Source organism: Micromys minutus (genome assembly GCF_963924665.1).
Source record: "Micromys minutus genome assembly, chromosome: 6".
Classification (NCBI taxonomy): domain Eukaryota; kingdom Metazoa; phylum Chordata; class Mammalia; order Rodentia; family Muridae; genus Micromys; species Micromys minutus.
Window position 1 is genome coordinate 24664177 of NC_137975.1, and position 144179 is coordinate 24808355.

At 48.3% G+C, this 144179-nt stretch overlaps 1 protein-coding gene across 1 annotated transcript; it reads left to right on the forward strand.

The window, feature by feature from the left end:
• Positions 1 to 46501: 46501 nt before the first annotated feature.
• Positions 46502 to 105325, forward strand: LRRN2 (leucine rich repeat neuronal 2). Its single transcript, XM_080918412.1, is given in 3 exon segments — positions 46502 to 46614; positions 102490 to 104780; positions 104783 to 105325. Coding segments are annotated over 2 exon segments (2136 nt in total). The 5' UTR covers positions 46502 to 46614; positions 102490 to 102691; the 3' UTR covers positions 104830 to 105325.
• Positions 105326 to 144179: the final 38854 nt, after the last annotated feature.

A 144179-nucleotide genomic window follows, 5' to 3' on the forward strand; every position in this document is an offset into this window, starting at 1 on the left:
TGTCCAGAGTGGGCTGGCACACGGGCACCCTGTCCTCTCCTGAAACCAGATGTGCATCTGCTAATGAAGTCACAACTCATGCAGGCTCAGCAGCCACCAAGTTGCTCCCTGCGCTCATTCTGCGTCTACAAAGTCACGGCTTGAACTCTGGTGCCAAATCTCCCCATGCCTGAACCCACGCATGGCGTTTGGCACAAAGGCAGCTTGTTGATGTCCATGTTTCATCTTCCTTTGGTTCTGAAATCATGTTTTAATTCAACCATGGACCAAAGCCAATACCGACAACACCCAGTAGAGACTTCAGGCAGATGTTCTCAGGCACATGATTGGCAGGGTGGGTGCCAGACTTCCTGTCGGCTGTCACCACACGGAGAGCTACAGTTGGCCTGACCATGGTGTGCAGCATCTAGCATGCACTTGAGTATCTACAGGAAGGATTCTGGTGCCTCATATTCTTGCACAGGGGTGAAAGGTGTGGGAAGGGACAGTCGTGAGTTGTTCGAGCTGATTATGGTCCCCAGAATGAGAAGTAGATGCCTTCTAATCAATTCTCCAGGGAGTTTGTGTATCAGCACTGGCCATGCCCCGTCCTTGAGACTCTCCTAGAAGAACCAGAAAGGGAGAGGTATTGGGGTCATCTAGCAGATAACCCACCTTGCCCCCTTATCTACTTGTTAGAGAGCTGACTTGCTTTTTGTTTTGATCTTTGTATTATCTTTTCTTCCAAGCGTTTCTTTCCTTGTCAAAGCCTTGGTGTCTCTCAATAGTTTAACCCTGAAGAAGTCCAGGCCAGTCACCTTCCTCTTGTATGTTGCTACCGACTTCTGCCTTCAGAGAAAACCCAGCAAGGTCTCTAACCAATACACTACCACCTGCTCTGTCCCTCCAAGATGGAAACAGAGGCAAGAGAAGCCGGAGAAAGCAAGGGAAGTTATGGAGACCTGGGAAGGGAGCACAGGGAGGCAGATAGGCCCTTCATCCAGGTTTGGTCCTGCCATGTCCACTTCAGGATGTGAGAATTCAGGTGCCACTAATAAAGCCAAAATTACTGCCGGCGCTCGAATGTTTCCCTAAGCACCTCTCAGTGATGGAAAAGATGGTAGATGTGCTGTGCTCAGCTGGAACTGAGATCAAGTATAAACCTGACTTCTTAGCTCTCCTTTTCCACACGGAAGTCTAAACAACATCCCCTAAACCCACTTTACAATTTTGTTTATAAAAATATTCCTTAAGTTTTATTTGGATTCTTATCTACCTTTAAAGAAGTAACTTGAGAGGCACTCCAACCCTCTCTCTGTGCTCCCACCTAAAGCTTCCTTTGCTTTATTCTTCCCTGGTGTGCCTCCCTTCCCATCTGTAATAAACATAACTCTGTTCCATGTTGGCTCACCTGGAGTTTGTTTTCGGCTTCAGAGTGTCAAAAGCAAGCTTTGCCTGAGTTCCTAGGGCTATTGCTGGTGACAACCGGTGTGACTCCCAGGGTGACAATAGATATGACAGCCTTTGAATAATATTGACAAACACAAAATGCCCCAGAACTGGAGAGATGCCTCAGGTTAAGAGCACTAATTGCTCTTCCAGAGAACCAGGGTTCGATTTCTAGTACTCACAGGGTGGTTTACAACCATGTATAGCTTCAGTAACTGGAGGCCCAACATCCTTTTCAGGCCCCACAAGTACTGTATGCATATGCACGCACATACCTGCACATAGAATACTCTTACACATATGATTTTTAAAGTGAAGGAATCCTCAGGTTGTTTTTATAAAATCAGGGACTGGCTAGGAGGTTCCAGGCCCAGAAGAGAAAGCATGGAATTCTGAAAACCACTTCATTTGTACAGAAATGGGCCTTAATTGCTCCATCTGATGGATCAGGAGGAGAGTCATTCAGCTGCCATGAGAGCTCAGTGTGTTTATTTATTAGCATCTTTATCAAATCTGTAGCTCTGGGCAGGATGGCACATACCTGTAATTTTGGCACTCAGGAGGTAGAGGCAGGAGGGCCAGGCCATGCTGAGCCGAATACCAAAGCAAACCCTTTCCCTTTGGGATTAGGGAACAAGATTGGCACCTAAAGAGAGTGGAGAAGGATGGAGAACTCGGAGCTAGGGTCCCTCGCTGTCTTCTGTTGCTTGGATAAAATACCCCAACAAAAACAGCTTTAGAAAGCTCACAGTTAAGGTACAATCAGTCCATCCATCCTGGTGGGGAAGTCAGGGCAGCGGGAACCTGAAGCAGCTGCCACAAGACATCCACGGGCAGGAAGCAGGGTGTGGGGATGCGCTGTTCCTCTGGTCCTTTTCTGATCCCAGCCAGGAAATGGTACGCACCTGCAGCGGTCCCAGCTTAACTAACACTATCAAGATGATCCTCCACAGCCATGCCCATGGGGTAAAGAGTAGTGGACAAATGGGCCACAAGCCTGCCTTCTGGAAACTTAAGTCCTATAGGAAGGTAGACTATAGGAGTCAGCGTAGAACAGGCAGGTGGAGGTAAGACTGGAAATGGGCAAAGAGCAATGAGTGGTGTGACACTCAGGATATGCGTCTGCTCCCCTCCTGCTTCCACTCAGCTGCCCTTGCCATTCTGCCTGTCACCCTGTCTCCAAAAGTTCCTCCCCCGTCTCAGCTTCACTTCTGTTGCCATGACAAAATAACTGAACAGAAAGCAATTTAACAGAACAAGTGTTTATTCCACAACTCCAAATTACACAACAGCTAATCACAAGGCATCCACAGTCAAGGGCAGAGGGAGAATGCATGCGTGCTTACTGCCCTGCTCACCTTCTCCATTCTCATACAAATGTAGGGAGTGGAACCACCCACAGTGGACTAGGAATCACCACAGCGATTACTGTGATACCCTCCCCAGATGTGCATGGCCAAGATGACCTTCATAATCCCTTGTTATGACTCTCTTCTCAGGAGATTCTACAGTGTGTCAAGTTGACAGTCCAATCTCCATACCTATTGTTTCTGCTGCCTACAATACCACCATTTTATCTCCTCAAGTGTCTCCTCCTCTACAAGTATTCTCTGACCACCATCTCTGAGATGCAACATCTTCTTGCTCAGCTCTGGTTGTTGTTTTGTTTTTTTTTGGTGGGGGTGGCAGGGATTTGGTTTGTTTTTTGGACTTTTTTCCCCACATAGAACCTAAAGTCCAACCCAGGTAGGGTGGCAGGGAAGAATGGGAGGAGGCCAGGAGCTTGGGGCTAGGCCAAAGGAGGATGGGTGAGGTAGACAGTCCCACATAAGCCAAGGGAAGGGAAATCCCTGTTCTATCCTCTCCTTGAGACTTTGCATTGTGCCTGGCAATGCCATCCTGTTGTCAACTCTACAAGGATCCTGGTGCCATTGGCACTGTATCTGAGATAATTGACTGACAGGTACCTAATGACAGACAGAGAACACAGGGCATGTGCTCGGGTGTGTTCCTGTGTGTCAGTCCTATTCCCATTCTCTGTGGGTGGTTATCTGCAACTCCACTGCAGATTTTCAGCCTCAGTCACCTCTGATGTTCCCGAGGCTAGCCAGAGGTCTAGCCTGTTATCCCAAGCACTGCTCTTCCAGTATCCTGTCCTGCAGTCTAACACCTGTCCTGCTGCACCCAGGGAACCTTCACTGTGATCTACTCCAGGTTAACAGGGCCTCTTTTCCAAACACCAAGTTACTCCACTGCTAACAAGTGTTTGATCCCTGGGGCCAAAGCAAAGCCCAGAGTTTTCTTGCTTCCCCTACTCCTGAGCACCGAAATTATCCATTGCACAAATCAATAATTCATTAGCCTATCCACAGTTAGTCTAAATTGCACCACATCACCGCAGGCTACACTTAGAAGTCCTGCCCTATCTGACCCCGTCATCTAGCTCTTTCCAATAGACATTCCCAAGATGCTCTTGGCCAGGACCTTTTTCCCTGCATGCCCCCCACCCCAGCTGCCCCCACTTCTCAAGTCGTAACCCTATCTGATTGTCATGTCCAGAGCCCGGCAGTCCATCTCTGTTGTAAATCAGTGTACTCTTCTAGGTCTTCTGTTCCCAGCCCAGTCAGCGCCATGAGCCCACTGGGCTCTCATGGCAGACAGTTCACAGTTAGCAGTACACAGTTTTACATTAAGTTGCACTCCATTTGCCTCATAGTGGTAATCTCTGTCTTCCTGCAGACACTAGCTCCCGGGACCCCCTCCCCATGCCAGACAGGATGCTCTCAGGAAAAGCTTCTTAAACCTGCATTCCAGGGTCCCCCCTTTTCCTTAATCCAAACCACCTCCCTCAGCCCTTGATCACTCTTTCCCACTGGCCCCTCAGAGTGTTAGATGTCCCAAGTAGTGTGATCATAAGACCACACCAGCCACAGGCCTATGAGGTATTCAAGTGAATTTGGCCAAGCTACTACAGCAAGCTGTGGGAATCGGCTCTGCCCCCCAGAACAGGTGACAGAGATATAAAGAAGTCAGGGTACTCAAGAGAGAAAGGCAGAAGACCCATCTGTCTAGGTTTCTATAGTTTTCAAGCACGTTCTTGTCATTAGCGCATTGACCTTCAACCATCCAGGAGATACAAGTAGACAAATGATTAGTGTGGTGTCCTAGGTGATGAACCGTTCTTGGGAGGGAGTGGACAGCTGAGCTCACACGGTGGATTATGACAGGCTTGGGACTCCCATTCAGATCCTTAGACACCACGGTCAGGGCTCTTCAGTTCCTGTCATGGGACTCCCGTGGCAGCTGCAGAGACGCCTGGGTGTTCAGCCTGACTCGGCTACCTGCCTCAAGCCATTTGCACAGTTTCAATTGATTTCTTGTAACCTGTAATTATTTTGCTGATTTTTTTTTTCATGCTCCATTTGTGTTTTCCTCTCCAGCAGTCAGCTACAGGAAAAAGCAGCTTGGGAGGGTAGTGGGAGCAGGAGAAGCTGTGTGTGGCTGCAGGGATGAGGGGAACCTCCAACAGGATTTCTTCCTTATCACCACTGCCCAGACAACTCTCCTCAGCTCTTCCTCTCCTCTCTCTCTGTGTGTGTGTGTGTGTCTGTGTCTGTGTGAGTATGTGTGTGCATGTGTGTGAATGTGTGGGCATGTGTGTGTATGTATGTGTGTGTGAATGTGTGAGTGCGTATGTGTATGAGTGTATATGTGTGTGTGAGTGTGTGTGTGTGCATGTGTGTGTATATGTGTGTGTGAATGTGTGAGTGTGTGTGTATGTGTGTGAGAAAGTATGTGCATGTGTGTGCATGTGTGTGTTGTGTGTGTGAATGTGTGACTGTGTGAGTGTGAGAGTGTGCGAATGTGTGTGTTGCATGTGTGTATGTGCATGTGTGTATGTGTGTGTGAATGTATAAGTGAGTATGTGTATGTGTGTGAATGTATAAGTTGTGTGTGTGTGTGTGTGTGTGTGTGTGTGTGTGTGTGTGTGTACTTGAGCTCAGGCTGCCTCTGCTACCCAACTGAAACCTGCCTGTAGGGTAGCATCTTTACCATCTTAACTCCCTTCTCTCTGGAACTGTTCTCACTGGCACATCTGCCAGGATGATGGCTTTTGGAAGGAAGGAATGAATCTGCAAGCAGGACTATTCATCTTCTATTCCCGCCTCCTCTCCCCACCCCCTCCAGCCATGATGTGGCCAGAACCTAGCTAGGCAAATGCTCTACTATGGTGCTATATCTGCAGCCTCTCAACTGTTAATTTTCTAAGTAAGGATGACTCAAACCCATCACTATGCCTAGCTGGTAAAACGCTCTGCTGTATTTCCTAAACTCTTTGGAGGCTTGGAATGACAGACTGTTTGGCCCTTGACCAAAACTACAGCCAAACTCCATTGCTTCAAAGGGCCAAGGTTCCCCTTCTCCCCTTACAGAAGCCCATTTATGCAAGTACTCTGCTCAGACACTTTGCTTTTTAAGTACCTCAGTGACAGCAGCTTGCAGTAACTGGCATCAGCAAATCAGTTTAGTCAAAACACGTTTGTTTTCCTTTGCATACACTGAACCCCCACCTTCCAAATCCTTCATTATCATTTCCCACTTACCCTTTTTGGGGACCTGGCTGAGCCCAGTCTCTCTCCCCTTGCAAAGTTCTATGACCATAGGCCCCTTGAATAAAACCTGCTTTGGCACCTGTAATGAGTGTTTGGCCTGGCTTCCCCCCACCCCTTTCTTTTTAACAAAGATAGCCAGCCACTCAATTCAGAAAGCTTGGGGAAAGACATTTGTAACTCAACTTTCCCTGTGGGCCATATTCTGCCTGGGGCTTATTCCCATCTGGCCTTTGAGTTAAGAATGGTCTCTATATTTTTATTTGTGTTTTCTGGCATGAGTAGTTGTTTATTTGCCATGTTATGAAAATAAAACATTTCTGAGCAACTAAAATAGTAAGTTCCAGAAACAGCTGGAATTCTAGTAATAGCTAAGTGCTATACAAATTCATGACTATTAAGAAGTCACGGGGAGGTGATGCCATTCTTGCTGGGGAGGTGACAAAAGGCACAGCTAACGTTTTTATAGTTACAATGTTACCATGGGAAGCCATTCCTCAACTCGCGGTGGGGTTATCTCCATAAACACAACACAAATTGAGGATGTCATAGAAAATACAAGAAAAACATCTACCCTAATAAAACCAACAGCTTAACAACATGATAGTTTTTATACTTCCAAGTGGTTGGGAAAAATCAGAGCATAATAACATTTTGTGACATGTGGAAATTCTATATAACTCAAATTTCATTGTCTATAAATAAAGCTTATTGGGACATAACAACACATGCTTGTTTTCACATTGCCCCAAGAGGCTTCTAGTCTACTATAACACAGCCATGCAATTGCAACAGATTGTATACGGCCTGCAGAATCCAAAGTAGTTGTTCTTCAGTCCTTTATAGAGAATGCTGGCTATGGCCTGGCATCGTGTTGAGCGCATCCAATCCCAGCACTTGGGAGGTTGAGGCAAGGGGGGGGGGCGTCTCAAATTTAAGGCCAGCCTGGATTATATAGTGAGATCCTTTCAAAGACAAAAGAGGGAAAGGAAGAGAAGGAGAGGAGGAGGGGGAGAAAGAGGAGTTGGGAGAAAAAAGAAAAGAAAAGTTTGAATCTGTTTGGAACAAGAGAAAGAAGGGGGGAGGGAACAAAAAAAAAAAAGAGAAAGAGTCGATGTTGTCATTTGAACATTTGTGCCCCAGCTGGTAGCTCTGTTCTGAGAGACTGAGGAAGCACTGGGAAGTGGGTCCTCACTGGTAGAAAGTCATAGGACCAGGCCTTTGGAGGTGATGTCTGGTCCCATGTTTTTATGCCTTCTCTATGTCTTGACTGCAGTGATGCTGGGAAGCTCCTCCACCCTCTCCTTCAGTCACAGTCTAAGCCACTTGACCATGCCTCCTGTCTCATGATGCACTGAGCCCTCTGAAGCCGTGAATTAAGATAAATTCTGAAGGAAGTGTTACTTCGTCGGCTGGTTATTTGGCTACAGCGAAGGCAAAACTAACACAATAGACTGACTGTCCATCACAACCCCACTGCCCCAACTACCTCACAGAATGGCTGTGAATCTAAGTTGGTCTTGAGTCTATTAAATCCAACCTGTCCTGACAACCCAGGTCCTAATTTTCTCAATACTGTTCCTACAGGGGAGGAAGAAGCTAGGAAGACAGTCTTATCTAAAAGACAGAAAAGCTGAAGTTAGCAAAGGGAGACACGCTGAACATCCAGAACCAAATGCCCCTATTTTACCTCCAAAGCTTATTCAAGCAAGTCCTTGTCTAGGCAAGACTCTAGAGCTACATATTCCTGCAAATCCTAATATTATTTTCAAGAATTTAATGAACAAGTTGTTAATCATATCATCAAAAAAAACTGACACAAAATTACAGTTCAATAGATTTTATTAAAAGCAAGGTAGTAGAGAAGTCCCATCACTTCCCAAATCTGGGCTACATTTTATTAGTGTCCATACTCTTGGGGCTGTTTAGATCCATGGTCTCTGGGTGATAGAAAACTCTATGGTACTCTGTTGCTGGCTCTTGTCCTGGTTCTGAATCAATGGTATCATGTTGGTACATTGGTCATAGTGAGAACATTTACACCTTGGCCTCCTATGGATGGAGATTTAAAGGGGAAGGAGACAGGACAAGTGGATGGAGATGACAGAGAGTCGTCGTGGGCATTGGACGAGGAGTGTCAGCACCACTTTTATCCTGGGAATACTGGCCCAGAGAAGGACGTTTGGGGGAAGAGTAATTCTCCCAGGGAACTCTAGAGCCTTGGTGCCTGCATCCATGACAGCGGTCCACGTCTTTGGCTATACTTGCAAAATGTTGAAATCCAAAAGAGCTGGCTGTGGAAAGATGGAACCACTGAGGCTCATGGAGATAAGTGAGTAGCCTGGAGCCAACCAGTAGCCATACATAGAACATTTTCCTTCTACCACAATGGAGACACTGTCTTCTCAAGTACCAGCTGCCGATGGGAACAGATGCACAGGCTAGGCCTGAATGGCTAGTGTCTTCCTGTCAGTGAGAGTCTATCTTGCTCCCATCAGTCAAAATGTTTATGAATCCAGGACAGCCTGAACACCCACACCCTCATATGCCCTCTTTCTCAGAGCCTCCCAGACACAGGGAGTGTCCAGCACATGACATGCTTGGCATACAGGTGGGGTGACTGGCCATGGCTTTGGGAGGAAGCACTGTGTGGCTATGCCAGAGAGGAGCTGATAAGGGACATCTTCATTCTTAGATGAGAGGCCTCTCCATCTTGACTTGGGCACTCCTGCAGGAAAAGCACAGGATGATGGGCTCGGGGGACCAGGAAATAGTGTTGTGGGAGTGATCCTGACAGTAAGCACACGGAATAATTGTACGTCGTCCCTTCCATTCAGCGCCACGCAAAAGAGTAGACATTTAAAAAACCATGCTTGGAAGAAACCCAAGAGCCTATCACATCCAGAACTTCGCTTTACAGATAAGAAAATTGAGGAGAGAGGAAATTGTCTGTGCAAAGTTAGGTTTGTGGATGAGAGCCAGCTGGGCACTGTGACTTCATGAGCAGTGTTTGTCTCTCCCTTCACGCATAACTCCTAATATGTTCACATCACCAGATGTACAATTGCTTCTATAGGCTAGTAAACTGACTAGCTTGGGGACCCTAGATGGCTTCAGGATGAAGGCTGCTGACCAGAATGACTGAGTCATGTCAAGATCAGCAGATTGAGGCAAGAAGTCATACCTCTCGCCTTTGGGAAGAAGTTGATCAGATGAACGGTTGGTTACCTACTGGTAGTGACATAATCAGCCATGTCTATGTAATGGTTCCTAGAAATCTCAAAAGGACAGAGTTCAAAGAAAACAGAGTTCAGAGAGCTTTTGAGGAGATGAACCCCTGGGGACTCCTGAAAGGCCACACACACACACACACACACACACACACACACACACACACACACACACGCATGCACACGCAAGAGGAAGCTCCACACCTGTTCTACACACCTTACTCCAGCATCTGCACCTAAACACCTGTAGCACCCAGTGTGATAAACTGCTAGCAGTAAGCAGGTTTTTTTTCTCTCTCAATTCTCTGAGCTGTCTTGGCAAATTAGAGCCAGGAGTGGAGCCCCAGCTTAATGTGTTGGGTCAGGGACACAGGCCACATCTGAAGCTTTGCGTGCCATAGGAAGACTGAGGAGCTTCTGTAAGGCCCAGTTCTCAACTTACAGGATATGGTGTTCTCTGCTAGAATAAGGTCAGCACTGAACTGAAGCACAGGACCTTTGCTATCTGCTAGATAAGTACTTGATAGGTGGGGGAAAAAAACTCTCTCTTCCAATCACCAGTGTGTAATGTGAGTGTGTGTGTGTGTGTGTGTGTGTGTGTGTGTGTGTGTGTGCGCGCGCACATGCTTGCCTATATGTGTGCATTTGGAAGTCAGAAGACAATGTTGAATGTTCTCTGTCTTTCTCTACCTTATATTTTGCTTCAGTCAGTGAACCAGGAGCTCACCAATATGACTAGACTATAGCTGCCCAGAAAACCCCCAGATCCCATTGCTGTCTCTCTGATAAGTGGTTTTTGATAGATGCTGTTACAGATGCTGGGCATCTGAACTCAAGTCCTCATGCTAAAACAGAAAGCACTTTACCCACTAAGCCAACTTCCTGGCCCTGAAAATGTTTTGATTATTCATTCATTCATTCATTCATTCATTCATTCACTCATTTACTATTCAGACCACCTACCTCTTCTTGAAGTTTCTTCTTTTTCTAAGAGCAGGGATAAAACTTTGTCTTTTCGCCCCAGATCCCATTTGAAATTTCTGAAGCAATTACTATTTTTAAAACACCATCTATCTATCCCTGGAAGTATGTTATGCACAGTAAAATGAGCCCAGTAAACACGGTTCTGTACAGTCTGGCAAGCAACTTCACACTGAGAAATGGACATAGAAAAGGAGTTTATTTAGGCTCAAACAACCAATAAATGTCTAGAATGGGTAGTCCCTGGCTGGCAATGGTGTGCAGACGTAAACTTGGTGTGCTGTAGAAAGTATGGGTGTGGGAAACAAAGGCCCACGATCAAATCCTGGCTCTGCTCTTTACAGCTGTATGACTTCAGGCCAGTTGCTCAGCCTCTCAGAACCTAGGGGTTCCTGGCTTCGGGCTGCAGATGCTCACTTCCTGGGCAGACTGATGAGAAGGCATCTGATGAGAACTGCACTCATTGTACAGTTGCACCAGCAGGGACCTGACGGCTGGAACCCTTTCAATAATGACAGACAGTACAAGGGGAGAGTCAGAAGCATGTGAACAGGAAGGGGACTTGCCCACCTACCTGCTTTGATCACAATAGCGGCAAAAATTCTTCATAGCTCCTTATAACTTATAGAAAGCCCCAGGAGACAAAGCACTGTCTGTCTTGTTTCACAGGCTAATGAGCATTCACATTTATTTATTCCAGTTAGGATTTTGGTTTTGGGGCATGTTCTGACTTATGAGAATGTAGTGATTATACTATTACGATGCTTTGCTTTAATATAATGAAATACTGGAGGCAAGGTAACTTAATAAAGAAAAGAGGTTTCCCGAGTTCATGGTTCTGGAGGTGGAAGGACATGGCACTGGCTTTGGCTCAGCTCTGATGGAAATGCTGTAGTAGACACCATGATGGTGGCAGCCCTGTGGGAAGAGGGGCTTACATCCTGAAGAAGGAAGCTGGAGGGCAAACAGATTACTTTTTATGAGAACTTATTCACGAGTTGAAGATGGTCCTACAACCGTTCATATTTTAATGTTAATTCTATTTCCCCGAGAAGTGCTGCCTAGTCACGTACTCAGGATCTCATAAAAACCTTCCCATTTTAATTAGTAAAATAAAGGCGAGAGCTGGTGATTGGGCAGAGTAAGAAAGGTAGAGAGAGAGGGTCAGAGGTCAGAGGTCAGAGGAGAGGAGAGGACCAAGAGAGAAGCTCCAAGATGGACCTCGGGAAGGATGAGCTGGATCCAGGTGGACTTAATTGGCGTTATGAACATTTTAGGGATTTTATAGGTCTTTTATTTCATATAGAAGGGCAGTTTGTATCTTTGTCCATTTGATGTAATCTTATTGTGTAGAGGGTTTGTGGATGGAGAGTTTGATATATAAACCTGTATGAAAAGCTATCAGACTTTAGAGTCAAGTTTGTGTTGGGCAGGGCGGTAATTTTACCTAGGTTAAAAAGAGTCATACAAGGGGAGTGAGATCAGGGGCGGCTTGGACCGAGCAACAGCTCCATACTAGAAACAGCGACCTCGGAGTAAGATGGGGGGAGGGTGATAAAGAGATAAGCCTTTCTATTTTTAGTATTTACTGCAACAAGGAGTCCTGCAAGAACTACCTCAATCTCTTCCAAGGACAGCGCATGCCCAGTGACCTAAGTTCTCTCAGTAGGTTCCATCTCTTAATGTTCCACCACCTCCCAGCAGCACTGCAGTAGGAGGAGAGAATCCAGTGTTTGAACCCTTGGAGACAAACTATTTCTAAAACATAGCCATGATACACAACCAACGGCTGGTGTGCCACAGTGTAGCCCAGACTCTGACTTCAGATTCTCTAAGCTGGCTTGTCATTCAGGTCTCACTGGCTCCTTTAGGTCACTAAAGGCCATGAATATTCAAAGTGTTCAAACATCAGAGGAGAATAAGGAAAGACTTGAAAGAAGCCACTACATACTCCCTCATCTCACGTCTGTTTAGAGCACTTGGGAGGAGGAGCCAGGTCACCTCCTGAGGCCTCTTTCCTTGATGGTTCTTCCTGACTTGGCAGGCACCTATTCTGGGCCTATGGAGGCTCATTCCCATTGGACAGTTGCTTCTGGACTGCTGCTCTGGGATCTGTGCCAGGCAGACTCTGGCTTTCACCCAGTGGAAGCCAGAGTGCAGTGAGCAAAAGACACGACAGGTGCTGCATGCCAATGGCATGTAGGAGGTGGGAGAGATTACTTGCTGTGTGGACATTGGCATAGCCAGGTAGGAGCCTGCTGGAGAGACCGTGTATAAAGGGAGAGCAGACCCATAGAGTAAGGGTGGGCATTCAAGTGACCACTTCCGGTCCGAAGACATTTCCCGCACTTGGAAGCTGGAAGAGGCACACGTTTGGGCAAACGTAGCTCGAAGTATGAATATGCGGATGTGTTTGTGGCATGGGTGTTTGAGTGAGTGCCGTGTGTTCTGAGAGTGGTGTGGGTGGGTGTGAATATGTCTGTGAGCTGTATACATCCAAGGTGTAAATAGAAAGCAAAGAGGCTGATTCCTTAATCCTAAGACAGAAACTTCACAGACAAACGCTGGTTTCCTGATTAAGCATGTGTGTATTAATGTGAGGTGTTGCTGTGGTCTGAATGTGCCCGCCCCATTCATAAATTCCCAAACATGACAGTCTCGAGAGAAAGAAGCCTTAAAAACAGGATTAGGATCCTGATGAAAGAGACTGGAGGGAGCTGCCTTGTCCCCTCTGATTTGTAAGGTGCAGCAATAGTTCCTGGCACCATCTTGCTTTTCTGGATGGTTTAAATCAAATAAGGCTCTGACCATGTATGTCTGAGTCTTGGCAAGTGCCCATTAGGAATACCCCAGGCTGCAGGCTGCATGCTTTATAAAGCAAAGAGATGTGTTCACAGTTTTAGAGAATGAAAGTCTGAGATCTTGCAGCCATATTCTGTGAGCCTGGTGATAACCTTCTGGCGGGCAATATGGCACAAGGGACAGCATCATATGACAGATCATGTGCAAGAGAGGTCACATGATGAGAGTGAAAACAGGTCATACTGACTCCTTTATGGAACCCACCTTCATGAGAACTAATCCATGCAAAGATTCAACCCAGTCAGTCATGAGACCAACATTCACAAAGGTGGACCTAACCCTGTTACTACTAAGCCCCACTCTCCGAACGCCAGCTTTCAACACATTACATTAGAAACCGATCTTCTAACACATAAACCTTTGGGAAGCAAACTGTATCATCCCACAGTGACCCCAACACTCACTGCTCCAGCCAAAATTGCCCAGAAACACTTTCTGTGTCACATGACCAGGAGGAGCCTGTGACCCAGGGGGTTGAGTTGTCCCAAAGACTGTCATAGCCATTCCTTGGCCTGTCACTCAAAGCAAAGGGCCTGCAGCCCAAACGGAACAGTTTATACCAGCATTCTCTCAGGGCTAGAGGGGCTGGTGGGATGACCAAGTGGGAGGACCAGGTAACTCCCCTATGGCCTTGCCATCTCCTGGAAGCTGGCTCTCACTTGCCCCGCTACAGGGCTGACAAGCCTTTGGTGCTCATCTCCCTCGGCTTTTGTCTAATGAGGTCCGGGAGGCTGTTGAGACTGACAGTGAATTACCTGGATGCTGGATCCTGCCAGTCTCCATCAGGAGCCCAGGAAGAGAAAGTCATAGCACCAGACGCCTTGGTGCTGTTATTGCAACTTGCTGCGAGAGCAAATAAAACAACCTTTCCCTCAGATGCTCACCCTGGGCCGATGAGTCAGCCTGGCTTCCAGCCCAAGCTGCAGCATCCACCTCCTCTCCAGAGTCTGAGGAGATAGAGCCCTGGGAGGGTGAGGGCCTCATGCAGAGTGTCACTGACCGTTGATGAGGCTCACCCTTCCCCAGGGGGAGCTGCGTGAGCCTGGCTGGAGAACCTGTTCTCTGACTTATGTACTCTTGACACTTTGATTTTGAGCTGCTGATGAATTGCTTCATAGGCAGGCCACGTCTCTGATCCCTTCCTCTCTGAAGGCTTTTCCCATTTGCACAATTTCAACCCATTGTGGAACTCCATCTTTTTCCTTAACGGTGTTTTTTTTAAAGAAGCAAAAAAAAAAAAAAAAAAAAAAAAAAAAAGCAAACAAGAAGAAACAATAGTCTGGAGCAACCAGACAAAAATATATTTATACACATATATACCTAAACTGCACAACTTATACAAAAATTAACCACAACTTAATTTGGAATAGGTCATGTAACATTTGAATCTTTCATGAAAAATAAAACTATACAATTTCTAGATAAAAGCATGGGAGAAAATCTTTGTCCTGATCAGGCAAAGAGCTACTACATGAAATTCCAAAAAAGTAGAACTCTGTTCTGCAAATGATTCTGGTAACAAAAGGAAAACACAAGCCATAAGCAGGGAACAAATTCTTGCAAGTCACACATTTGGCAAAGTGCTTAGAGCCAGAATCTATAATGACCTCTCAGAGCTCAACAGTTAGCTGGGCGGGGTGGCACACACCTGCAGTTTAGGTGGGCAGATCATGAATTTGAGAGCAGCCTGGCCTATACAGTGAGCTCAAAGCTATCTTGGACTACAGGGCGAGACCTTGTCTCAAAACCAAAATACAATGAAAACTCCAAACAAAACAAAAAACAACAGAATCTAACAGTAAGTACTTAAAGAGGGGAAAAAAAAAAACGATCAGAAAAGGCAGAGACAAGACACATCAATTACAGTGGCAAACAACTAAACATGAGGAACAGCACCAGTGCCGGGGAGGCCATGGAGCAGTTGCAGTTCAGGACATTGTGGCTGAAGGAGCAGATGTCTCAGCTGCTTGGACAACACTTGGGCCACTTTCTATGACCTCACAGATGCCATGACTAACTATATGATCTATAACTCTATTCTTTGCGAAACAACGGAAACTCATATTCATATAAAGACCCAAGAGTTGATATGCAGCTCTATTCACTTTCCCCAAGCTAGAAGAACCTAGATGCTCTTTAGCTAGCAAACACATACAGACTGCAGCACCTCTGTAGAATGGAGTACTACTCAGCAAGAAAAAAGAAGCACAATTTGAAACAACAGTATGGCTGTGGTGAACCCTAAATATGTTTCTTAACTGATATATACCAGATTCAAAATGTTAAATTTGAGTCTCTAAACATGACTTTCTAAAAGGCATAGCTATAGGGACAATAAAAATAGATGCATGGTTTCCAGGTTAGTGGTGAGGAAAGGGGCTGATATAAAATTGTCAGGACAAAGGAATTTCTGGCAGAAATTGTTCTATATGTCAAGTGTGGTGGCAGATTCAGGAACAGTTGCCTGAATATCACCAAAAGTGAAAAAAGTTATCAGAAAGTTCAAAGAATCTAAACTATAACAAAATTATATTTGCTGCAAATAAATTATATGGCCATATCAAAATAAGAGTAGAGATGAAAAAGAAAATACCTACCTTATACAGCAGAGGAATGGTTTCAAAGATGTGATGAAGCACCACACTGTGCTCAGGAAATGGTTCCAGTGGCTTTACAAGCTCAACTCCACTCCTGGGAGAGCATGTGAGGATAAAGAAGCAAGTGGGTTCTCACGGTCCTTCTGAGGTGCCTACAAACTCTGAATTAGCTAGCAGCCACTGTACATGCAGAAGTATTGCTCATAGAGGAAACATAGGCACAGGATTTGGCTCCTGGGAGCCTCTTTCAAGAACCATCAATACCTAAGCCTGTTTTTATATGTGTTCTGTTTTTAAAATACCTCACTTAACACACATTGTTGGTGCATTAACATCCAACTTATGGCCAACACCTAAAACCCACACCTACATGAAACTTGCCAGGCACACCACAGACTGCTCATACTTGTGAAGTTAAGACACACATTGGCACCATGCTCATAGACCTTCTAAAAAGCAAAAATCACCAACAAGAAGCATAAAGACATTGAAGACAGGCTGGGGGAATGAGATAACCACCCAGCCCTCCCTGTGACCTCAGTGACATTGGCTGAGTACTGGGCTTCCTAGATTCTATTCTCAGACAAGGAAAGAATGGATGCCTAGGCTGAAGGACATGCAAGTCACCTCCGCTCTGCCCTGTCTATTTCCTTTTAAGGTTTTACAAGGCAGCCTTAGTTTATCTCCCCCAAGATCTGAGAGTTTTATAGGTGGGGTAATCAGAATGTTTAAAATCCAGGCCTCAGTTTACCCTGATAGTTCATCCTTCCTTTCTACTGATCCGCTTGCAAGTGCCGAATGCTAATCCCGGCAGCGCCCACAGGGCAAGCGAGCTCATCCACCTTCACTATAGTAAAGTTCCATGTGTTGTGTGCAGCTGTGTGCAGCTGTATGCCAGATTCCTGAATTTCAGGTTCCAATTGCTGACCATCTTCTTCACTCATTATCTCAGGGCAGTCAAAAACCCAGCATCCCCAGATAGGCCTTTGACTCCCTCCCCTGGCCTCTCCTCCTACATTTCTTCCTACCTTAGTCAACAGGAGCTCTAGTTAGTCAGACAAGGCATTGCCCCTGAGTCCTTCCACCTCCATCCCACATACTCTGAAGGCATTTATCTTGGTTTCTGAGACTTCCTGACTTCACTATTCCCATCCAGGCCTTCTGCTCCCATCTGGACCCCCTGCTCCTTCCTTGAGCCCTATGTCCTCAAGCCTATTCATCCACAAACTCTCTCTCACACAGCTGGCCAAACAGGAGCTTAGCCCTTAGAAGATATGCCCACTTACTTCTTTGCTCAAAACTTCCCAGTGACCCCCCTGGCACTCAAAGATCCCTATATGACCTCCAAACCATCTGAGTGCTGACCTTCTCCCCCCCCCCCACCTGCTTTCCCTAGTTCCAGCCCCATGGCTGCCAACTGCCCTGAACACCCAGGCACACCCAAGCCATGCCTGTGTCTACCTGAGAGCCCTTTGTACAGAACAAGGCAGCCTTAAGCTTCTGGGCTCACGCTCTGCATCAGGTGTGCGTGTTCACCTTTATCAAAGTGCTACCCAAAAAAGAAAAATCACCTTTCCAAACTGCACCTTCAGGACATACTCTGGCCTTCCTTCTGGACTGCCCACTTACTGCTCCTTGCTACGAGCTACAACACATTCATTCATGTGTGAATGTCTCTTTCAGGGTGGAAGCTCACAGGCCAAGAATGCTACCTAGAATGTATTAGGCACTTGGGTTTTTTTAATTAATTTCTTTATTTTGAGAAAGAGTCTCACACAGCCCTGTCTCATCTTGAGTTTGCGCCATAGCCAAGGATAACCTTGAGCTCCTGATCCTAATGCCTTCATGTTCCAAGCGGTGGGATCATAGGCAAGCACCACCATGCTTGGTTGCACTGGGGGGAGCTGGGGGGAGGGGGGACAAGCCAGTTTCTCAATAGCCTCCATCCAGAGAAGCGAAGAAGCTTTTAGTGGTGCGAACCAAAAATTTCTTGACTTAGGACTAATAAACCAACCAAGTCTCTCCTGCCTTTCATGGGATCAGGGTGTCCCTCGGGCCTGCAAAGGGACATGTAGCTACAGCAACCATTCTCACAGCCAACCTTGTCCAGTCCTCCCAGCCGTCCCCAGAGCTTATCTGGAACCTTCTGATCTCGCCTCCAAAGAAATAAATAAATTCTCATTCCAGCTGTTTATTTTTCCTTCTGTTCATCCAAGACAGGCCTGCCCTGGCTCCTGGGATCCTTGGTGGGTAATCAGATGATTTCCTGATTAGAGGGGGAGGGGATGGCAGCATCTCTGGAACCTTCTGGGTGAAAAGCCGGCTGCAACTCTAGCTTGAAAGGAGGTGGGGAGTCTAGCCGAGGAAACCAAACACAACTAAACCTGCCCGATACAATCACAGCCATATTTGCATAACAGAAGCCGAGCGCTGCTTAGAAGGAGTGGTAATTAGATTCTCAGGTGAATAGGGACACTTTCAGAGATGGTGAAAACCCAACCTTGAAGAGGAAGAAGGATAGAGTCCCAGGATCCTCGAAGCGGTTGAGCAGGCAGGTGACATTGGGAGATCAGCCACCTGTGGCTGGAGTGTGTGGTGAAGGCCTAGCGTTAGTGACGTGGTCTTGGATCAATTTATTTTCTCTCTGAGCTCCAGACCTCAACTTCTCCCCTTAAAAAGACTGACTCTGAGTAAATGGCGACCTTTGTTATCAGCAGCAGATATTTTGTGCCGAATGAATCTTCCATTGCTTACGCTGAATGACGCTGCATGATATGGAGTGGGCTTTTCATTTCCCCGTGTCAATCCTGACACTACGTGCTTGTTTCTTGGGTGTTGTGGCCCTGGCCAATGTCAAAGCAAACATCCTTACCTCTGCTAGAGGCCATCATGACTCAGCCTTAGAGACTTTGAGGATGCAACACTCCCTTCAGACTTCCAAGTGATGGCTGGGCGTTGGGTTCAGTCTCTGGGTTTCCAGGATGAGTGGACAGTAAGGACTTTAAAGTGAACTGTTAGGGAAAGGAGGATAAAGAGAGGTGGTGGGGAGATATGGCCATGGAGGTGCGGCGAGGCCTAGGGGCAAGGGAGATGCCTCTGAGGAGCCCATGTTGGGAATCCCTTTCCCCTGAGGGACCAGCCACACAACGGTATAGTACAGAATAGAGTTTATTCAGGTCGTGGGAGGGTTAAGAGGGTGGTAGAGGCAGAGAGAAGGAGAGAGAGAGAGGAGTAGAGAAGTAGAGGCCGGCCATGAGCACGTGGAGGGAGAGGGGGGAAGGGAAGGGGAAGAGGAGGAGTAAAGGTGGAGAGCAAGGCTGCAAGAGGCCTAAAGAGGCAAGAGAGAGAGGAGGGGGCAAGCAGCCTCTTTTATAGTGTCAGGTCACTGGGCGGAGCATACCTGGCTACTGCCAGGTAATTGAGGGGTGGGGTTTACAGAATCCCAACAGAAACAGATTCAGTTCAGCCTCACCTTGAACCTGGATCTTAGACCTAATTGATGTGAAAAGCGAGCCAACATTTGTTCTTAAAAGTGTGTGTGTGTGTGTGTGTGTGTGTGTGTGTTCACTTAAGTTGTGGTTATGAATGTATTACTGCAAGTCAAGGATTAGAGAAAGCTGAGTTTGTGTTCCAGTGGTTTCCATGGTAACCAAAAAGCTCCTTTGCTTTCTTCTCTCCCTCCTCAGTGAGGGGAGACACTCCTCTCAACAGGAGGGCCAAGGTTGGTAAGAAAGAAAGGAAATCATGCATACCAGCCTCAGACACTGGCTAAGAGGCAGCTGTAAACCCAGCGAGTCTGCGCTGATGTGGTAGGCACAGAGCCATCCGGGGCCACCAGCTCCCCATTCCAAGGTCTTCTCAGAATCCACCCTGCCCTGACAGCACTCTGGTCTGTTCCCAGAGACACAGCTACACACTTTGGGTTTCACAGTCTCTGAGACCCAAGTTTAAACAGAACAGCACGGAGTTAAACAGGAGAAGAAGGGCTTGGAGAAAGAGCTACAGGGAAGACCGGAAATAGGACTGGGAAGAGAAACAACTATTTCTGACCCTCCACGAGCTTTAAAAATATATATATTTTTAAAGTTTTACTTATGTGTCGGTGCATAAGTGTGCATGAGTGTGCATGTGTGTGCACAGGTTCCAGAAGAGAACCTCGGATACCCCATGCCCGGAGCTACAGATGGGTTTGACAGGAGTGCCGGGCACTCAGCGCTGTCCTGTGGAAGAGCAGCAGGCATTATGCCATCTCTACACACCCCTTGGTAGTTTTCTGTGGTTTGTTTTGAGCAGTCTTACTGAGTAGCCCTCATTGGCCTGGTACTAACTATGTAGCCCAGGCTAACCCGACACTCCCACTAGTGCTCTTGCCTTCACCTGACAAGTGGGAATCCCAAGTGTGTGTTAACCCTGTGGTACTGAGTCAGCAAGAGCCTTGAAGAGACTGCAGGCAGGGCCTAAACAAATATAGCTTTACCCTGTACATTTCACGATCTACCAATCGCCTACCTGATGGCACATAAATGTGTACAAAACAAAAAAAAAAAAAAAAAAAAAACCTTCCTCCTGCAACATATATTAAAAGCTCCCCCACCTTCCTCTGTAGTATTTTCTGATACAATCGCTTACCTTCTTGGTAAAAAAAAACAACAAAAGGCATAGAGTCAAGGTTCTGTTGAACCTAGACAACTGTGTATGTTAAGCATGGCCCCTGTCCCATCATATGTACCCATTAATCCATTCAAGCCTACAAAGACCCTAGACCAGAGGTGTTATTGAGAACCACTACTTTATAGAGATGCAGTTGGCACCGAGAAGTTACATATGTTGCCCAAGGTCACTCAGCAAGCTAGTGGGAGAGCTGGCGACCTCTCCACTAACACAGGTAGGGGAGAATTTAGAGAACTGTCATCCCTCATCTAGCTTTACTGAGATTCATCCTCTATGACCTTTTTAAGGTCACACAGCCACGTGCCATGAGCAGCTGCTATGTGCAAGCATCCAGATAAGACTTGGCTTAGCACCCTGCCTCAGAAACAAGCTTCCTATTGCAACCGCAGCTGCCTCCGCATCTGGGGTTCAAGCCCTTGTTCCCTTTCCTTGCAGGGCCCCTAGCCAGATGCCCTGTCAGACGTCAGGCTCACCTTTCTGGTGAAAGTAGAAGAAACTGTGCCCAGTAGTCCCTGCTAAGAATGACAGCACCACCCACCACCCTGTCATCTCTGCCTAGCTCTGTCCCTGTCAGACGCCTCCCAGCTCACAGCTGTCTGTCAGCAGCTGCTCCAGGATATAAATAACCAGCAGTTGGCAGAGGCGCCCTGGGCTGGGTGGGAGGGGACAAGTCAGGAGGTAACAGATAGTAAAAAAGCAGGGTCCTCCAGTGGGCTCAGATACCACAGCCTGTCCCTCTGAGGGAGTTAGCTTGGAAGAGGGAAGGGGATTTGGGCTCAGAAAGAGGGAGTGCCTGGAGTCAACACTGTCACAGCAACCCTGTCACCCTGGCCTCAGGCTGTCCAGGGGCTGCAAAGTCTGGTGCTGACTGCACCAATCCAGCCCTTCAGTCCACACCTTGTTCTTGGGAAAGTATTTGGGAGACTCTCCCCTCTCCAGACTGTGGTTGTAAGGATGCCTGCTTGCTCTGCAGAGAGATGGAGGTTCCAGAGCCTGAGGCAAGCACAGCGTGGGGACAGGAAGGAGAGGTAAAGAAAAGTTTGAGCAGCAATGTTAAAGTCAACAAGCATTTATCAACCTCTACCAGATGTTGGGAACACACAAACACACACACACACACATACACACATACACCACCTTACTTCCTCAGAAACCTCTTTTCTACTAAGGACAAGGACACAAGAGTAATGAGGAAAATCAAGAAAAGGTGAGGTTTGAAGAAACCTGGGAGCTTACCAGTTCAGTCTTCAACCTCTGCTGGGGAAACAAAAAGAAGTCCGTGACATGTCTCCAGACCCAGCCAGGCAGTGGCAGGGCAGGCTGAAAAGGCAGCACAGCAGCTGGTAGCCACTGCATAACCTCTGGAGCCACCTGGCTATGATCAATACGGGTACCCTTAGGAAAGCTGTGTGAGTGTCCCTCTTGCTTAGGTAAAGTTAGTGAGGATCACAAGCATTCTTACACTGCCGCGTGCCTTGGGTTGGCCTAGAAAGCAGAGAGCTGACCCCCACCCACCCCAGGGCTACTGGGTCATCAGATATATTGTTTACATTGTCAATTTTAACATATCAATATGCTTTGCTGTTTAAATATCTGGAGTGAAGAGTCTTCTAGGGCAGACAGATTCTTGGAGAAAGCATTCTGATATGCGCCTTAGACTATCCAGAAAGAGCACACTCTACAGGACCTCAGGCCCAGGATTTAAGCAGATACATACCTGCCAGGTCAGAGCTTAAACCATTGCTTCACTCCACCCTGCCTCCCTTTCCCCTTGAAGTCCCCATGAAGGCACCTCCTGGGTTCTCCCTTCAGTCTTTCCTCTCTACCTCCTGCCCATACTGATGCTTAACCAAAAGGCCCTGCAAGGAAAATTATGCCTAAGTCCTCAAACCTATCATAACTCTGTTGCCTCTTCTATGGCCACCCCAAACTAACAGTCACATCAAAGACTGCAGATATCTGTGTCGGAGCCAGGAATGCCTTTCTACCATGCTCCCATAAGCTACTGATGCTGCTACCGCCTTCTGGGACCTCATTTGTGAACTCAGAGACAGCTGGCTAGAACAGTATATGAACTTTCATAGGATCAAGGAGTGGAAGGAAAAGTCTAAAGACACAACTCTCATTTTCTCTGCTTCAGTGACCTGGAAGCTGAGACTAGAAACTCAAATCTCACTGCTTAGCTAGAGTGTAAGTCACCTGCATCGGTAAGTCCAGATCCAGGGTGGGTGTCCTGGGGGCAGCGGGGAGGGGAAGAAGAAGGGGTGGGTCTGGGTTGTCATTTGATCAGCAAAGCTATCTGTGATAAAGCCCAGTGCAGAAACCATTACTGACGGCAGGGAGGGAGGGAGGCACAGGATACTCAGCACTCCAAGGATTTGCTCATCTGCTCCTTCAGTCACACACACACACACACACACACACGCACACGCACACGCACACATATGCACACATGCGTGTGCACACATGCACATCTTAACAACATGAGAAGAGAAGAAGACAGCACCAAGATGGAAATGCAGAACTTTCTCTTCAGGAGCCAAGTTAGAGGGTTCACGTACATATTAAAAGATCTGTCAGGGCTGGGTGGCTCAGCAGTTAAGAGCCCAGGCTTTGCTTCCAGAAGACCTGTGTTCCCAGCCACCAGACCGGTGTCTCACCATCTGTAACCTCAGTTCCAAGGCATCTGACGCCCTCTGCTTGGCTCTGTGGGTGCTGAATTCAGTGGCGCACAACAATCCACGCAAGTAAACATTCATACTCATGAAGTAAAACTAAGGAAAACAGTTACAAATAAAAGATCTGTGAAGACTATGCTGTCGGCTGATGAAGCGTGCCACACTAGCTTCCTATCTTTCACTCTGTTCTCTGTTTTTATCTATGCCTCTGACTGGATAAGTAGACTTGGCTATTGGCATAACTGTCCCTCCATATTCCTAGGCTCATTCAGGACTCAGCCAAAGGATACATATATGTATGTATGTGTTCACCGTAACAAAGAATTGAATCAACCTAGTTGTCCATCAACAGATGAATGGCTAATGAAAAGTGTGTGTGTGTGTGTGTGTGTGTGTGTGTGTGTGTGTGTGTGTGTGTGTAAAATGGAATACTACTTAGCTTTAAAAATGTTAACATTTTTAAAACTGATGGACTTGGAATGTGTCACAGGGAGCAGAGGAAGCCCTGAGTTGATGATGTCCCAGGTGGTTGTGTGGGATTAACATGGCTGTTCCCATGTCAAGGACCCTGGAACCTCAGATTCATGAGTGAATTGCAGAATCTTCCTGCCAGGATGAGGCTCAGAGGGAAATAACAAAGTCCTCCTTTTGGGGTGAGGGGGGAGCGGGGATTGTGAGTGTTGACAGCCTGTGCAGAAAATGGCCACCATCACTCTCCCGCCATGTTACTGAGGACTGCTCCCCTGCTGAGATTATTCCCACAGACAGCTAAACCTGTCTCCTGGATGCAGGTGTAAGCTGTATGCCATAAACCCTGCCTCCTTGTTTATGGGTAGGTAATACCCCGTCTCCTTGTTCAGCCGTGTGCCATGGTCCTGCCTCTCTGTCCAACTCTATGTAATAGCAGAGCTGAGCCTCCAGGGCATAGCAGTTTTCCAGCAGCGTCCACAGTCTGTATTTGCCTGTCTGTCTTTCCTTCATCCCCTTGCTGGCCAAGCCAGGTCTGAGTCATGGGAGTTGGGCAAGGACCCGGTGATGTATAATATTAAGTGAGGACACACAATCCCTGAAAGAAACAAACCACATCACATGTGGAATCTAGCCAGTAATACATATGCAAGCCAACGCTCGTGTGGGTAAACGTACCAAGAAGACGATAGAACAAGAAAGGCTAGGAACTCAACTCAGGTAGTGGCACGAGAAACGAAAGAGGAGAGAAAGCCAATTGTTTTTCTGGTTCTGATTCTGTCAGGAATTCTTGGGTTCCGTGGTAGATAAATACACAAAAACATACTCAATCCAGAAGGTGTAAAGTTTAATGCCTAGCTCCACAGCTTCTTTCCAAATGCCTTTTGTAAATGCATACAAGTTCCCTGAGCTGTACAAACTCGGAGTCTGGCTAATTTGGGTATGTGGTGCTTTTATTTATTTGCAAGTGTTTTTTTTAATAAGGATTATAAAAATGAGGTGAGAAGATGCACCTGTGCAGCACATGCAGCCGGCCTTATTGTTATTCCCTAAACAACACCGAGGAACAACTGTTTGCATAGCATCTGCCTCGTGCTAGATATTCTGAGCCATCGAGGGGTGATTTGAAGCGTTCTGGGGAGTGCATCGTTATATGCAAATTACTGTTTTCCATAAGGATATCCAACATCCTCTAATTATCATATCTGCGGGGGCCCCTGAACCCATCCCCCACCCCCTGTACACACGGAGGGACCACAGTGCTTACGATGTAGAATCAGACAAATGGTGAATAGAAGGTAGGACTAGCCCAGAGCACAGCCCAGTATCTGTCTTGCCTTGGAGGAAGGCAGCTGAGGCTAGCCCTATTGGAGGCGCCTGCCCAGGTGAGGGCAGGAGAGGGCTAAGATGGCTGAGGTGCCTGATCACTCAAGGGCACTCACCCTTGTTTCCAGCACTCCTTAGCCTGGAGTGCTAGTCCGTCCTGTCCCAGAGATGGGCTTTCTGCCTGTTTCCAGATTTGCCCGGATTCTTGTCTGAAGAGTTTCCAGGTCTGTCCTTAGGTCGTGTTGCCTTTCTCCTGCGCCGCCCTGTATTCTCTTCCCTCCCTCGTAGCACAGAGGTGTTCCTAATCTAAGTTTTCTAAGACCAAAGGCTGCCTTGGCTGTCCTTTTAGGCTCAGCGACACACACACTGGGCTGATACTGCCTAGTGACACTCAGAATCAGGTGACATTGTTATAAAGGGATCCAAATCAGGGCTGTCTCCGGGAAGCTATAAATGCCTCGGATTTTTACCACAGACACCACTGCGACCCACACTTACGACAGGCTTTGAGGTGGAAGGTGTTTTGTTCTGGTAGGGGCGACATGTCTCTCACCCCAAGAGAGTTCCTAGAACTCTGCGGACTTTTGTCTCTTCATAGTGATGAAATCCAAATGAAGACACCAGCCATTTCCCCAAGTCTTTTCCTGTGGTGAGAAATGTGGCCCCAGGAAACGTGCAGACCAAATCACCCTACGCAGAAGGAAAGCCCTGTACCTCAGAGCAGAGGCAGCACTGTTGGCACTGTCTGGTTAGGATGCCCATCCCTGGAGACAGGCTCAGCCATGAGACCAAGTCTGAAGTAGTGAGAAGGCAAGCTGAGCTGGACAGACAGACAAAACCACTGTGCCAGGCTGCTGAGGAGGTCAGGCACATAAGCCCAGCTGGGCACATAGACTGCAGGCGTGTGCACAGGGGCAAGGACAGACCAGCACCCCGGAGTGCATGTAAGTGCTGAGGAGAACCTTGGTGCGTGAGGTCACATGGAGTCAAATAGCTTATACTCGATAAATCTTGACCAGAAACCAGAAGAGAGCAAGCAAGAGGTGTTTGGGATACAGGAGCCTGAGGGAGTCCTCAGTGATGGCTGGGTGGGAGGGAATTGAGGGGATGGACTGAGAGGAGAGACAGAAATCCCCAGAGGCTGCTGCAGGCCTAGGGTCCTCCTGTCTCAACAAGCTTATCCAGGGGCCTCTGGAGGGACATAAGATGCTTCCTAGCCCTGGTGTGGGATACTTTCGGGAAACCTTGAATGGGAAAGATGCAGAAAGAGAGAAATGGATGGGGGAGGTAATTAGAAATAATGATGGTGGGGTGGGAGAGGGCTGGAGAGAGGGAGGGGGAGAGGGAGGGAGAGAGGAGAGAGAGGGCTCTGTAGCCTGTGAAAGGAGCAGAGGCTGAGAGAACAGGAGCAGCTCTCACAATTGTCATGGCAACGCAGACAAATCCAACGCTGCTGCAAACACCACTCTGTGTGAGTCCTTTTCTGAGACAGAACCCAAGAAAGGCAGAAACAGGGGCATGGAGCCCAGGGTGTGATGGAGCCCAGGGTGCAGGGATCACCTCAAGCAGCCTGTATCCTCCTGTGTGTAGCACTGGGGCCCAGGCAGAAAGGAGGTCCCACATGCCCAGTGCTACCCTCTATAGAAAGGGATGTGAAGGTACCCACGGTTTGTACATCCAGGTTGGCTGGGAGGTTCAGACAGTGGACACAGGTGTCTCTGTCCTGCTCAACATATATTGCATGGGACCCAGAGGTCTACCTTCAAACAGGTAGACTTAGTCTGCTCTCTCTGGACTAGATGGATGCCAAGAATCATTGCTTCCATTGGCTCCTAAGTACCAAGAAAGCCAAGTGCCACCTCATTCTGTCCACCTCCTCCCTCCCCCTGTGGCCTCATCACCACCCTTTTCTGCTCTCTTAGCTTTTCTTCCTTAATGGCCCCCTCCTCCCTGATCAGCCTTCTCACTATAGAAATCGATACGAAAGCCAGGAAGGTGGGTGGAAACCCGCTCCTGGTGACACTGTGAGACACTCAGCATCACGCCCTTTTCTCCTCTCAAGCTCCCAGCAGAAGACCCGAGAGAAATTCCGAACATCGAGCCCCACAGGGACCCTGGCTACTCTGACATTCAGAATGTAGCCAAATCCCAAATAGAACTACCCTCCAACTCTCAAGATGGAGACTGGGAAGGCAGGCTCTGTCCGAGTGGCTGGGATACCTTGTCACCGTATAGGGACCCATGCTGGCGGCTGCAAAGGAGGACTTGGGTCAGCCTGAAAATGTTACTGCACAAGCACCCAGAAAGTCAGTTTTTAAATCAAAGTTTGATTCTGAAGAATGGCTTCTGAATACCATTTTTCTAAACTAGGAATCAGTGAGGCCACCCAATAGGACAGGGCTGCTTTCAATGGCCTGGAAGCATCTTTCCTCAAGTTATGGGACCCTTATGTCCAAGCTACAGAACTCCAGGTAACCTCTGTACTAGGACAGTGATATTTCCCTCAGGCTGGGCAAGGATGTCTGAGGATGTCACCCTAGTGTCCCTTGGAGTACCTGTCATGTGATGAGGAAATCAGACCGTGAAAGGCAGTAGCCCCGTGGGTACAATGTGACTCTGAGGAGCACACCTGGGGTTTGACCTCTGTCCAGCCTTCTCCACACTCTATCCCTGCTCAGCCCACAGCTGTCTGTGGTCATCATACAGTCCTAAGCACCCAGAATCCTCTCACCTCTGACCCCGTTGGATGCTCATAATCAGTTCTTGAGGGGGGTCACTTCCTGAACCCAGAGATGCTGTGTTGTGTGACCTGTCCAAAAAAAAAGTCATATGCTCATTAGACTTAACAAAAAGTTAACAAAAGTTAAACTTTCTGGATTCTTCCAGTGATTAGAACAATCAAATTTGACACACACACTCACACTATACACACACACACACATACACACACACACACACACACAGCTTGGCACACTGCTTTGCAGCATGCTGGTCTAACATGCAAGAGACCTAACACCTGTGTAACCGGAGCTGTGCCCCTCTTAGGTCTTCTGAATGTGATATGTGGGCGGCTGTCACGCAGGAGGAAATATGAGTAAAAAGCTAAATACCTTTGAGCAACATGGATCCTGCCTGATGCATGCGGGTACAGGTGTGTGTGTGCGCGCACACACACACACACACACATGTAGGTAGGTGCACTCTCTCTGATGTCCTGAGAGTCCTTCCCAAATTCTTATCTTCAGGATGGCAGATCTAGCTGTCCCTGCTCTTTGGGCTGTCCCTGTGTGGGAAGGCTATGCACACACAATGACTTAACACAGTCAAAGAAAACATACAAACAAGTGTGGAATAACAACTCAGCTGTGGGAGTCTTGCACAGCAAACCAGGGGGGTGGATGCAATGAGCTGGAGAAGCAGAAGAAGGGGTGCTGATTCAAAGAAGCTGGGTTCTGTGCCCAGATGAACTCTAATGGTCAGCTCTAGCAGGCACCCATGCCCTCCACGTTCAGTCTGGCACTAGCATAGCTGAGTAGATGCCCTGGATCTAGGGACTGAGGCCTCTGAAGGGTCTGGAGAAGACATGAAAGAAACGGGAGACAAGAGTGTCCCTGCCGAGGGCTGTGTCAGGTGCTTCCATATAGACCTTGGGCCAGCTACCCACATGGTCAAAGATGTTTCTGACGTCTGTGAGAACACTAGGCCTGCTCTGGCCGTGCCTCGGAGCGCTGCCAGGACCACACCATTCATCTTGGATGGCTAGGTCTCCTTTAGGTGAATAGGCTTCCAAATAAAGGCTACAGTATGTCTGGGAACCGATCCCAGTGCATAAGGGAGCTGTGTATAGAGTACTTAGGCTCCTGAGAGTTGTGTCTGCCTGGTTTCTTGCAGGGATCCCTCCCAACTGGCCTCATTTAAGGTATTCTGGAAGTTGATTTAAATTAAGTTTGGGGAAAAAAATAAATAAATAAAACAGTCCCTACCTTGTATCCCCGGCTTTATTTTCCCTAGATGCCACTTCCTTGCTTGTATCTGAGCTACCCTGAGAAGACATAAACATGTCTATGTTTGAAGAGTCTCTGAGGAGACGCCTTAGCTCTGGTTTGTGGCTGATGTTGGTAGTTGTCATGCAGGGATGTGAGACTCCAGCCCTCCCTCCCACTGTCCTGCCTTGTGGACCCAGATCTGAACAAGCCTGTGCACTAAGGTCTGAGCTACTAGAGAGGGAGAAATGACCCGCCTTGGGAGCCCCTTTTCCCAGCATTGGTGATGTTTCCACTGTTTACAGCAGGCACCTCATTTATAAGCTGTTTTTACGGCCGTTGTCAGACAGCTACAAACCTGGGAAATAAAATAGGCAACAGAGCACTGTCTCGTCTACCTTGGCCCGCCCTGCCTGTCTGCTGCATCAGGACGACTATCTGTGAGGCTGGGGAATGAAGGTCCCTGGGGAGAACAGTACAAAGTGATTCCCATAGAGCTGGGTCTCTATTAGGTTAGTGGGCTTCTAACAAGATAAGGCGTGGTGAGCCAGGCCAGTAGGGAATAAGAGCTGCTCTGGCAAGAGATAGCTCTGGGGAAAACTCCCAGGCCTCCTGCAGAAAAAGGGCCCATTCCAGACCTCACTGCCCCAGGCCAAGATAGCCATTTCCTTAAGTGGGTCCCTCACTAGTTCCCCTCAGTTGTCAAGGGATGGGGCCAGGAGCATTCCTGCCTGAAGGAAGACAGAGGTGATGCTGTCGCCCTGGGGCTTCATTCTGTAAGCCAGATCAGCTTACTAGTGCTGTTTGCTGTGGGGTGACAGGTGGGGGTAACGCCTGGCCTCCCCAGTGAGATGCACATCCTTTCTAAGTCCTCTTGTCACTTGAGAACAGACCCATAATAGGCAAGTGACCAAACATTACAAGGGGGGATTGAACTGAAGGATTCCAGAAAGGAAATGGGTCTAGGTGAGCAGCAGACAGTAAAGAGGTGAGGAGTGTCAAACCAATCAGAAGGAGCTGGGACCGTCCCATACTCCTTCTGCCTGCAGGTCACAGCCGTGTCTGATAGATACTCTGTACTCCCCACCTCACCCATGGGATGGGACAACGTGAAATGTTTAACCCCTCCCCCAAGAGGGAACACAGAGGAGAGTCAGCCTCCCCAGGGAGTCAGAGTCACCTTTCTGGGCTGAGTATTAAAGACTAGGTTTCCTGCCTGGAGAGAAAACAGCTGTTTCTTTCTAAAAGAAGAGGGAACGTCATGATTACTGTTGCTGGATCTTGTCTGCAGGGGCTCAGCACAGAAAACCAGCTGCAGCCAGGACACTGGGGCAAAACCACCCTCTTTCCCCAGCATCCCAAACCACAGGTTCTTCGGGATCTGCTCATAGGTCTCTTTGCTCAGGTACAGCCATGCTAAGCAGTGCTCCCCCCACCAGTATTCTGCAACCTAGACACAGAGGGCCACAGACCCATTGCCACCATCTCCCTTCACTCTTGGCCAGGACCACACCCTCCTTGGTCACCCTCCCTAGCACCCTCAGTCAACCTCACACCACACAGCAGCCACATAGGGCCACTCTTGGTCAGGAGAGTGATGATGTTCACTCTGGTGCCCTCGAGGAGATGGAAGATGGGTGGATGATCACGGCCTGAGGTCTGGAGTGACTGCCTATCCAGATAGCCTCATTGTAAAGAAATCAGAGAGATTAAATGAGTTTCCATATCACAGAGCAATACGGCAAAGCAGAGGCTAGACCTGAAACATGTAGCCTTTCCTGCAGATCTGGTGACAGCCTGGGCTTGCCTCCTGGTTTTGCCATCTTCTAGCTGTGGTCCTTTGAAACAGCATCAACATGCCTAAGTCTTGGTTTCTTTGCATGTATGTCAAGCGGTGATGTTTGGGGGGGGGGTCATTGTGAGGGTCAGGCTAACATGGCTGACAGTCCAGCATGGTAGAACCAGTTCAATGATGGCATTATCAGGAGAAGAGGCAGGGGAAGAAGGAAAAACCATAGGAGCAGACACTGCTGCCTGTTAGTCACTCTGTGTGCCATTCCTCACATCCAGCCTCTGAGATAGGTTCCTCAGATAATAAGAGAAAGCAGTTCCCCATTCAAGAGGTGGAGACTGTACTCACTGTCCCCTGGCTCCTGCCCATGCCTGTCCTGGCCCGGTTGCCTCTTCTGACCCTTAGCCCATTAACATCTATCAAAGTTTACCAAGCACTCTAGAAACAGACCGGAGGAAGAGAATGCCCTTGTTGTCTAAGACCCGTAGCTGGGAGAAAGAACCCAATCAGCTAGTGCTCCAGGCCTGTGCCCAATAAGTTCAGACAAGTGGGACCCAAGGAGGGGTGTAACGATCAGAGAAAGTGTCACAAAGGATGCAGAGACTGGAGAGGAAGTGCTATAGACAATGATATAGATAAGCTGTATAGATTATCAATAAGCACACCTGAAACCCCAGCACTGGGGAGCCGGAAGATAAATAATACAAAGTTAGCCTCAGCTACATATAGAGCTAAAGGCCAGCCTGAGCTACTTTCAATCCTGTCTCCAAAATGTGTGTGTGTGTGTGTGTGTGTGTGTGTGTGTGTGTGTGTGAAGAGAGGGAGAGAAAGATGATATGGATATAGATAGATAGATAGATAGATAGATAGATAGATAGATAGATAGATAGATAGATAGAAAGAAAGAAAGTGGACTGTTGAGTCCTCAGATGGTTTTTTTTTTTTTGAAGATTTATTTATTTATCATATATAAGTTCACAGTAGCTGTCTTCAGACACACCAGAAGAGGGCATCAGATCTCATTACAGATGGTTGTGAGCCACCATGTGGTTGCTGGGATTTGAACTCGGGACCTCTGGAAAAGCAGTCAGTGCTCTTAACCACTGAGCCATCTCTCCAGCCCAGATGTCATTTTTTGAGTCATTCATTTTCCCTTCTTTTAGCTTCATCAGTACTGGGTGTGTATTAAGTATACATAGTCACGTTGATGGCATGTGTGTGGATCTCAGGGGACACTTTGTGGGGTTGATTCTGTTCCTCTGCCCTTCCCATGGTTTCTAGGGATTGAACACAAGCCATCAAACTTTCGAAGCAAGGGCTATTACCCACTGAATCACCTCACTGGCCCTTGCCCATTCATCTTCTTACCCATTCACTCACCCAATAAATGTTTCTGGAGCAGCAACTGCTTGTCAATCATTGTGCTGAGCCCTGGTGATGAGTGATGGGGACAAACCAGGTCGCAGCTCTCAGTTCAGGCTGCCAGCCAGATCACAGTATAAAAGGAGGCATGGAGGTAAGCAAGGACCACTGGTGGAAAGTATTTTTTAGAAGACCGTGTCTATATTGAATAAGTATACATTCTCCCTTGTCATCATTTCTAAACAATACCAAAAATAAATGTTTCCATAGCATTTATATTGTTCAAGGAATTGTATGTAATGGAGAAATGATTCCAAGTCTCAACAAGGGGGAGGAGAATAAGGAGAAGGAAAGGAAAGAGGAAGGAGAAGGGGAGGAAAAAGGGGAGGGGGAAGGAAAGGAAGGGGAAGAAGAGGAGGAAGAAGAGGAGCAAGGGGAGGAGGGAGAGGTTGAGGTAGAGAAGGACTTGTATAGATTCTAGGCAAAGGCTCTGCCATTTTGTATAAGGGGCTTAAATACCTGTGGAAGGAGTTGTGAGGAGGCCTGGCGTCAATCTCCCTCCGACACTGAAGAAAAAAATTCTATAGGTTCTGAAGGGACCAAAAGAAGAACCATTTTCTGTCCTCATGGCATCAGGCAAGGTTCCCTGGAGGAAGTGGTGTCTGAAGCAGGGCCACAGAATGACTCAGAAACACTCATAGTTACTCTCGCCGCCATCAGCGCTGTCAAAATAACTTAGGTTTGTTGAGGCCTTGGTAAATGCCCGGGACTAGGTTGGGTGCTTTACACACATCCTCTTCTAGCATGACAACTGTGTGTGACAGATGATTACCTTGTTTAGAGATGAAGGAATGGAAGCTGAGTTTGAGAGAGAGAGAAAGAGAGAGAGAGAGAGAGAGAGAGAGAGAGAGAGAGAGAGAGAGAGAGAGAGAGAGAGAGAGAGAGAAGGGGACCCGGTCCTGACACTCCAGAAAGCCTGTAAGTTCTTGCTGTAAGTATAAAAGAAGACAGGAGGGAGGAGTATGAGTGTGTGTTTATGTGTCTATCTGTCTACCTGCCTGAGAGCATGTGGTAGGGGGAGGGGTATAACACATTGGGAAGTTTTAGGCTCCTCACAGTACTGTCAAGGTCATACTAACTACCCACACCTTCAGGGGCTTGGCCACCCTACACTGGGAGAAGGATGATACTTCAGAGTTCTAAAATACCACAGCAGAGTCTAAGACATTTCCTTTTTCCTACCCAGCTTCCCCGGTTCCAGAAGACTCGGCCCCAAAGGGAGCAGAGAGACAGGTGCTCTTTAGCCTTCCCCACACATCTCAGGTGACTGATGTTCCACAACCTGCTGCTACTTTGCCAGACTCCCCCAAAGAACAAACCAGAACTGTGGACCACAAGCAGGTGTTCAGGAGTCAGCTGGCCTTCGAGGCCTTTATCCACTGAAGAGACTACGGGTCCCACCCACAACATGTGGGCTGTGTCCAGATGAGTCTTGTCTGTAAGGAGCCAGGAAGAAGGAGAGGACACCAGTGGTCTGATCGCCTACCTTCCTGAGAGCTGCAAGGTCAAGCTGCAAAAGACCTGTTCAATGGTAGTAAGGGTGGGAAAAGGCCCTCTCTCTTCCAGAGATCTGTGCAGGTAGAGTGGGCTAGGTTTCTTCTGAAGGGGAAAGGAGGGCCTGTTAGACCTAATCAAGACTTAGAATAGCCCATTCAGGCTCCAAGGTGGGGAAGAGCACCACATATTCCGTGCCCAGGTCAAGGTGGAGGCTGGGATAGTCAGAAGGGATGCAGCCTCAGTGAGAACAGACTTGGCTTTAAAATAAGGCATCTGGGTAAACGCTGTTCTACCATAATTGAATTCCAGGTCTTTCTCCAACTTGAAGGTGAAGCTGATTAGGCTTAGGATAAACAAAAACAAATCTAGCTTATCATCACAATTCGCAGGGAAGGTAATCCACTTAGAATACAATGTCCCAAGAGCAGGCACAGACTTGAGAATCTGGAGCTTCCAAACATGGTTATGATGAATTGACAAAATAGACTCACTGGAGGCAAAAAGAGAAAGAAAGTGTGTAACTGTGTTCCTAATGCTTGAAGCTGACAGGAGACTCCGCCTTTCCCAAGTCACCCGACACATGAGACATCAGGGCAGGTCTGGGTTCACAGACAATGATAAGGTGAAATGAAAGAAGGCCTTTTAAAAAGCAATAAATATTTTATTTTGAGGTGATCATATATTCACAGGAATTTGCAGAATAGTAGAGAAAGAGCCATATTCTTTCCCACGGCAAATGATACTGAGTGACCACAGCACAAGAAACATCAGACCAGGAAATGGATGTTGGACAATCTACAGACCTGTTTAACTCTCACTGGCTTTATGTGCTTTCATGTGTGTGTGCATGTGTGTGTATGTGTGTTTGTACACATGTATGGGGTGTGTGAGCATGAGTGTGTTTATGTGTATGCATGTGTGTGGTGTGTAAGCATGTGTGTGCATTGTGTGGTGTGTAAGCTTGTGCTTGTGTGTGGTGTATAAGCATGTGTTTGCATGTATGTGATCATGTATGTGTGAGGTTGTGGGTGTGTGCATGTGTGTGCATGAGTATGTGTGAGCATGTGGATGCACATGTGTGTATATGTGTGTAAGAATTGTTCCATTGACAGAAAAACCTCACACTGTCCCTTTGGGGTCATAGCAAGGTGCACTCTCCTCCCCAAGTCTTGATAAACATTCACCTGCTTTCCATTTATATAATTCAGCCATTTTGAGGATGTCTTGGGAACAGAATCGTACAGCACGTGACCTTTGAAATCCGTTATTTTGTTTTTTGTTTTTGTTTTTTCCCATTTGGCACTGTGCCACTGACACCCATCCAAGTTGCTACATGCTCTTGTTATTTTTGGGGGGTGGGAGGGGGGACGGCTTTGGGCAGTATTTTGTGACACTGTGGTACCACAGCTGGTCAAATTATTCCACCACTAAATGTCATTTATAGATTAAGCTGCTATAACTTGTACAGATTGTTGAATGGCCCATGTCCCACCACACTCTCAGGAAGGCGAGGGTAGTAGACACTTTTTCCTTCAACAAAAACCTGACAGAAGCAACATAAGAAAGGACGGGTTTGCTTGTCTTAGTATTCTAGGGGATCCGCCATTGTGGCAGGAACAGCATGGGAGCAGGACCCAGAGACCAGGGAATGCAGGGCTGAGCTCGCTCTCTCCCTCACAGCACTCAGATGACTGTAACGCCCATCGAGTTGGCAGTTGAGATTAACCATCATAGCGAGTATCTTTGCATTGAAAGGAGTTTCAGTTAGGGCTGAGTGAGCAGAGAGCACATCTGGGGACCACAAAGCTATCTATTATGCATTCAGAGTTGTCCACTGGGCTTGGGATGGGGCTCCACAGGGAAAGAAACAGGTACTTATTGCCCTTTAGAGGCTAAGAGCGTTGCTCTCTCCCACAGCCAGGAAATGAAATGCCTAACGGCAGGAAGAACTACCCACACTCCAGGGCTATTCAGAACAACCTGGGGAGAACTTAGGAATACATTTTAGGCGTTGGATTGATGTTGGCCTCCAATAAATGCTTAACCATGCTAGAAAGATGGGGTTCTCAGGATGATCTCCACGCCATAACCGTGTGCTGGTAAATCAGAGCCTGGTACACACGGTGCACAAAGAGGTTGAATTGTTCACTAGGAAGTTTCCTTGTCCAGCCTCAGCTTCTCTGAGGCTCACCTACCCAGAGGACTACTAAATAGAGTGCACCAAACCACTTCTCCTCCTGATGGACATCTGAGGAAGGCCTACTATACACCAGGCTTCTGGCCAACACCAAAGAAGGGGTACGTGAGCAGGTGGTCACATTTGCAGGTAAAGCAAGTTTGAGGACTGAGGTCTTGCTCAAGCTTAGGGCACCTGAAGAAAATTACCATCTGTCCAGTTACAGCCTCTTAATAGGAGGCAGACAGGAGAGCAGGAGGAAGCAATAGAGTATCAAGAGCCTAGTATCAAAGGCTAGCATTGCACTGTGAGGTGTAGTGCAGTGTCAAGCACTTTATAATTTAAAGATTCTGTTATGGATGTGTGTATATGAGTGTGTGTGTGTGTGTGTGTGTGAGAGAGAGAGAGAGAGAGAGACAGACAGACAGACAGACATGCAGGGTACCTGTGTCAGTCAGAAAGAGGCACTATATTCCTCCGAGCTGGAGTTATATATACAGTTTTGAGCCACCTAATGCGGGTGCCAGGAACTGACGAGCAGGATGCAGTCTTAACCACTGAGCCATCCCTCCAGTCCCAGGTTTTTACAGTTTACTGCCTTATGACTGGAGAAACATTTACTCAGTTTCCTAGTAGGTACCAGAATGATCAAAGATTTCACAGAATGACCACGAGACTTGGACAAGAGATAGAAAGACTGTTGATCAGTCAGTCAGTCCCCAGCAGGCACGGACAGGCCTTCTCTGATGTCCCGTTCTCCCGTTCGCCAAGGTAGGACTCAACTGAGCTAAAAAAAAAAAAAAAAAAAAAAACTCAAAGTGTACATTTGGAAAATAAAGTCATTTTATTTGTTTTCATCTGTCTAGTAAAAGCTGAAGTGAGTCAGGGTCAACATCATGACCATAGCTAGCCGAGACACATAAAACAATCAGTTTTGAACTCTCAATTAAGAACGAAACTCTGAAGCAATGTGGAGCAGAATCTCCACTTGTAGGTGTGGTGCTTTTCTGTTTGTATCGAGAAGAACAGGAATGAAAAGGCAAACAATCTGAAACACCGCCAGCCAGTGAGAAGGCAGCACTCTTGCCACCTCTTCTGTCAATCTCTCTGAGGCTGACACTGTCCCTTAGGGTTTTTGGAGGTTTCAGGCTGCTTCTTCCTTCAAAAGGCTGACAGAAGGTAGAACTGTCCTTTTGGAGACAGGAGTAGGCCTAGCCGCATGTCTCCTCACTTAGGAGCATGCCTGGCGTCCACCCCGGTGGTAAGGCCCAGAGCAGGAAGCCTTCTGCCGGGCAGGCATGGCATTAGGAGATCGGGTAGTGGGAGACCAGGTCCTCACAGCCATCTGCAGCCCCTAAAGTATTCCGAGCTTCAATCAGTGGGAAAGGAGACAGATCAGCATTTTTTCTCTTTGTCCCTAAGAGAGAAGCATTCCAGATAATTTCACCAGGATGGAAGAGAAGGAAGCGCTGAAGTGGCAAAGGAAATACATTAACGCCATCTCAGCTAAAATCACACACAATTAAAACCTGGATCTGAATATGCCTTCTCGTACAGAGAGCAGCCTGGAAGTGACGAACAGTAGTCACTCATTCACACACTCATTACATCGTGTTAGAGTGCCAGGGAAGGAGAGGCGCTCGATTCTGACTGGGGTCCGTGAGTTTCTGTTTCCCCCAGGTGTCTCAAATCCCACCATTCTGTGGCTTGGATGTCCAGGTGAGTCCCATGTGGGGAGGGGGGACACCTTCCCTTTGGAGTGAGACCTCCCTGAGAAGAGGCAGGGACCTGGGGTCTTTGCAGGCTCTGGCCTTTAAAGGGATGCAGAACCAAGCCACAGGGCTGAGGAGCACTGGACTCTGCCCAGTATTTCAGGGATGACCTCACGTCTCTGCCTTCAGTCTTCCTTACCCAGGGAGGTAAGAGGTTTTTTTCCCTCGTACTTTCTTCTAAATTTTCTTCACTAGGAGAGACAGAGACAGAGACAGAGAGATAGAGGCAAAGGACACAGATAGAGAAAAATCTCCAGTGAGGAAACAGGTTGTTTGACGTACTGCAGACATAATTTTTTTTTTGCAACCTACTTTTAATAAAGGTTCAACCTCTCCTCTAGCCCACCACCCAGCAGAGGTAGTGGAAGAGAAAAGTTATTAGGATGTGGGGGACCTGTTCAGCAATAGTTCTTTGGGGGTGAGCTTGGTCTTCAATAGCAGTTCAGTCCTGTAGCAAACACCAAATATAACGTAGCAGCTGCAGACCAGCCCTCTAGGCAGGCAGACACCAGGCCCGAACCAGCAGCTACAGGACAGTCCTCTCAGCAAGCAGACACCAGGCAGCTGTAGTTCAATCCTGAAGACACCACCATGCTTGCCAACTGGCCTAGGCAAAGACTCAGAGGCAGTGAGCTGCTGCAGGAACCGCACGAGCAGTTCTTGGGTGAGTTTTTCTTCACGGAAGTGTTGCCACAAGTTGAGCTGGACAAGGCTATGCCATGTGTGTCTTTAGTAAAGAACAGCAAGATGAAGCAAACCAAAGCTCAGTGCTCGTCTCCCACTGTCTGTGGGGTCACATCTATACTTCATCGAGTGTCCTTTCACGTGTTCATCATATCCAAACATGCTTTCACCTGTGTCTGTTTCAGGAAACCATCATTTGACATAAGTAACTTTCCAAAGAACTAAAAGCTTCCACTTCAATGTGCCTGAAGGAAAAGAAGCAGAAGCCATTTCAGGAAAGGTCCCCAGGTGCCCACCAGTGACAGCTGTGGCTAGTGGCTGGCTGTCCGAATCTCCCCTGCCTCCTCCCTGCCTGGAGGATGGGAGGGGATGAACTGAGAAGAAAGGAACAATTCAGATCTGAGAGAAGGATGAGCTTTGACTCACCGCTTTAATCCCTTTGAGACAGCTCTGGGAATTGTGGGATCCCTGTCATGAGAGACAGGAGCATTTTCAAGGGAAAATAAGAAAAAACAGAACAAGCCCAAAGGTCTTGGGGTCAGGAGCTAGGACCCAGCCATGCACCTCGGCTGCCCCTGAGGTGTCTGGGACTGAAGTGAGGCTAGGTAGACACAGGGCCAGCTCAGCAGGGGCTTCTGGGCTCTCGCAAGTGTAGAATGGCTCCCCAAGGCACCCCTTCCCTGTATACTTAGCTACTTGGCTAATCGGAGGAAACTCCCTATCACTTGCTCAAACCTTGCCTGGGCTGTGGGATGGGTTACTGAAACAGGAGGGCTGTAGCATCACCATCCCGGGGGACACCTGGACCCAGTGGCTTTTCCCCATTCACTTTCCCCTAAGTCTCTAAGGATGGGACTTTAGGCAGAGCCAGTTCACTGATCAGCAGCATCGTTAGATCTAGGGAAACACTCAGTCCCTTTAGACCCTGACCTGCACACTCTGGCATATGTACATTTGTAACATTGGGATAACATAAGACTAAAGACCAAAAATAGCCCCAGTGGCTGAAGGGACAGACTGTACATGTGATCTTTGGAAAGCCCTAAGACGGATGTTCGAATTCATTCAAATATTAAAGGCGAGACCATAATAATCCTTTGCTTGGGTTTTGTTTTTGTTTTGTTTTATTTTTTGAGATAATAAAATAAGAAGGAGTATATAACGGTCAGAGATAGTGAAAAGTTTGTGTTTGTTTGTTTGTTCTTAAAGAACAAGATCAGGAAACTTGGAGTACCAGGGCCTTTAACCTGTAAACAATTTTAGAAATGGCATGTTCGGAAATGAACAACATCTGACTGGAAAAGAAGACAGTTGCCTTCGTGAGGGGTTCCATTGTTGTGAGGAGACACCATTTAATTGGGGCTGCCTGACAGTTTTAGAGGTTAAATCCATTATCACCATGGTGGGAATCACGGCTGCATCCAGGCCGACTTGGGTCTGAAGACCAACAGAAGAAAACCGGCCAAGTCCACTCCCACAGTGACACGCTTCTTCCAACAAGGACACTCCTAATAGTGCCACTCCCTGTGAGCCAAGCATTCAAACACTGAGTCCATGGGGACCAAACCTGTTCAAACCATCACAACAGTTTTCAAAGTAATAATGCCCGTCACAGAGGCACATATTTACACATTTCCTTCCGAACACGTGAAATACCCGACTTGTAACTTTTTTTTTACAGGCTTTGAGATTAAATAACCAAAGTTCAACAGTGACTACTACGAAGAATCCATGAGACTCTCTGTATCCACAAAATGTTTATGTGAGCCTGGTACACGGGCATCACTGAACTAAGTCCCTCTTCTATTTCACCTGCTTTTAAAGTGCTCACTGAAAACCACCGGTGGGTCTCCACCTGTAGTTTCAACACCACCAAGGAGAGATGGGTGACAAGCCCTCGAGGGTGGCCTTCCTGATGCCTGTAGGCTATGGTGATGTGGCCAGTAGTCATGGCCCTGAGCTCTTGATAAGCCTCACTATTCCTGCTGCCTGGAGCATCTACAAAGTTCACACCTCCAGAAAACACTTCTAGAGCAGGACTCCAAGGTCCAGGGTCACTCTGGCTCTGGCATTCCAGGTTCCCTACTGATGTCCCAGTTCCTGGTTTATGCATTGATGGAGTGTGTCAGCACCACCACCACTGAAGCTGCCTGGCCAGTCTGTTTCCTGATGTGCTGTGTGGCATAGAGCCGCACCTTCATTCAGCTTCAGACTTCTGAGAGCCACCCTCAGCCTATGGAGGCCTTTGTGGAGGAAGAGCAGTCTCTCATTTGCTACTTGTTCCTTCTCCCCAAAATAGCATCCCCCCTCAGCAATGGCTTTTTCCTTTCTTTCTTTTTTTCTTTTCTAAAGATAGGATCTCACCATGTACCCTTGAACTCACTATGTAAATCAGGCTGGCCCCAAACTCAGAGTTCTGCCTGCCTCTGCCTGCGGGGTGCCACCATCAAAGGTGTGGACTCTTTTTTACTGAATACATTCAATAAAACAGAATGAGATTTGATTACCATATTGCCCAGTCTAACTGTTTTAGAAACTTGGGTTTTATTTCAGAAACACAAAGTACAGGTGTATCACTTACGGGCGACTAAATATGGTGTTTATGTTCACGCCTACAAACAACTGGGCACCAGGATCTCAGTGAGGAATATGATTTCTGTAATCGAATTGCGAATGGGTAAAAACAAATTCATCCTGCACCACTTTTACTAGCATCTCCATTTCCAGGACTAGAACCCAGGTATAACCCAGGCTAAACTCGAGAGCTGTGTTCAGTTCCGCAGACTTTGCTATCTGCAGTGCGTGGTTGATGCCTTTCTGGTTCACTGAGTTCCCAGGGCATCTGTGGACCCTGGCAGCTTCCTGAGGACAGGTGACCAGAGAAGATCTTGGCTTCATGGAGTCCTCTTAAGAGACAGAGGACAGAATTTCAGTTGGTTCTGAGACCGGGGATGTGATGTAGTTAATATTGTGCTTACACAGCATGCATTAGGTCCTGGTGTCATAGAAAACAAACAAACAAACAACAATAGTCCCCAAAGAAACGAGCAAAACACCACAAAATCAGCTCCAATGGTAATTTTTAAGGATGCATTCATTATTTTGATGTGTATGGGTGCTTTGCCTGCTTGTGTAGCTGTGTGCCACTTGTGAGTCTAGAGAAGGCTGGAAGAGTACATCGGTTCCTCTGGAACTGGATTTAGAGCTGTTTGGGAGCTGCCATGTAGATGCTGGAGTCAAACCTGGATCCTCTGGAAGAGCAGCCAGTGCTCTTAACTGTGGAGCCGTCTCTCCAATACCTACTGCCCCTGATTCCCAGTGGTCATTTTGATTTAGGATTAGATAGAAGGTCATAGCAAAACACATGAGCCTTAGAAATGCAGGCCTTTCTTTTGATAACCCTTCATTCCGTTTATCAGAGATGCCTACATAAAAACATTTCCTGTTTGTAAGTTGGCTTTCTTCTCCTATCAAGACTACTCTACAGCGCCCATCTCATAAGCTGATGCTCCTGGTTCTCCACAGATGAGAAACCCCAAGCTTTAAACTGCGTTTAGCTTCACTATGTATTTGTCTAGGGCTGTTCCTGTTTCTAGCTAGTCTCCAATAGCCCAGAGGAAAAGATTCTGCACTTGTGTGGTGATTTGAATACGAATGGCCCTCATAGGCTCATATATTTGAGTGCTTAATTACCAGGGAACTCTTCAAAAGGATTGGAAGGATTAGGAGGTACAGCCTTGTTGGAGGAAGTATGTCACTGGGGGTAGACTTTGAGGTTTCAAAAACCCATGCCAAGCCCAGTCCCCTCCACCACCACCCCCACCTCTCTGCTTGCAGATAAGAATATAGTAGTTTTCCAGCTCCACACTTGCCTGGACCGTGCTTTCTGCTGTGATGATAATGGACTAAGCCTTACTCTGAAACTGTAGGCAAGCTCTTAATTAAATGCTTTCTTTTACAGGAGTTGCCTAGGTTGTAGTGTCTCTTCACAGCGATAGAACAGTGACTAAGACACTGGGGAGCCTGGGTAAGGGAACAGAGAGCAGGGGACACTCCAGCCAGCACTTTTAAAGCAAGGCCTGTCCAATCATTCTGCATGACTTCCACATTGATGCCAACCACTCTATGGTCACACTCCCCATCATTGAGTCACTGGTAGAACAAAAGTCCTCACTGACCCTTGGGGCTCCATCCTCCATCTCCTGGGATGGGGTCTGAGCAAAGGAGACAGGCAGCAGTAGAGGGGCCTTGAAAAGAAAGAATATGATACCACATCCCAGCACCTCTCCTCTGTCCCACCATCTGCCAGGCACACTCCTTGTATGTTGTATGTTCAGGCTCCTTAGAGCCTCCAAATATACAACCAGCACACCCACCAGTTCAGGATCCTGATTCTTCCACTAAATAGCTAAATGAAGTTGAACCAAGGATTATTTTTCCCTAGGGGTACATAATCCCAACATCCCTCTGTTGAGACATTCTGATGTTCTAGAGTCCAGGCTTCCTGGCAGGACATTGTGCTTACTAAGCCCAGCGATTAAACTTGGAGGGCAAAAGGTCAATAACAGAGCCATTAAATCATCTGAGTAATTACCTGCATGCTTCCAAAGGACATTGAGTCCCCATCTATTCCCAAGGAAGCCTCTGCCTGTGAATGGCAGTACCATCAGAGATAGGCGGACCTCTGTAAGTTCAAGGCAAGCCTGGTCTACACGGTGCGTTCCAGACTACTCCTGTCTGACGTCAGTCTGCATACGTTGGTGTTGGTGATCCACTAGTGTCCATAAGATTAGACTATAAAGCTTGGGGCCAAATATGAACCCTCTACTCACTTAGGCTGCCAGTTCTCCCTTATAAAACCTTTGAACAAGACCCTGTCTCAAAAAAAAAAAAAAGTTTATTTAGGTCTGGAGAGATGGCTCAGAGGTTAAGAGTACTGACTGCTCTCCCAGAGGACCTTCATTCAATTTCAGGCACCCATATTCACAACCATCTATAGCTCTAGTACAGGGAATCCAGTGTCCTCTTGTCACCCCTATGGGCACTGTATACATGTGGCATACCACCATACATGTAGACAAAACACCCATGCACACAAAATAAAAATAAAGGGAAAGATGATAGAGTGGCGCTGTTAGAGAAAGATGCTGTGACCAGACACCATGCCCATCCCAGATGTGCAGAGCCCCTGGTCCATCTCAGATGGGTCTTGAATACACACTTGTGCCTGGATTGCTACCTTCCTTCTAAAAGAAGTGCAGCAGGCACTTCTGCATACTTGAACTCTGTTTGCAATGGCCTTGAGTTCTGCTTTACCGTGTTCTAATTACAAGGATGCTCTTCTATTTCCAGAGTCCTGGGTTGTAGTGGTAGTTTTATTTTTCTTCTTTTGTTACTGTATTTGTTTTCTTTTTTGAAGTGTTGAGGATTGAGCCCAAGGCCTTATACACACCATGCAAGAGGTGAACCTCTGAGCCACACACACCCCTTTTTTTACTTTTGTTTTGAAGCAAGGTCTTGATAAGTTGCCCAGGTGTATAATCTTTCTGCCTCTGCCTCTAACACAGCTGGCATTACAGCATCTCTATGCCTGTTGGGACTTTTCAGTTAGATGATACACAAATGAGATCATTGCCCTTGCCTATGGTACACAAGCAGCCAATGCCCATTGCTACTCTTGACTACGAGGTCTCTATGAATTAATTTAAACATTAATATTTTTACACCAGAATAACTTTCCCAGAGCCACATGGAGTGTGGTCCAGCAAATTTCAGGCCCAGATCTTCCTGATTCTAAAGTCTTTCCTGCTGGGTTATTTATAGAAACTTTGTCCTGAGAACTCACGTAGTTTTCCCGTGTTTACCTAGTGTGTAACAGGGTCCGCCACTCCAGAATCAGCCAGTGGCTAACATTATTTATTTACTAGTTAGTTATTACCAGGCGCGGTGGCACATGCCAGTGATCCCAGCACTGAGAAGGCTGAGGCAGGAGGATCACGCTGAAGAGAGCCTGAGCTACAGAGAGACCCTGTCTCAAAAACTGCAACAGTGACCGAGCAACCAGCTGTTGGACACCCACTGTGACACCTGGGCTTCATCTCAGTGCCATCCGGGCCAGGCACAGCCTTCCAGAGTTTGTGCTCCAGACGGGCTAAGACACACTTAGTGCTGTGGGTAATGGGAGGCAGGGACTTGTGAGTAGCAGCTCAGACCTGGAACTGGGAAAAGAGTTGGTAAAACCTCTCTTTTGGACATCCATCTGCATACTTTGATGGCCTTTAGGCTGCAAACACAGCCCCACTGACTTGACAAGTGTCAAGATCAGACTCACAAGCTTGGTGCCCCGGAGCGGAAGCCTTCTACTACCTTAGGCTCTGCGCAGTCTCCCTTACAAAGACTCTCCTTTCTGGGTGCTTCTTCAGTTCCTGTCTCTACAGCAGCCACCTTCCCAGCCCCTGGCCTCTCTTCATCCTAAGTCACTGTGTACTGGGCCACAGATGAGTCTAGAGATCTTGGTCGAAGATCCCACTCTGCATAACTGAGGTCATGCTCCTTGTGCAAGAGGACTGCCAGGATGGGGACTCCACCTGTCCCAGCCTCCATTTGCTGGGCTGTTAAATGGGGACATGAGTTAGCTTGAGACAGGAGCTGTGGGAAAAGGCTTAGTGCCTCTTAGTTCAGCGGTAGCTTTCCTCGGCTGCCTGCCTCTCCCTCCCACCCACTTCCAGACAGCCTATTCTATTTTGCTTGCCTCGACTTTCCTGCCTTGCTGGTCCCCATTTTCTCTGCCAGTTTAAATCCTATCGGTCCAGCTGGGCTCAGCTGGAAGCTCAGCTCCTCTATAAAACCTCCCATGAATAACCAGAGCCCAGAACGGGCATTTCATTCCCCGTTTCTATGGCACCTTCCGTTGCCTTGAAATGTTAAAATTTGTTTCAAGTTCTTCCTACCAGTCCCTCTCAGCTCCCCGCAGGCCATTATACCCCACAGCAGGGGTGGCGGGTGGAGGCCTGGGAGTAGTTCAGCGGGAATTTATTATGTGCTTACTGGAAGGATTAAGGGGCCAACTTCTCGGTCTATACAGAACGCTCAGAACTTCACGTCCACTCGACAGGCACGTAGCCATGGTTGTCACTGCTAGTTGTAATCTTAGAGAAGACAGGACCCAGAAGCCCTGCGTCTGGCCACTGAGCTGAAGCCAGCCCCCTAAGGAAGCCCTGACTTGCAGAAGTCTCCAGGTCTTGGACCCCATCTTCCCTCACATCGACTTTCTAGGATCCCCTTGGGCGTGGCTTGCTGAGCTCCGGTGTCCATTCTGAGTGGGCCACACTGAAGACCTCTCAAGGACTTAGGCCTGGAGCCTTCACTGCAGCAGGAGGCCTACTCTTCTGAGCCCCAATGTGTGCCGGTGACCCAAATTTTCTAAGCCACCAGGCAGTAGCCCAGCGCCCATTTTCTGCATGCACGGAGTCCTGCTTTACCTCCTAGTTTCATGGCTTCACGATGATCAGCCTACAGATGGAGAACCCTGCAGCCAAGTCCCTGTGTGGACCTGTCAGCTTCTCCCTTAATCCCACTGAGCCTAACCCCGTGCCAGGAGACCAGAGCTGCCTATTCTGGAAGCAGTACTGGAAAAGCTACTCCTCCTGTTAACGGAAGAGCCGCCAGTGCCCATGGACAAACTCACCCACCGCTGCATCCTACCCACGGTTAACTTGGGGAGGGTAGTACAGTGCAAAAATGTGGTCACAGCCACAAGCGGTGCCTATGAGCCACACCTGTCCTACAAGCTGAATTTCCCATCTGTTCTCTTGGCTTTGCAAGAGGGTCGGGGGGAGCATCAACAATGCCATTTATTTCTCCCCTGGCCCCCAAGCACTGTGCCCTTCTCCCCCTCTCCCGTAAGCCTTGGGTCTTGATGCAGAAGAACCGCTCAAACTACAGCATCGGACCCCACCCAACTCCTTCCTCTGGGGTGTGTGCAAAGTGAGGCAGAAGGGGCTTCTGGCCACTCAGGAGTTAAAATGGCAGCGGGACTGGAGGGGGTTGGCGTGGCAAGCAGACAGGGAGGAGGCGACCGGAGTGGGCTAGGGAGGTTGGGAGCGCGGCAGAGCAGCTAGTGAGGAGGACGAGCGCGAGCAGCCAGGAGGGAGGAGGCGCGGCGGGGGCGCCGGGCGCCGCGGGCCTGCTCGGTGCTCCGCAGACGCGCGGCGCTCCGGGAGCGCCGGCCCTGGCAGCCAGCCTCCGGCCGCGGCGCGCAGGATTGGGGACACTGTCATTCTGCCGACGCCCTCGCAGGCTCGGCATTGCGACCACTCCCAGGACAAGTGCAGGTTGGGGAAGGTGCCCTGCGAGCCTCCCGGGCCTGGGTGGCAGCGCGCTGTGGAGCAGCGATCTCAGCCGGGCGGCGAGTGACACATAGGACAGCGCCAGCGCGGTGAGTGCGAGGCTCCCCCGGCGGTCCGGATCATGGACTCCGAGGACGCTGGCGTGGCCTCAAGGGTCGCCGCGATCCTGTCCCCGGGGCCCCGGCTTTGATGACCGGGTGGGGGAGGGGAGCGCGGCCGCGACCGCGGCGGTCGCCGAGATGCCTGCAGGAGAGCTGGTGGTTTGGGAGAAGGCCGGGAGGGGCGAAGAAAGGAGAGCTGGAGAATGCAAAGGAGGTGGCCGCTGCGCGGCTGGACTCGAGCGGCGGGGGAGGGGGTCGGGGCCTGAACCAACTGGGAGAGGCCCCAACCCCTCAAACTGTTGCTGGGTAGCGGGGAGCCCTGGAGATGTGGAGGAGCCAAAGAGGTGGCCCCGGGATTAGAGAGGGCGTGACAGAGGCGGACTCACAGGATGGAAGCGCACCAGAGCCTAGGGGACTTTCCCTTCCTGGCAGCTCCGGTGGTGGTCGTGCAGAAAAGACAGGTTAGCCTTGGTTGGGTCGGTACAAAGTATCTGGCACCGAGATCCAAGCTCCTCCCGGGCGGTAGACTGGGGTCTGACTGCAGTCTAGGATGGGACTTTTGGGTGGGGGAGGGGCCGGCCAGCTTAGCCTGGGCGCTGTGCGGTTTAAAGCAGCTCTGAGGCCACCGCATCACGCCAGGGACAGGCTGGGCTGGCCAGCCACAGGTGGGCCGTCTGTCCTGCTGGCATGACAGGGTTGTGCGGGCTCAGACTGCCCAGCCAGGCAAGATCCGCGAGCGGCGGGGTCAGGCAGCTGAACTGAGATGCTGGAGGAGAGAACTGGACCCCGGGGGTGGGCCCTGGAGGGGTGTTGCAGTGCTCCCGGCTGCCCCTGCCCTTCCTCCCCCACCAAATGAACAGGAAGGAAAAATGTCAGCTGGGCTTTGTGCTCTGTTCCTCAGGCTGCCGCAGCTCCCATCTGTTGAAGCCAACGCAGCTTCTAATTGGGCGACTGGCAGGGCTTGGAGGGGGTGGGCTGGGCACAGCGCTGGTTGCTGCTGGTTGCCAGAGATGGACTGGCTGCCCTCTGCTTGAAGACCCCAGGAAGCAAGAGGGCACTGGAGAGAGCAGTCAGGTCAGGACAACAGGAATGGCCTTTTGCCAGCTTCTTCGCCATTGTCGAGGGGACCAGGAGCAAAGATCTAGGCATCTTTATTTATCCAGAGTGATGAGAGGCAAGGGGCCTCTCATCACTCTGGGCAGTGTTCTCTTTCTGAGGGAGAAGCCAGCAACCTCCTGTCAGTGGCCGCTGGGCTCCTTGAACAGTCCTCCAAAAAAGCAGGGAGAAGCAAGGCTATATGCAGGCCACGAACGCTCCCTGGCCAGTGGGTCTTCTACCTACCTTGGGGTGGCTTGACCCACTTTCCTGGTTAGGAGACATTGTGAAGACATGAAGAAAGGAGCACAGCTAGGGTCTTGCCTCTCTGGTCTTCCTTCCCTGCACTGCTTCAAATGTTGCCTGATGCCTGTTTGGGGGGTGGGGAGGGCTGGAGCCTAGGGCAGGATGTTATTTGGAAAGGGTGGAGTGGAAAACTCTCTGGTACCTCGGGGATTTTGACACTTCCCAGGGTGTCACCTAGAAGCACCCCCCAAACCAGATCTCCTGCCAGAGTTTACCCTGAGGAAGACAGGGAATGGCAATCAGAACTCAGAGATCTGGGCCCCATTGCTACCAAGCTAGGCCAGCAGAATACATCTTAACTGCCCACCTCCCCACCCCTTTCCCCTGCCCCCCCTTTACTCTTCCCTCCTCCTGAAGCACCTCTTCATCTCCTTTTGCTCTCACACTGCTCATTCCCCCCTCACCCCTCCAAGTTTACTCCTCCCCTTTCCTTCCAGGTCTCTGCCTCCACCTTTGCCTTTCTGTAAAATGCAGCTTAAACCACAAGCTGGGCCCATGATGGGTTCCTCGCTTTTTGACAGTGGGTGCACATGTACCGTTGTCCCTGGCACATCCCCTTTGCAGGGAGGACCAGGCTGGCAAGTCTGGCACCTGAATTTCCTTGTTCCCAGTATCCCCATTGCCCTACCATTCACTGGCTTGCCCCCTCCCCCTTGTTTCTTTTATTTGAAGGGAAGGTGGAAACACTTTGCTTTTTTTAAAACCTGATTTTTTCCGACAACTAGGTATTAAACATCTACTATGTGCCTCTTTGAAGCGTGGAGGATACAAGCAATAGAAAAACCACCCCACTGCAGGCAGAACTGAACTTGTATTTGAACTTGATAGTTAATTAGTTCCATGCCCACCAGGATCTTTCAAGGGTTTGGTGGAGGGAGACGAGGAGTATTAATAACCCCAGCAAATTAGCAGCATAATCACAGAACGAACCTTAACATTCATCTCCGTTGCTTCCCATATACGATGTATCACTTAAGTCGTTTCTAACCTAAAAGGATGAGGTGGTTTGTGTATCATAATCTATCTTGGAGGCCAGGACTGTATAGAAATCAGTGGTACATACAAGAAAGGCATTAAAGACAGCTTCCGGCTCTGCACCAGGCTATGTGAAGAGCTTTACAGAAACCATTGTTTTCAGTTCTCCTAAAGGGCTGCACCCCAGTCTCTGCTATCTAGCTGGGGAGTCTGGGGCCTCGAGAGAATGGACCGCTTGCCCTCCGTGGTTTTGGAAACACCCCCACAGTTCAGTTGCCGCTTATGAGACTTATGACATCTGCTAAATCCTACAGTTGCAACAAAGCCCACATTTGCTCTAGCTTTTCAGGAGTGTGTCTTGTTGCTCTACTTAGAATACAGACTATATTTACTGAATGGTTGCATGAATAAACCTCACGTGATCTGGGAAGGCTTCCTACAGGAGGGAGGGCATTGCAGAGGACATGGGGAGGGCAGAGAATCCTTCTGACCTACAAAAGTAGGTAGCAGCCACTTTCCCTCGGTCTCCACATTCATGGGTTGAAGAGTGAAAAGGACATGCTGCTATCTGAGTCCAGTGTTGGAGCTTCATCAGTTGGCCCGCCTAATGAGTCCGTACTGTTCCTGTTCTCGATTTCCTCAGCTAAGCCTTCACTGTTGCAAAAGCCCAGAGACAGAGAATGGGGGTGGGTAGCTTACATACCTGCAAGGACTGCGGGCCAGGACAAGGTCGATGGCCAAAAGTGGAAGGGGGACAGGCTATGGGGACATAAACAGGAAGAAGACAGTGATAGAGGATGACTTCAAAACCAACACAGGGGCGCGGAAAAAATAGCCACAGCAAGACAGTCCTGCTACAGAAGTGTGTGACTGGCCTCTAAGAGAGGCCAGACCAGAAAGATGACTTTGTCTTAGACTTCCTGAATGGTGTAGCCATTCTAGGCTATGGACAGGCATGGAGTTTGTTTCATTTGGGCTTTACTTGCTCAGTCAACTCTCCTTCTCTAAAGCACCTACTCTGTGCAGAAACAGATGAATGAGCTATTGTCTCTGCCCTCCAGGAGCTCACAGTAAGGTTATAGATTCTGGAGCCACCCACCCAAGTTCTGTACCACTTGTTGCTGGGAGACTCTGGAAAACTCATCTACCCTCTCTGAGCCTCAGTTTCTCTATCTATAACTAGTATGATAATAGCACTTACTTCATAAGAGAAGGGAACACAGGCCAAAGAGCCCAAAATAGTGGATGAAATACTGTAAATGCTATATAAGTTGTTATTATTAGCAAGGAATCAGTGCTATGTAGTCTAGGGCCGAATAGAGGAAACTACTCATGACTTAAGACAAGAAAAGACTTGCTGAAGCACTTGATATTTGCGGCAAGGCCTAAAAGGGGGGGGGGGGAGCTAGGAGAAGTGGGGAGCCTCGGGACAGTGGTGCTGAGAGTATCTGGGGCACAGGAGTTGTATATAAAAAGGCACCATGGAGTGTGTGTGTTGTCTTTTGTGGACATCACTAACACCACTTAGTGGCCCTCTTCAACCCTTTTGTTTCTGATAGTAGGAACTGAGCTTCTAGTGGGGCTGGCTAGCTGCCCAGATCAGCCCCACACCCCTTGGTCTAAAAGAGTGAGCTTCGAAGCAGGGGGCCTGGTACAGCCCTGCTGGGTTTGGTTGTGTGCTCCTGACTCCCCATACATGTCTAAGCCTAAAACCATCAGTGTCCAGATTGGGCTATACCCAAGGCCTTGTACTATGGCTTCTGGTACTTTCTAAGGAGAGATGCTTTGGCCTTAGAGAGCTGCCTTGTAGGAGGTGAGTTTAACCAGGTCTGCTTTAGAATTCAGTTTGTCTCTGTGTGTTTCTTCCACCCACACCTTCCCTGCTGTTCAGCGTTTGATGGACTTGAAGCAAGTTCCAGCATGAAGAGCATACAGAGAGTTCCTGGGGCAAAAAAAAAAAAAAAAAAAAAAAAAAAAGAAGAAGAAGGCTTCTCAGCTTCCACCACTCAACTTGTAATGTCACACAGTAGAGCACATTTGTGGCAGTCACTGTGCAAGGGGCTTGCCCACTAGATGCCAGATATCTCTATCAGCTGAGTGGCTGTCCTGTCCCTAACTGAAACACAGAACAACTGAGGCTCAGACTTGCTAAAGTAGACATGAAAAGAAGGAGGGATTTAACCCTTCTCTGACTTCAGGACTCCAGCCCCTTCACCATTCCCAGGATTTAGCCATTACTGGCCTAGAGGTACCCTGAGTCATGTAGCCTACTCTTTTAGCTAGCTTCTTCTTACAGGAATGAGTTCCCCATACCTGCACTGTCCAAGCCAGTGGTTACCTTTCCCCTCTTTAGGGAACTTCAAAGTCTCCCCAACCCCTTCTTCCTGTTCCCACCAGTTGTGATCTTCAATACTATTGACCTGTTTTTGTTGTTGTTTGTTGTTTGACCTGTTTTCGGTGCTAGGGATTCGAACCTTGGGTCTTTCACATGCTAAGCAAGCACTCTGACCATGAGGCTACATCTGCAACCCCCAGGACCTGATAGTTCCAGGAGGCAGTGGTGGCATACACCTTTCATGACAGCACTCAGGAGGCAGAGGGACACAGACCTCTGAGTTTGAGGCCAGCCTGGTCTACAAAGAGTTCCAGGACAACCAGAGCTATGCAGTGAGACTCTGTCTCAAAACAAAACAAAACACAAGATCTAACACTGCTTCTTTCTGTCTCAATCAGAGCCTCCAGGGCCTCCAAGAAGCTGACCCTGAATCAGTGCCCATGGACACAGGAGAGGGCCCAACCAAACATGGCTCCCTGGAGGAGGGGAGACCTGAACACACCCAGCAAAGGTGAAGAAAGACAGGCAGGCTATGTAGGGGCCATCAGTGTGGGCCGCTGCTAACATGGCAGGCTCAGTGCTAGGAAGAGACATTGCAGCAGGTTGGTTCTGTTTACAAGCATCTCTTGAGGCAGCTCCTTCAGAGAAAACACGAAGTAGGAGGGGGTGATGGTTGTGAAGCAGCCAGCTTGGGTCCCCCAGGAAAAGTGGGTCTGTCTTATCTGATCCTTCCCAGAAGCAGAGAGAGTAACAGCAAGGAAGGTTTATGTCTGCAAAGCATGCAGAGGAGGGACAAAAAGGGCTAGCTTGGGAAGGCAAAAAAAAAAGTCTCGATGTCCTGAAGGTGGAGCAGCTGTAAAAACAGAGCCAGAGGAAGGGGAAAGGTGAGAGGCCCACATACGACCTGATACTCAGGATGGCCCAGGCAAGGAGAGTCATAGACTCCCACAACCCAGGGGATCTGTGGAATGGCTCCACCCACAGCCCATGTCTGCACTGCCATGCCTCTGGCTTCATAAACAGGGTGGGTAGTGTGCCTCTTCATTAGCCAGTGTTTATCAGGCCTCCGTGCCTGCCCCAGGATACAGGCAACTGCAGTGAATAATGAAGAGCCCTGCCCTTAAGGAGCTTTTGTTTTGCCTTCTGGGGATACACCAAAGTAAACTTAGAAAGCAACCGGCATATTAGAGAGTTTAAAGTGTTCCAGAGAAAAATATAGCAAGAGAAATAGACATATAATGAGAGGCCTGGGATGGAGGGGGAGGGAGGGGGAGGGGAGGGGGTTCCGGGTAGCCACAGGAGGCTAGACAATGAGTGCTGAGCAGAAGGAATGGCTGCTGTGACACTGAGAGGCACGATGGGGCCTGGCATGCTGGAGAGGGGCAAAGGAGAGGCTAGCGAGACTATGGTCCATGCTAAGAAAAACAGAAGCTGAGGCTGGGGAATACCTAAAAAGACAGACTAGAGCTAGGATTCTGTTTGAGGACTTTGACTGCTATGGGTAAGATGGAGAGCTTTCAGGATTTGGATCTTTGAAACCCCAAGGTTGAGCCATCTGTTTCAGCCTTCTCCTGCCCTTGAGACTATTTTGGTCAATCAGTATGCGCCCACTGGGTTTGTGGCACTTGGTCGGGGCGCGGGGGGGGGGGGGAGTATGGGTGTGAGAAAGTGTAAGACCTAGTCGCTGCTGGTAGGGTATCTCAGATGAGTTGAGGAGGCAGAATTCATACTCCGAAATAACGAGGGAATAATACCAGACAGTATTTAAAACCAAGTGCTAAACTGTGTGATTTAGACTATAAATGTTATCAGAACTGCGCGCTTTGTGTGGGAGTACACGGGGAACGCTTCCTCGAGAGGCGCAGTAGATGAGGGCCTGGAGAACAAAGTGGGGTTCTACTCTGCAGAGGGGGAGGGAACTGAGAATCTATACCTGGAGGGTTAAGAGGTTGATCAAGCAGGAGGGGAGAATCAGGGGTCACATTAGGGGTGGGAGCAGGTCCACAAGCTCTGTGCCAGGGCAGGAAAGTAGGGGACGAGTTGGGGGGTGTCTCTTCCCTGTAGCCTCTGTTTCCACAAATGTCCTTGGCCCATCTGGTATCCCTGGGTTCCATTTTCCTATCTAGTCAGCAGCCAGCCTTTTCCCTGTTGCATCTTCTCAGTGACCCTGAGCTCTGGCAAGTTACTCCATGACAGTCCTGTTAGTGATGTGGCTGTTCTTTTCCCTAAGTGGGGAATTCCATTGGAGCAGAGGGTGGCTCATTTCTGCAGCGGAGGGTAAGAGAATCCATTGAGGTACCCTCAACCTACTCAAAATATAAGCAAAAAAAAAAAAAAAAAAAAAAAAAAAAAAATTGCACCTCTCCTTGGACCTCAGCCAAAGAGTAGAAGCCAGGAGTCACACCAATAAAATTGCCACTGCTCACTAACAGCCCCCTCTCCTGTTCTGAGCCCTCAAGAGCTAAGAAAAGAGGCTTCAAACTGGACCTCAGGTCCTGCTCCTTGAAGCTGCAGGACTGAGTCTAAGGCTGTTTGTTCTTGTGGCTCACAATCTCCAGCAAGTAGAATCAGTTGGAGCTGGCTGAGAGCCCCCATTTTCTAGCTACTTGCCCTTGAGCATTTTTAGCTTAACCTCTCAGAGCCTCAACTTGGGTTTGTGTTAAGTCTGGGTTAATAACAGCTACTTCCCAGGGTTGTTAGTAATAATAGCTAACACTTGTGCGTGCTTCTGCAGCGCCCAAGGCTTTACTGCATTTATCTCATTTAATCCACAGAACGCTGGGAAGCAGACATTATTTTCCCCCATTTTGCAGCTGAGGAAACTAAAGCCGAGAAGCTCTAAGTCACTTGCCGGAGGCCACACACAGTCGGCAAGTGACAAAGCCAGAATACAGCCCCACGTCACTGTGACTCCAGAGCTCTGGTTCTCAGCCACCACATTAAATGATCTAATCTGTGTAAAGTGCCTACTACAAAGTAGAAGCTCAATAAATGTTAGTTCCTTTCCCTTCCTTTTCCCCAGGGCCACTCCTCCAGAGAACAGCTTTCCCCTTCTGCATTCCCTTTCCAGAGTCCCCTGGAACACAGAGGTAGGAATGGCAATGAGCCTCTGGTTTATACCAAGGAAGAACCAGGGCTGAGAAGAGGGTGATCCATTTGAATAAAATCTACAGACACCAGGCCACAATTACTTCCCACCTTCCTGTGTAGAGTTATCCAGCTTTACGGGGTCTCAGGCCCTGGCAGACTGTATCTGCCAAGACAAGGACAGAGGTGAGATGGAGAGATGGAGAGATGGAGAGAGAGAGAGAGAGAGAGAGAGAGAGAGAGAGAGAGAGAGAGAGAGAGAGAAGGCTACTATCTCTCCCCCAGAGCTAGGAGAAAGCTGTTTCACCTGGCAGTGCTGAAAATGGCCCCTAGGACTGGCTCACAGATTCCTAGACCTAGCTTGCCAATCTTGGGTATGGTTTCTGAAGGGATGGGAGTGAGGCTGGTATCTCAGCTTCGTGACAGCTGGATCAGTGTACCTCCTGCACCTGATTTACACACATAGCTCCATCCGAACTCATCTGGAAAGAAAACCAAGGACACTGCAGGTTAATCTGAATGTCAAGGAGAATGTTGGGGGAGGAACTAAGGATGTTCTTTAGAATGGTTCTCATTCATTCCTCCCTAGATCCCCTTTTCTGGTGGCCCCAGAGTCATCTCTATGCAGCCCACAACTTCCCGTCAACATTGCCACTGGACATGCAGGTTCCAGAGTTCTTGTTCCTTCCCCAGAAGGAAATCCCAAGAGATGAGAGGAAAAACCCAGGTCTTGGTTACTTTATAACTGAAAGTCATCTGACCTTCCTTTCCGGGGCTTTTAGAACTGGATGGTTTTGCTTTGTTTTGAAACAAAACTGCAGTGTATGGTTGGCAGAGTAAGAGCCCTTTTGTATTAGATAGTCCCCAGAACCTGCAACTATATTGTTACATAGGGAAAAGATGGTAAGTCTGCTAATAGAATGAAAGGTGCCAATCAGCCTTCAAATCAAGAGACATCCTGAACTATCCTGGTGAGTACAGTGCAATCCTAGGATCCCGTGAAGAGGGGACAGAAGTCGGAGCTGGAGAGATGTGTTTCAAAAAGACTTGACCAGTCATTGTTAGCCTTTGGTCAAGGAATGAAAGCAGCTTCTAGAAGCAGGGGAAATCATGAAGTGCTATCCCCTGGGGTCTCTAGAAAAGAATAGACTTGTAGATGCCTTGACTTTACCTGGGAGAGACCCATTCTAGCCATATTCTATGCCTATAATAAATAAATTAACTCAAGTAAGACACAGACTTCATGTTAATGTGTTATAGTAGCTATAGGAAAGTAAATAAGGCAAAAAAAAAAAAAAAAAAAAAAAAAATGTAGTGAGGTAGACCAGAACTCCACTCAAGATCCTGCTGACCTCCCAGTGACCCTAGGGGAATTGATTTATATCCTGAAGCCTGAAAGCTAGTTTGAAACATTAGATTTAAAGTACCTCCATGTCTTCCAGACAGTGAAGCCAAGGTACGAGAAGAGACTTGGTTGGAGGTCACACTGAGTTGTTGAACAAGTTGGGCTTCCAACCTAGGACTTACTTTTATCTTGTTGAATCCTGTTTGCCTCCATGAAGTCTCTCTTCCAATCACCAGTGTGTAATGTGTGTGTGTGTGTGTGTGTGTGTGTGTGTGTGTGTGTACATTTGCCTACAAAGAGTGTTGTGCTAATTACCTGGCTGAAGTAAAGTAAGACCCAGAATAGTACTGCTTAGGTTTCTGCCTGCTTTTAGACCTTCACTGGGTCCTTAGTTTTTCCAAAACATATGTAACCAAGCCCAGGCTGCTTAGGGCTGCAGTACTCCTTGCCCTGGGGCTGGCTGCCAACTGGACACTATCACAGCCACTTTCTCTACATCTGCCCCCACCCACCGAAGCCTGTGCAGGATTCATCACCCTAGCAAGCAGCAGGTGAACAGCACAGAGGTCCTGGGAACCAGAAGTTAAGAAAGGAGGCAGAGCCAGCAGCACCTCAGTGTAGCACCTTATCAGCCTCTGGCAGGCACTTCAGCCCTCCCAACTCTCCCACTAATATACCTGAGCCATTGGCCAGCCCCCAGGGCTGCCAGTTCCTGGTGTTGGTCTCCATGGCAACCCCACATTTGCCGTTCTGGTTTCTAATGACTTATTGGCATGTGTGGTAATTTGCAGAGCTTGGCAGGCAGAAGCTTGGGAAGCTGGGAGGAGGAGCTGGAGGAACTGAGAGAGACTTTGCCATGGGGAGGGGCTCAGAATAGTCAATGAAGACTGAGGCACAATTCTTCCTTCCTCACCCCTTTTAAACCCTTTGGAGTAGTAGTCCAAGTAAGGGTGTTGCCTCGAGCATAGAGCCTCCCCTGTGAGGAGTATTGCCTGTCCCCTCAGACCTGCAAAGGAGACAGATGGACAGGCAGATGTGGAACACAGCTGCTCACCACACAGCTGCTCACCACACAGCTGCTCACCTGTCAGGCAGGTTTGAACAGGTATGGGAGAGCTTACAGCTGTGTTCAGCTATAGCAAATCAGATCTCTCTCTCTCTCTCCCTCTCTCTCCCTCTCCCTCCCCCCCCCTGTGTCTCTCTCTCTCACACCCACACACCCACACCCACCCACACACACACACACACACACACACACACACACACACACATCTTCTGGAACTCTGCTGCCTGCTCCCCTGGCCTCTGGAACAGAAGGAGTCCCTTCTGGGGTGAGGAGTCATAGACCTCATTGGCCACAAGTGAGGACAGTGTCCACAGGCCTAGGGCTTGGGTTGTTTCTAGGCCTCTGGAACATTCAGAGAAGTAAGAAGTGCAGTTCTGAATGAAATGTGAGAAGGTACTGGGAAGGAAGAACCAGTCCAATCATCAAAGAGGGAGAGACATGGGGGAGCCAGACCCTTTTCTACTCTGCTTGGGCAAAGGTCCCCAAGCTTGAAGCATGCACAGCTTCCCCAGGATAAGGCCATGGGGAGAGGCAGTGGGGAGCCTCCACTGCCTTCCTGCTTCACACAACTTCTCAGTCTCCCCTCCACTCCTGATGCCACTGTGTTATGAAGTTGTGGGAGGCAGCTGCTGTGCTGAACACAGCTTCACCTTTAAAATTAGCTCCTAATCTAGGTTAGAAGCCAGGGGCCACTGCTTACTTACTCTATGGTCTCAAAACAGGATCTTAACTTTTCTTTAAGCCTCAGTTCGCTTATTTCTAATGTGAGATTAAGATACCCAGCTCACGGGATCATAAAATAAAGTCAGCTCGTGTTTGTAAAATTTGTGATGTGTGGTTGTCCCTGATAAATACTGGAGAATGTTTTTAGCAGACTTTTAATTACCTACTCAAATAAACAGGAGTAATTCAATCGATAATGTAGAATTCTGGTGGACTTGGTGAGGTTTTCTTCCTTAAATATTTGAAATGCCTTCATTTAATCTGCAAATGTTTATTGAACATTTGCGACTGAGTACAAGCATCCAGCCAGATGCAGGGTTTTTTCTGGTGTGTTAGGGTTAGGGTGGACTAGTTTACCTGTGCGGTCTCCAAGCACATAACAGCTCTTGGCATTCTGGCACCCTGGAAGTGGTCCTGATGTTGCTCCCTGAGGAGTGGCTGGCCCTAGACAAAGACCTGCCTTGTAAAGGCTCTAAGCCATGCAAGGAGATAATGCTGCCCAACTCCATAGAAAGGGTGAGCATTTTCAGGGCTGACTTGAGGAAGAGAAAGGCTTAGGGTTAAGGAACTGACAGGTGATCAATCATTCAGGACTTCTAAAGCAGCAAGGGGCCACTGAGGACCACCCCAGCCACCAGCTGAAAGAGGATCAGGGAGCACCTGCCCTCTCCTGGTCAGATGAACATGTCACAGCTCCTTTGGCTGCTGCATGAACAGAAGATAGGAGAACAAGGGGAGCTGGGACACTTGGCTTCCTCTGTGGCAGCAGATGGGCTTCTGCCTATACCAAGTGTCTGTTCTTTCATGAGCCCGCCTACAGCCACCTCTAAGAAGGCACATTGAAGACTCTGGTGTAATGGCAGGGACGCTGGGCCCAGGAACTGGCTCACCAGTTAGGTTCACACTGTGAACATATCCAGGTGACAATGTTTAGGGGTTCCTGCTGGCCCAGGTACTAGGGGATTACTGTCCAAACACACCATACTGTCACTTCTGACCTGGGATGAAAGACAAACCTCAGCCACTTCCAGAGACCTGCTTTTATCTATGTGGAAGTTCAGCTGCACAGAAGGGAAATGACTTGCCTGAGGTCACACCATGTGTTTAGCGCTGCAGGAACCAGGCATAAAGCTTCCAACTCAGGCCTTGTGCTACATCTGTTGCCTGCTGTTCCTGATTTTCTCCATTTTCCTGAGCTAGTTCCCAGGGCATATCCAATGCAAGGGAAGGCCATTTTTCTAGGCCTTGTAGTCACACTGACCCTCCCTGCCTGTCTGCTAGCCATTCTCCTTATTAAGTAAGGCCTTTAACACCTGCCCATATTTCCCCTTCCCCTACTCCTATCACCCTCCCCGTACCTACCCTCTCTCCCATCCCCCCATAATGACCCTCACCTTCTTATTCACCCACCTCTTTCCAAGCCTGTCTGTCACCTGGTAAGATCAATGACTGTGGACAGGACATCCTACCTCAGGCCCAGCAGCCCTTCAGTGGCTCCTCCCGATTGGGGCCAAATACCCTGTTCTCTGATGACATCTCCTGCTCTCCTAGCTTGCTCATCCAAGGACCCTCACATCACCATCCCTGACCATTAGGACCTCAGGTCCACTGGACCCTTTTCATTCACTCCTCTGTTTCCATAGAGATTCCAAGGTCCATGTTAAGGATCCTCCTGCCAATATCCTAAGCTATCTTGATCCTCTCTCTTTTTATTGCCCTCCCTAGCCAAAGTCCCAGTTCTGGATCAATTGTTCTTTCTGCTACCTTTACCTGAGATCAAAACTCCTGGGGACACACACACACAGAGAGGCAGATGGGGACATCTACAAGCTCACCATCACCAACGCAACTTGTTCTTCAAAAGTGCCTGGTATTCCTATCACATTCGCTGAGTCTCCGATGACTGTTTCACACCCTCCTCCCTAAACCTCCGCCTCCATTGGTGATCTCAGCCGAGGACCTCACCTCCCACTTCGGAGAGAAATAGCTATCTTCAGGCAGAGCTTCCCAGCTTGTCCCTCCCAAACCCTCAGGCACACTGCCTCTCACCATCCTCCTCTGTCTTAGCCAAGGTCATGGGTGCCACCTCAGCCGGTGCTTGCCCTGGATGGGTGCTAGAACCTTCCTTCATCCCTCCAGTAGTTTCTCCTGACTTCAGGAAAACAAACCAACATTGCAGTTCTTCCTCAAGCCCAGTTGCTGCCCCCCACCCCACCCCCATCTTCATCCTCTCCAGCCAAGTGTCTTGAGAGACTTGGCTCCACCGGTGTGCTCTACTTCACACCACCCACACCTTCCTCAGCCCCACTCGGGTTTGGCTTCCTCCCCCAGCCCTGGGAAGCAGCTCTCAATTCTGCTTAAGTTGGGGTAACGGGTTCTTTTTGTGGAAGCACTTCCCCCGACTCTTGGCACTTCCCTCTCTCTGGGGTTTTCTGACCCTGCTTTCCCAGATTTTCTGGTTACTCCCAGGTCATCTTTGCTGACTCATGCATCTCATTTCCATCTCTAACCATTAGCCTTCCTTGTCGATGCCTCTGTTGGCGGTACCGTTTTCAGACTGAGGATCCTGTGCCCAGGTCATGACTTCACAAGAAGAGCTCCCCTTATCATCCATGTGCAGATGACACCCAAATCTCTAGTCCTCTTTCCATCTTAGCTCTGTATCCTCGTAGCTGTCTGCTGAGGTGAATAAGAATATCCCAGGAAACTCAAATTTGGCAGATCCCAGCTGGAGTCCTGCTTTTCCTAACTCTCCACACCCCTTCCACCCCTGCCTGCCATGCCTTGATTTTGTGAACGGTGCTACCTCCTTGTTTGTTCTGCAAGCCATGAACTAGGACTTGTTGATCATTCCTTTCCTACCTGAGGTCCAAGATGTGGCCTGGTCCCATCTCCCCTTGTGAAGCTGCTCCACTGCCCCACCTCCACAGGCACAGGGACCACCTTCACCCTGGCTATGACCACCTTGCATCTCCAGGCTTGCCTGTCAGTCACTGCTCTAGAGACGTTTTGAATACAGAGCTGATGTGGGCACAGCCTCAGCCCTCTCAAGAGCATCCCGGTGCTCTTGGGATGGCCAGGAAATAGCCTCCTGTAGGACCTGGCCCAGGTCTGCCCCAAAGGGCACACTTGAACTCTGAGCTCTCGGCATATGCTTCTTTCTGTGTGCATGCAGGTGTGTGCATGTGCATGTGTGCAAGTGTGTGTGTGTGTGTGTGTGTGTGTGTATGTGTGTGTGTGTGTGTGTACAGGTTCAGGTGTGCAGGGGCATATGTGGAGGCCAGAGCTCAATATCAAACATCATTATGTTTCTCAAGAACTGCCTTATTTCAGAGAAAGGATCTCTCACTAGCCTAGAACTCATGAAATGGGCTGGGCTGGCTGGCCAGGGAACCCCAGGGTTCTGTGCCTCCCCAAGATCAGAACTACAATGTGCACACTACCATACCTAGATTTGTTTTGGTAAAACACAGGTGCTGGGAGTCAAACTCAAGTCCTGAATCCGGTGAGGCAGGCTCTTCACTGACAGCCGCAGCCCCAGTTCTAAGCCTGCATTTCTTTTATGTCCTCATGGCCTTATGGCCTTTGTGGCTTCTGTCCCCTGTCCATTTGCTACTCTGATCCTGTACTTCTCTTGAAATTCAGGTATAAGCTTCAATTGCCTTTCATTAGAAAATTGACCCTCTACCTCCTCAAACTCCTTATGAACTCAACAGTATCCCACGTTTCCTTGGCAACATGCATCCTTTCTACATCTGTTTGTTGTTTTTGTTTCTTTGTTTTGAAACAGAGTCCCATTGTGCCATCTTCGCTGACCTGGGACTCACAGAGATCTACCTGCCTCTGCCTTCTGAAGCCCGGGACCAAAAGTGTGCACCACCACACCTAGCACATTCTTTTTACAAAAGGCTTCTTCTTATTTTGATGTGTGCTTGTCTGTATGTGTGTGTGCAAGAGGAACCAGACTTGGAGTCTCTCAAAGAGCAGCAAGCACCTTACTTAACCTCTGAGACACCTCTCAGGTCCCCCAACATGCATCTCAATAGGTAATCGCATCAGTGAGAACTTTGCAGATAGATAGATGCCTTTCTCCTTCACTAGGCTGCAACCCCATGAGGGTAGATACTGTTCAGTTTAGTCACCTTGCATCACTGGTACCTGGCACAGATTAGGTATTCCCAAATATTCAGAGCAAGTATGGTGGCTCATACCTGTAACCCCAGCTCTAGGGAGCTATCAGCAGAAGGATGTCAGAACCAAGACCAACCTGGGCCATACAGGAAGAGGTCTCAAAATCTCAAATGAAGACTGAATGTGGTAATTGCATGCTTGTAACACTAGTACTCTGAGGGTATAAATGGGAGGATCATGAATCTGGGGCCAGACTAGGCTACATAGTAAGATTCTGCTTCAAACAAAACAAAAGGGCAGAGAGAAGAAGAAAAAACAGAATAAAAATATTAAGGAGTGAATTCATTAAGAAAATAACTTTAAACACTAAAGGATCTCACAGCAAAAAGCAGGTGGGGCTGGAGAGATGGCTCAGCAGCAGTTAAGAGCACTGGCTGCTCTTGCAGAGGACTGAGGTCCAATTCCTCACACCCACAAGGCAGCTCATAACTATCTGTAACTCTAGTCCAAGGGGACCCAGTTTCCTCTTCTGACCTCCACAGGCACTAGGCTCGAACATGGTGCACATACATAAATGCAAACCAACCACACATACATATAAAAAAAAAACAAAAAAATTTTTTTAATTCCTAAGCTATAGGAAAGTCTTGACTCTTGAGTGTAGCATTGGTAGACCCAAAGGCTGGATCTTGCCAGAGGCCTCTGAGTGTTCCTCAGCACCTCTCTTCCCTCTCTTCCATCAGCTTCAGACCCAGCCCAGGTTTTAAAGGGGAGCCAGGGTCTCTAGTGAAGGCCCCTCCCCACCAGTAGCTCTTTCAAGAACCCTTTCACATCTGATATTTGAGGTTCTCTTCAAAACCTACAAGCATTCCGATGCTCACTTGCACGGTCCTTTGTGTACTGTGAGGAAGCTGGAGCGTGTGTAATGCTTGCCTGCCACTGTGGACAAAGCTGCAGAGTGGGGGTTTGGTGGCTCCTGTGCAGTCCCATGGATGATCTAGTACAGTTGAATCTGGGTCTGGTGTTTGGGGCTCGACTCCAACGCTCTCCCCTCCGCTACAAGTCTATGCTTGTGGGAAAAGACTGTTGCATGCTCAAGATGATCCACAGCAAGATGGAGGAGTCCCACCAAAAGCCCAAACCCCCATAGGGTGGAAGATAGGACTTGGGGTACAACTTGAAGTTGAGGGAAGCCAGCTTTGCGCTTTTCACAGAGATCCTCAGAATCTTCACTCCAGGCTAGGGACAGTGCCCCATCCAGAAGCAGAAGTTCCCAGAGAACACATAGTGAAGAACGAAGATGTCGGAGCTAACAGAGGACAGTGACTCCTCATGTCATCTCTTGAAGACCAAGAGCCATGCTCTCCCATGCTACCAGCCTCCCCTCGGCCTTCACTGCCTTGAGCCAGCTGCCCTGCTCCCCCAAACGTCGCTTGCTGCTCTGCACCTCTCACCCTGGGGACCTTCCCAGTCTCCTCTCTGAGCTGGCTCTTCCCCACACCTCAGCATGCACACCTACTGACATGTTCTCCAGGAAATTCCTCCCACATAGACTCTGCAGAGTCTAGAAAATGCCCTTCTTTGCTGGTCTTCTGCTTCTGTTGGCGTGGAAGCTCCTCCACGACAGAGCCTGAGTTTTATTCATGGGGGTACTCCCATGTTAGCGGTCTACGGTAGCAATAAAATAACACGTATTGAACACTTGCTGTGAACTAGATGCGCTGAATTTTAAAGCAGCTTTTTATTTGAAACCAACTATAGATTCACTGGAGGTGCAAAGAAATGTGCAGGGGGCTCCTAAGGACCCTTCATACAGCCTTTCCTGAGTCTAAAATTCTGTTTAACGACACTGCAGTATTAAACACAGAAAACTAAGCCGGGCAAGGTGGCACACACCTTTGATGATAGACAGTCAGATCTCTGAGTTCGAGGCCTACCTGGTCTACAGAGCAAGTTCCAGGCCAGAAAGAACTTAAAAAAAAAAAAACCCTATCTTGGGGAAGGGGGCAAGAAGGAAGGAAGGAAGGAAGGAAGGAAGGAAGGAAAGAAGGAAGGAAGGAAGAAACCCAGGAAACTAACTTGGTGTAATCCATAGTCCTTATTCACATTTCATGTTCATTTGTGTGTGTGTGTGTGTGTGTGTGTGTGTGTAGCTTTGTATAACTATAACCAAAATCAAGATACTGAACAGAAGCTAGGCATGGTGAACATGTCTGTAACCCCAGGACTCACAGACAGCCTATGTTACATAGAGAGTTCTAGGCTAGCCTGGGCTACACAATGAAACACTATCTCTCACTACTAAATAATGTAAGATAGTTAACTAGAGGCACCGGACTTCCCTCTGCTGTTCCTTTATAATGGTGCATTCCTGCCAACCTGTTGCCACTACTTATATGGTGTCCAGATGTTCTGTTCTGTCACTAGTTTATAGGCTGTCCAGATGTTCTGTAAGATGAATCATACAGTCTGTAATCTTTTACTGTTAGTGTTGTTTCCCTGCATGTCATGGTCAACATCTATCATCCATCCGTCTTGGTTCCTAAGCATTATTCCAAAAGAAGCTGGATGTGCTACCATGTGTTGAACCGTTCAGCCACCAAGAGATAACTGTCTCGCTCTGTTTTACAAGTGAGGAGACCAACATGTTCAGGGCCCCATGGCTAGCAAGTGGCATTTAATAAATATTAAATGAGAGAAAATGAATAGATGTTTATTCTACTGAGCTCTACTGCATGAGGGCACTGTACGCTCTTACCCTAGCACCTGGAAAGTTGTTCTACACACAGTAGGTCCTCAGTAAATGACCCGCCAGCAGGTCCATATTCAGGGTCCTGAAGAGGCCTTCGTCCTGAAAGTCATGGGGGCGAGAGAGAAAGGAAGCCAAGTGCGCAAAGAACGACAAGAGTCAGTCTGAATGGTGTCAAGGCTTCATTGAGGGTTTGGTGCTTACAAGCTTATATGGGCTGGGCAGAAAGGGGGAAGCAGGGTGCAGTGGAATTTTTATAGCATCTATGTGACAGGAAGAGGGTGGTCCTGCAAGTTACTGGTTATCAGTCAGGTATGTGATTCCGGATATCTTATCTTGTCACCTAGCAGCTAATCTTGGCAGAACCTCATAGTGGTGAATCTCGGAAAGGTCAGGCTCTCACAGGTGGGGGTGTAGGTACAGCATTGACCAGTTCTAAGGTGGCTGCTGTGCAGCCATTTTCTTAAGCATGGTTCTCAGGCATGGCTCCCTACAAGTAAATGCTTGCCCATGAGATGCACCTGTGTTTACATAAGTGAGAGTCACATATAGCTTGCCCTAAGTGCCGCCATTTGCAATACAAGGCTGAATCTTCCCAGTGTTGTGCCCAATATCTGCACTTCCCACTTTATTTAGAATGAAAGTAAAAGTGGGACCATAAATGTTCACAGATAGCTCTGCTATATTATCGACTAAAATGCCCAAAACTATTGGCTGTCTCGTAATTTCCATATTTGCATGGTAGTTTGCATCTAATTTGCAGGTTGCTTGGGTAATCAAAATGCTGAGCAACATTTGCAGCCCTTGTTCCTTCCCAGGATGTGCTGGGTCAAGATGTCAGATCCTGGGTCAGGCTGAGTGGTCCTGAGTCAGAGTGTGTAGGTTCTGCCTATAAAAACAATCTGTTGGGTCCTAAACATGCCCACCGTAAGCTGCAAAATCTGCCTGGGTATTTTTGCTCATGGAAGGGGTGACAAATCATTACCACTCAGCCGGGGCTCCAGGAGGTTTAATTAAGGAGGATTTGTGGAGCTCTTAGTCCTCAACACAAGGTGTACAGCGGCAGAAAGCATTAAGTGACTGGAAAGAATCACGAGTTGGAGGAGCCCTACCATGGCTACAACACCCAGGAGACATCTTGTTGAGCTCCTCCTGCCTCCCTCTCTTTGGTAGGGTGATGAAAACCAATCACTGCCTGTAGGGACACACTAGGGATACACTGGGTCTCCATGGTGGAACAGATACAGGGAGGGAGCATGTGGAAATATGCACATGGCCTTGAAGAAAATCGATGGTTTGGCCCAACCAAGGCTCTACCTCAAGGAGGAACCAAAGGCTTTGACTCGCCCTAGAAGTGGTTCTGAATAGCTGGACCTACCTCATTGCAAAGGCTCCAGTGCCCATAGTTGTCTACAGAAAAGAGTCCTTGTTGAGCAGAATCCTGGAGGAGTCTCCTGTCTACTGAGGTCATGCTGGGCACTGGAGAACAGTTCTCGTAACTTGCTTTTCAGCAGTGGTGCCCCAGGGACATACAAACTCGGGGTAAAAACATTGTAGGAAAGCAAGCACCGGCTGCTGAGATGTTTATTTTACAAACAGTTTGAAATGAGACTCGATAGTAATTGTGGCCTCCTGGTGTTCATTTGGAACTGTGTCCTTAGGCCCAGGAACACAGGAGCACTCTTACCATCAGGGCTCCAAAGAGAAGGTATAACGTTGAGTAGAGGGAGTATTAGAGGTGTATTCCCCAGAGTAGTGCTGTTGGGAGTTTAGGTCACCAGAGTAAGTCCTCAAAAGGGAATGATTGTAGGAAGCACATTCTCTTATTCTTTCCCTATCCCTGCCATGAGGGAAACAGTTTGCTTCACCACATGACAGACTTCCTTACTAGTGGCCCAAAGCAACAGGATCGTCATCATGACCGAAACCTCTCAGACTGTGGGTTCAATAAACCTTTCCTCTTTGTAAGTTAAGGTAACCCGTGTATTTTGTTTTAATAGTGGAAAGTTGACCAAAGCAGATGGAATGGTAAATTTGGGACATAAAATGCACTATTAGGAAGTGGGGCTACCACAAGAGCAGAGGGGTAGCATATCTGATTTAGGATATGTAAGTAGAATATCTAAAAACATAAGTAGAATTTGGTGCTTGAGGGAACTGAATGGGAAGGGAAAAAAATCTATGCAAAAGATGGCTGCTGGGCCAACTCTGATAGTACAAGTGATTAGAAGAGATTGTGAGGAGAGTACCTAAAAGAGGAGCATGGACCTGCGGTGGGCCAGTGGTGGGCCCAGAAAGAACAGAGTTCAAAGGAGGCATGGAGCTAGGAGTCAGGTTCTCAGCCCTCTAACTGATGCCAGGAACTCCCAAGGGCTGAAAGTTGGAAAGATGAGGATAGATAAAGAAGAGCCCAGAGCTCTGAAAGCAAATCACGGGGGCTTAAGCAGGAGAGTCTGTGGATAGGAACGATGGACGACCAAGGGGACACTTTGTTCGTCTTAAAGGCAGGGGTGGGAAGAGTTAACGATGGTTTAAGAGCTTTTCCCCTGTATGCCATGGGGAGGGGCAGACTGGCAGAGAGGACATGAAGGACAGCAGAGACCACACCTGCCATCTACGGTGCAGATGGCAGGCAGCAGAGTGCTGGGGCAAAAGCCAGAGGGGACAGGACGAGCTGGAACCATACATCTACATAGGCCGATCTACACCTTCTGTGTTTTCTTCTGCAGTGCTTTGGGAGGGGACACTTTCTAATGTCTTAGTTGAGATGGAACAGCAGTGACCTCACCCTCCTGCAGAGTCTGGCCTCTTCCAGTGAAAGCCCACTCCCCCTGGCCTTGCTGTTTTGAGATATCTCTCCCTTAAAAGCTCACACTGTTTCTCCTTGGCCTGACTTACGGATGGCACCAACTCTGAGTCCCTCTGCCCTCCACTGCTCCCCTGAGCACTGTTTGATTTTCCCCCATCTCCTCCTATATCTGGCAACAGCAGTTTAATGCCCTTCCCAAGGGTCAGGCTGGGAGGATGAATGCTAGTCTGCGGGGGCTGTGTCCTGCCTTTCCATTAGGGAGGTGATAGAAGACGGTGCAGAGTGGATAACACGAACAGACAGAACAAACAGCGTGTAGACGATAAAGCAGAATGTCCACCTAGGCTGAAGCATGCCGGGTTGACTGGAGAGACCCCAGTCACTGGTCTAATTAACACCCAGTTGGAGAAGGCAGGGTGTGTTTCCCCGTGTGAAGTGGGTAGCCAGGAGAAACCACGTTTGCCTCAAAATGTTTGCTTCGCAGGAACAAGTGAACAATAACCACACGCATGCTCAAGCCACCCCTGTTTAAAGGCTTTGGACACTGAATGGATACCCCAGAACCAGACGCTTCTCGTGTGCCTCCCATGTTGTAGGCTAGCCAGGTTAACTAGTAGTGAGAAGTATCATGCAGATGACATCATCTGTGCTGGCATGCCCCATGTTCGTGAGCTGAGGCCTGTGCACTGCTATCCTGTCTCCTCACCAGAGCCCTGGTTGGTAACCTCACTGACCTTTGGCATCTATGGTTCAAATAAAAGACATGGGAGGAAGGGCACCTGGGGCAGAAAACACAGACTGAAGGGACATCTCAAAGGCTGTGGAAGTAAAGCCAGAAGGAAATGTGGATCCGTGCTTCACTTCCGGCTTGGGGTCTTATATAATACTATGTCATTTCCTCAGCCCAGTCCCCTGGGTCCTTCTGAGAAAAGAAAGGGACTAGAAAAGTCAGTTTCTAATCCTTGTGAGATAGGCTGTATCTTGAGAAGGACCACCCCCAGTGATGGACGATTGCAGCCGACTTAAGGTTATCCACCTTCAGTTTCCGTCCAGGGTCCCAGTTACTGACCGACTGCTCAGCCTGGATTTGTCACTTTGACTGCAGACTGATCATTTCTCAACAGCGTAGGGCTCAGCACCCACTTCACATAACATACTAATAAACTACAGTAAGGCGAGAACATTGGCAAACTCCTTAACAACCTTATCACAGGCTGAGAAAAAATGGCGAGCAGACAGATTCGAGTCCAGTCCCCACTGTGTCTGTGGCTTTGGACGGGTTGGCAAACCTGTCTTGGTGCTGATCAGTGGCTGATGGTCTTGCGAAGGGCTAAGACTGGAAGTCTGTCCTGTGGCCTGTATGTGGCTCTGCTCCTTCTGTCAGAGCCCTCTCAGGACTTCAAAGGCAGCTCAGCGGACATCATTTGCACAGGCTTTCCGACACCCAGCCTGACATCTCTGTATTGAAACACCACATAGTCTGCACCCTCCCCAGGGCCACATCTCCAGTCGCCACCTTTGGGATCTAGTTTCATCATGCTGAAGAATGCCAGACTGATGAAGTTGACTCTGCAGACCCTACAATCTCATGCCATCCTGCTGGGGACCACACTCCTTGGGCAGGTGGCCACTTGATGAGGTTGCCCTGCCATCAGGGACAGGAGTGATGGAAATTCCTCCCCTTGTCTTCATCCTGTCCTGATCCACGTTTGGACAACTGTCCCATCTGCAGTTCTGACAGCCCTTCCTTCACTGACAGCCAGAACAATCTCTGACCTTGCCTGCCATGAGCAACTGGGAACCCCTCACCATGTAGCCACTTATGTAGCTCCTGACAAAGTCTAGACCCCTTGTCTAGATAGCTGTCCAAGGTTCTCTGTGCTCTTATATGGCCTGTGGACCACCTGCTTCAAAATATCCTTAAGGGTGGGGAGCATTAAAAATGCAGATTCCCCACATAATGACTATATAATGAAAAAATGAATATTACATTTGCAGTTCAGACAGGTAATCCAGAACTTTGTATTTCAAATAAACCCCAATGAGATAATCAGCACAATAAAGTTTGAAAACACAGGGGGACCCTCCCCTCCATGTTCTATTGTGGTAGAATTCAAAAGATCAAGCAGAGTCTCAGTGTGCGACTTGATTAACTTGAACATGAGTTATGCAGTGTCCCCCATGTTCTCACTCCCAGATCAAGGCCTAGAACACACAGGGCCACCCTTGTTCCCTGATGTTCCTTAATAAGAGATGCAAAATTGGCCACACAGATTCTTCTTACCTGTTCTTACCTGAATAGAATCTGACTTCCTTCCCTCAGGATGTCTGTCTGTGCTGTCTACATTCAATGGGGCAAGGCACCTCTCTCCCGTCCTGCGTGCTTTGGCTTCTTCTGAGACTCAGAGAGATGTCAGGCCTAACCCTAAACCCCTGCCATTCAGTTTCCTCGTCCTCCTGGCTCGCCCTTGTGGCTACTACACTCAGGTGTGGAGACCACCTGTAGGGATGTCATTCTTTAAACTTTGGTACACGGGAGGCTCAGCTGGGAGACCCTGGGCCAGCTCCTGCCGGTCCCTCTCTAGACAGCAACTAAAGTTGTTCATTTGTGGGTACAGGTTGCTAGAAAGTCCAGGCACACTCCAGATGAAATTGGCCAATTTCAGCTACAAATGAAGAGACAAATGAGATGGAAATTGCACAGAACAAGCCTCCTCCCTGTGTAGAGGAATCAGTGCTGACCTGCTGGGCTGGGGAACCAATTCCAGCCCTTCTCCTCAGCTGGGTCTGAAGGGTTTTTCTGGCAATGGGAAACACCATCTCCTCCCGCACTGGGACAAGCAGAGGAGGAGCCGACCAGGGAAAGGTAGAGGGAGGGTGTGTGTGTGTGTGTGTGTGTGTGTGTGTGTAAGAGAGGAAGGGACAGGTAGAGGACACTGGGCAGCTGCTAGAGAAATAAAGTGACATTTATCCCCCCCCAAAGAAAAACAAACATTGTAAATATCTACTACAAGCCATGCCCCATGCTGGGCATTCGGACTGTCAACAAGAGCAGCTTCTGAGGATGCTTAGCCCAGGGGTGGAAAAGAATGTGATGGTGGTCCTGGTAGAGAGGGCAGGGAGGGATGGGCCACAATTACAGATGAGAGAGAGAACGGCTGGGAGGAGCAGTGAGCAGAGCAGGGAACCAGAGAGGAGGGGCAGAGGCCTCTCTCCTCCCTGGTCCAGAGATGGTGGTGAGGAGGACGCCCTGGAAAGAGGCTGCAGACACCTTTGCAGTCACTCTTGGCAAAGTGTCATTCCCGGGAAAAGAAGGAACAGACAAATGATAGGTGGTGTCTTATCCTGTTATGTAAAGAAGTCCAAAGACCCAGGATTTCTCAGTCTCTGGGTCTCTATGGTACCCATTTTCTTTGTTAAGATTGTTTCAAAGAAGCAGGGAATGCAAATTTGTTTTCATACGGACCCAAGCTAAATACAATTTTAGTAATAATAATAATAGCAAACACTTATAAAGCACTTACCAGGAGCTGGGCTGTTCTAAGCACTTCACACATATTAACTCATTTGCATAGTAAGTATGCTGGGAGAAAGAAAAAAACCTATGATGCATTTCAAAACCAAACAGAAATGACTTTTGAACTATCCAACACCCACACACAGACTAAGCACTCTGTTCCAAACTCCCTCCCCCTCCACACACAGGTGAACATGAAAACAGGAGTCTTAGGAAATGGGTTTCAAAGCAGTTCCAAGTACCCTAGAGTAATTGTAGACATTAGCAGGCCAACAGGCTCATCCTCTTCTTTTCCTGAGTTGACACACTTTTTGGCACTCGGGCTTAGGAGACCCTGGAGACATCGTGAAGGGTGTGGACAGTAGTTAGGGGGAAGGTGGTTTTCTCTCTGGGGACTGCTGTGCTCCAATCTGTGTGCATCACATCACTGAGGATGTTACAAACAAGATTGCCTCAAGGGAACTGGTTTCCATAGCAACAGAGGTACAATAGACCCTTGACATCTCAAGGGATACAGCCTAGCCCTTGAATCTATGGACCAGAAAGCACCACATGGTTTCCCCATATAATACACTAAAGTGTGGCTTGGAACGGTAATGAGTGCCTAGCAGGGGCACAGTCCCCAGTACTAGCTGTCCCCAGGGCCCTTTCAGTACCAGTGTCAGCCCTTGCAGGTCAGCAGTATAGAGCTTATCATGGTAGGTCATGGTCAGGACAGCAGACACAACATTATCCTAAGCCTGAAATCCCCGAGTCTGCCACAGCAGGAGCTAGGAAGGCATTCTGGTTAAACATAACAGAAGAAACACATGCAGGAGTCTCTCACAAGCCATAGTGAAACAAGGTAAAAGAGGGGCAGGGAGAAGAAGGCACAGCTAACGAGCAGCTTCCGTCCCATTATAGCAACTGGAGAGAGTCCATTGACTTGGAAGAGAACAAAAAGCCTCACAGAGAGGTCCAGGAAGGGCAGAGAGGAGGGATGGGCTACTCCTGCCACAGAGCCTCACAAAGGCTCAGAACTTTGGCCCTAAAAGAATGGTATGGAACAGTGACACCCTAGGTCACCTAACTACATCTCACCCTGTAACTGTCCCTCCCTTACCCCAAAACACCCTAGAGAAAACTGTTTCCCAGATAGGTTGAGGTGATTTGGATAGGAATGCCCCCTCTGGCTCCCCCACCCCCAGACTCCTGTGTTTGAATGCTTGGCCCAGGGAGTGGCACTATTAGGAGATGTGGCCTTGTTGGAGAAAGTGTGTAACTGTGTGAGTGGGCATTGAGGTCTCCCATATGCAAGCTCTGCCCAGTGTGGCTCCCTTCTGCTGCCTGTGGATCCAGATGTAGAATTCTCAGCTCCTTCTCCAGCACCATGTCTGCCTGCACACAATCCCGCTTCCTGCCATGATGATAAAGGACTAAACCTCTGAATCTGTCAGCCAGCCCCCAGTGGAATGTTTTCTTTCATAAGAGTGGCTTTGGTCATGGTGTCTCTTCACAACAATGAGACCCCGAGACAGTGGCCAAGAAGTGAACACCTGGGAACAGGAGCAGAAACACAAATGGAGATAAGAGAAGATGTTGGAAAATGGAGGGATGCCAACAGCTTGCAGGCAACATGAAGAGGTCTTTGGCCCCCACCCCTTCTCCAGCAGCTCTAGGGGTGCTGGCAACGCCTGGGCGTTGAGCTCTCTCAAGGTGACACCTGCCAGTTCACAGCTCTGCTTAGGCATGTGGAATGTTTTAAATCAGCCTTTCAAGGCCTCTCTCAAAAAAGTCGAAGCATTGGTTATGGCCAGTGGTTTTTGAACCAGGAGATTCTAAAAGAAAACATCTAATATTTGGGAAAAGGTAAAAATGAATAAAACAGTAATGTGAAGAAATCGAACATTATGGTGAAAGGTGGGGGGGGGGAGTAGGAGACAGGACACCATAGGCGACATCCTCCAAGAAGACATTATGGCCACAAAACAAGAGCATGGGATGCTTTTTAAAATTAGGGACTCAGACTCCATAAAGTTATCCTTACCACACACAATTTAGTGGGTTCTTGTGGATTTACAAAGCTATGTACCCATCACCCCTTATTCTAGGATATTTTCATACCCCCCCCCAGAAACCCTGTGCCTATTAATAGATATCTACTCCCCCATCCCTCATCCCTGGCAGCTACTAACTCCTTTCTATATCTATAAAGCAGCCTGCCCTGACACTTTATATAAGTAGGATCATTTAGCATGCAGCTTTTCATATCTGGCTTCTTGCACTGATGTGGGGTGTTCAAGGTTCCATCGTGCTGCACACATTGGTACTTCATTCCTGATGTGGTTGGATCACAATACTGCAATGCCTGGATAGACCTTATTCTATTTGTTATGCGTTACATTTCAATCCATGCTGGTAGGTATTTAAGGTTGGATGCAAAAAAGAATAAGCTCTTGGAAATTTAAAATGTATGTTCTGACTGAGTGTGGTAGCTCACACCTGAATCCCAGTGCATGGGATAAAAGAGGAGGGTCAAGTGTTCTGGGCCAGCCTGGGCTACATACCAAGACTCCTGATACACTAAGGTCCGGGATATAACTAAGTGGCAAAATCCTTGCCTGGCATGCACAAGACAGGTTTGCTCTTCAGCACTTTAAATACATATCTATACGCTGTGTGGGTATTCTCTTTCCCTAAATAATAATGGTTACTTTTTAGATTGGAAGGGTCCTCTCGGTGATGGGCACAGTTAAAAATAATAATAAAGATCCCCACTAAAGCTGAATGCAACATTGTTGCATTCTGTAACTCCAGAATTTAGGAGGCTTGCTTGAATTCAGGAGTTTGAGAACCAGCCTGAGCAACAAGACCCTGCCTCAAATTTCGCCATCTCCAGGATAAAAATCAAGGTTCTGCAAATATCTAGAAAGACAAAGACAGACTTTGGGGCACAGCAGACTGTTCAGCAGCTATGCTGGCAGCAAGTGGACAATGGAATGGTGCCGTCAGACACGCCAGGAGCAGGTTGTCTCAACATCAAATTCTACCAAAATACCAGTTAGCCATGCAGACTGGGTAAAGGTGTGCAAGCATGCAAATTTTCAAAACCTTTTCCCCCAAAGCAGCAAGAAGGGGCTGGGAAGATGACTAAGCAATTAAGAGCTCTCACTGCCTTCGTATTATGCCAGCTTCTCACACAGCTGTAGGGACTGACCAGACAGGGCAGTGACAGGATGGTGAAAAGATGACCCCCACACCAGAGCTGGGCCTGTGTGGTCTGGACTCTCTGACGACAGGGTTATGCATACAACCGAATCAAGGGGGCGGGGGTATTTGTTGTGTATCGCTAAATCAAGAAGGCAGGTTAACTAATCTTTTTTTTTTTTTAAGGCTTATTTTATTTATATATGAGTACGTTGTAGCTGTCTTCAGACACACCAGAAAAGGGCATCAGATCTCATTACAGATGGCTGTAAGCCACCATGTGGTTGCTGGGAATTGAACTCAGGACCTCTGGAAGAGCAATCAGTGTGCTCTTAACCACTGAGCCATCTCTCAGCTCCAGGCTTGACTAATCTTGGTAGGAGCCGTCTCTGTTGGGGAACAGTGTTCAGCTGTAGTCATGGTGTGGGGCAGAGAAAGCTATAGCTGGACATTTTCTGCACACATTATCAGCATTTGTACTTGGAGCCCCAAGGAAAGCTTTGTCATACCTCTGACCTTCACCAGAGGGTCTCATGAGGCTGAGGCATTGGGGTCCTTGACACGGTTATGCCCAAGTCAGAGATACACATTCGCTGAGAGCGTCATCCCTGAGGGCCTTCCTGTTTCCCACAGCACAGCATCTGGGTTTGCTTCAAAGCACCTGCGTAGCAGCTCACGATTGATCATCTCTAACTCCAGCTCCCAGAGTCCTGACGCCCCCTCTTCAGGCCTCTCAAGGTACTGCATGCATGTGGTGCACACACGGGCCTGCGGGCAAAAACACTCATATGCAATGACATAAAAATAAATAATTTTCAAAAGCAACTGGAAGATGTACCGCATCAAAAATAAAAGAAGGTTTAGAAAAAGATGGCTTGAGAGAGGGAGAGAGATAAAAGCTAAAAAAGGTTTATCACCATAGGTGAAAGCTGGTGAGACACCGCTAGAGCACTCTGGGAGGGGAAGTAGAGCATAGTTTTCATTTCCTCCATTTTTTTTTTGTGTTTTCTCATTTTTCAATAATAACGTTATAACGTACCAACCAAATGGTGTGATTTGTCACATGCAGATACAGAAATAACAGAAGCTAAGAGGAGATGGGTGATTCTAGGCCACCGTACAGTCCCCAAAGCCAGCATCCTGGATTGCAGGTACCCTGTCACATGTCACAGCCATAAGCCGCCTCTGCCTGTCTGCCCTGCTGGATCAAAGGCCTCCTCAGGACACACACTGGATCGTGTTTAGCTTACATACTGTCCCTGTCTCTGGCAGAGAGAAGGCAGCATTGGCATGAAATGGATACACAGTAAGAGGACGCAGGCCCTGAGGCTAGGCTGCGAAGATTCATACCCCAACTTTAGCTGCATGGCCCTGTCTCTTTACATTCTTGCTTGTAAGTGAGTGTCCTGCAGGACTAGGTGCAAGAATCCATGCTAAGTACTTAGAACAGCCACTGGCAGGGTCCCAGTGTTGGGCCAGTTTACCATGACTTCATAGCGGAGGAGTGGAAGCCAGACAAGTGTGAGCATCCCTGACATTTAGAATTCAGTTGGGAGGCATTGTGCTTTTATCCTGCCCATGAGTCGCAGATGCTGAGTTCTGGGCTTGTGCTTCTGGGGAAGTGGGGGAGGGGGCAAACCTGGCCCGACCATTTCTTCCATTGGAAAGTAGAATGAAGCAGATGCAGGTCTTTGCTTCAAAAGCACTGACCTGAGGCTGGAGAGATGGCTCAGTGGTTAAGAGCACTGACTGCTCTTTCAGAGGTCCTGAGTTCAATTCCCAGCAACCACATGGTGGCTCACAACCATCTGTAATGGGATCAGACGCCCTCTTCTGGTGTGTCTGAAGACAGCAATGTGTACTCACATACATAAAAATAAATGTATAATAATAATAATAATGTAACAATAATTAGGCACTGAGGACCAGCTTACCTAGCTTAGGGGTCAAAGCTACCCTAAGGAGGTAGGAGAGTAGGAGAAGCCAAGCCAGCAGACTGCAGAAAAGGGGATTATGGTTCTGGAGGCTGACACTGCTCTGAGACGGCAGAGTGGACACATCTTCGCATCTGAATCACCTTCTTGGAGCTAGTTCCCTCATAGGTCTCTGTACCCTACCATCTGAGCAGCAGGAAGCCTCATGAAGGAGCACAGGGTTTGCATGTTAGCAGGGCTCTGGTTCTTGGGCATACTCTGCCTTTGGTTTGCTGTTTTTTTTCTTTTTAAGACAAGGTCTCACATAGCCCAGGCTAGCCTTAAGCTTCCTTTGTAGCCAAGGATAGCCTTGAATTGCTAATCCTCCCGACTTGGGTTCATGAATGCTTAATTATAGGCATACAATTCCAGTTTGTTGTTGTTGTTGCAGCAGCTCGGCAAGGGGGCTGCCATCTAGCCCCGGGAGGTGTGAAACAGCCACCATTTATCCAGTCCCTGCTCCACGTGGATCAGTTCTCGACATCTCTAAGGAATTTCCACTCTAATTGTACAGAAGAGGAAACTGAGATCCAGGGCAATTAACTTGCCAGACATGGAACCTGAGGAGACAAGGCTGAATATGGAACCAGGCCTTTGCTCTTCCACACACCCCTCGTAGATGAAAGGAGAGGGTGACAGGGCAGCAGAGAAGGTCCCAGCACCTTCCTGCCTTTCCCTCCCTTTCTTTCCGCTTTCATGAGGTCTTTCAGGTATACAGCCACTGTTTTGACAGACCCTGAAACAGTCCACCACCTTTCCTTTTCTTTCTTCGCTGCCTCCTATTGTCTCCCTAATTAAAGACGTCTTGAAAAATCCCCCTGTGCGATCGCTATTTGGCTGTATGCCAAACCCCTGCAGGGGAAGGCAGCAGCAGGCACCTGGTACCTTGGCACAAGGAGACACCTGGGCACTAGTAGGGGGCCAGATGGGGAAGGAGAGCAGAGAGGAGGAAGGTAGCATGAGGCAGGACAGGGTAGGGGTGGCAGACAGTGGTGCCTGTCCAGCCACACAGCTGCAGGAAGGGGCTCTCTCCTCAGTTCCTCAGTTTGCATCCCAAAACATTCCTCATTAGTTCCCAGGTTGAAAGGTTTGGAGGTAAGGGACTTCAGTGCTTACACTAGGAAGTAGAAGCAAGTCAGTCACACAAACACACAAACACAAACACACACACACACACACACACACACACACCCCTGCTCCCTCATTATTACAGTCTCAGTTCATAAGACTCTTCTTCCAAGAGGCCGCTGAAGTACAGGGGTACCACATCACTACTCTGTTACCCTAGCTCAGGTTTCTATTGCTGCCATGATATGTCACCAGTGGTAATGGCTTCAAGCTTCACATGGGAGTATTGTCTCCTGGTCCCGCCCCCTAACAGGTTCAGCTGTGTGACCTGCTGTTTTCTCTGGTTTAGGCTGCAAAAGGCCAAACCAAGATGTCAGGCAGACCTCAGAGGAGATCTGCTCTACACTCCACTTGAGTGGTTGGTGACATCAGGTCCTATTGTAGGACTGTGGTGGTTTGAATCTGCCTGGCCCAGGGGGGTGGCACTATTTGGAGGCGTGGCCTTGTTGAAGCAGGTGTGGCCTTGCTGGAATAGGTGTGGCCTTGGTAGAGTGGGTGTGGCCTTGTTGGAGCAGGTGTGGTCTTGCTGGAATAGGTGTGGCCTTGGTAGAGTGGGTGTGGCCTTGTTGGAGTGAGTATGGCCTTAGACACAGCTTAGAGCTGTTCCATTCAGAAAATTGGAAAACTCTCTGACCTTAAAGTCTTTAGCCATATAAGGTAGCAGGAACATCAGGTTCTGTAATGGAAGTCTTTGAAGGACTCTTCTGCCTACAAAGTGCCTTCTAAGCCCTTGTCACCTTTGTCACACATGATACCCTCATCCCATGTCACCCCCATGAGACCATTGTCTATAGTGTGCATAGCAATGTCCCCTTAGTGTTTGGCACATAGCGGGCTGTTGGATATAGTAAGTGAATGAACATTCTGGTGGCCATTAAGTCCCCAGAGGAAACAGAAACACCTAGTAAACCCAAGGAGGCTTCTCGGGGGCCCAGGGTCGTCTAGTCTGATGGCAGGTGGCACCATGCAGACCAAAGCTCCCTCCAGCCCTGGTACTGCATGAAAACCTATAAGGGCAGAAAAATCACTGCTAGTGACTGCCTTAGGGAGTGCTGTCCAGGTGGAGGCAGGGCCTGCCTCCCTCCACTGGGTTCAAAGACAGTCCACCTGGGATTTCAAACAATTAATTTCCCCAATCTGCAAAACGATCAGCTTCGGAGGAAAAACAATTAGCCCACTGCAAATTGTAATTGTCATCTCACTCTTGATTTTAATTTGAACTAATGAGGGCTAAGTGATTCCGGCTGCCTCTGACTTCCACCGTCCCCAGGCCTAGGCCCTCACCTGCCAGTGGTTATTAACTCTCAGCTGCCCACCCTGCTGCTGGCACAGTGCCCATGGTGGGTACAGTGGGAAGAGGCAAAGGAAGAGAGTCTCTGGCCCACAGGGAAGCTGCCTGTTTACAAGGCTCATAGGCAATCAAGGTTTTATTGAATGGAATTGACTACGGGCTTGAGCCTTGTCACAGCCAGTTACCTCTAGCCGTGCAGCCTCTGGGGGCCCGCTTCCAGAACATCTGTCGTCCTCCCTCTTGCCAGAAAGTCCGTACCTGGTCTTACCGCCATCCTGCCTTGACAAGCAGCTGAGGAAATGCATAATGTTCACATCTGCCAGCTGTCGGGTCAGTGAGGAAGTGACCTTGGTCTGATTAGTTTAACCCTAATTCCTGATCAACAAATCAAGGCCCAGAGAGAGAAGGTCTTGGTCAAGGTCAGAACTCTCTGTAGTTCTCCAGAGCTCTCCCTGCTGTTCGCCCGTGCTTACAGAACCTCCTTTCCCCTATGACTTCTGTTCATCTGTTTGCTTAGTTTTGTTTATTTTTTTAGACCCCAGATTTTATTCCCCTCCCGGTTCACCCTCCTGTCTCCACAAGGATGTTCCCACCTCCCAACCCTACCCCACCAGACCTCTAAACTCCCTGAGGCCTCCGGTCTCTTGAGGGTTAGGGGCATCTTCTCTGACTGAACCCAGACCTGCAGTCCTCTCCTGTATACATGTTGGGGGCCTCCTATCAGCTGGTGTATACTGCCTGGTTGCTGATCCAGTGTCTGAGAGATATCAGGGGTTAAACTGACACTGCAGGTTCTCCTACAGGGTCACCGTCCTCCTCACCTATGACTTCTTAAAATGCTCGCTTGTCATCCACATCCACAATGCCTGCTGCATCCAAGGCTACCAGGAAGGAAGGGAGAAGCATCTTCCTGGTCCATGCATTCTTCTGCCTTGACCCATCCCTGACCCCCACTCAGCCTCATGTCTGATTAGGTTGGCTTGATTTATTTATCCATCTACCCATCCATCTAGCCACGCAGCTGTTCTGTACTGCAGTTGTGTGCTGAGAGAACCTTGCCATGTTCTGGGGATGAGAAGATTAATCCCCGCATCTGCCCTTCAACCTCCTTAATATCCTCTAGATATGGAGCCATCCAGCCCAGAGTCCAAGTCCTTGGGAGCTGTTCATCAACATGATTGTCCTCCTGGGTTCTGAACAGCGGCAGGAAGAGGATTGTACTGCCCCCCACCCCACTCCCAGCTTCTGCCCCTTATAGCAGAGGGTGCCCCTTGTTGACCCCTCCCAGTCCCTGTAGCTTGAGCGCTAGTGCTGGAAGGAGCTCACCCTACCCAGCCGGCTGCCTTTCACATACTAGTAACACCGGCAGAGATATGCCAGGGGAGATCTAGGCCCGAGTCCACCATGGTAACACTACGTGTCTGGGCTTCAGGTTCCTCATCTGAAAAGTGAGGATGGTAGGGAACAACTGCGTGGTAACAAGTAGGCCTGGGCCCCTTGAGCCTACCCTGCAGGGCAGACAGGACCATGCACCTGGTTTGGGGTGGATGCTCTAACCAGAGTTTCTGCAAGGCTAGAACTTGCATTGATCTGGACATGGAAAAGGAAAAAAAAATTGTCCTGCTTGCCTTGCTGGGGAGCCTAGGATGGAGGATCTTTCGGGCTTCTCTAGCTCTGCCATCTTGGAGTCTTCCCATGACAGTGAGGGCAGCCTAAAGGCGGTCGTCTTCACCTGTGACCTGCCCAGGTCCGTCTCTCTGTGCTCCCACTGCCAACCCCTGACTCAGCCTGTCATAGTCCTGTGTTCTTCCTGATGGCCCAGCTTTAGCTGAGTCCCCAAGTAATTGGTGGAGGTAGGATTCGAACCTAAGTCTCTGATCCAGCCTGTGACCTCTAGAAATTTAGTTCAGCCTAGAGTGTAATACAATATAATATTAGTATTTGGATGAGCACATTAAATAAGTAAATGGGAACAAGAGAAATTATTATCACTAAGCCTATATATAAAAATATTATTTCAGGGGTTAGAGAAATGGCTCATCAGTTAAACACACACAGAGAGAAGGGTGTGAGGGGAGGGAGGCTAATCTTGAAGTAGATCTGGGTTCTGTTCCCAGTATCCATGTTGGGTGTGTAGTACATGTACACTCAGCTCCATTTGGAACCTCACAACGACAGCTACTCAGAGGCCACCTGGGAGGGGAGGCTGCCACATTGGACAATTCGGGCCACGGTTCTTAGGTTCTTAGTGCTGTTCTTTCCTTCTTAGTCACAGGGTGACTCACATCAAACACCAAAGCCACCTCACCTGGCCTGGCTTCCTCTGAATCCTAGACTGCCTTGCCTCTGCTCTTCTTTGGACTTTGGAAATTGACTTTCCTTTTCACTAACTCTGCACCTTCTATCTCCAGACCACTCCCTCCTCCCATCCTTAAGTGTCCAAAGACTTGTCAGATTTTCTCAGCTTTAGGTCATGAGACAAAGGAGGCAAATGTTTCTCATTTACATTCAGGATGGACCTGAGGTTCTGGCCGGTTGAATGACACCCCTGTCAAAACATCACATTTGGAAATGTCAGAGTGGCTTTTTGATAAGCCATCCGTCACTCTGAGGGTGGCTGACAGACGCAGTGACAGGGTGGTATATCTAATGCACTGTGGAACACATTTTTTACAATTGCATATTATCTTATTTTATTCAATGCACCATGAAATTTCCTGAAGGAAATGAGTGATTAACCCCACAGGCCCAGCCCCCAAGGTCCTGCTGCCCGTTTCTAGCCTTTGTCACTTCCTCATCCCTTTGCTATCTTCTGGTCAATACAGGCCAGCTCCAAGTGCCTCCAAAGCACCTCCAGTCCCACTGATAAGCCATCCACCCTCTGGTCAACCCTGACACCCACAGAGGGAGTGTATAAGTGTTTCTGGGACCCTGGTATGGATCTGAGAGTGGCCTGCCTGGTTCCTGGCTGGGCCACAGTTCCTCCATACAAGAAGGATGTCCACTCTGTTTCTAGCTGTTAGCCCTTTTCTTTCCTTTCCTCCTGCTTTTCTATACACTTCAGCTCCCAAGCTGTGGCTCTCTATCCTGTTTCCTCTCAACTTCAAGGGAAACAACAAGGTTTGTTTGTTGTCTGTTCATTTGTTTTAAGGAATATTCTCTAAAAACTAAAGAAAACCAGCAACACGCATATAAAAAAGAAAGATGTCAAAAATCAAAGTTCCAAAAGTGTCGGATCACATATTTCATATACATATGTATTATATATATGTATGCATATATATCATATGTATATACATACATACATAATATATGCACATATTCACCTATCCATCTAGTCACCCACCTACCCACCCATCTACCCTGTCTTATCCATTTGTCTTAGAGTTCCTATTGTGATGAAACACCATGACCAAAGCAACTTGGGAAAGAAAGGGTTTCTTTGGCTTACACTTCCACAGCACTGTTCATCACTGAAGGAAGTCAGGATACAAACTCAAACTGGGCAGGGACTCAAACAGGGCAGGAACCTGGAAGCAGGAGCTGATGCAGAGGTCATAGAGGGGTGCTGCTTCCTGGCTTGCTTGCCATGGTTTGCTTGGCCTGCTTTCTTATAGAACCCAGAACCACCAGCCCAGGGATGGCACCACCCACAATGGGCTGGGCCCTCTTTCATCAATCACTAATTAAGAAAATGCTCTACAAGCCTGCCTACAATCTGATCTTACAGAGGCATTTTCTTGTGGTTCCCTCATCTCAGCTGACCTTAGCTTGTATCAAGCTGACATAAAACTATCCAGCACACATACATACAGCATATATGCTTACATATACAAATATACAAGCATACATTTACCCATATACTCATGCATTTGTCCATTCATCCACCACACATCTACCTACTTATCCACCCACATATACATCTATTCACCTATCTATTCGCCTATCTCTCCTCCCGCCAATCCATACATACATATACTCATCCATCTATGTATCTACACACTTGTATAAGTTACTTTTCTTGTTACTATGACAAAAATACCTGACAGAACAGTTTAAGGGAGGAAGGGCAGTAGGACAGTCACAGAAACAGGAGCTTTAAGCAACTGGTTACACTGTATCCAGAGTCGGGAAGCAAAGAGAAATGAATGCTGAGGATCAGTTAGCTTCTCCTTCTTATGAAGCCTGGCACCCCAGTCCTTAAAATGTGTTGCCCATGTCGAGGATGAGTCTTCCCATATCAATTACGCTAACCTAGATAACCCTTCATAGAAATGCCCAGGGGCTGGTCTCTCCAATGATCCTAGATCCTGTCAAGTTGACAATCACTATTAATGATCATATCACCTATCCATCCATCCACCCACCCTCAAACCCATCCATCCATCCACCCACCCTCAAACCCATCTATCCATCCACCCACCCACAAACCCATCTATCCATCCATCCACCCTCAAACCCATCTATCCATCCACCCACCCACAAACCCATCTATCCATCCACCCACCCACAAACCCATCCATCCATCCACCCACCCACAAACCCATCTATCCATCCACCCACCCTCAAACCCATCCATCCATCCACCCACCCTCAAACCCATCCATCCATCCACCCACCCACAAACCCATCTATCCATCTACCCACCCTCAAACCCATCTATCCATCCACCCACCCTCAAACCCATCTATACATCCACCCACCCACAAACCCATCTATCCATCCACCCACCCTCAAACCCATCTATCCATCCACCCACCCACAAACCCATCTATCCATCCACCCACCCTCAAACCCATCTATCCATCCACCCACCCACAAACCCATCTATCCATCCACCCACCCTCAAACCCATCCATCCATCCACCCACCCACAAACCCATCTATCCATCCACCCACCCACAAACCTATCCATCCATCCACCCACCCTCAAACCCATCCATCCATCCACCCACCCTCAAACCCATCTATCCATCCACCCACCCTCAAACCCATCTATCCATCCACCCACCGACCCATCAATCTGTGCATTCTTATATCTATCATCTGAGGTCTATGTAAGAGAAATAGCAGAAACACAAACCACATAGATGCAGGTTTTCAGTGTGAGCCTTTCTCTGACTCCTATGGGGACTGTGTTGTGATTTCTGCAGAAGGAAGCATCTTAGAAACGAACTCTTGCTTTAGAGCTAGACCAATCTAGCTCCTATCTTGGCTGTGTAGTTTCTTGGGTGGCTCTTGACCACCTTGCTTTCTTCATCAATCTATAACTGCAGAATGTCAGTCTTAGAGGGAGATGCAACTGTGAGTGAGTTCTCATGCATGTGCATCTCTTCCTCATCCCCATCCTGGTTTTTTGCTTCACAGGTGTAAGGACTGATACCTGAGCTTTGGTGGCTCTCTGTCTGCCTGGGCATGGACTAGAGAACTGCAGACTCCAGGTAGCTACACCTCCAGCTGAGCAGACCTGGCCCCCATGCCTTGTCTACACACAGGGCCAGCCACACTCTGGTAATAACCAAGTGGGAGAGGAACCGCTCCCTTAACAAGAAGCTTCCATCAAAGGGAACCCCCATAATCTGTTCCACCTAACACAAACTGATGAACACTGGCCATGTGCCCATCCCCTGCTCCTAGGAGCTCAGCCTAGGGGAGGGAGCTAAGGTTGCTAGGGAACCAGCTCCTGCTAAGGTTGGGCCAGCACTATGGCAGCAGGGAGAATGACAAGGGAGATGGTAAGAGCCAGATAACTAAGAATTCCCTGAACAGACAAGAAGATTCCAGAAGGACAGAGTTAAAGGCTTGGAAGCACGAAGGAGAGCTCCAGATCCTGTGAGTACAGGACGGAGGTGGTGGCAGGACTGGAGGAGGATCTGCCCTAGTCACCAAGGAGATTAGCAACTCTCATGAGGACAGAAGGGAAAAGCTGAGAGGCAGAAGAGAGCCCAGATGGCTGTTGTGGGATGTTGGGGAGTGGCTCCAGGGACAGCTTCATGGGGAAGCCATGAGGACTGGTAGGCTCCAGCCAGAAGCACAGGGAGAGTACCTCTACTTACCACTTCCACACGTCCAAGTGGCCACCTCACTAGGGTCCCCTTTCCCTCACACTTTATTGGGGCTACCAGCATAATAATGAATGAGAGATGTGTGTGTGTGTGTGTGTGTGAGAGAGAGAGAGAGGATATGAACCTGGCACTTCTAGGGATGAGTGGAAGAGAAACTTTATTGTAGGTATGAGGGTGAACATAGCTAGAGGCATCTGGAAGTCTAGATTGAACATGACCAGAAGACTGAATAGATTGTAAGGAGCTTTGGGGTAAAGGGGAGCTAGAAGCTCAGAGTGGGGCCTGGAGAGAAGAAACCAGTACAGCAGCCAAGAGGCCAAGAAATATATATATATTACCTTATATAGGGAAGAAAAGAATAAGAAAAGAGCCAGCCCAGTCTCTGGACTGGAGAGTTTAGGGTAGACAGTGGGGTATGTCAGCTAAGATATCTCCAGAACAGGTACTGGAGAGGCTGTGGGAAGCTGGCTGATAGCACCTGCTTTCATATGTTACAGGCACCTTAGTTAGCTGTTTGTCCCAGATCTAAGACCATCTGAGTAGAGAAGAGGCCTCGTTTGTTGAACACCTTCCCTGCCTTTTGCCAGATTTTCCATCCTGATTCCATCTAACGCTTAAGATAACGGTGCCAAGTACCATTCTCATCTCGTGATCTAGAAGCTGACACTCAGAACGGTTAAGTCGTTTGTTCGAGGTTATAGTTAGAGTGATGCCAGGGCTAGATTTGAACACGAGTCTTTCACCATGCGCTGAAAGAGCATTTGGCTCCCGGCTTCCCAAACTGGATCTCCTCCTAGCCCCTAGGATTCTGGAAGAATTTATATGACACTGGGGCTGTTCTCATCATTAAAGGCTGTCGGCATGGTGACAGGGAACGGTAGATATGGAGCTGTCACACTGGGAGGAAAAATGAGGCACCAAGGAAGGCACTCCATCACTGCCTGTGTGGTAGAGGAGGGTGCACACGGGGTCTGCAAAACGCCTCAGCATCTTCTTCATTCAGGCCCCGTTTGCTTCCAGCAGGTAGAAAAAGATGTGGCCATGGCAAGAGGGTTGCCAGCATCTGGAATCAAAGTGGGATGAGAATAGGGGACAGAGCAGCTGCTGAGAACCTCATCAAAACTGAACTCCGAGGCTACCTACAATTTCTACCTAGCCCTGCCCTGGCCTAGAATCTCCCACCATGGGCTCCCAAACTCAGAAAGCTTTTGAATATCTGTGGCTTTTGTGGTGGGGCAAACTTATCATGAAGTCTATCTTCAGTCTCCCCTCTGACTCCTTCCTGCCCCAAAGTCCCTGGAGATGAAGATGTGACACCCTAGCAAGGCCACCTGCCAGTGTAGGGTGGGGAGAGGGGTGCAGCCTCCCTGAGAACTTTACAATTGTTTAAACTGCTCAGGGTCCTTGTGTTTGTAAAGGTGTGGACAGTCAGGAATGGGCTCCAAGGCTGACAACCTGTCCAGTTTAGAGCCCTTCGGGATGCAGCCCCCCCTCCAGAAAAGGCTCTGCAGGAGAGCAGCTGTTACTGCAGTCTGGGAAGTTTCCATCCTTCTCTAGTGGGAAGCACGTATATTCCTAATACAGTCACCTAATTACTTGTTTAAACCAGGCATTCCATGTGTAATGACTCCTGGCGGAGACCAGAGAAAGCCATCAGCTGTCCCCTGCAGGGTCTAGCCCTGCAGGATGTGATTCCCACTGGCTAAGAGATGCTGACAGCCCTGCTTGAGCAGAGGCAGCTGGGAAGCTTTGGGAGGGGGCTTTGAAGGTTGGGCTAACACCTTCCTCCAGGCCAACCAGATCCTCCTGGGCATGGATACAACCAGAACCACAAGAAGTGGGCACCCAGAATCCCCTTCCAACTGTGACTGTGGCCCCCTGGGCACCTGTGCTTCTCTCCCAACTGGAGGAGACAAAGTCTAACCACACCTAAGTCGGTCTGGGCCCAGCTGTGTGGATGTAAGCCCATTGGTTGGTTGGTTGGTTGCCCAGAGTTTTGAGGTCTGGAGAAAAGACACTGGAGATATAGTTGCTGTAGGATGTTCGTTATTAGAATTTTAATTATTACTAGGAGAATAGTCCCCTAGTTCATTCCCTGAGAAAACATGCTGGCACTGCCCACATACACACCCACATCAGATGGCTATAACTCTAGGGGACCCAGGGGACCCAGTGCCCTCTCCTGACTCAGAGGACACACACATACACACACACACACACACACAGAGAGAGAGAGAGAGAGAGAGAGAGAGAGAGAGAGAGAGAGAGAGAGAGAGAGAGACTTTTTTAAACCAGTCTTTTCAAACTTTATAAAGACCCAATATACTGTAAGCTTTTAATAAATGGCTCCTATTAGCATTCAAAGTAGATAACTCGCATCATTTTATAGACAAGGGAATTAAGGATTGGTAAGACTGACTGTGGTCTGGATTTCCACACAAACCAAACTGTCAAATGTCACTCTTTTCTGGGAAGACCCATGTGGTGCTGTGGACTGGCTCCCTCCCACTCAGCCACTTGACTTTCCTTTGTGTCAGCTTCTCTGTCCTGTCTCTTAATTCACCTGGAGATGCTCAAGGTGCCACTTGGTTTCCAAAGCTGTGGGTACAAAGAAGCAGCCATGTGGAAGCCCCAGGGTCTCCAAGATAGAGAAGGGGGGAAGAGAGGCATCTCACAACCACGACAGGAGCCAGCCCCCAGAGCAGCACATGCAAGCACAGTAAGAAGGTAGCCTTCACCTCCTCAACCCCATCTATTGATACCTTCATCTTGGACTACCCAGCTCCAAGAAATCAATTATGTTCTTTATAAACTACCTGGTTTCTGGTACTTAGTGATTGTGTCCAAGTAGGCTAAGACAGTGGCCAATCCAGCTAAGCAATACAATAGGTAACTGTGAGCTCCTTGTATATTAATTCTCCCTAAAGAAGTTAGCATAACCCTGTCCCATGCATGTTTATGTGTGCGTACACACAGCTACCAGTGTGTCTGTATGTAATGGCATGTTATTGGCAGCCCTGGTTCTCTCCCTTTCTAGCTGAGCAGAGGCTTACCTTCTTCTATGCCCCTTTTCCTTGCAAGATGAAGATGATTACCACAAACTGTGAGGATTTACAAGGATGGTTATTGGTGAGTACCTGACAGAGAACCCTGCTAACTTTGCTACATCCATTTTGTGTATCACTGCCCTGTTCTAGAACAGAGGAGATGAGTCCACAAGGTTGCCCTGCATATACAAGTGTAGAGCCAGGTAGCTGGGTGGCCTAAATCCAAGATGCCACGTCCAGAAGGCTCAGAGAAGGGCAAGTCTTTCCCTTTGCAGTAGGGCCCTGGCACTGGGAGGAGAAGTTCTCTTGAGGTCAGACAAGTCTAGCCACCTGGGGAGCTTAAAGGAGCCCTGTGGCTAGGAGCCCAGTAGCACCCTAAATGCCAATGGCCTCCAGAACTGGCCAGGACTGAGCCATGTCATGTGCGAGCCAACACCGGAAGACCTTCCAGAGGTAACCTATGACTACCAGCCAGGGGGCCCTGCTCCACTTAATGTAGACTAGGGGTCACAAGGACCAATGTCTATGCTGCCACCAGGCAAATCTGAGCTGGCTTCTCTGTGACACACAGATGCCAAGGCTTGTTTACTTCACCTCTGTGGACCTCCATTTCTCCATCTGTAAAACGGGAATGCTGGTCGTTCCTGCTGCAGAGGAAGGGGGCTCAGTGAAGTGAGAGGCCCTGGAGTCTTCAAGATCCATCTAGCCCAGAACTGCACCGCTAACCCTGAAGCCAGAGTTAGACCCTAGCCCTGAAAAAGAGGCCACAGCTTGAATAGTGGCACTTGGACTGTATTCCCCACACCGCTACCATAAGGCCCAAGGGTAAGCAGGAGACCCGGCAGTCACAGTAGATCCCAGACTTTCTCGAAGCTAGACCAGAAGCAGCAAGGGAAAGGCAAAGAAACCCCTAGCGAATACTCCTGACTTCTCCCAGCTCCACGGCCCCTGCGGGAACCAAGCTGCATAATACAATGGGATTTAATAAAATGCCTTTAACTCACAAAGTTTGTCTGCTGCCAGCTCCTTAATTAAATTGCCTAACTCTCTCCGCAATGGCAGCATGAACTCCCGCGTTTAGAGAGCACGGTGTTGCCATGGTACTGGCACCAGAGCAGGCTCTGGGCAGGCTGTGGAAGAGCATGCAGATGAGCAGCTCTTCCCGCCTCCGTGGCGTGGCGCCAATGACATCCTTCCTGCCCCTCACCACGAGACCCAAAGCACTACCCCAAGCCCCTCATTCCACTCCCCACACATTATGCTTTGTCAGCTAGGAATCTGTCTTTCCTAGTGGGGAACTGACTGCTCACTGGGAATGCTGAATTGGGAGCTTGGGGGACTGGCTGCGTAGGGCAGAACTGCTCCGTACTCTGAGTCCCAGCCCGGCCCTGACCCACAGAGCAACCCCATGGGGTGGTAGCAGCATCTCCTACACAGCCCCCTCCACTTTCCCACGATATCCTGGGCATATACATCTGTGCCCACACAGCAGCACCTCAAACCCTTGCTCAAAGCACACCTGACAGGGTAAGAAACCAGGTTTGCTCTTTCACTCGCATGGAGAGGTGCAAGAAACATCTGGCATCTGGGCCCGCCCCTGCTCTCCCTTCCCACGCCATGCCCGTTCCATGGCTCTGGGCATCTGAGCTCTACCTGCCCATGTGCATACTTCTGTGTGCTCTGGTGCCCTGCCTCTTCTCACTATTGGAATCCCGCTGTCTTGTGTGTCTCTTTGCCAGCGGCCGAATCTGAGTCTGTGCCGAAGTGTATGTACACATCCCAGATGCAAGGCATCCCCATCCGCATTCTTATGGTGACCAGGGTCTTATGAGTCACAGGATGTTGACAGCAGATGAAGTGAAGATACCAGCTGAGGTCACTCAAATAGGTGATGATGACAGACAGGCAGAGAGGCACTGCCCACCAGAGCAGAGAACGGATGTCCTGGCAGGCATGGGGCTGGTGGCATTTAGCAGAGGAGGGGGAGGGGCCGGCACTGCAGTTATAGCATAGGAGGAAATCTCAGATGCTGGCATTGTGATGAGACGGTGCTGGTGGCTGTCATGGTGTGATGCTGTCACCTGCCCCTGTGAGAGTAAGGTGCCAACGCACTCACATTTTCTCCAGTGATACCCAGATAAGAAGAATGTTAGCTGTCATGGTGGCAGGAAGGCTGGTTTCCTGGGACTGTATCTGAGACACCCCCCCCCCCATTGCTATAAGCTGCAGCTTCTTCTGAAATTCGGAGACCACCTAAAAACCCTCTCCCCAGAGGCTCCCCCAGAGCAGCTGCCCTGTTGTGCTGCAGCACTTGGGGCTAGAACACCAGTGCTGAGTGAGGGGAGCCATTAGGAACATCTGCTTAGAAGTGAGCATGGCGCTTCCAGTGGCTCCTGAGGGTAGAATTTTATTTCTGGCTTGTGATGTGCCCCTGTCTATTCATACTCTGTATCCTGTAAGGAAGACAAAGGAAAACTGCTTTGGGCCCTCTCAACCCAGCCACCAGGGGCAGAGCCTCAGAACATTGCAGAAAACTTGTTAATCAACACCGGCATCCCCCAGAGTTGATCTTACGGGGCTTCTGGGAGAGATGTAATGACAAGAACAAGACTGGATTGCACAGACATGCTGGGTTTTTGGTTTGGGGTTTGGGTTTGTGTGAGACAGTGTCTTATGTAGTCCAGGCTAGGCTCAAATTCATCGTGCAGTAGTGTCCGGCACTGAACCAACCCTACTGTCTCCGCTTTCCAAGTGCTGCGATTCCAGGCGTGACCTGCCACAAACACGGAAGGACACACTACCTTTTCCTTTTAAGTCGAGTTCTCACTAAGTAGCCCTGGCTGACCTCGATCTCAAAGTCACAGCAATTTTTTTCTGATTCAGCCTCCAATGTAATGGTGAGATTACAGGTATGAATCATCATATATGTATATGTATGTATACACATGTGTGTATATATATATATATATATATATATATATATGTATATGTATATATGCATGTGATGGCAAAAATATCTTTTAGATGATGTTATCCAATTCTTCCCTCTTGCAGATTAGCAAAGATCAGCTTGCAGTAAGTAAAACCCCACTAAAAATGACAATAAAAACACCTTTTCTGTTCATAGCATCTCAAGTGAAACAGTGGACACTCCCTGTGATCTGATTGCATCCGTAGTGCGGGCCTAGGACCAGGCTCACCTGACAGCCGGCTTCTGCCCAGCACTGGGAGGGACTGAGCTCTCACTACAGTGTGCTGTGCATGCTGGCCCTGCTGTTTTAGATCCTTAAAAGAGGGTAAGGTCTTCTCTCCAGTTTTCAGTGGAGTAATGAGGAGTGAGAGTCTCACCCTAGTTGGCATGCTTAGTAAGAGGGAGAGCTGGAACATGAACCCAGAATCCCCGGATTAACTTCCTAAGACCATCATAATAAAGCACTATAAACTCATCCCCTCAAACAACATAAACACATTTTCTGAGATCTGGAGGCTAGAAGTTCAAATCCAAGGTGTCAGCAGCACTAGCCTCCCTCAAAAAGACCAAAGGAGCTCATCCTCGCCTCTGCTGGCTTCTGATGACAGTCATCATTGGGGGACAGGGCACATTCCTTTGCTTGAAGGTGAATCTTCTCCCTGAGTATCTGCCTCATGTGGCATTTTCTTCCTCTTACAGGATGGGACATCCATCGTATTGGATTGGGGTCTTTCCTGATGACATCATCTTTGTTTAATTACATCTATGAAGACCCCATTTACATTTACAAGTACCCAGAGTGGGAGTTCAGTATATCTTCTGGGGGGACACCATGCGGCACATGGTGTCCCTGACATCAGGCTAATAGCTTTGCGCTATGTCCCCTTTCTTCCCCGATGCTCCAGTTTCTCCCATCTTCCATCTCCAGTAGACAAGGTGCCCTTCTCCTCCAGCACAGCCCAGGGCCGCCAGAGCATCGTTCATTTCTGCTCTTCCAAATTATTACCAGCTACTAAAGCAGAATCATGAAATATAGGCGGGCTTTTCATCTTTTTTATTCACAGACAGTAAAAAAATCATTAAGGCCTGCTCTTAATTAGTTTAATTTTGAAGCTTCTAAATATTGATTTAACCTCCACTCCTTTGTACTTGCAGCAGTCACTGAATTATGCCTGGTATTGATCACAGACCGAAGCATTGGCCTCCTCTGGGCTTGGGACTTGAGAGCCGTCAGCCTGCCTGGCCAGCTGGGTAGCAGTGCAGCCCAGGTATGAGGAGAAACCGTGCCAGGGCAGAGAAAGGCTTGTCCTTGAGGAAGGCCTGTAAACTTACGCCAGAGGCCAGCTCCTTTAACTTGCATTGGCCCAGACTCAAAGGAGATTGATCAAGAGAGGGTCAGTTGGAAATCTCCACATTCCACTATGAGATGGAGGATAACTGGGAAGTGGGGCAGGAGGGTCTCGAAGGATCAGGTCTCAGATTAGAGACTCAGGCACCATCTAGCCATGACCTGTCCTTACCGATGAACACGCAGGTGGGACAGATCTCCCCATCACTGCAGCATAGCCCCTCATTCCTTCGTCATGGTGGTGTTATGAGCACACAGGCAGCCACTCCTGAGACATCCGAGACCTTGATCACAGGGAGGCTGCTTCAGTGCCTGCCATTACTGTTGCTACCCACAAGGGGATCAGGACTGCACTGGGGGCACACTGTGCCTCTGTCCTTGGCCCATTTCTGTGTGCTCTGTGAACTTGAGCAAGTCACCTGATGCTCTTTCCATGAAAACGGGGGAGGGGGCAGCGGCATCTGTGACTCGAAAACACATCCTCTTTGTTCAGCTTGAGAACATTACCAAAGGCTGGGCATTTGCAAAGACTGGAAATCTGTTTCCTACGATTTTGGAAGCAAAGAAGTCTAAGACCAAGGCCTGCTGTCTGCTTCCAAGGTGGATTTTTGAATTCTGGGTTCTCTGAGGAATACGGTAACCTCATGTGGAGGGGGAAAAAAACAGACTGATGGAAAAAGACAAAACTCCCTTTTCTCATGTCTTTCAAAATACCATGTGTCCATTCAGGAAGGTGGAGCCCTTGTGACCAAAATACCTCCCAACACTGAGCCACCAGAGATTGTGTTTCTTTCTTTTTATTTTGGTTGCTTCAGACATAGTTTCTCTGTGTAGTTCTAGCTGTCCCAGAAATCACTACATAGTCCGGGCTGGATTTGAACTCAGAGATCCACCTGCCTCTGCCTCCCTACAGTTTCGATGAGTGTCTTGAATCGCCACACTCCACGGTGGGGAGGTTGGGTTTCTAATACAAGAATCTTGAGCTCCATAAGAATCAGACCATAGCTTCATAAGGTTGTGGGGACAGTGGGGTTTCAATGGCAAGGTATGGCTGGCTCAGCGCATGTGACTAACTAGGCCTGCACCACACACAGGATCATGTCCAGACCATGCTGTTCCTGGCTTACAATGCTCTCCTCACAGTCCATAGGGAAATACTCCTTGCCATTCACATCCTGTAGTTCTCTCCCAGGTCTCCCACTATCTGTATTCCTCATGACCTTTCTTGATCCAGACTCCCTCCAGGAGCTTGGTCTTCCCACCCTAGGGAGATTCTGAAAGACAATCTTATCAAAGTGCTTATCAGCTTTTAGATGCTAGCTGTGATAAAAAAAAAAAAAAAAAAAAAAAAAAAAACTCCACAACCATAAGCATCTTGGGGAGGCAAAGGTTAATTTTCTGTCACACTTGTGCATACTTTCCACCATCAAAGAAGACAAGGCAGGGAGTCAAGGCTGCAACCTGGAGGCAGGAGTTAGCAGAGGCTGTGGAAGGTCTCACTTACTGGCTTGTGCCTCATGGCTCAGCCTGCTTTCTTACAGAACCTACGACCACTGGCCCAAGGGAAACAGCGTCACCCACAGTGAGCTAGGCTATCCTGCATCAATCATCAGTCATCAATCAATCATCAATCAAGGTAGCCAATCTGGTGTGTGCGTTTTCACAACTGTAACTCCTTCTTTCCCAAATGACTATATCTTAGGGTTTTACTGCTGTGAACAGACACCATGACCAAGGCAAGTCTTATAAAGGACAACATTAAATTGGGGCTGGTTTACAAGTTCAGAGGTTCAGTCCAGTACCACCAAGATGGGGACATGGCAATGCCCAGGAAGCCATGGTGCAGGAGGAGCTGGGAGTTCTACATCTTTGTCTGAAGGCTGCTAACGGAAAACTGGCTTCCAGGCAGCTAGGATAAGGGTCTTAAGGCCATGCCCACAATGACACACCTACTCCAATAAGGCCTCACCTTCTAATCCTGCCACTCCCTGAGCTAAGAATATACAAACCACCTCAGACTATAATTTGTGTCGATTTGAGATAAAACTAGCCCACACATTAATTTTCAGCATGTTTCCTCTGAATAATTGCCTAACTTCCTACATGTTGTGGGATTATGTCCCTTCCCAATACCCACTGAACTTCCTACATGTCAGGGGACTATGTCCCTTCCCAATACCCTCCTAACTTTCTACATGTGGGAGGACTATGTGAGCCTGTTCCCCTCTATAACACCTTTATATTCCATAGTTTTCCTTTGTTACTGATAGCCCTGGGCCCACTAGGCCCAAGGAGGGATAAGGCTACGATGCAAAGCCTATTCCCAGCCATAGCCTGGCCTGCACAGCCTACCATCAATCCCCATGCCCGGTGCTGTGTTGTCTCCCCTTTGGCTGTAGGGCGGGCAGTCCGGGTGATTATAGAGAGACTAAGAAAGAGCTGAGCTGCAGAGGTAACCTATGGGGTAACCTATAGGGGCCTATGGGTGGAGAGGACCAAAGGACTGAAGCAGGCCAGGGAAGACCTGGTAGGGTGTGGAGGGCTGACAGGCTACCTCACTGCAGCGAGGGGGAGAAGGAGAAAGCAAAATACCCACCGAGGGCCTCAGCTGCAGCCGTTTATCTCCCAGCCAGCCTGCCACAGCTGACAGAGGGGAAGGCTTACACCCTCGAGCCCAGCCTTCTTTGCAGCACGATTTATCTCGGGGCTTCCTCTAGTAAACCTGCTGATGAACCCAGTGTCCTTTTCTCCCCGCCTCATCAATTTTCATTCTGATTTCATTTTCCTTTTCTGTTAGGAAGGGTTTAGCCTTTCTCTGTGCTTAAATGGCCTGCTCCACGTCCGCTCTGCCTTCTAACCAGCCACCCCACCTCCGTCTGCATGTAGCCAGGTACAAGGAAGACCCACAGCTCCTCATAAGTGGGACAGATTCCTTCCTCTCCGTGCCTTCCTATCAGCTGGGGACTCGAGGCCTTCTCTAACAGTGCACAGAGGGGAGACAAGAGCCTCTCCCCGGGTTGCAGATTGTGGCTTCATAGCATTTGGAAGGAGCAAGGGGTGCTCATCCAGGAGTAAGTGCTCCACAGAGGCCTTGGATTACTGAGGCATTAGACAGGAAGACATTTCCTAGATGTGCAGTGAGGAACGGGAATAGGAAACAACATTGCTTGTGTCTCTCTCTAGTGCCTTCCTTGCCCCTGTTCCTAGTTTCCTGTGACTAAGGGCCATCTTGGGACCCTGGCTCATGAGGTAGCTGGGGAAAGCTGCCGAATCTGTCTGGCACCTCCACCTGGGCAGCAGCTGGTCTAGACTGCCCGTCTGGCATGTGTCTGGAACAGTGCAATGTCTGACGAACAGTCAGACCCGCCCTAGGAGCACCTCTGGACCCTAGCAGGGAGCACCCTGGGGGAAGAGTCTCTGCTTACCACCTACATCTGACCTGCTCATCCGGCGCTATTTCCCTAGATATCTGTAACCTTGTAGATGGTGTCCTTGAGCTGTCCTGATACATAGAGCCAGGACCCCCATTAAAGGCTCCAGGGAGTGCTGTTAGTGACTTAGCAGAGGGCTGATTCTCTTGGAAAGGGTGCCAGCCTTCAGAGGAAAGAGCCCTAGCTCCTAAAACATAAGAAATCTAGAAGTCAAAGTATAGCCAAGCCAAAGAAATGTGGTGACATTAAGCCCCAGATCTCTAACTCCACCAGGGGCACATTCCTCCCCATCTGACAGATGAGAAAGCCCAAGAACACAGGGACAGACAGAAACAGGATTCAACTTCAGAGCCCCCTCCAAAAACCAATGTTTGAACAGAGCAGAAGCCAGTGGAGTCTATTCTATAGAATTTCTAGAGTGATCTGGAGAAAGCTCCAGAAAAGTAAAAGCCAGTGTAAGATCCCGTTAAACCTGGCAGAAACTTGAATGAGAACAAAGTATCTTTCACAGAAAGGCTGGAAGGGGAAAACAGACTATAGGAAGGTGTTGGTCTCCTTTAAGAGAAGAGAGGCAGGAAGAATCGCCCACACAAAGGCCTCTTTTCTCTGGGCAGTTGGTCCCTGTGGCTTCTGCTCTCTAACACAGATAGATACATGCACGCGTGCACACGTACACACAGACAGATACAGACACATAGAGAGAGACAGACAGACAGACATTCCCTGCCTGGCCTGGCCTGGCCTGGCCTGGCCCTTGTCCAGTATATTCCAATTTCCTAGTGTGCCAGACTGTTCAAGCTGGCAGCTTGAGCAAGGCTCCTGCCGGTGTGGAGTTCCCAATCTGCAGGGTGAATAGTCAGAATCTAATGCAGGTGGTCAGGGCACCCCCAGGAGCTCAGGAGAGAAGCTCTGGCCAGAGAAGCAGTCTCTGGGGGTTTACAGAAGCCCAAGCAGCAAGAAGAGGTGTGCCCAGTCTGAGCCCCTCTCTGCCTGGGCTTGCTGGCCCTGCTCCCCTGCAGCTTGTTTTGGTGCAGTGCAATCAGACAGAAATGACTTTATGTGCTACCTACTGGCACCCTCCATTCCAATTAAGAAATAATGAGGCAGGCTCCTTTCCAAGCTTGGAGCTCTCATACCCTCTACCCAGACAAGCCAGGAGAGCTGACAACATGACCCTTTCCTCCTGACCAATGAAGGAGTTTCTACCAGAACCTTGACCTCTAAAACTCCTGGGAGGAGGAGAAAGCAAGGCTGAACAAAGGCCTCTCCCGCTCCTCGCCTTGTCACCCCACAGGCCAACTGAGCTCTGGCACCAAAATCCCAGAAATAACCAGAGCTGTGAATAAAGTCTCCCGGGTCCCTCCTGGCCATTCATGTACCCACTGTGAAACCTCAATCTTGTACCTTAAGTTTCTCTGAGCTGAGATTCCTGTAAAAAATTCCTTTACAGCTAGCATATAGGATGTCTGGCCCATGAGCCCTCAGGAATGCCTTCATTCCTGTAGTTGAAGTGACGTTTGGTTTTATGGTTGGAGGAGAGTTTGAGAGTCTAAGGGAGCAGGGCATTACAGTCAGGGTGAGAACCTGCAGTGTTGTGGACAGTGGCAGGTCTGGGAATGGGGGAGCTCTTCTGATGTTAACAGCAGAGTATCGAAGAGGCCACCATAAGGGCCGAGACCGGAAATAAAGACAAAAGGCAGGCGCATTTGACAGGGGAGAAGGAGCAGTTTAAAAATGGTGATTTCTAATCTTAGGCAGGGTGCTGAAGCTGACAAAGATGTGACCAAAGAAGCACCAGCAGGTTGGTAAGAGAGATGTCGGCCTTGGAACAAGATGAAGAATGTGAGGGGCTCTGAAACTACAGGTAGAGAGGAGTATGGGGGAAGCTAAGAGTACAGGGTAACTCCCATGCATCCTCTTGTCCTCTGTCCCAGGACTCCATAATGAAAAGCCCTAGAAACATGGGTGCCAGGACGTCACCAAGCTGTCTTCTTGCCTCAAGGGGACATGGAACAGCCAGACCCAGGCCACGAGAATTCTAGCCAGAGCTGGGACCCTAGGTGTAAGAACAAGAAAGAATCCCCACTTCGCCTCCTGCAAAAGATGCTGAGAGGCTCTTGACCACTTGGAATTCTGTGAATTGCCCAGGTCCAAAGACTTGGTTCTCAACTTAGAAAAGAAATAGGAAGCTGTGCTTACAGATTAAACTGACTAGTATGCCTGGAGGACAGTGGGTAGCCGGGTGTGGTGCAAGGGGCACGTGGGAATCTTCTAGAGAGCTGGAGTAGTCTTATCTAGATCTGCCCAAGTTCATGGTGCCTGGGGCTATACACAGGCCTGTGCAGTATCTTATACTCAAAAGCATTGCACAGGATGGTGGACAGAGATGGGACAAGCCACAATAATAGAAGGAAAAGGAACAAACAGAGGCATTGTGTCCCAGTCTCCACAGCTGCAGCATGTGAGGCTTAGGAAGCCGGGGAACCTTTCCCAGGGTACATGGAGCACAGAGAGCCAGGCTCAAACACCCTGGCAAAGCCTAGTCCCTTCCGCACTACCCGCCCTCCTTCACACCGTCATTTATGGAATTCGGACTCTGGACGACTAGATAAACGTGGCGGCCTCTGGTGCAGAAGCTCTGGTTGTGTGTGATTGACAGGAGTGATGGACCTATTTGCCTCCCAGGGAAAATGGAGGCCACGGCTACAGATGGAGGCTCACCTCCCACCCTCTGCTGCCCTGTCCCACACTTATCTACTGCTGAGGAGGCTGGAGTTTGTCAATGCTACACTCAATTATCCTGTCCCTCTGTCTCCACAGCTCTAGGGGACCTGGTACCAAAGCAGCCTAGGCCAATCCATTGGTGGATGCCTACCTATTGGCCTCCTGCTGAAAACTCTGCTCCCTGGGGTTAGTCAGGGACTAGGGAAGGAAGCAGAGGACTGTGGGAAGGAGGGAAAGGGGAGTTTGCATGGTAGACTCCACCTCTGTGCTGCGGGAGATAGGGACAGAGAAGGAAGGATGGGAGGACACTGGCCCCCAAACTCTTCCTTTAGGGTTTTGTCAAGGGTCTTCTTAGCAGAGGGATTGGGGAATCAATTTCACCCATTGTGCCGGGACCAAAGCTGATTTCTGGAGGGAATCCAACTGGAAATGGGTCCACGTGGATTTGTAGAACAAACTAATGGTGTGCCTTTGGAGGAAGCGACCAGCCATGGGTCCTGGAAGATGACTCCAGGAGTCTCCAGCATCCATCACATAGTCAGAGGGCAGGGTCAGGTCTGTGTGCAGAAGCTGGCTTTGTTTGACCCTGTGGTTCTAGGCCCAGGCCTGCTCAAACATTGAGTTCTTCCTAAGGAGGGTCACTCTTGCCAGGAGCCAAAGAAGGGACCCATAAGGAAACAAGATGAGTTTACTAAGGACCCAAGTCCATCTCTGAAAGAACTTGCCACCAAGGCAAGTGTTCTAAGCCAGCCCAACACCCAGCTCCTCTCAAGCAAGTATTGATCCCTGTTGACCAGGCTGGGTGGGCTGGTTATAGTGAAAAGAGAGGGAAAAAATCCGTGTGACTTCTGCTATAACCTTTCTGAACCCCAACTGTCCTTCTGGCAAAATAAAAGAATCCCTTTGTTGCCCATACATGGAGCTGATAGAAATGTGAAACTTAATGTTCCGTGCTCTGCATGTTTTATTATTCATGTTCACCCACAAATACTCTGCATCGCTTGGTTCTCTGCGGACGCAGGGAGCTTGCAGAGAGTTTCCGGGAGGTGTGCATGTGCTCATGAACTCCTGGTCACCTGGGACATTATAGAGAAAAGTCAATTTGCTTTCTCTGCAGCTCCTGTAGAGCTCACTAATCATCTTGAATGAGTAGGGCCATGTCAGTCTTTAATGATGGTAGTGAATGGATGGTAGCTCTGGGCTCCATTAGGGGGAGGAAATATGTGGGGAGGGAGAAGCTTTGTGTGGGGGAGAAGCTGTGTGGGGGAAGCTGTGTATATAGGGAGAAACTGTGCTGGGGAGAAGCTGGGGGAGAAGCTGTGTATATGGGGAGAAGCTGAGTGAGGGAGAAGCTTTGTGTGGGGGAGAAGCTGTGGGGGGGAAGCTGTGTATATGGGGAGAAACTGTGCTGGGGAGAATCTGGGGGAGAAGCTGGGGGAGAAGCTGTGTATATAGGGAGAAGCTGGGGGAGGGAGAAGTTGGGGGGGGGCTGAAGGTGTGGTGGTGAGAGGCTGTGTGCCCAGCTGCAAGGGAAGGACTGGTCTAAGACTTTGCCATACTTTGGAGTCCCAGATTCAGATGCCTCTTAAAGCCAGCACTGCTTCTAGCCTAGGAATAATATACTCTGCTGCTCCGGCGCAGATAGATAAGGCCAGCAGAGGAGATGTTTGCCATGGAACTTCATAGGTTTTGGATGCTGCCTTGGTGCTCAGAACAAAGGTATTGTTGAAGGAGTGGAAAGTCAGGGGTTCAGATCTTATCTGAAGGTCAGTGACACATTGGTGTCCTCTCCAAAGAGCCCTTGCTACCTACTCACACCCATCTTTCTCTCCAGCTGGGAACTGTTCTGAGTTTTCCTCACTCACTGGCATTCTTTGCTGGATGACTATGTTACCAGCTCACAGCTCTCCACCCTTCCTTGGGGGTAGTACTGGGTTCCCAGGGGCTATCATTCCCTCAGATGTTCTGTGGTGGCTGAGCAGTGTTGTATGCCTATACTCTGAGCACTTGAGAGATGGAAGGAGGAGGTCCTGAGTTCAAGGACAGCCTCAACTACATAATAAGAGGAAGGAAGGAAGAAAAGATGGAGGAAAGCAGAGGGGGAGGGAGTGAAAAGAGGTCTTATGTGGAAGGAGCACCTCCCAACCCTGGAAAGTGCACGCCTTGGAAATGGGGGCGCTAACACTTCCACAACTCTCTATATAAGCAACAGGTTCGTCTTAGTCTCAAGATGGTCTTCTGTAAGAAAACAAAGGAAACATAAAGCAGCAGATGCTTGGAGAGGTTGAACAGTTTTCCCAGGGCAGAGGTAGAGCCAAGTTTGGTGTCCTGGCATCTGGTATGAAAGTGTGGCACATAGAGCCATTTGAATAACAGGTGCTTCTCTGCTTGTTTCCAGCATCTTCCCCACCCACTTCCCTCCCCCTCTGTGAGCCCCAGTTATCAGATGGGCAGCTGGTTTCCTACGGCTTCCATTGAACATGGATACAGGCAGGCATGCATGTGTGCACGTGTGTTTGTTTGCCCCGAGTTCTATGTGACAGTGCACACATACCCCCCACGCAAACCTCTGTGCCTTTCAAGTCACCGTTGTTTTCCCCACCTTCAGAAATAGCTGCGGAGAAAAGTGGGCTGCAGTCAGATGTACACAGGCATGCAGCTCTCTTCCTCAGTGGAGGCTGCCCCGCCCCCCACTGCTCCCCGCCAGGCATCCTGTAGCGGGATGATGAGGCAGAAAAAGCCCCAAGTGGCCAGCTAGAGGTGCTGCCTGGAAGCTGGTAAACACCACTCAGAGCTTCCTGCAGCTTCCTGGCAAAGAGATCTCACCCAGAGGACAGGAATGGCACTCATCTGCTTCAGGGCAGCCAGTGCACCCTAGCCCCAGGCTAAAGCAGGCTGCCAGACCTGGGGAAAGAGCTGCACTTCTCCAAGGCTGGGCTGATTTCCTATCTGTGGCTGCTTCTCAGCACGGGAGAGTGAAGCCTGGTCCTTTTTGAGTTCTTCTGAACCTATACAACTCAGAGATGTGAGTGCCTTGCTCATAGGCCCGTTAGTACAGTTATGTATGAAAGAAGCTGATCAGAGTCTTAGTAAAGCACATTCTGAACACCTGCCACTGAAGATCTGCCAGATCAGAACACTACTTAGGAGGCAGACCAGGCCAAAAGTCAGAACTCTGAACCTGGCCCATTTTTGTGAAAGTCCAGTTCTAAAAGCCAAGGTTTGATGAGCCTTCAGGGTAGTACAGACTGGTCTGAGAGAGAAGACAAGGTAGTTTTTCTACACCCAGGGGGAAGGAAATATCAATGGATTGGGTTCTAAGTAGAAGAGACCTCCCTAGGGAAGGGGCCCTCAGGACACAGAACTTGAACCCTAAAGTAAGCACCAGCCACACCCCGTGTTATTAGGTGTGTTGAGAGAGCAGGGCTCTAGCCAGAGGAAGCTTTCTGGATGACTTGGTCAGGGCTAGGACAACAGCAATACTGAAGTAGTATAGTGCCAGCCCAGGTGGAGATTTGTTGTGCCATAATGCCTTGTCATCTACGAGACTTGTCCCCAGAAGTTCTGCAGCCCAAAAGAAACTCTGTAAGAAGTGACCGAACTTGAGCCTTGAAGAACAAGCAGACGTTGTCCGAGAGAAATGAGACAAATGGGTTGGCATGTCAGGGTGACCTCACCCCCAAAACAGTTTGTGCAGAGAACCTGAGTGGGAGAGTAACAAGAAAAACCAAGAAGGGCCAGGCCAGATTACTGAAGACCATACCTACAGGGGCTGAGGCAATTAGACTCCAGTCCCTGAATATCTGCTGGGCAGCTCCAACAAGCTGCTAAGAAAAAAGGCCCATGGAAATTTTCAGAGCGGAAATTGGCAGTAACCCAAAGCTCAGGGAGAGTCTAGGTAGGCCCTGGGTAGGACCAGCCCAGAACCCCAGAGAGCCTAAGCAGACCCTGGGGAAGAACTACCCCAGCACCCCAGAGAGCCTAGGCAGACCCCATTAGGACTACCTAAGCCCATGTGAAGCGGGGAGTCAGACCCCACTGCCCAGTGACAGAGTTTCTGGAAGCCCATCCCATATTTTCGAGCTGGGTCTGTTTCCACTACCTCCTTCCTCCTGAATCGTCGAGGTGTCTAGAAAAGATCATTTATCTCACTTAGCCAGTGAGCCAAGGAGGGAAGAGTAAGAAAGGTCAAGAAAAAAATCTATTTCACATTTATCCGGTTTCATTGATGACCATTTCAGCCTTCCAGTCTCCTTCCCTTCCAAATACACACAGATAACCTACTATAACCCCCATTGTCACCCTTCACCATACACACACACACACACACACACACTCTAAGTTATCCAAAGACTTTCCTCAAAGACTCAGAGTCAATCCTTCCCTGAGAGGGTTGTAGGAGGGGTCTCTGAAACCTCAGGGACTGCAGAACAGGGTCTGGATAGTTCCCATCCAGCTCCTGGGCTACCCCTCTGGCTTCTGGAACTCACCAGGGGAGGCTTGAGGGACCGATCCTGACCTCTCAGCCCTGCACATCTGTAACTCTGTTGTTTCCTTCCAGGGCCACCCGACGAGGAAATGAGTGGGCAGTCCCAGTCCAGTGCACAAAGATGAGAACCCACACCCAGGACGGCATGAAGTGATGCCCACCCACCCTGTGTAGAATGACTGCCCTGGAAGGGTGGCTCCCCAGACCCTGGCAGGGCTGCTGAACCTCAGCCTGCAAGTTGTGAGGAGCAATATCTCTGCCTTCCAGCTCCACCATGAGGCTCCTCGTGGCTGCCTTCTTGCTATCTTGGGCTGCTGGTACCAATGCCGCAGTACCAGTGGTACCCTGGCGTGTGCCCTGCCCCCCTCAGTGTGCCTGCCAGATCCGGCCCTGGTACACACCCCGCTCATCCTACCGTGAAGCCACCACTGTGGACTGCAATGACCTCTTCCTGACGGCAGTGCCACCAGGGCTCCCTGCGGGCACGCAGACCCTGCTGCTGCAGAGTAACAGCATCAGCCGGATAGACCAGACTGAGATTGCCTACTTGGCCAACCTCACAGAGCTGGACCTGTCCCAGAACAGCTTCTCAGATGCCCGAGACTGTGATTTTCAAGCCCTGCCTCAGCTGCTGAGCCTACATCTAGAAGAAAACCAGCTGAGCCGGCTAGAAGATCACAGTTTTGCTGGGTTGACCAGCCTGCAGGAGCTCTATCTCAACCATAACCAGCTGTGCCGCATCTCCCCCAGGGCCTTTGAAGGGCTCAGCAACCTGCTGCGACTACACCTTAATTCCAACCTGCTTAGGACCATCGACAGCCGCTGGTTCGAGATGCTGCCCAACTTGGAAATCCTCATGATTGGTGGCAACAAGGTGGATGCCATCTTGGACATGAACTTCCGGCCCCTGGCCAACCTGCGCAGCCTGGTGCTGGCAGGTATGAGCTTGCGGGAGATCTCAGACTATGCTCTGGAGGGACTGCAAAGCCTGGAGAGCCTCTCTTTCTACGACAATCAGCTGGCCCAGGTGCCCAAGCGGGCATTAGAGCAGGTGCCTGGGCTCAAGTTCCTAGACCTGAACAAAAACCCACTGCAGCGGGTAGGGCCAGGAGACTTTGCCAACATGCTGCACCTCAAGGAACTAGGACTGAACAACATGGAGGAGCTGGTCTCCATTGACAAATTTGCTCTGGTAAATCTCCCTGAGCTGACCAAGCTGGACATCACCAATAACCCACGGCTTTCTTTCATCCACCCCCGCGCCTTTCACCACCTGCCCCAGATGGAGACTCTCATGCTCAACAACAACGCTCTCAGTGCCTTGCACCAGCAGACGGTGGAGTCTCTGCCCAACCTACAGGAGGTGGGGCTCCACGGCAACCCCATCCGCTGTGACTGTGTCATCCGCTGGGCCAACGCCACGGGCACCCACGTCCGTTTCATCGAACCACAGTCTACCCTGTGTGCCGAGCCTCCAGACCTCCAGCGCCGCCCAGTCCGGGAGGTGCCCTTCCGGGAGATGACTGACCACTGCCTGCCCCTCATCTCTCCCCGAAGCTTCCCCTCCAGCCTGCAGGTAGCCAGTGGAGAGAGCATGGTACTTCACTGTCGGGCACTGGCTGAACCAGAGCCTGAGATCTACTGGGTCACTCCAAGTGGAGTTCGACTGACACCTGCTCGCTCAGGCAGGAGGTACCGGGTGTTCCCTGAGGGGACCCTAGAGTTGCGGAGGGTGACAGCGGAAGAGGCAGGCCTATACACCTGTGTGGCTCAGAACCTGGTGGGGGCTGACACTAAGACAGTCAGTGTTGTGGTTGGCCATGCTCCCCTCCAGCCAGGCAGGGACAAAGGACCAGGCCTGGAGCTCCACGTGCAGGAGACACACCCGTATCACATCCTGCTGTTTTGGGCGGCCCCACCCAATATAGTCTCCACCAACCTCACCTGGTCTAGCGCCTCCTCCCTCCGGGACCACGAAGCTACTGCTTTGGCTCGACTACCGCGGGGCACCCACCGCTACAACATTACCCGCCTCCTTCCGGCCACAGAGTACTGGGCCTGCCTGCAAGTGGCCTTTGCTGATACCCACACCCAGTTGGCTTGTGTTTGGGCCAGGACTAAAGAGGCCTCTCCTTGCCACAGAGCCCTAGGGGACCGGCCCGGGCTCATAGCCATTCTGGCTCTTGCCGTCCTCCTGCTGGCTGCTGGGCTTGCAGCCCACCTTGGCAGAGGCCAGTCCAAGCAGGGGGTGGGTGAGAAGTCTCTCCTTCCTGTCTGGGCTTTCTGGGGCTGGAGCGCCCCCTCTGTCCGAGTAGTGTCTGCACCCCTTGTCCTGCCCTGGAATCCAGGGAGGAAGCAGCCCAGAAGTCAGATGGGAAGACAGTGCCACCACCATTGTCTCAACATTGCTGAAGCCCCGCCAGGTCTCAGCAGTAGAGAAATAACTAGGACAACTCTACACTAAGCGGGACGTGATCTGGGCCAGATGCCTGCCAGGAACGCGGCATTGATTGATCCATGTGCTTTGGGCCTGGATCAAGAAAGACGGGGGTTCTGCAGCTCCTGGGGATGCTCTCACGGCCCCCCAAATGGTTGCTGTTGCCTTCTGGGGGTCCTCAGCTGCAATTCTGAGGAGTATGTCCAAGGACCAGGAAGGACTCTGCCCAGAGCCTCCTACTGCCCCAGAAGCTTCTGGGCCTCAGCTTGGCTGTTCCCTGCCTGTGTCCCTAGGATAACCCCCTCCTCTTCTCTCTCTTTGTACAGTCTCAGTTGCTTGCTTGTCCCCCTCCTAGGCAAGGGCTGAGAGAGGCTTCTACTGTCTTGGGAGCCTGCCCCAAAAGTGGGAGTGTCCCCAGCTGGATCTGAAGGATATTTGGGGAGAGAGGTGTCCAGGGATTGCCTCATCTCATAGCTTGGGCTCTAAGGTTGACTTTCTATGGGCAGTTTTGTACCTTTGTGGAGAAATGTGTCACCTGTCCCCAACCCAATTCACTCTTTTCTCCTGTTTTGTAAAAAATAAAAATAAACAATACCAACAACGTGGAGAAGATGATCCTTTGTGTGCTGGGTATAAAAAAAAAAAAAATCTCTTGGGTCTCTTCAGACCCTGAAGGTGACAGGGGTCGGAGTTGGGTGTCATAAGAGCATAGAGAGGGAACTGCCAGTTTTTCTCTTTTCATGTGATTTCTGGCCCTTAGGTCTTCTCCAAACCCAAAGTCTCCCCCATAGCAGAGAGCACAAGAGCTGGGGGAAGAGAAACAAATTGAGGAGAAACCACCAGCCTGGAAGAGGGTGATACAAGCAAGGAGAAGCAGAATGAGAGAGAAAAATGGAGACAAAGGCGGGCGTGGAGAGGGAGTGGAAATTTCCATCCCCAAACCTGGTCCCCCTTTCTCCTCTGATAAGCAGTTAACATGGCAGTGCATAGGATGCACTTCCCAGCCTGTTTCTAATTAAACAAACCCAAGAGGTAGAATCATGCAGAGAATTGCTAATCGCAAATCATGAAGATAGCAAGAACTCCGGCTCGAAGGCAGGATCGAGCATGGGTGATTACGGCTCTGAGGAGGGCACAGATTCCTGAGGAAATTGCTGTTTCTCTCTCTGCATTCCATTCTGCCGAGGTTCACACTGAGCCTGGTTTGCTTTGGTTGTTTTGTTCTTAACTGATTAAGCTAACAGAGTGAAGAGCAGCATCTGTTGGAAACCCAACAGGGACAAGGCTAAAGGGGCTCCTAAGGGGCCAAGCAACGGGTGATGCCAACTGGGATAGTAGAAAGACTCATCAAACCCACACAGGCGTTTAAGGGCCACCCTGTGCCACAGAACACACGTGGTAGACTTGGTGGACACACAGAAGCCATCACAAAGACTGCAAATGTAGACACCGGTAGGCACAAAACCAGGGTCTGCACGCTGAGTCCCCAAAATCAAAGAAAAGCATCCCCCCCGCAGTGGGGCTCTCAGAAGCTGCCATCTCTGTAGCAGGGACTCTTACACAGTCCGCAGGCTCCCCTGAAGATGGATGATGGCTCCGCCCCGTTTTTCCCCTTGTGTGGTTCTAAAGCAGATGCTGCCCATCTGAGTTGGGATGGCTGGAGTTTTTCACACCTACTCCATGCCTCCACTGTCCTCCACCTTATGTTTTATGTTTGGTTTTTGAGGCAGCTCCTATATAGTCAGGCTTTTCTCAAACTGGCAATCCCCCTGCTTCAGCCTCCTGAATGATGGGATTGCAGGTATGGACTAGCACACTTTTGGTTTGCTTATAGACAGCAAAAGGAAGTTGGAGAAGGAACTACAAGATGGTCTCCACTGCCCAGAGTTTCTGATTCTCTTTCCCAGGGGTCTTTCAACATAAACATGCACACGGTGCTCTGCCGCACCCTGCCAGACACCCCTGACCTCCCAGGGTTCTTTTCTGATCTGCTTTGGCAGTATTGCTGATTGGCTGGAGCTGGTTAAGTCAGATTCCGCCTCCTCGCTGCTCTTCATCAAAAACTGAAGTCAGAAGTCACTCACTGCCTTGCTTATCCTAGGACCGTTCATGTTGTGATGGGCAATTGCCATCTCATGGCCAGACCGCACAGCGTGGAAAATGGAAATGCTGTTCCCTTAAAGAAGCACCTCGTGCCCCACCACCCCAACACCTCCCCTACCACATCCTACAGCTTCCAAACAAGCCCTGGACTATCGAGAAGAGCCTAAAACCTGACCCCCCCACAGGACTAAATTTAAACCTCTAGATGAAAACATCACATTAGATGACGTCCCAGGCTGGATGGTGGAGAAGGGGGTGTCGTGTGTTAAATAGTTCAGAGAGAGCCGGGTCCCTGTCTCAAGTAAGAACAGGGGAACTTGTCAGCCCCTGGGGAGATATAACCCAGCTACAGAGATCCCACACCTGCAAGTGCTGCTACCCAGGGAGGTCAGGAGTATCTGGCAGGGCGTGGCAGGGTACAGTGTGTATATTCAGGTTCTTAGGAATGAAGCTCTCTGCCCTTCTGAGGATTTCCTGGTTGGCTGCCTCCAAAGAACTAAGCAGGGAGAGAGAGAGCTAGGGACTGCTTTCTTGGAAAGAGAAATCCCATTTTCTGGGGACAGCTAGTAAGGAGCATGGAGGGAAAACAAGTGGGTCACTGCGTCACCAAGAAGATGGGAATGAACTGCTCTGCTTAAGATGGTACCAGGCTAGACATGAGTCAGGGTCAGGTGCGTTACCACCAGCAACACCCTCCTTTGCCTTCTTTATGATACCACAGCCTTCCCACCTCCCCAACTGGTCCATTAAGCAAACATATCTCGAAGCCCACATGTCATTTGTAGGTCGATCAGGGCAAACGTGTTAAGGGGCCATGCGTGCCAAAGCAGGATGAAAGTGGATTTATGGCATCCCTCCCTCTCAGTCTGGTCACTGAGTCGCAGCACATGAGACTGTAGGTCTAACACAGAGGGCAACCAACACTTTGCCAGTCTTTGTACCAAAAGTTCCAGGGACTCTCTCAGGTCTGAACACCTGGCATGGTTGGCCAGTTCAGGCCAGTACAGTATAGTTGGCTCTCTCCATCTACTCCTTCCCAAACAACAGTGGCTACTGTCCTCAGAACTGCAGATACAGACAAAGAAATAAAAATGCTCAATATGTTGATCCAAATGAGGATGCTGGAGGAAAATATGTCAGGAATAAATAGAAGCTGAGGGCTTTCAAGTAGTTATGAGGTCATGGTATTTGGGCAAAGATTTTTGGGAGAAAGCTATTCCCTTTCCTTTGGATAAGTGGTTCAGGCCAATAGGACAGCAAGAGTGAAGAGCAAGGTGACCAGCGTGGGGGAGCCCCAGATGAAAGAGAAAAGCAAGATAACCATGTGGCCTGAGGTCTGAGCAGCTATAGTAGGGTTGAGCCTTGCATGCCACCATAAAATATGATTTTCCTTTTCTGTAGGAGCCATTGGAGGGTGGTGTGCAGACATGAGACCCCTTTGATTACCAGACTGACAAGGGTTACATGTCAGAAGTGGAGAACCCAATAATGACCTGTTTAGTCATCCTTCTGGAACTTAGCAAGGGCTAGACATTAAACCTCTGTTGTTTTTAAATGTACCCTTTCCTCATATTTGTAGATTAAACCCACGGGTTCTTTTACTGTCTTCTGACCCCTGTCCACTTCCCCACAACTCTTCAAAATAGTTCTTGTTAACCAAGTCTCCACCGTGGCTTTTGTAGGCTGTGCTTTGCCGATCTCGTCAAATGGGTAGAAGTTCATTTAAGGTAGTGGGAACAATTTTTACCAGCCCTCAACTCCAGAACCCTTGTGTCCTCTGTGAGAATGTGTTAGCGCCACCATGAGTGAGTCACACCCGCTCTCCCACTAAATGCTACCAATGCCTTGTCTGGTCCGGTGTGACACCTACCTTCCCTTCATGGTGACTTTACCGGTGGATGCTCCTCATGAGAGTCACGAGTAGGCCACCTCCCTCAGCCTACCTTGCATGGTTCTCACTCATTTGAGCCATTCTTTTGCAGGCTCCCTTTGTTGAGGAGTGTCTCGTGTGTTTGTAGGAAGGCAGCAATAGCTGTCACTGAGCACTTCCTGAGTGCTAGCCCCAGTAGCAGGGATGTCCCATGTATGGGGCCATTTTATTCTCCACTGCCCCATGAAGTAGATTTTGCAGATTCAGATCTGAGAGCTAAGGAAGTGTTAAATGGAATCGCCATGGTCACACATTTACTAAGTGGCCGTGGCAGATTCAACCCCTGTCTGATTCTGCTCTACTGTACTCAGATTCAGACACTTCTGACTGTGCTTCATGGCTCACAGCTTAATCTCAGAACTTCCCAAGGCAGAGGCAAGCAGATTTCTATAAGCCCAAGGCCAGCCTGGTCTACACAGTGAGAGCCCCATCTCAAGACACAAAACCAAATTTGTACACCTTAATTCTAATTTTTATTTCTGAGACAGCATCTCACGAAGCCCAAATTCATCTGCCCATTGCTGCAGTTATAGATGTATATCACCGTGCCCGGCTTCAAATTCACGTATTTTAAAAATATGCCAAAATGTTTCTCAAGCTCTGTGCACTAGAGAGGTCCCCGTGCAACCACTTTATTTTTAGATACTGCCCTCATTAGGGGAAAAAAAAAAAAAAAAACCTCAGGATAACTTGCAATTTTATTGTCAGGACTTTAGTTTCTCAACCTCTTGAATGATGCTGATGTTTGAGAACCAGGGCTGATGACTATTTCCCCTGAAGTTCGGAACTGCTTTTGACAGGTCTTAACTGTCCTCCCTCACCTCCTCATCCATGGTTCTGTCCAGCACTAAGGCTCTGTAGTGGCTCCTCCAGAGGGGCTCTCGCTTCCCCATTAATCAGTTTAGAAGAGCTTGGTTGTGTGCTCACGTGTGTGGGGGCAGTTCTTACATCAGAGCTCGGGGCTCAGCTATGTAGGTCCTGATTTATTAGGCTGGAGACTAATCAAAACTATATACCAATGTGCATCCAGATGGCGGAGGGTCCTTGTTGCTGTATCCTCTGCCTCTGCGACTCTGAGAGTATGCATTAGAAAACAGTTTTCCATGTGGCCAATCTTTCCAAAGCTATTCCCCTTCCATTGCCACCCAAAGGCTGCTGCTGGACTTGGTCTTTCATTTCCTGTTAGCTATGAGGACGCCATTCCTGTCTGCACTACCTGTACCACCCTGCAAACCTTTGTGTTCCTCTAGGTTCCCCTTTCTGTATTTTCAACCAGAGAACCCCTCTACCTTGTTAGTAGAAGCTTCCAAGCCTCAAAGCACACATGCGTGCACACACGCATGCACACACATACCCTTCAGCACCAGTGCACACAGAGGAGCATGGTTTGTTGACCACAGTTTGTCCTTCTTCTGGATATCTTAGACTTTAACAGTGATAGCTTTCATGGCCACAGAACACTGGTAGGTTGAGGGACTACTAAGGGGCTATTATTTATCTAGTTGTAACCCTTGGGGATCCAGAGGGACCAGGGTGTCAACCTGTAAGAAGCTGAGAATGAGCCCAGGCTCAGCCTATTCTCATGTTCAAGAGTAATGTGAGGCCATGTCGGTTATGACTCAGACATGTAGGTTTGCCTCAAACGTCGATTCCCATTTGCAGAGTAAATGTCAATGAGTCAGCAGAACAGATATTATTATCTCCACTTTACAGGTGAGGAAGGGTGAGGCTTAGAACATTTAAGCAACTTAACCAAGGTTACACTACCAAAAAAGAGTCAAACTGGAATCAAGCCCAAGTCTTCTGGGTTCAGGCTCTCCTACTCGGTTCCTTCTCCATGGAGATTCGGGAAGCAGGCTGGGGACTGGGGCACTGCAGCACCAGGGGGAAAAAAAAAGAATCAGGTGGTGTCTATGGAGGAGAAAGAGACTTGTCCTCAGCTGGGTGCAAGGAGAAAGCAACCATGGTGTGATCACAGGACAGAGGCAGGGGGGTGGCCAGAGCAGACACAGCTTAGGGGAGAAATCCGAGAGGCAGCTCAGAATAAATGGCCACAGCAGAAGGTGCCTCTTCAAAGAGCCTTCTAGGGCAGGTCTATGCTGTGTAAGCCTGGATACTGCATCACCTAACAGTGATGAGAGACCCGAAGCAGGGCAGGGTTGGAGGTAGGAGAAACTGGAGTTCCTCACAAGCCCTCCGAGACATGGAGTGATTTCACAGCTGAGCCACTGGCCTCTGAAGTACTGGCAGGCCTTTCTGTGTACACGGATGTGTGAAATGCTCTGCAGAGAGCATCTTGGATTTAGTAGGATTCTCAACTGTCAAGGAGGCCTGCCTTAGAGGTTTGAGAATCGCACCAGGTGCTGCAGGATTCAAGAGAACGGTTGTGAGGTGCCATGGGAAACAAAGCTACCCACAATGGTTTGAAAGCCCGTCAGGAAGGATTAGATTGATGAGTATCTCTGTACCATCCCTGCACCAAAACAGAACATACACTTAGGTATATAGCTATTTCCTTCAAAATAAGGAAAAGGAAGTGAAACCTCAGCATTTTTATTAGCAAACCAAAGTTCAAGCTTTTAATCCATAGAAACCCTCAAGCTTCCTGGATCTTCAGTGTACTCTCCAACATCAACTCCTGAAACCCACACTGAGGCTCCCTTCCCCAGTCTCCAACAGCTGTCTGACTAGCATGCACCAGGAAAGACAGAGGAACCACCCTAAAGCCATATGTAACCTAGTGCAAGGCTTTCCTTCTTAGTCAAGGTGATTAGAAGCCATCATCCCCTGTCTTATGCCTTATGCCCTCTCTCAACTCCCCAGCTCTCTGACTCACTCCTATGCAGGTGGGTGAGCTGTGTGCACACTTGCATGTCCATGTGCGCCCATGAACACATACACCTCGTAAATGTCACAGGCAACTGTGAACCAATCTCCCTCTCTACACTCCATCTGCCAGAAGCTATTTTAAGCGCCTAATAAAACCGGTTTAGAAAGATTCCTGGGGTGATCTGCCCTTTGCTTCCCCCAGGGGCAAGAGCAATTATGTTCCAAATGGAGCTAAACTTTGTTGCAAAGCCAAGACAGGAGAAGGAGACCCCAGTGACCCACAGTGAGAAGTGTTTGTGTTCTGTGAGGATTGTGGGTAAAGAGGAATGACAGGCCAGTCTGCGAATGGGCATTCAGGCCCCTGTGCTGAGCCTTACTGTCCAGGTTCCCTTGAGCTAATATCTAAGTCTTTCCACCTCATCAATGAGGGAGTGGGTCATACCTCAGGCTGGAGCTTGGGGGCTTGAGCAAGCAGTCATCAAAGGATCCTGAAAGATGGTATAACACCAAGCCCAAGGTTCCTGTTCCCTAAGTGTATAGCAAAGCTTGAAAATTTACATTTCTAATACAAGTTCCTGTGATATGGCTGATTCTGGGACCACATTCTGTCAGCTTGCAACAAGACAGGTAAAGCTTTAGACAAAGAGTAAGCCTTGGTTTTGCACCGAATCACCTGAGATTTAAAACTCCTGATGCCACACACCACCACAGACCAAAGTCTCCAGAGATACAGACGTTGCTTCTGAGTGTGTGTGTGTGTGTTGAATGTGTGTACTTGTGCACATAAGCATTGGGAGGTCAAAGGTCAGAAGTATATACATTATTGCTGTTGTTATTGTTGTTGTTGTGAGACTCAGGTCCTCAAGCTTGGGCAGACAGAGCCATTTCCATATTCCCTAAATGTTACTTGTTCAAAAAAAAAATAGGTTACTTAATACCTTTTGTGTGGGCCAGTGAGTGTACTATTTTGTTTCTTTTTTTAGACAAGTTCCCATTGTATAGCCCAGCCTTGCTTAGAATTTAGGATCCCTCCTACCTTAGCTTCCCAAGTACTTGGATTACAGATGGGAGTCACAAAACCTAGTTTGTAGAGCTCAATAAATTGTAAATGCCCTGTCTGGGATACCCAGCTCCCTCCTCTTGGGGTCTTTGTCCCCAGTTCTTTCTCCAGAGCTCTATGTTCCACTACAGCTCCTGTAGGGAGGACCTGCCAATGCAGCTTCCAAGGAGGAACTTTGCTTGACTTTGGTAGCTAGAGAGGGTACTGAGTATTACATGGTAGAGACAAGCTAATTCACCGATGCCCAGATTACACACCTGTAATACCAGCACTAGGGAAACTGAGGCAGTCTGAGGTCAACCTGGGCCAGTCAGTGTGTGTGTGTGTGAGAGAGAGAGAGAGAAGGTGGGGGAGGAAGGGTGGGAGGGAGGGAAGGAAGAAGGGAGAGAGAGAGAGAGAGAGAGAGAGAGAGAGAGAGAGAGATGATTCATCAAATCAGTGGCTTAACCACTTGATCCTTAATAATGTTGATGATAGATGGTCCTTCACTCATCTATCATCAACCAAGCTGCTGTGCCCATAACCACAGGGATTATGGAGGACGTAGAGATGAATAAAACCCAGACCTGTCAGCAGGAGTCCAAAATTTGGAAAGGTCCAACCCTATCTCCCAGTCATCCCCTTCCCACTTCAACACCTTTAGTAGCAGCCTGACCTCACAAAGCTGCCCCAGCCGTCAGCTTAACAATTCTACAAGTTAGAAAGATCCATTGCCTAATGATCCCATTCTTCATCCCAGGCTTCATTTCCCACTTCTAGACTGATGTCCGTGCTCTCTCCTTTGGCAGGAAGAGGGTACCACAGTGTGGCAGAGCGGCACAGTCATTCTTCCTGTGAATGAGTTCATCAGTAGCACTGAGAATTCAGCACAACGCAGACATATTGACCAGTGGACCGGCTGCCCTGTAACCTGAACCCTTGTGTCTATAGTCACCAAATGCAGCCTCTGCCTGCCCCCACCCATGCTTTCAAAGGTTTTTGCCATCATCTGTGGACTGTGAATGGCTTAGAGACACAAGAACCCGGTGAGTCAACTGCAAAATAAAACTGTACAGAGTGTCAAAATGCAGGTTTTAGTGACGCTGATGAAATCAATGTTGGGCAAGTATTTTAGTCGCCTGCAAAGCTACTCAAAAATGTAAAGATCTGAGGAGGCCCATTATATTAAGGAAGAAGAAAAAAATAAACAAGAGATCACGATGACAGAGAAATCTTGAAAGTAAACGGCGTGAGGATCAAAAGTTAAGAGACGTGTTTGGGACATGCATGCAGTGGCATAATATTTTAGTAACTCGAAGACTTTCTTTCCGATGCTGCTCGGGTTAGCAAGATGGCTCGGTGGTTAAGATCCGAGTTCAGGCCCCAGCATCTACAGTGCAACAGACAACCCCCTAATAACTCCAGTGTCAGGTAACCTTCACCTCTGACCACACCTGCACTCACACACATACCTTCACACAGACACACACTCATACATGTAATTCAAGATAAAACCATTTAGAAAAGAAGATTCTGCTACAAAAGTCAAGACCAAATAAAGAGTGCACTGTTTGCTAAAGGAGTCCATTGTTAACCAGTAAAGGAACTTCCACACTGTGCCCAGGGCACCTGCGATAGCCCATTAAGGAGAGGGTGGCTTATGAGTCGAAGGGAAAAGAACTTGTGGGGATCCAGAGGTTCAGAAAGCCTTTGCCATGAGGAGGAAGCAAGCTTGTCTTTGAGGGTGGCAGGCACCATGGCCACCGCCATCTACGTTCTCTCTCCTCAATGAACAACACTTTGTTCTAGTCAGCCTTTCATAGGCTCCCTTCATGGTGTCAAGCCTCAAATCCTTTGCATGACCCCTTCAATCCTGGATTATCAACTACAACAGAGGCTGCACTTTCACCAATGGCCTTCCATGGCCTCTCACAGTCCCAAGCCTAGGCTGTTCTCCATGACCCCCTCATGCCTTCAAAACCAGTACCTCCTGGGTGATTCTTACACATTACCAAGTACAGCCGCAGCATGAGGTACAACCTTGGCTATCTCTGGAACACAGTATTTTGTTCTCTCTCAGAAAACACTTCCCAGAAAATTTCACCTCAGTGATGCTGGTCTCTTCTTAATCACCACAAATTTCTTACCTCCAGCTAACCAGCATCAATCATCCCAGTGATCTCCTTCTCTTAAATATAAGGCCAGAGTCACATGGCTAAAGCTGCCAAGTTCTGCTGCTTGCAGGAGCTGGAATATCCCCCCCCCCTTGTTCTATTACATTATCACTAGATTTCTCTTTTCTAACTCCTTCACTGCCTAAGTTTGGCTGTCCTAGATTTTTCTCTGTAGATTGACCTTGAATTTAGAGATCTGTTTGCCAGTCTCCAGGGATCAAAGGTGTGTTCCACCACACCTGGATTTAAGCTTTTCTTCACCTAGAACTTGTTCTGTCCTAGGCTGGCCTTGAACTCAGATCTGCTTGTCTTTCACTCCTGGCTTAAAGGTTTGCACTAAGTTGCCTGAAGCTAATTTAGCTGGGTGGGGTCTTGCCCCAAGGTCCTTACTTCCTTAATTCAATTTAAAATTCTTGAACACAGGATTTAGCTCCATTTCACTTCCTGGTGTCCCTTTAATACTCAAATCATATATTTTGTATTTTTCCTTTCTCAACTTGCTCCTTTTCATTAAAATGCTCTTCATAAGGGTGAGTTTTAGTAACCACACAACAGAATTTATACCAGGCTGTTTTGAGACTTCCTTTTTCAAAGCAATTAATCTACATCTCTTCATCTTAACTCAGGCAGACTCTTCAGACAAGGGCAAAAAGCAGCCATGTTCTTCACCAAAATACTACAATAACAGTCTCTTGGTCACATACTGAAATTCTCCACTGAAACAGCTTGATCCAAGTCAGCAAATTTCAAATCACTCTCAGTAACAAAGTCTTCCATATTCTTACTAGGACAGCCCATTAAGCCCCATTTAAAGCCTTCCACAGCTTTCCAAATCCAAAGTCCCCAAATCCACATTCTTCTAAACAAAAGCATGGTCGGACCTACCACAGCAATACCCCACTCCTGGTACCAACTTCTGTCTTAGTTAGGGTTTTATTGCTGTGAACAGACACCATGACCAGGGCAAATCTTATAAATAACATTTAATTAAGGCTGGTTTACAGGTTCAGAGGTACAGTCCATTACCATCAAGACAAGAGCATGGCAGTATCCAGGCAGTCATGGTGCAGGAGGAGCTGAGAGTTCTACATCTTCATCCAAAGGAAGCCAGGAACAGACTAAGCATCCTCAGACAGCTAGAAGGAAGGTCTCCAAGCCCACCCCCAGAGTGACACACTTCCTCCAACAAGGCCACACCTTCTAATAGTGCCACTCCCTGGGCCAAGTATATGAAAACTATCACATACACACACACACACTCTCTCTCTTTCTCTCTCCCCCCCCCCCTTTCTCTGTTTCTACTACCCTCTCCACTTTCCTCCTCATGCCCTGAATAAATTCATCATTCCCCTCAGGGGAAAGAAATGCCTCAGCATGGGCCTGAGAGGACACCTCTTCCCCCACACCTTATCATACCTCCACCAAACATATTCTTTCTCTCTTTATATTTATAAAACATAACACCTGGACATTTGTATACTACCCAGCTCTCTCCTTCATATGCCTCTCTGAGTCCTTACTAGTCCCTAGTGAGCAACGGGGGCTGAGAAGTCCAGACCCTAGTTTGCGAAGCAACACAGGTATAGGGAGTGTCTCTTGATTTCTGCTGATCCCACAAAGAAGCTTTGGCTAGCCCACCTTTACCCTAGCCTCTGCTCTCATCACTATTAAAAATGATCCATTTGTTTGTTTGTTTACTTATTTACTTACTTACTGATGTTACAGGACCTCTCTGTATAACCTGGACTGTCTTGAAACTTACTATGTAGACCAGGTTGGCCTCAAACTCAGAGACCTGCCTGAGTCTCCTTCTTGAATACTGGAATTAGAGGCCTGTGCCACCATGCCCAACTATTTTATTTTATTTTTAATTGTGGTTAAATATATCAGAGACAGATAGATAGACAGAGAAAATTGCATCTGTAATTCCAGTACTCAGGAAGCTAAACCAGGAAGATCAGGAGTTCCAGACTAGACCAGTCTAATATACACTTACATATGCATGCGCATAAACATTTAAATATATATATATATATATATATATATATATATATATATATATATATATATATATTCTAAACCCTCTCTAAGTGAATGCAATATTTAACCAGCTGCCCCATAATACGAACCCTGTGCTTATACTTTCCTCTTAACCCAGCCTCTGCCTGACCCAGTTTGTGCTGTCAAAGGTCTTTGCCAGTGCTATGTGCATGCTGTAAACCAGTTTCCAGAATGCCTTTTATCCCAAGACCTCAAAGAGTGTCCCTGCTGTCTCCTGTGGCCAGAGCAATGCCACCCTACCCTCTATCACTGTAGATCTAGGCATCCCAGGTTCCTCCCTTGTGGACGGACTCATACTACATCTCCTTTTATGGCTGACTTATTTCACTTAGCACAATGTTCTTGGTTTGTGTGTGCCATAGCGCGTCTCAAAATTGTCCTCCTTTTTAAGGGTAGTCGAAATTCCCCTGTGCAGTTTTTTGGGGTCCCATCCACTGCCTGTCAGTGGGCCAGACTGCTTTTGCCTCTTGGCTCCGCCCTCCTTTCTCTTCAAGACTCTATTTTCAGTTTCAGAGGGTGAGCATTCAGGGGCAGGGCTCTGTGCCTGATCACTGGGCAATTGTTTTGAATTATGTACAGAGCTGTTCTGTTTTCCACCATAGCTGCACTATGCTGCCTCCTGTCTGCAGTGCACAGGGCTGCCTTTGCTCTAGCCTGCATTGCAACTGAAAAGATCGCTGAGAGCCAAGGACCCTCCAGACCTCTGGACCTCAGCTGTTGCTCCAGCCCTTCTCTGCCTTTCCTTGGGAGCCCACCCCCACCCCTCACCTTCCCTACACACACTTCTGGAAGAATCTCCTAGCATTACTCAACCCCTGAGGTTCCATGCCTTCTAGCAGGCCTGGGAGAAATGAAGAAAATAATGGCCTTGAAGGCAATGAATAAAATAAATCCCCAAGAGCATGGTCCCCACCCCCAACCCCCGCTCCTGTGTTCAGTAGACAGGCAGATTCAGGAGAAAGGTGGTGTTCCCTCCCTCCTGAACTTCCCACTGGAGTGCACACCCCAAGGCATGAGATAAGGGGCCTAAAGAGGAAAGACTGAGGCCTGTAAATCTTTCAGCCTGCAAAAATGCTTGCCACCAAGTCTGAAGACCTGAGTTCGATCCCCAGGACTCACAAGCAGAAGGTGAGAACTAACTCCTGCAGATTGATCTCTGACCTTCATACATGTGCTGTGTCTTGTGCACACACTCATACATACATACATACATACACACATACATATATACACTTATACATACTAAATAAATAACATGTAATAAAGCAGTATTCAAGTCTAAGTTTAATAATTATTGGTCATCATTGTTGATGGCTTTTTTTTTTGTTTTTCTTTTTGATGATTCCTTGACTCTATTTATTTATTATATATACAAGCATTTTGCCTACATGTATACATCTGTGTGCCATTTTCATGTTGAGTGCTGAAGAGACCAGAAGAGAGCATTGGTCCCTAGAACTGAAGTTACAGGTGGTTGTGTCTCCATACGAGTTCTAGGAACCAAATCCTGGTCCTCTGCAAGAAAAACAATTACTCATGACCACTGAAATATATCTCTTAAGTTTTCTTTTTCTTTCTTGTTTTCTTTTCTTGTTTTTTAAACTTTTAGGCTGGCAGAAAAACTGAGCAGAAGGTCCAGAATTCCCACAGAGCATCCCCTCCTTTCTTAGTTAGGGTTTTACTGCTGTGAACAGATACCATGACCAAGGCATGTCTTATAAGAATAACATATATTTGGGGCTGGCTTTACAGGTTCAGAGGTTCAGTCCATTATCATCAAGGCAGAATCATGGCAGCATCCAGGCAGGCATGGTGCAGGAGGAGCTGAGAGTTCTACATTTTTATCTGAAGGCTGCTGGTGGAAGACTGACTGACTTCCAGGCAGCTAAGGTGAGGGTCTTAAGCCCACACCCACAGTGACACACCTGTTCCAACAAGGCCACACCTCCCAATAGTGCTACTTTCTGGGCCAAGCATATACAAACCATCCCACCTCCACACAGTGTCCTTCTCAATATCCAGAGTGATCCAACTATACAGCCTTGGGGCACAGCATTGCCACCTAGTGCTCGTGGTTCCCACTGGGGCTCGCTCTCAATGCCTCTGTATATGAACCAGAGTCTAATGGACCTCAGATGCCTCCTTTCCTGTGATGTATGGTGAAACCTATCCCCAAACCACAGCCCACACAGCAGTATGGAAGGTGGGGCTAAGATGTTTCCCTGCCCTGGTGGAAACCCCACCATCCTCTTGATGCCAACGAAGAAAACCTGGGATCATCCAGGCAGAAACGTCAGAACATAATTCTTCCTCCATTTATTGGGGAAACCCTGCCATGAAGGGCCCCTTTCGGCTGGGCCAGGTTTGAGAATCCAAGTCTTCTGTACTCCTGACTGCAGGGCCCAAGTCCAAACTCGGCAGAGCACAGCGGGCATCACTGTGCTGGGGGTGAGATGCTGCAAGCCATGGAACAGCTGTGTCGATGTTGACACAGGGTCCAGCCCACCTGGCCTGGCCAGGGCTGAATTCTGGTCCCAATTCCACCTGAATTCCTAAAGCTGGGGTGCCTAGCACCAAGGAATTCTGGGTACTAAGTTCAGGCTCATGAATGATCCTTTTTACTGGGTATCAACTACACTATCATGGTCTCTAGGCATCACTGATTCCCACCATAATTCTTAAAACTCACAAGCTAGAATGAGGAAGGGAGGCCGCCAGCCCACACACTCAGGCAGAGCCAGGACATTGGTGTTAATTTCCACCCTACCCTCACCATCCTCCTCATCTTCTCAGCACCTCACATTACAGACTCTCCCCCCACCATCCATAGGTCAGGAGGGCAAAGCAGCATTTGTCTCCCCAGACAGCAGATAGGTAGGAAACATGGCTCTCAGAGACATTAGATAATTTACTCAAGGTCACACAGCTGAGACCCAGATGGAGACCTCATTTCTGTTTCCACGCACAAGACTCCCCCGCTGCTGACAAAGCTTTTCTCCAAGTCCCGGCAAAGCTCCAAGCTGCTGAGGGAAACACAAGCATGTATGATAAGAGAAAAGGCACAGGTCATCCTTCCTCTCCTTCCAGGAAGAGGAGCCTCAGGGTCAGGGGCTCTAAAGCTCTCTGAGGGGTCAGGCTTCCTCTCTCATTGGCCACTCTGTAGACCAGACAGCATCCAGGACAGAAAGGATGAGCAAATGCCAGGGACCAGAAGAGCTGAACCCTACCTAGCCTTCCTATGCCTTCTACACACACTAGGGCTCCCTCAAAGTCCCCAAAGGAATGGAGTAACCCAGACCTTCTTGAGCTAGCTGTCCATCAGGAGACATAATACATCTCAGGAGAAAAATCAAAATCAATTACCATAGTGTCCATGGGAGAAAGGCTCTACAGAACTGAAGCCTCCAGCCTGCAGTCAGAGGCTGGACAGAACCTGTTCAGTGGCACCCTACCCTAGGGGTTGGTGTCTCCTCCAAGACCTGCCACAGGCTGCCCTCTGGACCTCTCTGGTATGAACAGGTGTGAACAGGTGTGAACAGCCCTCTCCATTCCCCCTGTGGGCTAAGATGAGCACAGAGAAAACCATGCAGGTCTGAAGCTCAGTTCAGCCTGGATGTTGGCTTTCAAGTGATGTCCAGAGAATGGAAAGACACACAGACAGATGAGACTCAGCTGCTGCTCTGGCTTCCCCTGCTCCACCACATGCACGTGTGCATACAAGCACCTGCAGATTCCTCAGAAAAGACGATAGCCAAGTAATCCCACACCAGGATAGCACTCAAATATGTGTAGACCACTTCCTCTTCCTCCTGCCCCCCAACCCCACACTGTACTTAGTTCCATGTGTGATACTGGTTCCTCGACCCAAGGAGGCTTGCCGGTCTTGCTCTCTCATAGGACTTCCTGTTTGTGGCATACTCTGCCAAGATCCAGCCAAGAAGATCAGACCAGAATTTCTCTTGCCGAACAAAAAGCTAATATGAGGTGAAATGACATTAATAACTGCAATGTCTAGACAGCAAATAATGACCCTGAAACCACACTGGTTAGACTTCACCTTGCTTGGCCTGAGAGCCACAGTATGGTGCATTTGAGCTCCATCAGCATCGTGTGGGGCTAGGTAGGACCAGGATGTACTGTGGCCCATGAGACCCATAAAGCTGTGAAAAGAGAGAGGCGAAGAGTTCTCAGATGACACTCATAACCCTGCGTGTGAGTTTTAAGGAGGTGGATTTCCACTCAACAGCAGATGTTTTCTCTCTAAAAGTTTTTATTACATTTATTGTGTGTGCACATGTGCACAAGCCTACTGTGGACGTGTGGAGGTCAGAGGACAACTTAGGGAGTCAGTTCTCTCCATCATCCAGGTGCTAGGACTGAACTCGGGTCACTGGTGCCTTTGCCCACTGAGCCATCATTCAGCCCAGTGTGGACATCGTCTAACAAAGCTAACACAGGGATCCTGAGAGGTGACAGGTTGTGTTGGAATATACTCAAGCGGTCCAGACAGCACTTCAGCTGCAGGAGCCCACGTCTTCTGGCCTTGGTTCCTGGCTTTGTTACATACTAATGCTGTGACCTTAAGGAAACTGAGAGGTGACAGGTTGTGTTGGAATATACTCAAGCGGTCCAGACAGCACTTCAGCTGCAGGAGCCCACGTCTTCTGGCCTTGGTTCCTGGCTTTGTTACATACTAATGCTGTGACCTTAAGGAAGTCCTTAAAGCTCATCTTCCCACTGGTCTACATGTGTGATAGGTCTGAGCTCACGTGAAGTTAGTGCACAGAACACCAGATGGATGCCTTGTAATGTAAGCCTTGAGAGATTCAGCTACGGCAGCTTCTTGCTGGGGAATGCTAACAAAGAGAGCCTGCCCTAGCTGGGGACAGGCTAGACAGTCTCTGAAATCCTTCCCAGGTCAAAGGACATTCAGACTGAGAGAACATCCCTGCCCTCCACTCTTCCTCTGCAGCACACAGTATACATACCTCCCCCAATATATCTCGTCACGCTACAATACTTGAGCCCTGTACCAACCATATACAGTAAATGGTTCTCCACTCACCCTGGCCACTGTTCCTGACTCATTTATAACTCACAGATTGTCTCTGGACTCTTTTTTTGTTTTGTTTTTAAAGAATATCTTATGTGTAGGGATTTTTGGCTGTGTGTATATCTGGGTACCATATATGTGCCTGGTGCCCATGAAAGCCAGAAGAGGGTGCTGAATCCCCTGGAGATGGAGTTACTAGTTATAACTGGCTGTGAATCACCATGTGGGTGCTTGGAATTGAACTCAGGCTTCTGGGAGAGCAGCCAGTGCTCTTAATTGCTGAGCCATCGCTCCAGACCTATCTCTGGACTCTTGATCCATGTTAGTTGATAGTCTTGACGACAGCACATCTTGACTCTGCTTTAGTTAGGTCTCCTACCTAGTTCATCAGGAATCTAACCTTTGGCAAAAAAAAAAAAAAAAAAAAAAAAGCAGCAAATAAAAAGGCCCGTGGACCCCCATTGCTATAAAAGTTGTTGGTTGATAGTGTGGGCCTCATTCCACGAGGAATGTCTGTTCTAGAAGATCAAATTGAAACTCTCCCATGGCTGGGATCTCAAATCATCAGTTGGCTGGTGATACAAAATCATGAGCTCTGGTAGGCTCTGCTTCAGAATGTTGAACATTTTAAAATGTCAATATCCAGGTGAGTCTTGATGAGTCCTTGTGCTTAATCCCAGGATACCCCCTCATCTGTGTCAACAGGGCCACTGTTCCTCAACAGACTAAACAAACATTCTGTCATTGGGGATGAAGACTAATCAGCTTTTGTGGAGTGGGCCATCTTGTCTACCCGGTGACCAATAGGAGCTCAGTAGATATCAACAGTGAACACAAATATTCTCAAATCCTGTGCCCACTCTTAGAGGCCCGTACACAAAACCTTTTCCCTCAACTTCCTTGTGAGCAATCCTTGAATCTTACCCCTCCCAAGTGTCTGGTCACCTGGCTGAGTCATCTGCAACTCACAGGAATCAGTGAGCTCTTTCTCTCAGGATAAGTCTTTCTAAATAAATGAATCAACAACCCATACTGGTCAATTGAAAGATTCCTGTTTTCTGCCCTGTGGCTACTCCTGAGCAGAAACAACAAGAGAACTGTTTACTTGGAGTGAATATCAACATGCCATAAAGAATTTTTGTGAAGCTATCTCCATCCCTCCCCCCTCATTCTCTATGCAGCCACCAGTATAGACAGGAAAACAGCAGCACTGCAGTGGGTCGCTCACCGCTTCAGTTGCCTACTCCTCTCATTCACAGAGGTCATTTGTATCTGTGTGCACACCACCTCCCCTAACACTTGCTCTTATCTATGGAGTGCTGCTTCAACGGCTGGACATACAGCTCAGTCAGCCGTGATGGGCAGCTTGAATTGCATGATCATGATCTTCCCAGTGACCAGGAGTTTAGTCTATCCATGGCCCAAAGTAAAGGAAAACTGGGAAATACTAAAAACAAAGCATATCAAAATGTTGAACACCATTATTGAAGGTAGGGGAATTTCCATCAGTAAATACCTGGTTTAGAGGAGATAGTTTCAACACAGTCTGACTACCTCTGTCATGGGCCTACTGTAAGGATCTGATTTTCTGTCTCCTCACTCAACACAGGATGACACATGTTCTGAGGACGCCCTGCCCCAACAATCCTGAATCCACAGAACTAGCATAGCTTCTCAGCCACTGCTGGCCTCCTGAAGTTAGTGTAACTGAAGTTGCCCCCTGTATCTGAGCCCTCTGTCCCATTTGGATGAAACCACGTTCTGGCTGTTTATGTGGAACTGGGAGAGTGAGGGCTGAAGATGAGTCAGTTTCTCAAGCCCTGTCTGTGGGAGAAGGTAGTCACCTTGGCCGTGAAAGTGGCCCCTTTTGCCACCATGGGACTCTGCTCTGGACATTCTCTTCTCCTAATTTTGTGTGCGTGTGGCTTCTTGCTCAGCTCGGGTACAGCACAGCCATGCCGGGAAAGGCCTGCTTCCAACCAACCGTGTTCAGCAGACTCCGCTTGTGGCTTCTCCTTTGGCATCACCACCACCTAGGTGTCACCATCAGTCACCAGGTGACCACACCACCCCTCCCAGCGAGTACAGACATTTTTGGTTTTGGCTTGAGTCGGGGTCTCAGTGTGTATCCCTGGCTAATCTGGAGCTCTTTTGTAGTTCAGGATGACTGGGAACTCACAGAGATTCACCTGCCTCTGCCTCCTGAGTGCTGGAATCAAAAGCATGCCATTATTCCCTGCTATAATCTCGACAGGAATTTCAGTCAAGACCCACTGGCCTCCCCTTCAAAGAGTGACAGAGACCCCAACACAATCCAGTGCCCACCCATGTTTTCTTTTGTCTTTTTGTCTTTCCTTCAATTCTATGACCTCTCTTTATTCTTCCAAAAATTTCCAGGTTTCCGAACATAGCCAGTTCCTATTGCTTGCAATTAAATAACTTGGGGGTAGGTATGTGAACAGTGGTAGAGGACTTTCCTAGAGTGGACGAGGCCCTGGGTTTCATTCCACAAACACAACAGAAACAAAACCAAGGAACCCACTCCTTTATCTTTCAAGGTCTAAAATGATTTTCTTTTCAAATCTTTCCCTCTGGGTGGTGGTGGCACACACCTATAATCCCAGTACTTGAGAGGTACAGACAAGTAAGTGGATCTCTGAGTTTAAGGCCAGCCTGGTCTACAGAGTTTCAGATCAACCAGGGGCGACACAGAGAAACCCTGTCTCGTCTCAAGAAACAAAACAAACAAGCAAGTCATTTCCATATTTCTTGTCTGTCTCTGCTGCTAAAATGTAATCTGCGCATGAATCAGCTGCAGCCTTTTTCAGCTCTGCCCCCAACACCCCCTGAAGGAAGGCACATGCCAACCCCACTGAAAATCTGTGTGGAGGGCAGTGAAGGAGAGGGTCTGTGGGACCTTTCCCATCAAAGCCAACTCCAGCTTCAAATTCCAAACAGCAGACTCCAAGACCAGATCTCTCTTCCCTTCCCCTGTAATCTCACCAAGCCTGCATAAATCTCAAACAGAGTCTTGTAAACCTTTAATTACACGAAGATTGCAGCCCAACCAGCAAACACACAAACAGTGTTGATAAATATTTAAAATTGCTCCAGCAGCATATCTGAAGGGATTAAGAAAAGATATATTGGAGTGACAGTTATTAAACACTAAATCCCTGTAAACGTTACATAGAGATAAATATGCAAACTCCTGACAGACACTCCCGCTCTGGGGCTGAAAGGCAGGGGGAGGCATCTGCTCAGGGCGAGGTCTCAGGGGAGGCAAGGAGACTGGAGAGGGAACAGTCACTGGCTTGGTTTCCTGGCCCTGGCCCTAGGAGGCATTTCCTGCCTCAGACGACTGTCTCCTTGGAAGTGCAGCAGACAGAGGGAGGGAGGGAAGAGAGAGTGGCAAGAAGAAAGAAAGGAAGGAGGACTGGAGAAACAGAGGGACAGCTCAGCAGGAGTACACATGGAACCAAGGGACTCTTCCCTAACGCTGTCAGGCTAGCCCATTCTGGACTCCTCTCTGGTCTCTAGAACTGGACTATTTGGTCACTGCCATCATACAGTCTCTGGCAAGAAACCAGTGTCCCTCTATTAACATCTCAATCCCTGTTCGCCTTTCGCCTTTCCCCACTCAGTAAGTATGACTCACTCCTTCATGCTGTCCCTAGGCTCCACATTCTACCAAGTACTTTGTCCTTGTCAACTGTGCTCTGATCTACCCACAAGCTACTCACCGGCTAAGCACCTATTAAACACACCTTATAGTAAGTCGGAATTTAGCCAGGTGGTGATGACCCACACCTCTAATCCCAGCACGTGGGAGGCAGAGACAGGCAAAGCTCTTGGGTTCAAGGGCTGGTCTACAGAGTGAGCTCCAGGACAACCAAAGCAACACAGAGAAAAGCACGGTGAAAAACAAACATCAACAAATAAATAGACAAGAGCAATGCAGAGCTGAGCAAGGCTTTGGCCTCCCCACCGAGATACGGAAGTGGAGAAGAGAGTTGGTCTTAGAGGATAGGAGACAGGCTGTGTTCTCTGAAGAAACACCTCTAATCACAGCATTTTGGAAGCAGAGGCTGGGTGAATCTCTGAGTTCAAGGACAGCCTGGTGTAGAGAAATTCTGTCTCAAAAAAAAAAAAAAAAAAAAAGAAAGAAAGAAAGAAAGAAAAGAAACTAAGAAAGAAAAAAAGAAAGAGAACTAATAAGATATTAAATAATTATATCAATTAATTATATATTTAAAGGAGATTTATTACAGTGGCTTACAGGCTGTGGTGTAGCTAAGTTTGCAATGGCTGCCTCAAAGCAGAAGAGCCAAGAATCCCACACTTGATGGCTGTCTCAGCAGTCCCAGCTGGTGCTGCAGTCCTGGAAGATTTCTGGAGAGATGCTTGCCTTCAGTCTAACGTCAGAACCCTGAAGAAGTTAGGGCTCAATACAAACCTCAGCGACCGGATAAACGACTTCTCTAGCAAGAGTGAAATCGAACAGAAAGAAGGCAAAGTCTTCTTCCACGCCCTTTTATCTTCTGGAACACTAGAAGGCTTGGCCCAGATTTAGGGTGGATCTCCCTGCTGCAAGTAACCTGAATAAGAAAATTCCTCACAGGAGTTCCCGGCAGCTCCGGTTCTTAGTCAACTTCAGATGTACTCAAGTTGACAACCGAGCTTAGCTGTCACAGGGACCACAGGATAAAATATAATACAGCAGGCTCTGGATGTTTGCAGATTCCTTATTTATAGCTTGGCTAGTCGCCAAACACTGCAAGGTTCTGAAACTGTCGGAGTAGACTGTCCACGCAGAGACGGACCCTGCACATGTTCAAAGACTGGTGTGTGGGGAGGAAGAAGGCACTTGCAGAGGCCATGAGGCATTGGGGAAGGCTTCCTGCAGGAATGAATGAAGAATGTGGCTCATTTAGTGATCATAATCCCCCCCAGCCCATTTTAGGAGCTAGAACACTGGAAATCCAATCAGCTAAGAGCACAACGGAACAAGATTAGAGCCAGAGACTGAGTCAAAGCCAAAGGCTTTCAAATTCACTCAACTGCTTCTTGTCTTGGGACAGGCAGCCACCTACCTTGCTACAATAAAGAAGAAATCGTCTCCCTTCTAAGGATAGTGTGACAAGATGATTTTGCTTATCTATTTGATATATGACTTATGTTTAGTAAAATGCACAGATTTTAAGTGAGCAGTTTAATATGCTTAGGCAAATGTACATTCCAGATAATCAGCACATAAACCAGGATATGGAATAAAAATCTCCCCATTACTTCAGAACACTCCCGCTGGATCTACTGTGTTCTCATTTCCATCACTGTAGGCTCACACTGATGGTTCTAGAACTTTCACAAATGAACTTAACACATACATGGTTTCTCTTCTTTAAGAGCAGGTTTCATGAAAGACAGTCCCTGAGACCAAACACAGTGAGGTGACAGACCACCAAATTCTGGTTTACTGCTGACTGCAGACCACCCAAGCCCCTCCTTGCTCACCTCAATTCTATTACCCAAAGATGCTCAGATGCCCCAACCCCTAGGCCTGGAAGGACAATGCCCTGTCCTGTTGTCTCTCCTCGTGTGAAGAGGACATCCTCAGCCTGTGCTGTCTACCTGCTCACTTGCTATGCTGTGCTTTGGGTCTCTCCCTCCAGCCTCCCAAGCAAAAAATGCCTCACTCCCCTTGACCTCAGGATTCCTCCCATCTTCCTGGTTACCCTGTACTTGTCTTACCATGACTGTCTTGTGTCTCCAGGGAAGAGATTCCAAACTGGCCCAGGGAGGCCTACCCTCTTCCTCAGAGTCCTGGGTGCCATCTTGGTTCTGTCTTTCTCTAGCTTGGAAGTCTCTAGAGTGGGTGCAGGGTCTCTGGCTCCCCCTCAGCTTCTGTGTGGATCAGACCCTTGTCTCTTTAAAAGCCATCATTCTCACATCCCTGCTTCTTACATGGAGATGTTGGGTCTCTGGAGTCACCCCCACAAACCACACAAACACTGACCTCAGTCAGACAGGGATAGTTTATTGAATGCAAACCCTAACTAAGACTGATTGATCAGGGACATAGCTCAGACTTCGGGAGCTGAAGCTGACCCAAACATTTCATAAGGCCAGCTTATAAAAGCTAAAACTGCAAAAGCCAGAATGAGCCCACAGTCAGCTCTGACTCAAGCCGCTTTAGACCTAACAGTTCATATTGACCTTTAATTTGATGGGTCCTAAGTGAAGCTTATGGCTGTGGAATTCCTTAAGATTAACAAACCTCATAACATACAGAACATAACAAGGTACATGGTCAGCATGACTTTGCTCTGAGTCAGGTTATTTTTCTGCGTCAACTACTGGCAGGCATGTTACAGCAACAATATGAACTAGCTGGCAGGCATGGAACAAGATGGCTGCAGCTATGCTGGGGGGGGCGGGGAACAGGCCTCAACAGAGTATCTCCCTGCTCCTTTGAAGGGCAGGGATGCCTGCAATGCTTTGACTCACCAAATGAATATGCTAGCTCAGAGAACCAGCCTTGTAGATGGAGGACATCTGGGCATTCCCCAGGGAGAACAAATGCTCAATTACATTTTCACTACCTGGGAAAGGTGCCTTTGTATATTAGAATACAGAGCGGACTGGAGAGATGGCTCAGTGGTTAAGAGCATTGACTGCCCTTCCAGAGGTCCTGAGTTCAAATCCCAGCAAGCACATGGTGGTTCACAGCCATCTGTAATGGGATCCGATGCCCTCTTCTGGTGTGTCTGAAGACAGCTACAGAGTACTTATACATAATGAATAAAATAAATCTTTAAAGGAAAAAAAAGAGAATGTACATCAATGTTTTCTAGCACAGGGTGTCTGGGAAGGCTGTGGGAATTCTCCAAGAGTGTGTAACAGCAGGAGCCACTGAAGCGGTCTAGGCCTGGAGGGGATTCAGGAGAGGAGCACCTCAGGTCTCAGTTTTTCTGAACACCCCAATGTCCTCCCCTAAAATATGATGTAACTGAGCTGGGGCCACTAGAAATGGCTGATTGAATATTTTTGACCAATGTCCTAGACATCTCAGAGAGCCTACCTGCAGCTCAGGTTCCCTTCTCTCCAGGCAACTCAAAACTAATGTGCCCAGTGGCATCCTTCCAACACACCTCTGAAAAAGACACAGGCTCTGCCCTGCCAATGATTCTCTCCAGAAGAAAGCAGGGGCTGAGACGGGATAGATGTTTGAGCTCCAGTCAGTCAGAAACCACTCACTAGGGTGGAAATGATGGCTGCCTCTACTGTACAGCATCTAAGATGATATTAAATAGGAAAGTACTTGCTTTTTTGTTTTTATTTTTGTTTTTGTTTTGAGATAGGGTATGTCTATGTAGCTCAGGCTGGCCTGAAGTTCACTATGTAGACCAGGCTTCCAGAGATCTTCTTGCCTCTGCCTCCTGAGTGCTAGGATTGGAAGAGGACAGTCCATGAACTTGAGGCCACTTTAGGCTACATAGTAAACTAAACACCAGGACTATATTGCAAGACCCTGCCTCAAACAAGTCAAGACAAACAATATCCAAAACACTGAAAAACCCAACCCCTTCAACAGTATGTTGCAAGCAAGGCAGGTGGGATGTGCCTGCAATCCCAGCGCTCAGAAGGATCACCAGTTTGGAGCTAGCCTGGGCTAACTAGTAAGATGCTGCCACAAGAAGAACAAATGTCTTGCAGAAGCTACACACATCTTATTGCAATAAAGGTATTTGTGGTCATTACTTCTCCTTCAGAGAAATTCTCAAGTTCACAAGTCTCTCCATCCCTCATGAACTGGTCCTTCCAAGCCAGAGTAATTCAGGGACGTTTCCCCTAGAGACCTGGGAGCTCTGTGATGAGCTGGGGCTCTGTTGCTGGGTGATCATGGATGTGTCGATGTATCTGTGCTCCAGGTTCTACGAATGACCATAATAAAGTGTCTGATTTGTGAGCTAGGGCGGGGCTCACTAACTGCTTCACAGCACAATGTGGGGATACGGAGAGATGGCTCAGCAGTCAGAAGCCCTGGCTGCTCACCCAGAGGAACTGGGTTCAATTCCCAGCACTCATATGGCAACCCACAAGCATCGGTAAATCCAGTTCTAGGGGATCCAGTGCCCTCTTCTGCCTCCATGGGCACCAGACATGTGATACACAGACATACATGCAGGGAAAACAGGCATCCACATAAATAAAAATTAGTCTTTAAAACAACAGCACTGCCCAAGTACTGGGCACAGAGATGAGTTCGTGAGCAGCCTTTGGGATATCTGTGGCTTGTCAGAGATGGTGGGCAGTTCTTATAAAGCAATGTGTCAAAACAGCTGCTGGTGATCCAGCAGCCCCAGGGCAGGGTCCTCTCCAGCAATATCCTGCTACCCAGCCAGGGACTCAAGGCAGTACTAGTCAATTGCCCCTCTTCTGGGAGGCTGAGGCTGAATCCCTGAGCCCACAGGCACATAGTGTTGGCCTGTGCCTCGGCGTCTGCACACTCCAGCCAGCTTCGTGGAGAAAGCAGTGCTTTCTTCCATAGAACACCTTTATGGACCTGCAAAGGCCAGATTCTAACGTCTGTCCTGTCTCTAGACTGGACCTGCCTGGCTGCGCTACGCTACCCCCACAGAGGCTCCTGAACCAGAGCCGAGGTGGCACAGTAGTTCTCATCCATCTGTCTAGCTCCATGGGACTGAGACACCCACTAAGCTTGAAGAGAACCCCCACTGTTTCTCAGGCAGTGTGCAGCTTGGATATCTTGCAGTTGTGTGTGGACTTGCTAAACCCTCCTCAAATATACACTGTCTAGAGGACTCCTAGGACCAGTGATCCAGCTGCCTCCGTCCCAGAAGCTGCATATCTGCATAGCAATTGCAGCAAGACACCCAGGGGCCCTGTGCACTGCACTCCCCTAACAGCAGCACTGACTACAGAAGGCATGCAGGCCAATCAGGGTCCTACCCTACAAAGCTGCATTTGGAACCAAGAGATTCTACTGCAGGCTTGACATCTCCTCACATATGCTAGAGGTGTCCCTTCCCTCAACAATGTACAAAAAGCTAGTCTGCAGCAAGAAGAAAAAGTGAATCTGATCCACAGAGGGATGGCCCATTGCATTCATAACCCTGGGTTGTGGCCCATGCCTTTAATCACAGCACTCAGGAGGGAGAGGCAGGTGGATCTCTGAGTTTGAGGTCAGCCTGGTCTACAGGAGTTCCAGAAGAACGGGGACTACACAGAGGAAGCCTGTCTCAAGTAAAGAGATGGATAGATAGATAGATAGATAGATAGATAGATAGATAGATAGATGATAGATAGATAGATGATAGATAGATAGATAGATAGATAGATGATAGATAGATAGATAGATAGATAGATGATAGATAGATAGATAGATAGATGATAGATAGATAGATAGATGATAGATAGATAGATAGATAGATGATAGATAGATAGATAGATAGATGATAGATAGATAGATGATAGATAGATAGATAGATGATAGATAGATAGATAGATAGATAGATAGATGATAGATAGATAGATAGATAGATAGATAGATAGATGATAGATAGATAGAAAGACAGACATTTGTGTACATTACTCATGTTTCTCTAGACTTGGTTCTGTTACTCACAGCCAATAAAGTAAATCAAATATTCTTAACCAGGGGTGGTTTTGCTCTCAGGGGACATTTGGGAATATCTCCAGGTATTTGGGGTTCTAAAGACAGGAAGGAAGGGTGTCACCATCTAATAGACAGCCAGGGGTGCTGAGCCATCTCACAGTGCTGGACAGACCATAGAGTTACGAATCATCTAGTCCAAGATGTCAAGAATTGTCACATGCTGCTGTCCAGGGCCCCTGGTGACTTGAGACACTCCAGGATGTTCATGGCCCCAGCACTGAAGACAAGAAAGATAGAAGCCTTCTTATGCTTTACTTCTTCATATTTTTTTTGAAGATTCTTTTATCTTGAATGATAATTTCTGGTGGGGAGAATTCTCACGCCTTCAATAGCAGAGCCCTGCAGATTGGTGCCAAGGCTCTGAAGAATTATAGTTTATATAGAACCCTTAGAATTCCACTCTGAAACCTGTGGGTTATCTGGTAGAAAATCTTAAATCTGAGGCCCACCTCCCACCAGGGTGGATGAAGAAGGCTGTTTAGTGCAACTTCACGTGGATTGTAAGGAGCCAAAACACTGAAGAAATGACCAGAACTTTGGAGCATTTTTGCTCTTGCAGAGGACCTGGGTTCAACTCCCAGAACCTACACAGTAGCTCACTACCATCTGTAACTCCAGTTTCAGAAGATCTAACATTCCCTTCTGACCTCTGTGGGCACAGGCATTCATGCATAAGCATCCATTTATGTAGGCCAAACATCCACGCACAGAACATAAGATAAGTAAATAAATAAACCCACAGAAGCCACACAAATATCCAATCCTCTGGATGTATGATGATCACAATTCCCAGCCTGTGGCCAACCACATACCCGTGTGGCTGCCATTCCTGCACAGTGAAATCCAGCCAATATTATCCATGGCTATTCCAAAGGAACCAACTACAGCTTATCTCATTTTCATATATTTAAAGTGTGTTCTTCAGTTTTCCTACAGCAAGTCTGTATTACTTTTTAAATATTTTAATTTCACTTGGTTCGGTGTTTTGCCTGAATGTCTATGTACCGCTCGCACGCCTGGTGACGAAGGACCCCAGGATCGGGCATGAGTTTCCCAGGAGCTGGAGTTAACAGAAGGTGGGGAGCTGACATGTGGGTGCCGAGAACTGAACCCAGTCCTCCGGTGTTCTTAACTGCTGAGCCGTCTCTGCAGCCCCACGTATTGCTTTTCTAATTACTTTCTAATTACTTTTCTAATTAGAAAGTTTTTAGTACTAAAAAAAAAAAATGAACGGCACTAGAATTTAGGGTCTAGATGTAGTGATTCATCCAAAATTAAACATGTGCCAGACATTGGAAACAGGAGCAGATGGGTGTCTGCCCGCATTGGGCTTTGGGTGCTGAAGAAGGTTTACTAGGAAGTTTTTAGCCACTTGCAAATTCACTATCCTAGAAAGCTCCCAGAGAGGCCATTTGGCAGGTAATGATGTGTGTTGAGAATTCATTAGGTAAGTATCGTGTTCGGAAAAGCCCTAGTCAAGAGTATCGGTGCAGGGCAGTGGTCAGCTCGATCGAGATCCATGTTTGGACTGCCAGAGTCAATAGGTTGTCTATTCCACCCCTTCCGTTGCCAGCAAAGGACTCTGTGACCATGGTGGCCTAGTAGACAGGTCTTTTCCATGTAGTGGAAAGGTGGGAGCCACCCAGTGGGATTTTTAGCGTCAAGACAAGCAGTAAGATAGGTTCATGCAGGGGACAGCTAAGTCACAGGTTGGCTAACAGTTAGATTCTTTGTAGTATGAAACCTGGAAGGACCCAGAGCTGGGCCAAAGGAACAGTCACTGTCACAGATGCAGTCTCAGTAGCCCAGAGGAAGGAAAAAAGGGAAGAGAAAGCAACGGCCATTGAAGAAAATGTTTTAGGAAAAAATGTATGTCTGATGAAGTCTCCATAGCTTCAGCCAACAAGGAGAATCTCCGCTTTCCAGGAACCAGTATGTTAGAGGTTGCAGAATATGGGGGCCCCGAGAAAGACAACTGTGTTAGCACCACAGACCCAACCCTGGGGCTATGGAGGACAGAGCCAATTAGGAACTGTAAAAAGCTCCAGAGTCTGTCTCCTCCCTGATGGGAACGGCAGAGGGGCTCCTGCCTTGGTGATGACGAAGAAGCCTGGCTGGCCATCAAAGCAAGAGTACAAACAGTGGGCTCGAGAACCAGCCTTGCAAACTGGAATAAGCTGAAAGACTAGTAGATGCCTCTGGTGGGATACCCTGTGTAGCTTTGCCTGGAAGGGGCTGGGTGTTTGCACTTGCAATAGCTGGCCAAAAAGTTCCACTCAAAGAAAGTACCAGCTGTCGGTGGGGACATTCTGGTCCCTTCGGTGACAGATGAGTTAATTTGGAGGAAGTTCTAGGGCATCCTGAGCTGGTTTCACTCTCTGTTTCTTTGCTTGGTTCAGGCAGATCTTGAACTGAAGAGTTTCAGGGGAAACAGGCAGCACAGAGCCAGGGTCAAGTGCATGTCACAGGGCCAGACACATGTTCTTCTCACACATACATCCCAAATCCCACATCTTCACTTCCTTTGTAAAGTGAGGAAGTTGGGAGCCTCCATTCAGAATGGTGGTGTCAAAATAACACAGGTAAACAGACCTCTTAGGAACAGCCAGCTCGGGGTTTGAGAGATGCCTCAGAGGTTAAGAGCACAAAGGACTTGCACTGGATTCCCAGCCCCGACATAACAGCGCATGATAAATCAGTTCTATAGGATCCACTGACCTCTGCTGGCCACTTGTGGGTACTGCATGAGAGTAGTGCAGAAAACACAAAATGATTTTTTTTTTTTTCAAAGAAATAACCCACTCTTGCTCACTGAGGCTCCTACTGCTGCAGTTTTTAGGGTAGTTTGAGACAACAGGTGTAAAACTCAAAGCATTCTATCTTCAAATCAAAAGTGTTATGTCACTCCCCTCATGACAGCAACTAGCATATAGGGCCATCCTTCTCTGGCTCCCCAGATGTCCATGGTGGCCGCCACCAGGCTCTCTCCTGGTCCCCTCGCTCACAAACCCTGATTCATCCCTCATGGAACCGTCCATGACCTCATGGCCCGCCTCTGTACTTCACATGTGCAATGCTCTGTCTTTTCTGCTTTTGTTCTGCCCGAGTCCACCACGAATTCCTCGGACTCAGACAGGCTATTCTAACCTTTTTTTTTTTTTTTTTTTAGATTTATTTATTATTATATTTATATGAGTACACTGTAGCTGTCTTCAGACACACCAGAAGAGGGCATCAGATCCCATTACAGATGGATGTGAGCCACCATGTGATTGCTGAGAATTGAACTCAGGACCTCTGGAAGAGTAGTCAGTGCTCTTAACCACTGAGCCATCTCTCCAGCTCTAACTTTTTTCCCTAGTATAGTGCTGGGAACTGAACCCAGAATATGCTAGACCCCCACTGTACCACAGGGGACATCCCCAGCCAGGCATGTTACTGACTCAGCAAAACGTGCATGGGTTTTAATAAATGAGTGAATAACAGAATGTCTATGACTAATGTTTTACAGACTTAGGGACGGTCATTATTGATTGTTTACTCTAAGGGTTCTCATTAATCACCCACTAATCTTCACTAGGCTGTATGGAGCCTTAGGCAATATGTACTGGAGTCTTGCCCTTGAGGAGTTCACATGGGAAAGGGGGAGATTTTGCAGTGTCAGTAACACAAACACATTAGCACAAATGTATGCCTAAAGAGGCTGGCTCTGATGTGTGATGGTGTGGTCAGGGATCCTCCTGATGGAGCTGATCCTGGAGCTTCCGCCTCACCCAGGATCCAGCTCTCCAAGCCTTACCCACTTGGTCTATCCTCTGCCTCTAGCTCACTTTCTGCTCTGTCCCAGACCCTGCCACTCAGGCCACCAAGGCCTCACAGGGCCACATTAGCCTGTGCTGCCCTGTGATGGTTTGTATATGCTCAGCCAAGGGAGTGGCACTATTAGGAGGTGTGGCCCTGTTGGAGGTGTGTCACTGTGGGGGTGGACTTGAAGACCCTCATCCTAGCTGCCTGGAAGCCAGTCTTCTCCAGCAGCCTTCAGATGAAGATGTAGAACTCTCAGATACTCCTGCATCACGCCTGCCTGGATGCTGCCATGCTCCTGCCTTGATGATAATGGACTGAACCTCTGGACCTGTAAGCCAGCCTCAATTAAATGTTGTTCTTATGAGAGTTGCCTTAGTCATGGTGTCTGTTCACAGCAGTAAAACCCTAACTAAGACACGCCCCTTGCCTAGGCCTCCCACCAGCAGAGATTATGGACAGCTGGAGTTGTGGGACCAGGACCCACACACACTCTTTGGAGTCCACCAAGCCCTGGAATGAGTCGAGTCTCTACTACCAGCTATGTGTGCTGACATATTTACTTTATTCAAGCCTCCGTTTCTCAGAGTACAGAACAAGACAATAGTGATCAGTGAGATGAAACAGTTAAAGGAAAGAGAACTGGGTGTGGTTCTTGGGCCCTCCAGAGAGGACTAAGCAGTTGAGGGCAATGACTACTCTTGCAGAGAACTAGGGTTCTGCTCCTAGTACCTGTGTGATGGCTTACAGCCATCTGTAACTCCATTTTCAGGGGAATCCAAGAGGTCCTCTTCTGACCTCCGAGGGCACCAGGCATGCACATGGGACACATACATACAGGCAGACAAAACACTCATTTAAAAAAGCCTCTTAAAAAAGTTGAAAGCCCTCAATAATGTAAAGTCGGTTTACCTCTGGGATCTATAAAATTTCAGTTCTGTGGGGAGGACCAGAGAGATGCTCAGAGGTTAAGACATTGGGTGTTCTTCCAGACGGCCCAACTTCACTTCCCAGCACAACTGTTGCAGGAGATCCGCTGCCCTCTTCTGGCTTTCATGGGCACAAGGCAGAAAAACGTTAGCTAGACATATACAGAAAAGACATGCATACACATAAAACAACCCCAGGACTGTGCATCCAGGGGTGGGTGTGCTCTGGACTGAACAGGTTTGTTACTCGGGTATTTCATGGGCCCTAATTTTGGACTGCAGACTTTTACATGGATTGGTGAAGCCCAGCCCTTCAATATTTTATAGGTCATTTTGGAATATTTTCCATGTACCTAAGTGAAGAGAGAACTTGCTGGTCCATTGAAAAAATTGTCATTTTTTAGCCTTTAACCCAATGAGACATGTAAAAGAGACAAGTGAAAATGATATGTCCAAGGTCTTCAGCACGCTGGTAGGAGACTCCAGAGTAAATTCATACTGTTCTCTACCCCATGTAGATGTCTTTCTACTCTGGTCCAGTGGCACTTAGGATCCAGGGTTGTGCAAAAGCCTTTCTAGCTAACGCCAGTATTTGTCAGTTCTGGGGAACACATGCTGGAAGATAGTCAGAAATGGCTGAGACTGTGAGCTGGGAAGCCAGCTCAGACTGATGCTGTGCCATCATGAGGACCAGAGTTCAGATCCCAGAAAGCAGGTAGCAAGCTGAGCATCCCAGGAACACCTATTGCCTCAACTCCAAAGGAAACTGAGAGGAAAGAAGAAATGAGAGGATTCTGGGTGTCTGCTTAAGTTAAGAAAATGCTAACCCCAGGTTCAGGGAGAGATAGTGACTCAAAGGAATAAACTGAGGGTGATGGAAGAGAGTGCTGGAAACCTTCTTCTGCCTTCATGCACACTCGCGAGCGCACACACACACACACACACAAGTACCTCAAGAGGGAAAGAGAGACAGACAGACAGACACTCTCACACACAGAGATAAACAAACACACACATGCAGAGAGGGAGAAAGAGGGGGAGGAAAGAGACAGACACATACACACAGACAGACACACATACACAGGACAGACAGACACGCAGAGAGAAAGACAGATACACACAAAAAGACACAGAGGGAGGTACAGACAGAGAGAGAAGTGGGTGGGGGAGGGGCAGGTTTTTACATAGTTCTGACCGTCCTGGATGTTAATCCCTTTGGGAATGCCTAACAGTCCCGTCCTGAGGTATACTCTACAAGTCTCCTAGGAGCTTCTCAGTACAACCAAGTTGACAGATTAACTATTACGTACAGTACCACCACTTTCAGTGTCCTCTCTCCTCCCATCCCACAACTGCAGGAGCCCAGAGAGTCCTAGAAAACTAAAACTCCTCGCTGAGGGACTGAGAGGTATCTGCTTGGGTATCTAAGGCCTCTGCCTCTAAGACTCGCTCAGTTCTGTTGTGCTTGGCCCTTTATGTGGGGGATTGGAGAGCAGTCACAAGCCAGCCTGCCTGCTTCTAGTGCAGAAACCCAGAAGCTCGATGACTGGCCCAGGTACAGGACAAGGAATCCAGAGACTATTGTGGAAGTGGTTGCCAGGCTTAACCTTCTCCTCTGTTCCCCAATAGCTAGTATCCAAAATGAAGAAGGAGGGAACTCTTTACCTAAGCCAGTTCACTGTATGAATTCGGGGAGAACTCAAATATCAAAACTGGCACAGACAAAAGTTGGGGTATAACAAAGGCGGGAAAGGGCACATCAAAGGGCCAACCCCCCAAAGAAAGAGGGCTTCTAAAGCAACCCCGTGTGGTCCAGTGAGGATTTTGTATGTAATCTTCTCAGAATGCTAGTGGAGTTGACAGTTGACTGGCCCTTGTATCGGCCAAGGATATCAAAGCTGCCTTCTGTAGTACTTCACTCTCTGGGGAAGCTGGTGGGAAGAAAATGGTTTGGACACACACACACACACACACACACACACACACCAGAAAGATGAGGAAAGAGAAGAGTGCTGAGGGTAGAAAGGTAAGGGGAAAAAACAAAGGGCCAGACTCTGTTCCATGATATCTTCCTCACCCCAGCCTCAGTGACAACAGACAGATGCCCTATGCTCAGGCCACCGCAGGGAAAGTCCCTCACCTCCATGCACGTGAACAGTCCCTCCTATAAGTGCCCCATTGTTTTATTTGAGGGAGCTTATAAACTCCCTGATCTCATTTCTCCTTCAGGCTCCAAGCCTCGCCATTGCTGCCACCTTGCCTGGTATATTCTTGGGATGGGTTCTATCTCCCACAACCAAAGAGAGTCTAATTTAAGAGAGTGCTTTCATAGCCAGGTAATGATGGCACAGGCCTTTAATCCCAGCACTTGGGAGGCAAAAGCAGGAGAATCTCTATGAGTTTTAGGCTAGCCTGGTCTGCAGAGTGAGTTCCAGGACAGACAGAGCTACACAAAAGAAACCCCAGAGAGAGAGGAACAAAGTGGGTTGTCATTAAGTACATGGACACTGGAGATGAGCTCCTTGGAATCAAGTCCCTGTGCCACTAGTTGTTAGTTGCATGACCCCAAATAAGTCATTTAACACCCCCATACCACTTCTGACAACTTGAGTCAAAGCAGTAACTCACTCACAGAGCAGTATTTACTGAGCTAATTCCATAAAGATCTGACTACCAAAGGACACACAGTGAAGGATAGTTGACTGTTTAGCTCTGCCAAGACAGAGTAAACAAGTCCTTCACAGTTCCTGCTGAATTTCAAGGTCTGTCGGATGTTTCTGGGTCAGAAGAAGAAAGACAGATGCTCCAGTGTTTTGAGGAATGAAGGACTGTCCAGGTGGTCAGCTGTCTCTGCAACTGGTTGAGTTTTAGAGGCTGTTTTGTGATTTCTACATCTTCAGGTAATATTTAATTCATTCTCAGAGTTCTGATGGGGTTGAAGACTAGTTTTAGTCTCATAATCAAACCCAAGTCGTTTAACATTGAGGAAGATGATAATGGATGGTTTTCAGATAGTAATACAAGTTAAAGTCAGAACATAATTTATGTATAAAATTGTAAACTCTTTAAGTTGAGATAAATAGTAGAGTACTTTATCTAATTGACAAATATGATGGACTAGATGTTAATTATATATAATGCTTTATAATTTACATAATTGTTATGGTTACACTCAATTTGAGTTTGAGAGATGAGCCTTTTTTTTGACAGAAAGGGTGAGATGTTGAGAGTTGGTTCTAATGCTTTGTTTTAATTTGGCTCCCCAAAGCCATTTCTAGACCTGAGGGTCCCACCCCCCAGCTGGCTTTGATTGGTAATAAAAAAAAATTGCTGTATAGCCAATAGCTGGAAAGGGAAATGGGGTGGGACTTTTAGGGACTAAGGAAGAGGGGAAGAGGAGATTTGCCATGATTCATAGTCAGAGGGATCAGATTTAAGAGCTGCAGGAAAAATATCATCCAGTAACGTAGGTGGAAAGGGAAAACAGTCCTATGGGGACCTGGAGGGAGGCTGCCCAGAAGGTAACAGGACAACAAAAATAAATTATAGACTTAGAAGTCGTTAAGCCAGGAATACTAGAAGGAAATGTGTGCTAGTCTCAGGAAGGTTTAGAAGTGCCCAGCTTTTGAGCTAATCAAGGCATATCAAAATTAGCTGATGTCTGTGTGTGTATGTCTGTGTGTCTGTGTGTGTGTCTGTGTGTGTGTGTGTGTGTGTGTGTGTCTGTGTGTGTGTCTGTGTGTGTGTGTGTGTGTCTGTGTGTGTGTGTGGTATGCTTCATTTGTGAATTCAGAGCTCTTGGGTGGGTGTCGCACATGCTACGCCCACTGAGAGCCAAATCAGTTTAACTAATTCGCCACTAGAATTAATTTCTCTGTGTCCCTGCTTGGCTATTGAAGGAATTCATATTCCTCACCTTATCATAACTTGGTACTGTGTCTCAAGAACTCATCATGTTCCCCAAAGGCCAGCATCGGGACCTAGTGTTTCCAAGCTTTCGGGATCTTACTCAAAAAAAATGAAAGAAAGGTAAACAGCAGTTGCAAAGTAGCAAGGGGACTTTATTTAAAAAAAAAACAATACAATAGTAAAGATCAGGTACCCCACCAAAAAGCACCTGGCACCTGAGGAAAAGAGCCTGGGGCCCCAGATTGTTGCTTAGAGCTTTTCTTATGAGGTTTTAATAGACGAAAGGGCTCATTGCTACAGTATGTAATTTAGTTGGTTGTTTTGAGTGATCGGGTTGAAATATTTAAGTCATTGCTGGCTGTGCACATCCCTTCTGATTTTGATCATATGTATCCAAAATTATGTATAGCTATAATATAGTAAATTAAAAAACCTAGAGAGTTGGCTCAGCATATAAAAACACTCTATGCACTAGCAGAGGACCCAGGCTCAGTTTCCAAAACCCACATCATGATTCACAACCTGTAACTCCAGTTTAGGGGACATCGGGGCCTCTGACATCCTCTCTGGTCTTCTTGGGCACCAGGCATACAGATGGTGCACACACACACATGCAGGCAAAAAACTCGCACATAAACTAAAATAATCTAAAATACTTCAGAAGAGGCAAATAGGATTTCTTGTTTTCTTCTTTTCTTTTAATCTTCCTTTCTTCCAGTTTACTCAGTGGACAGTTTGCCCTCCTACGCATGCACCCTGCCTCAGTGACTGTTCTATTATTGTGAAGAGTCACCATGAGCAAGCCAACTTATGAAAGGAAGCATTCAATTGGCAGCTTGCTTACAATTCCAGCGGTTTAAGCAATGATCATTGTGGCAGTAAACATGGCTGAGGGCAGGTTAGGTGCTGGAGCTGTCTTACATTTGCTTCACAAGCAACAGCAGAGGGAGAGACACTGGGCCTGGACTTTGGAAACCTCAGAGCCTGCCCCAGTGACTCACCTCCAATAAACCCACACCTCCTGCGCACACGCAGCTGGATGGATGCACTTAGGGGTCCTAGACTGCCAAGTGCATTATTAGAAGAGGTATGGGAAGTCCCAGGTTGCTGGGCTTGCTGTACAGGTAGAGTACCCGCTGCATGGTAGTTTTGGTGGTGGTGGTGGTTTGGTTTGGCTTTTTTTTTTTTTTTTTTTTTTTTTTTTTTTTTACCTTGCACAGCTTCCTTAAATCAAGTAAATGCATTTTCAGGTGCCCTGCAGTGGAAGGCAGGGAGACAGGGGAGCATGAGGTAGGTCTCGAGGCAATTTTGACAGCATAAAAGAGCAAGAAAAATGAAGTGTATTCACAGGACATTCTTCCAGTAGACCCCCATTAACGTCTCTGTTTCTAGTGAAAGTCTGCTGAATGTCCACATTAACAACATGCAATTCTGCTTCCCTTCCTCTGATAAATTATAAAGTCTACCTATGTAGCTAACCCAGCATCAGGTCTAGTCCATTGGCAGCCTTTGTTTGGGGACCCAGGCTCAGCTAACGAATATGAAGAACTGCAGGGTGTGGTGATACATACCTTTAGTCCCGGCACTGGAGAGGCAGGGGGACATCTGTGAATGTGAGGCCATCCTGAGATACATCGAGAGACCCTGTCTCAAAAAGAAAGAGGGTGAGAAAGAAAAGAAAGGAGGGGAGGGAAGGGGAAGGGAAGGGGGGGAAGGGAAGGAATGAAGAGTAGAGGGGAGGGGGAGGAGTGTTGGTTTTCCATCCTTAGTGGAGGACACTGTCTACTGTAGGGAACTTGAGAAAGGCCTTTTGACTCCCAACTGTTGTCCTTGTGTGAGGAGTTAGGCTGTGACCCCACAGACAGTGCCCGTGAACATAAGACGCATCATTGACCAGCCAAGCCCAGGAGTGTGCAGGAAGAGCTGGGCCTTGATTTACTCACAGCTAAAGCTCTCCATTATGCTGAGATTCGCCTGCTCATTCATGACGCAAGCTCTACAGGGAACTCACAGGGCCATCTCACCAGCCCCTACCTGAATACCGCATGCGGAGAGATTCCTGGGACAACGTTTCTAAGTGAATTACTTATGTGCAGGAGTTCTGCCATGGGAGCTTGGGACATGAAGGTTGTGCATTCGTCATGAAGCAGTCAGTGGCTGCCAAGGGACTGTCACCTGTCATGAAGGCATTGCTCTTCTGGCTTCCAGGTGCCCAGGCCTCTAAACAGAGACGTTGCCCCAGCCTTCCCCAACCTTGATCCTGCCCTCTGTTCCAGCACCCATCTGCCCTGCTACAGTTGGCCCAGACCCTGCCAGAAACTGCAGCGTTGGCAGGTTAATCTTCAGGAAGCCACATGTTGCGTGTGGCTTCTCCTCATAGTTTTCAGGTCCTGAGACCTGCTCTACTCTCCCTAGTTTCCATGACGAGAGAACAACTTCTGTGCTCACTGACTTATAAGACCTCTCCCCAGCATCCCAGGCCAGCTCTCCACTGAGCACGGAGGCCTGATCTCCGTGAGGCTCCCCCTCTTACCGCCTTGAGTCACTCTGGACTTTGTCTTAACCCAGGTAATGTCAAGGTAATTGACATTATATTCATAGCAAGTATGGCAGGCCTTCCAGATCGTTGCCATTTTAACAGGGAGCAACAGGCAGGCCTGATAGCACAAGCCTTTAGTCCCAGCACTTGGGAGGCAGAGGCAGGAGCATCTGAAGATCAAAAGACAACTTCAAGGCTTGGTTCTCTCCCTCCTCCGTGTAGGTTCTGGGGCTCGAACTCCAGGCATCAAACTTGACCTTGAGCACCGTCACCCTCTCTGAGCCAGCCTGGCCCTTGTTCTTTTCTGAGATGGGGGGTCATAGTATGTAGGGCATACTGGCCTCAAACTTGAGGTCTTCCTATCTCAGGATAAAAAAGCAACTCGGCATCGTGGAAGCAGGAGGACTCAAGACTCTTGACTAAAAGAGCTAAGACACAGTGCCAGTCACAGATGAACTAGTCAATTAATGAGGGAACTCATCAAAGAGCAGAAACTAGAGAGGCTATCGGAATGCTGAAAGCGACGTGCTTAGTGGATGGAAAACAGTCGACACCTACAGAGCAAAAATCAGCTGCATCTGCACTAGACAGAACGCGTCTGTCTATAACACAATCATCTGACACCCTTCTCTATTTTACAGTCATACGAAAGAACCCAAAGGAAAACTAAAAACAGCCATTCCAAGATCTTTTTTTTAAAAAATAATTATTTATTCATTTAATGTATATGGGTACACTATAGCTGTCTTTAGACACACCAGAAGAGCATCAGGTCCCATTACAGATGGTTGTGAGCCACCATGTGGTTGCTGGGAATTGAACTCAGGACCTCTGGAGGAGCAGTCAGTGATCTTAACCACTGAGCCATCTCTCCAGTTCCTTCTAAGGTCTTTCATAACTTGACTTAGCACAGAACATGAGGAAGGAGAGTCACCTAGCCTAGCCAGGTGGCTCCCAAATCCAGTCCCTTCTTAGGACTGGGGAAGTCACATGTGAGATGAAAATGAGAAAAAACAAGGCTGTAGAGGCTGGAGGGATGGCTCAGCAGTTATGACATGTAACACTCTTACAGAGTTGAGTTCGAGTCCCAGCAACCACATCAGGACACTTGCAAATGCTTGTAACTCCAGATCCAAAGATCTGGCGCCCTCTCCTGGCCTCTGAAGGCACCAACATGGGTGTGGTACATTTATGTTATGTAGTACACATAAATACATATATACAGGCTTTCACGCATACACATAGAATAAAAGTA